General features: G+C 39.6%; 2 protein-coding genes across 6 annotated transcripts; one reads left to right on the forward strand and one right to left on the reverse strand.

Moving 5' to 3' along the window:
• Positions 1–5757: 5757 nt before the first annotated feature.
• Positions 5758–79621, forward strand: MXI1 (MAX interactor 1, dimerization protein). 4 transcript variants are annotated; one of them, XM_081267085.1, is made up of 6 exons: positions 5758–6155; positions 23643–23775; positions 48157–48186; positions 74874–74988; positions 75587–75758; positions 77840–79621. In XM_081267085.1, exons 1-6 carry the CDS (start codon positions 5894–5896, stop codon positions 78001–78003), a joined length of 876 nt encoding a protein of 291 aa, XP_081123211.1. In that variant the 5' UTR covers positions 5758–5893; the 3' UTR covers positions 78004–79621. The 4 variants fall into 4 exon arrangements, with proteins under 4 accessions (XP_081123211.1, XP_081123212.1, XP_081123214.1 ...); XM_081267088.1 differs by lacking the exon at positions 5758–6155 and adding an exon at positions 8124–8349; XM_081267087.1 differs by lacking the exon at positions 5758–6155 and adding an exon at positions 22495–22799.
• A 6186-nt stretch (positions 79622–85807) lies between these two features.
• On the reverse strand, positions 85808–97200 carry SMNDC1 (survival motor neuron domain containing 1). Of its 2 annotated transcripts, none has more exons than XM_081267083.1 (6): positions 97013–97200; positions 95745–95864; positions 90604–90746; positions 89841–90002; positions 87948–88101; positions 85808–87071 (listed from the first exon to the last, which is right to left on the reverse strand). In XM_081267083.1, exons 2-6 carry the CDS (start codon positions 95862–95864, stop codon positions 86934–86936), a joined length of 717 nt encoding a protein of 238 aa, XP_081123209.1. In that variant the 5' UTR covers positions 97013–97200; the 3' UTR covers positions 85808–86933. The 2 variants fall into 2 exon arrangements, with proteins under 2 accessions (XP_081123209.1, XP_081123210.1); XM_081267084.1 differs by lacking the exon at positions 97013–97200 and adding an exon at positions 96781–96920.
• Between the last annotated feature and the right edge of the window lie 46979 nt (positions 97201–144179).

A 144179-nucleotide genomic window follows, 5' to 3' on the forward strand; every position in this document is an offset into this window, starting at 1 on the left:
TTTGTTTTCTCTGAAAATCTGTGGGACTCTCCTAGCCTGATGCTCTCTTGTTCTGACAGGTGCACAACACTTTATAGCATCCAAACTTCTTTTATATGTACCTCTTCAGCAAGGCAAAAACATTACCTTCTCCACTTTGTAGATGGGAACACTGAGTCTCTAAGAGATCAAGTAATTTATATAGGTTCCGACAACTGAAGCTCAGGAGGAAGAACATTTGCCACCTCTCCCTTCTCTCTCCTGATAATGAGGCTTCACCATTAGAACTTGATTCCTTTTGCTTAAGGCACCCACCATCCTTAATTCCAAATGCCTCTGGGAAAAGAATTGTGTTTAAGCTAGCATCAATGTTTACCTCAATGTAAACAAATTTAGAATCCTGCACGCACACCTGGAATCCCAGCAGTTCTGGAGGCTGAAGCAGGAGGATAGCAAGTTCAAAGCCAGCCTCAGCAAAAACGAGGTGCTAAGCAACTCAGTGAGACCCTGTTTTAAAATACAAAATAGGGCTGGGGATGTGGGTCAGTGGTTGAGTGCCTCCGAATTCAATCCCCAGCGAACCGTCCCCGCAAATTTTAGAATTCTTTATTGAATTCATTTTTAAGAATATGGAGATGTTAAAAGAAACCAGGAGTCTGAAGAACTGAGACAACCTAGAATATGGAGACGTGGGGAAAAAAAAAAAAAAGCTCTATAAGATTCCCTATTTGGCCCCAGGCTACTGCCTTCATCACCTGGTGATTTTTGAAAATTCTTCATCAGAGGCATCTTATGACAGAAGAATCCCATCTTGTCACCAGATCTGTTAACAACAGTAAGTCTGGGAAAGCAAGAGCGAGCCTCTGCAGTTTTTGGTAGGGAAACCTCAAATCATCCGTCACAATGGGTTTCTGGCTTCTACAGAGAGACAGCATTTAGGTATTTAAACTTTAATGTGAGTAATGCAGGAATAGTTTTGCAGACTGTCAAATGCCTCTTCTTGCTGCAGTGGAGCAAGAAAGCCATGAAGGGCCAGGCACCAAGTCTTTGGCCAGGCGAAAAGGACATTCATTCCTTTACCCCAGATCCCTGTTTTGTGCCACTCATGTTCTGTGCCAGACACCAGGGGCTGGAGATGCATGGTGGAGGTGGGGGCAGGGGTGTGAGAGAGGAGCAAGGTGTGCCACCTGCCCTTGATGAGTTTGTAGTCTAATGAGCCCTGTAAGTTCTGGACATGGGATAGGAGAAGCCTAGACTCAGCTGAGCCAGGAAGGGACTGCCAGGCTCAGAAGTCCAGGAGAAAGGAGGGCAGAATTCAGGAGAGCAGAGATAAAGCTCCAGTAGCTGGTGACTCTCAGTGAGCTCCAGTTTAGGGTGGAGCCTAGTTATCCTCTGCCCATGTCTATACACACTGGTGAGTGTGGGGGTGGGGGTTGGGACATGGGGAGTGGTTGAAGAAGGCCAGTCAGCACTTTCAAGGCAATAGGAGAAGCAATCTCAGAGTCCTCCTTGTTCTGTCATCCTGCTTGTCTTATAGTGCCTACCCTCTTCCTGGGCCTTTCTTGGAGACTTCCTAACAGATGAAGGCAAAAATAAGGGCTCCCAAGAGAAGGAATTGTGAGCTAGTTCCTCAGTTCATTGCTGGATGATTCCTTTCCAAAGGGAAAAAGTGCGGGGGGGGGGGGGGGGGGGAGAAGGCCAGGAAAATTCTGGGGATTAGGATTCAAATGACAATGAAGATTGTTTACCAAGTCTGAGTACAAAGACCACAGAACAAAGAGTGTGGGGAAGAGACTGGGACATTGTGGCAAGCTCCAAGGAAAAGCTAGAGGTTGGAGTGATGAATTTAGGCAGAAAAAGCTAGTGAGGGGAGAATGGAAGAGGGAGGAAGAGCACAGCTAAAGAGTCCAGGATGGCCCAAGTGGTCCATGATGGAGGGAAGAGCATCCCATCCCAATGCAAGGTGGGGAGGTCTCCAGGCAACTCTCCCACCCCCTTCTCAGTAATTAACCAGCCTCTGTGTACATAAAAGACATAATTACAGGCAAAACAATTCCTTTGATGTAAGAATATAGAATGTCTGGGGGGAAAGAGGGGTAAATAAAAGAGAAAACAATCTTGTTTTAAAATGCAAACAAGGCCAATGGAAAAATGTTACCCAACAAACAAATAGTCCAAACAAACAAGCCAATAAATAGAAGGCTGGGAAAATAAGACCTAGGCTGAACAGGCACCCTAGATAATCTGGGCCAGCCACCTCACTGGGCATTTTTGCTTTTCTGTCAGAATTCACACATCTTCTTATAGGGGTGGCTGCCTTCTCCTCCCCTACCTGTTCTCTGCAGATATTCTCAGCAAGTTTCCAAAGAGGCCAGTTTACTTTTGGAATCAAAGCCCCAGAGAAAGGGGGTTACAAAGGGTTTGAATGGCTCCTCCTGGGAAGCAAAGCTAATCGGGAATGGAGCTGAGCTTGTAACCCAGCATCCTGGATGCCTGTCCCGTGATATAACCCTTGAAACACTACTCTTTCTACTGGGGCCAAAGTTTATTAGAGAAATCTGTTAATTGGGGGATGGAAGGAGGAGGGAGCAATGCAATGCTAATATGATTTAACACTTGATGGGCTCTGAAAAAAAAATAAAGAAGGGGCTTCAGGCTTTAGCTAGGCACATTCATCGTTCCATATACATGTTACCAAAATGAATATATGCAAGCAAACTGTATGCAAGACTCTGGGGGTACAATAGCAAAGACTTTGTGAAACAAAAAGGCATTTCTCTTGCCTCCACTGTGTCTCTTGTGGTGCCATTGTCTGATGCTAAGAACTCACACAATAACAAAAAACAATGCCCCTATGATGGGGGGACAACTTGATTTGGCACCAGCAGTGGTGTTTTCCATGGGAATGGTGGGGGGGGGGGCATGGCTGACTGTGGGAATAGTGCAAATCAGCACTTTTTTGTAGATTTTCTTCAAGCCATTGTTTATTTTGGCTTTGGTCAGATCTGTAGCCCAGCTTGAAGATTCCCACTGGGCTTTCTGAAGCTCACAGACCTATGAGAGATGGAACAGGGATAAATAAATAATTACAAAACAGCCTTCCCCTGCCTCAGCACTCACGTGTGGAGTGTGCCTGGCTCGGTGGGTGTGCCCATACTTGTGGGTTGCAGTACTGTATGCGTGACCCAAACCACCACTAGGGAATTAAAGAGAAATCAAGGTTTTCTCTGGGCTGGCTGGTTCATTGTCTTTCTATCACCTTTCATTTGGGGCAAGGGAGATCAGAGTTGTTTTGCTCAGATGCATCAATTTTGTTTTGTGTTTTGTTTTGTTTGCAAAATGGCATTGGAGGAAGCATGTTTGAAATTGTTTATGTACAAGGTCTTCCTAAAGTCCTTAGACATTTGTGGGCATTTAAACACAGATAGCTCAAGTTGTGGTTCTGATAGAAACAAAACAAAAAATGCCAGTAATTATGCTGATAATGGAATATGAACTTTTATCTCATAGCACTTAGATGCTTCTACTTCACCCTAGCCAAAAAATGCAGGGATCAACTATGCAAAATTTGTCATGAAAAAATGAGCAAAGAGTATGTGTATAATTATTATAATATGGTTCAAAATGTAAATGCATTGGCTTTAAAGTTTCTGATTGTTCCTGTCATATCAGCAGTAGGTTTTTTTTTTTTTTTTTTTTTTTTTTTTGAAGTGCACAAAGGCTTTTTTTGCAGGCTCTTTGAGGGTGTGTGTACACATACTCTGTACGTTTTATATTTTACAAAGAAATGTACTTACTGTCCTTTTTTTTTTCTTTCCAAAAAGTTTCCATTTCCAGTAAGAGGCTTTGTCGCAGATGTGCATGAAGCTGCCCCTGAAAGGGGTTGGGGGAGGGCATGGAACACTTCCAGGTGGCAGCATTCTCTGTGTGCTCCATGTGTGGTTCCCCTGAAAGAAAATTCCAGATGATCTTGTAAGTTGACAGTGTTTGGATGGATTTTTCATAGGGATGGTTTCCACAGAGGGGTAGAAGAATCTTGTTCACTGCATTTGAGTTACATCAGAGTCAGAGACTCAGGCTCTGACTGAAAAAGATGGTATTATGGAACTGAGTATGCTAAATGCAGATATGATTTAATCCACACAAACAAATTCTCAGAGGTTTCAAAGATGTGGAAACTTAGGCCAAGAGGGGTAAAGGAATTTGCTAAAGTTCAGACAGTCTGCATGAAGCAGACCTGGGAGTCTTCTCAACAGCACACCAGAGCAACCCTCTTCTACTCCTGTGTCTCCCACTACATGCTCAGGCCTGAAAAGCATCCATGATTGCTGACAGCAGCAACATTGAAACCGCGTCAACTGGGATAGGTAGGGGTCTTCAGATCCAAAAGATGGAGTTCAACTAGGGGTAAGGGGTGGTTCCTGGGCTGCTACATCTGCCTTTGTGCCCCTCTGACAAATAAAAGGGAGTCAAGTGTGGAGGGCCTGGGGTGTGAGCTTTGCACAGCTGGACAGAGGCTAGGCAGAGGACTTGGAGAGATGCTTACATCTCCTCCTCTTTCCTGCAAAATAACTTTGCATTTTAAGGGTTGAAAAGGAGTGAGTAAATCTGTAACCTGGACTTGGGAGGCCTGGGGATTTCATTTAGCTGTGTGAAGACATGACACAGGTGCCTCTGTGCATGTGTGTATGAGAGCAGAATGGGGAAAGGAGTTTTAGTTTATATAATTCAATTCTTCTCATTTGAATTGGGCCTTTATTGAAAAAGAAGTAAAGAAAAAAAACTGAATGTTGTGGCCAACATGTAATCCCAACTACAAGGGAGACTGAGATAGAAGCAAGTTCGAACCAGCTTCTGCAATTTAGCAAGACCCTATCTCAAAATGAAAAATAAAAATGTAGCTCAGTGGGGGTGGGGTGGGGTTGTAGCTCAGCGGTAGAATGTTCACCTAGCATGTGCAAGGTGCTGGGTTGGATCCTCAGCATCACATAAAAATAAATAAATAAATAAATAAATAAATAAATAAAGGTATTGTGACCAACTACAACTAAGAGATTAAAATAAATAAAGTTAAAAAAAATGTAGTTCAGTAGTAGAGTGTTCCTGGATTCCCAGTACAGCAAAATGAAAAGGAAAAATAAATAAAAATAATTAAAAAATTAAAAAATAAATAAGTTAATTAATTAAAAATAAAATAAATAAATTTAAAAATATATTTAAAAATTCATAGCAGCTACCATTTTGGGGGGAACTTACTGAGTGACAGGCACTGTGCTGGATGCTTTTGGAGATATTATTTTTTTAATATTTATTTTTTAGTTTTAGGGGTGGACACAATATCTTTATTTTACATTTATGCGGTGCTGAGGATCGAACCCAGTGTCTCGTGCATGCTAGGCAAGCACTCTACCACTGAACCACAACCCTGGCCCCGAGATACTATTTTTTTTTTTTCTGGGAAGAAAAAAATGTTTTAGGCAGGTGCGCACTAGAGATATCGGGTACTTTTTCCATTCTCATCAAAATACAGAGCTCTACTTGAGCTAAGATTTGGGGAGAGGCGGGGAAGGGTGCGGATTCAAGCAGGGGGCGGTCCCTGCCTCGCTTGTCTCCACCTTTTATTTTGACCGGTCGGATGGTGACAGTCTAGCACTAGGACCCAGGCACCAGAGCGCCTCCGTCTGTCCTGTAGGTTCATTCAATCTCCCATACACACAGACCCACAGCGCGAGACAGAGACACACTCACACACACTCACACACACAACTGCACGCAGCGAGGCTCTGGAAGTCAGGCCGGCTCCTCGCCCCGGCGCCTCCTCCGCTTCAGCAGGCCGGGTCTCCCTGGGGCCCCAGAGCTCGGCCCGGCCGCGAAGCCCCGTAAGAGGACGAGCTCGGCGGACCCCCGGTCCTCCATGGGCAAACGCGGGCGGCCGCGCAAGGAGGCGCGCTGCGAGGGCGCGGGGCTGGCCCCCGCCGCGCCCCTGGCCGCGGCCGCGCCCCAGCCCCCGGCCCAGCCCGAGGAGCCGGCGGGGGCCAAGCCCAGGTGCCCCTTCTCGGACATTTTCAACACCAGCGAGAACTCGATGGAGAAGCACATCAACACTTTTCTGCAGAACGTGCAGATTCTGCTCGAGGCCGCCAGCTACCTGGAGCAGATCGAGAAAGAAAACAAAAGTAAGTTTGGGGGCCCCGGCTCCTCCTCCGCTCCCTGCTCTTTCTTTCTCGCCCACTTGGGCGACCCCTGTCGCCTGCTCGGCCCGCGCCCCTCCTCCCCAACACACACATCAACCCTCGGCAGTAAAGCCGGTGACACCGGAGAAAGGACACGCACGCACGCACAAAGCTGCTAAAGATGTAACAAAGACTAGTGAGGGGGAGAGGGGGGTCTGTCCGTGCGTTGGTCTGTCCGTCTCCCTCAGGCTGCGAGGACAGCCCCGTAGCGGAGCGGGGGAGTGTTGTTGTTTGCTGACAACTGAGCCGAGAGCTCATCTCTTCGAGGTCGCCTTCCCCCCACCCCCCCCCACCTCCTCGGAGCCTTCTTGGGCAGACAAGTGTTGTTTTTCTGTTGCTCGTTCCTGGGTTGGGTGGGGATTAGAAGCCGAAAGTTGGAAACCGTAGCAAGCTCAGGGGTTCCAGAAAGAAAACGCACAGACACGCTAAAACAATAACAACCACCACCACCACTGCCACCAGGCAGCTACCCACGGCGTGGGCTCGGGCTCTGGCTCTCCCTTCTGTCTACTTCGGGTTTTCCTCCCCACTCGCAGGAGGACTGAGCTCAGGCCGTCAGGTCCACGGACACAGCCCCCCCCCCCCGCCTCCGTTGCCCTGGGGTGCCACTGCCTCCAGCCCCCAAAGAAACAGGCCGGCGGGGCCAGACAGCACCAGCAGCTCGCCGCGGACCCGCTGTCCTGCGCTGGGGAAACTTGGCGAGCGAGACGTGGCTAGGAGGAAACTTTGAAATCTCACAGAAACAATAGTTGGGGAAGAAGGTGTGGGCTGTTGTGTGCGATTTCTTTATTTTTCGGGAGAGAACTACCGAGTGAGCGCGCAGAGCGAGCAAGGCAAACCCCTTCCAGGGTCGATTTCTACTGTCCCCCGACCCCCAGATTCAGGTGGAGAGTGTTGCGGTGTGTTGCGGGGGGGGGGGGGGTGCTGAGAACTCCACCCAGGCCTGGCTTCCTTTTTGTATTTGTTTGTTTCATTTTTGTCACTGCCAGCCGGTCCCCAGCTCTCCCCAGGCAGTAGACTCACAGCCCTTACGGGGGCACGCGTGTGCGGCGTCTCCAACACCGTCCTCAGAATAATAGCTAGGAAAAGGAAGAAGGGGCCAAGACCGACAGAAGGAAACTGGGATGTTTAATCTGTCCGAACAAGTAGGATGATCAATGAGACATGAGAGAGCGAGCAAGAGAGCAAGCAAGAGAGAGAAATCCGATTGCAACGTGTCAGATCTTGCACCCCCCCCCCCACCAGCCCAACACAACAACCCTAAAATACAAAAACATCATCGCTGACCGACACTCCAGGCCTTCAGGGGTATAGTAACGGTGTGATGGCAGTGCATTTGTGCAGACGTTGTAAGACCAAAACAAGGATTTTTGTGTTGGGAGGTCGGTGGTGCGTTCTTTTCTTTCTCTTCTCGCCTGTTTTCTCGGAATGCTTGGGTTGCGAGAGAGGTGCATCACAGGCTGTGTAACCGAGTCGCTGGGAGATTATTAAGGGTGTGTATGTGTGTGTGTGTGTGGGGGGGGGTGCATTCATCTGGAGGATAGTTTCTGAAAAGCGAGAGCTGATGGGGAGCTGGGTGAAGACGTGGTTTTGTTTGGTGTGTTTGCTTTTGTTGCAGGGGGAGGGGCGCGATTTCTTTAGCCGTCCCCTCCCGGGTTCCCGGTCTCTGGAGTCTGTCCCGTGGCGCCGGCCCTGACTGGGAGTGCACCCAAAGAGGGCACCTTGGCAGTGTGTAGCGAACCTGGCTTGCCCCCCCAACATACCCCAGCGAGTCGTAATGAGGAGGCGGCCAGAGCTTCCTCAGCGTCCCGCGCCCCCCCCCCCTTTCGCACCCGCAGACAATCGGAGACCTCCCTCCGCCCCACCCCACCCCCCCGCCGCCCTCGCCGCCGCCACCTCCTTGTTTACCCGGTGCCGGGGCTCCGGCGTGGCCACCAGTCACGTAAGCAGAAAGCCGGGCGCGCCGGGCCGGGCTGCCCCGTGTGGGGAGGGCCCGCGGCGGTCGAGCGGGGCTCTAGAGGCCGGTGAAGCCAAGGGGCTTTCTCCCGGCCCCTCTCCCGAAGCACCAGCGCTGCAAACCTGCCAGCCCCCCAGAGGGGCTCGGGAGCCTTAGCGCCCCAGTCAAAGTCAACTTCGTGTACGTAATCAGCCCCTCGGCCCCGCAGCCCCCCTCCTTCGGCAGGCTCCCCAAGGGAGTATTTTTAGCTCTCTCGGCTCTTTTCGCCACCGCTGTTTGGCTGTAAATGACGTGATGCCAACGGCCCCCAGATTTCCCCGAGAGCGTGGGGCGCTGCACCGTGTTGGGCTCCGCTGCAGGGGCCCGGCTCCAGGCCCTCGCCCGCTCCCCAACAGCTCACGGAGACGGGGGGGTGGTGATGTCCGGCAAACTCCAGCGACCACCCGCAGGACCCTCTATTATCCCCGCGGCAAACTGGAGCTGCCCACGGGGGCCACTTATCCTCCCTCCCCACTCTCCCTCCGCCCCCAGGTCTTGGTCTCCCGGTACGGAAAACGGCGGGCCCTACATCTATTTCGTTTTATTGGGGGCGCTTCTTCGCGCTGGCGGCGCTCGCCGTTGTTTTCTGCTGGCTGCACACAATGCCCGCGCGTCACGGCGGTCCGCGTGTGCACAGCAATAACGCGAGTCGGGGGGCGGGTCGTACGTGCGCCGGGCTCGGGCACTGCGGGTCGCTCCGCGCGCGCGGGGCTTGTTTTGCTCCAGAGCTCTGCTTTCCGAAACGCTTACATCATTCAGTTGTTGGGGGAGGGAGAGGGATCTAGGCGTTCCGATAGGATTCCAGCAATTCCCAGGTCCCTAGTTTTTGGAAGGAAGCAAGGACCCTAGCTCTTTAGTTAGTAAGATGGTGTGGGGGGTGCTCAGGTTTTGTTTGTTGTGCATCTTCTTTATAGGTCACTACTGCAAAGGGCATTGCTGGCCGGCTCAGGTGCACAACCTCTCCGCCTTCATTTCAGCGAGTTCCCCTGTAATCACTTGATCTCAGTTTCTCCGCCTCCTCCTCCTCCCCCTCCCAGCTCGAGACACATGGTTTCCACATGGAGACAAACTTCTTTCCTCCGACTGGACTTGACCTAGCTGCGTCGTCCAGCCAATCCGCAGCCTCCCTCTCGTATGACGTCACGCGTTGCTGAGGCCGGAGACTGGGGGGCGGGGCCAGGATGCAGGCCAGGAAATCTCTGGGAGCTGTAGTGCAGCCAGCTGGTCCAGTCGCTTCTTAAAGGGACGCTTTTCTCCCCAGAGACTAATGTTGGCCCTTCCATTTCGGGTTCTGTGAGACCTTCCGAGATGCACCGAGAGCCCCCCGGTCATGAGTTCACAAGTTCCGTTTTTACTGTTTGCAAAGTAGTCACTTGGCAGGAACTTGCCTTATTTTCCATTGTAGCCAGAACTGCTTTTCATTGCCTCCTTGAGGTTTCCTTACTAGGAGTGTTCACCAAGCTGCGGCCACAGCGCTGAACTATTTCCAGTAGATAGGGTGAGTTTTCTTGGGAAAGGGGTTCAAATTGAGTTACTCAGTGTTGACCATCCTCGGGATTTCCTAGGAAATGCAGGTACATTCTCCTCAAATGCCAAACTGATATGAATATTTAGGAGTCTCCAGTTGAAGGCCTCCAGAAATATTAGTCATGAAGGCTGTGACCCTGTTATCACAAATTCAGAATGTATAAGTAAGTAAACATACCTATGGCATCATCACCTATATGCTTGTGGAATCCAGTGGAAGGGAGGCAATTAAGGACTAATAATTAGAAACAAGATTTAGTTCCTGCTTTGGAAAAGGTTAAAACTAAAAGGGAAGAAGAGGTTTACAAAAGGGATGTTACATGCAAAAAAGCTGTTTCATAGCTATGAGAGCAGATACAGTCTGGAGAAGAGAAACTAGCTTCCCAGTGTCTGGGGACAGTGGCTTTGGAGGCAACACTTAAGATAGGGAAGGATGTTTAGAATGGGAGCAGAAAGCCCAAGGTTGTGTGGCTCTCTGGAGTGGATTACCTGAGTTTGGGGGTGGAGTGTTAGGAAGGGCACAGATAGGCTACACAGCAGCCTCTTCCTCCTAGTGGAGGAAGCTGCTGTTGGGAGTTGCCACTGTGTGGTGTCACTTGGCCCCACCCTGCCTTCCTGACTTAATCTCCTCTGCCCTACCATGAAACCTCTGCTCCTGTCCAGCAGGTCCACCAGCAAGCAGACTTCACAGTCATGCCTCTGTGCTTGACTCAGACTCCTCCTGCTGTTTAGAATACCCTCCTGCTCTCACTCCCCTGGATTTTCTATCTCATACCCTCCCTTTGAAACTTAGGTCAGTTCCCACCTGCTCCATGAGGCCTCCTTGCTATTTCAGCCCACTTGGCTCTATTTCTTGGATCAGAGAGATGGGAGAGTGAAAGCTTTGCAGTCATATGGAGCAGGAACCTAGATTTCTACTCTGCTACTTACTGGCTGTGTGACCTTGGACACAAGTTACTTAGCCTCTCTGAGGTTCCATTTGTAAAACGTACATAATAATAGCACCTCATCACTGCTCAACAACTAAAGGAAGCACTGTTTTTAGACATTTAAAAGAGTACCTGAAATATAATAGGTGCTGAATAAATAGTAACTTCTCTGAGCTTTGGCAGCCATTACCATGTAATTCTCTACTTGCTTCCTGTGCGTTGGCTTTATCCTCACAGGAAGATTATTAGTATCTTTTTTTTTTTTTTTTTTTTAAATATTTTTTTGTTTTTAAAGAGAGTGAGAGAGGAGAGAGAGAGAATTTTTAATATTTATTTTTTAGTTCTCGGCAGACACAACATCTTTGTTGGTATGTGGTGCTGAGGATCGAACCCGGGCCGCACGCATACCAGGCAAGCACGCTACCGCTTGAGCCACATCCCCAGCCCCGATTATTAGTATCTTAAGGGAAAAGATCAACTATCATATTTCAGTATATGTCACCCGTTATATATAGTACGACACCGGGCATACAAGTAGACACTTAATATAAATTTCTTGATTGGTTGGATTTGTCCTTTCCTGGCTATGGCATGGTGATCAGGTTAGAAGGCCAGGGAACATAACAGATTTTCTGAAGACTCGCAGAAGAGTTGGAAATACTGATCTCTGACTGCTATTGGTTGATAAGACCAGGGCCTGTGAGATGATGGGTCAGACTTAGAGAGCTGAAACTGAGTTTTGTCCTTAGCTGTGACCCTGAGAAGTTAACTGGCTTAGAAAGCAGGGTGCTGGTGCAACTTATGCTAACATGGAGGGCTTTGGTGGCAAGTAACACTCAATTGGGTCACACTTCTGCAGGGGGGGCATTTTATGATGAATTAATTCATTCCACAATTATAGATTGAGCATCTACTATGTGTGATTGCTTTTTTTCTGCTAACTCTGTGGGTTGATTTATGGTGGGCATGGAGGAACAGGGTATTTGTTCTTAGGAGACTTGTGTGAAGAGCATGGTTAAATCGGTCCTCTGTTTCCTCTGCCTCTTAAATTGTGTTCCCTGTATTCAACTTTCTTTTCCCCCCCATTTAAGTATGATCTCTGCCCAGTGGTCAATGCCAAAGGTAGACTTTTGAGCATATCACTGTGACTTTCAGAGTCCCAGAGCTTCCAGGGACTGGGAAGGGGATGTAGGGAGTGGGGACAAGGCCTTTGGAAGTTAGGCAAGCTGAATTGGGTCATTCCTGCTTTGGGGGGAAAAGGAGGTTCCCTCAGGTACCAAGGGAAAACAGTAGCTGCTTATGAATCTTCTGTCTCTAACCCACATGCTGTCCCATGGGCACACCTAGAAGTGGGAATTTTTCATTTGGGGGATGTCCTGGCAAAAATCTAGAGGTGAAACTGCAGGAAATGAAGAAGACACTATCATGCAGCAGCAGCAGCTACTTGCATTGTATAATATAAGTACTGGCTGCCATTGATTGAGCACGGACTGTATGTATACTCAATATAAAGCTGAATGCGGGTCACCTTCTCCAGTTTTCACAGCAAGCTTATGATGCATGCAGTTCTATTATCCCCATTTTACAGAGGAGGTAACCAAGGAGGTTGCCAGGGGTGCTGGTAACTTTCCCAAAGGTCACATGGTTAGTAAGTGGCAGAGCTGAACTTGCAACCTAGGCCTCCCATTCCAGAGCCTGCAGTCTTAACTAGACACACGTGTGCTCATTTTACAGCCAAGGAATGAAGTCCAAATGGGTGAAATGACTTGCTCAAGGTCACCCAGCAACGTGAAACAGAGCTGGTATTTGGAACACCCTGTTGATTGTCCAAGGTCTTCCTGCAATACACCTTGCTTAGAAAAGGCTTGGAAGTGAGGTTGGCCACAGAATAGCCAGCCAGAGAGGGTTTTTTTTTTTTTTTTTTTTTTTTTTTTTGGTTTTCTGAGTCCGTCAACCCGTCTGGCCCTAACTCAAGTTTGGGGTTCCTAGGAAACAACACCCCCTCCTGCAGCTTTTCCCAAGTCTATCCTCTGGGCATATTAGAGGACTTGGGGCTGTTGCTATGGTACTGGGGCCAACAGCAGGTTCATCAAAAGCCGGGTCTTTTCCCTTAAAAAAAAAAAAAAAGGCAAAAAACCAAGCCCTGCAGAAATGAATTGGCCACAAAGATTTGCATCAGTCATTGTGGCTTTTTATGTTTTAGATCCCCCTGCCTCCCCACCCCACCCCCTCCTCCTTACCACCACTGCTTTCTATAAATACAGTTGGATAAATATTGATTTAAACTGGGTTTCTGGAGGAGAAGCACATGCTTGCCCTGGCTTGGTCTTCACTTAGATACCACCAGTATGTCAGGCCTGACACACCTAACCCCCGACAGCTCTGGCTTCCAAGTGACCGGCTTTGGGGAGGTGAGTTGTGGTTTTGTGGCTTTTGAGGTTAAAAAAAAAAAAAGAAAGAAAGAAAGAAAGAAGAAAAAGTAAAAAAAGCAATAACCCAGCAAGAAATTGAAATCTTCTTGCAGAGTGAAGTAAGCAATTCTCAGTAGGCAGGAATGGGGGAGGCTTATGACAGTCTGCCTTCTGTACCATCCTCTCCTTTTCCCATTCTTTCTTCCTTTCCATTTTGGGTTTCATGTTTAAAGGAGGCAGGTGGTAAAAAAGAGCATCAGAACCAGAAGGAGCCCCTGAGGTCACAGAGCTTCTATCACCCTCTCTAAACAGGCAAGGAGGCGGAGGCCCAGAGAGGGACAGTAGCTCACTCAAGGTAACACAGCAGAGACAGAACCAGGTCCCTCCTGCCTAATTGAGAATGGGTCACAGACAGAGCCCCAAACAGCTTTTGTTTTACAGGTCAGGTGCTCATAAAGTCAGCAATTCTCCAGCCTGGTTTACTGATCCCAGGGTGTGTCCGGTTATTGCTGAGGTCATTGCAACATTCTTAATGGTCTTTCAAAATGAAGCTAATTTGAATTTGCCATACTTAGAAAAATATTTTCTTTTACATGTGGGGGATGGGGAGGAGCCAGAAGGTGGTGACAGTAATGACCGCGTTACCCCAAATCCTAACTAAGGAGGAGGAATTCAGTCTTCCCAAGGAGGCCTCCTTCTGAAGATGGTGGGTGTTCAGAACTCATACTGAGGCAGGGGTAGGGGGTTGGGGGTGGGGGAGAACCTGACTTCAGTTCTGCAGGAACAGATACCTGCTATCTGAGTTTTGTGCTAAATTTAAGGGAAGCAATTGTCTCAGATATCATTGTCCCTAGGGGGCCTGGCCAGAGGTGTTAAGACTGTCACCGTCTGACTTGATTTCTCTGGCCAAACTAATGGGCACTTGCCATCATTATTCTGGGCTAAAGGCTCCTCCTTTCTGACAGCTTGGCAGAATGCTGTTCATATGAACTCCTTGTGAAACATTTTGAAAGTTCAGGAGACCCTTGCTTTGAGCAATAAATTTCCAGGAAATATATGCAAACAGAATCCCTTTTTTTTTTTTTTTAATATTTATTTTTTAGTTCTCGGCGGACACAACATCTTTGTTGGTATGTGGTGCTGAGGATCGAACCCGGGCCGCACGCATGCCAGGCGAGCGCGCTACCGCTTGAGCCACATCCCCAGCCCCAGAATCCCTTTTTTATAAAATTTAGATTAGAAATATTGTCTTGAAAAGGTTATTGCAACAACTTCTTTGATAGGTTGTAGAATTAGGCTGCATGCCAGTATCTCTCTCTAAATTTGTTCTGTGCATTTTTTTGTTTCTCATTTGGTGATTAAATGGGTATTTAAGAAGCACATACTTGCTAGGTCCTGAGTATTGTCCTGCCCTCATGGAGTGCGGACTCCATCTCAGTGCCGGGTTTTGGAAATTTCGCTGTCTTACCGTGAGCCCCCATAGTATGAAATGGCGTTTGACTTAGGCTTTGTGTGTTTGGTTCTAACCATTAGCACAGATAGGGTAAAAACTTATCCTGGACTTCTAAAAGGAGTAATCCTTTTCCTTGCTGCCCCCTTTTTGGGTTTGTCCTTGTAATTTCTACAGACCTGACTTAAAAAAAAAAAACAAACAAACATAAAAACGCCCGAGCTTAGGAATCCAAGTACCATGTAAGTAGCCTTGTAAATAAACACATTCTGCTCTCAGTTCTTTACAAATGGGGCCTCCTGCCCTTGGAGGAGTGTCCATTCCACTTACTGTGGAACCCACTCTCCCATACAAGATGCCCTTAGTCACATACCTCTAATATCCAGCTCCAGTGTCTGCTAAGGAGATTTAAACACAGCCAAATTAGAAAGATCAACACTGTACTGAAGGAGAAGGAGATTGGGAAATTCAAACTGAAGCCCAAAAGGGGGATCTGGATTGCCCACTATCTGAAATATTTTACTCTGTATCTTTGCTGCCATTATCAAGGACACCGAGTGAAGATGGTTTGGACGAGGCTGTTGTACTGAAGTGGAGGGCAGACCTGTTTCTGGCCATGGGTGGCAATTGGGAGCTGGTATGACCTTTGATTTTATTTCTTCAGGGTCCAGAGCTACCTTCTGGGGTCTCTGTGCCATCTCCCTCTTACTTCCATTCATAGCCCAACCATCCCTGTCCTGTTTCTCAGCTCCAAACTTCTAAGTGCCTTGCATATAACCCTCATTCTTTGTACCAGATGTAAAGTTTAGTTTAATGCAACAGATAATTTTAGAAGAACCATGTATGGCTTCCAGTTCAAGTTGTGTATTCCAGCTCAAATATTAGCCAAATAGAAACCAATAAACAATTCTAGTCTGTCTCCTGGGAGTCTGATAACCTGTCCCCAAGAGGGCTGCTGATAAGTGCAATCTCTGTTTTCCAAAGGAATAGTGATAATGGTCCCCTTTTACTGGGCATTTACTATGTGCCAGCACAATGCTAAGTGCTTTAAATGGAATCCTCATGAACATCCAAGAGGCAGGTGCAATAATCATCCTCATTTTCTAGAGGAGGAAAGCCCCCTCTTTCCCAAGGCCACCTGCTGACCACAGTGGAGCTGACACTCTTTCTTCGTTAGGCTCTGGGAGAAGCCTCAGGGAGCCTGAAGCTAGTAAGAGGCAAGAAATAGAATCTAGAATGTTGGAAGTCCAGGCTGAGGGTCCCTTGGGGATGCTTCCCTGGAGTGACTTCCTTTTCTCCCTGCTTGTCCTAGGCAGAGAAAAGGCAGCCAAAACCTTAGTGGTGTTTCGGGGACTGACACTGAAGCCCTTTCCCTGGAGGATGATGGTCTAGGGTGTTGCTGCTGACGTGTACAGTGCCACCTTGCCCAGCAGCCCCTGGGGAACTCACCCGACCAGTAGGGCTCCTGTGGCTTTGCACGTTGGATTCTCAAGGCTGTGACTCCACACCCTGTCAGGCCACACTAGGCTCCCGGAGGGCGTCCGAGCTTGTAGGGCAACTGGGCTGGAGCCAAGGGCTTCTGAGAGAAGCCAGAGGAGAGAGGCAAGTGTGCACTGCAGAGATGAGCTGGAGGCCTCCGGCTGCCACTGTGACGTTGGGGCCAGCTGGTTCCTATCAAGCGACGTAGGTCCAGCCAGCCTCTTCCTCTCCCGGAATGAGATCTAGGAAGCAAGAGTGCTCTTAAGTATTACCAGGTTCATGTTACTCCCTTGTTTAAAGCACTTCAGAAGTTTCTTTACTGGGTTGGGGCTGTGGCTCAGAGGTAGAGTGCTTGCCTACCATGTGTGAGGCACTGGGTTCGATCCCCAGCACCACATACACATTAAGTCAAGATATTGTGTCCTCCTATAACTAAAAAAAAAATATATATTTTTAAAAAGTTTCTTTTCTGTGCCACTTAGAATAAAATCTAAACTGCCTGCCATGGCTTCACCTGTGCTTTTTAGAGAGAGTGTGATTCCGGGGTCGGCAGGGTTGGCATCCCCCAGAACCTTGCCAGACACGGGGCTCCCAGGCCCCAGCCCAGACCTGCTGAATCAGAATCTGCATTTACCATCATTCTCAGACATTTGTGTGCTCCTTAAAGTCTGAGAAGATGTCCTAGATAATCTTTGTGACTCTCCAGACCCCCTCTCACTAAAGCTACCTCCCTCTTTATCATTGAACCCTTAGCCAGGCTACTTATTACAATTTCAGTTGTTTTACTTATCATGTGTCTGTCAGGCTAAAATATAAGCACCTTGAGGACAGGGACCAGAAGTAGTTTAGTTCATTATTCTATCTTCAGCATAGTGCCCAGCGTATGATAGATACTTCAGAAATATATGTTGAATGAATGATGAATTTTCTGCCTTTAACTTTCTGACCTAGTGTTTCTTAGCAGGAGAGCTCTTGGGGGCACAGTTCTTTGCAGATGAGTGTGGAATATTGCAAAACTTAACATCCTTGGTTCCCATGCACCGAATTCCACTGGAATCCCCTAATCATTGCAATACTAAGACATTTCTAAAGCCCCCTGGAGAAATAGGATTGCCCTTCACTGAGACCATTGGCCTAGCCAATTTTGTCTTACCAGCACCATGCACACAGTTGGTTCTGTTTATCCCAACAGCTAGAAGGCTGACATTTTGTCCTGAACTTTCTGGAGAATCCCAGTGTCCTAGGATCAGAATGCTAGAGCTGGAAGAGAGGGTGAGATCACCCATGTCTTTGGACAGACAAGAGCCTGGTCTTTTTACTATAAATGCTGAACCCGAGGCTGCGCCCTGGCAAGAGCCAGCAGGGGCTAAATGTGTGATTTAGTGCCCAAGACCTACCAGGGCCGAAGAGTAACCTCTACAAGTTTGTGCCACCTGAAGGCGAGTGGTGATGCCAAGGGGTGGGGTAAGGGCTACTCTAAGCCAGCTCCTGGCAGGGAGTTAGGGTGATCCAGGTTGGGGGCAAGAATGTGGGGCATCCTCTTAGAAGCCGCAAAAAGTCTCTGACAGTCTTATTGTTTTTTAAGGTTTTAAACTCAAGTTGCATCTAACTTGAAAGACTAGATCCTTGCCATACTGAAACCTGACAAATGCAACACAAAGGAAAACTAGTTTATTCTTGCTTCTGAATATAGCTGCAAAAATTCTAAATAGTCACTTGTGGAATTGAGCAGTACTTCAGAAGAATAACATACCATGGCTGACTAGGTCATTGCCAGCTATGGCTGAAAGTCCTGAAATCTACCAGTGTAAACAATTACAGGCACAAATGACAGGAGAATAGTGTGTGACTCCAGTGGCAAATGATGAAAAATAATTCGACAAAAGTATTTGGGAGGCATTCCTAATGGAGGCAAATACTTGATACAACAAAAGCTAGTTTGTCTGTGGTGGGTGGTCTTTTAATTAAAGTGCCATAGTGGCCCCAGAGCTTGTGTTCATCACCAGCAGAGAAGGAGTTATTCTGGGAGTAGCCTTTTCTTAGGGAAGAATGAAACCTGAACAGAAAACCAAAGCAGCTTTCAGATTCTTTTGGAATGTAACTTGATCTTGATATTTAAAGTATTGGGGCTTCACAGGTTTAAAAGACGACTTGCTCCATTTTGGTTTTATTCCCCCTTTAAACATGAATCAACCAGAAAAAGAATTATGGAGATGAGAAGAGAGCATAGGGTTTAAGCCTGGGTTCTAATCCTTCTCCATCAATTTCATAGTTAAGCTATGTGGCCTTGGGCAAGTTACCGTGCCTCTCTGAGCTTCAGTGCCCTCAACTGCAAAATAGAGACTGGATTGAGAAATGAGTTCAGTAATATACACTTCTATGGCATAAACCATGAAACCATTTGGGTGAACATTCACTTGGCACAACCCTAGCAAACCCTTCAGAATACCTTCTCAGTTGCACCCTAGTATGCCCCCCAAGTGGGGTGCTCTGGAGCCAGTTACATGTACATATTAACTGAGTCCTGCAATGCAGATTTCTTCTTGGGTCCAAGTTCATGCAAGAAAGAAAGAAGGAAAAGGACATTCAGGAGATTAATGCATCCATTATAATCACCGAAATAGGCTGCTGAAATAAGGGGCTTTTAATAAAATGGAAGAAGCCCTTTCCTATGAGAAGAGCTGGGTCAGGATGGAAGTCAAGTGCAGCTGTTTGAGCGTTTGCCAGTGGTCTGATCTCACCAGAAAAACTGGAGTTAAAAAACAACAAACTTCAAGATTCAGCCATCTCGGATTAACACTGCCCCCCTGCCGCTGCCCCCTCCCCCTGTCCTTTCCCTTTCTTCCCATCTGGGGCACCTGGGTAGCTTGGTGCTTTTCCGTGAGGTTGGGATGTCAGCCGGCAGCCCTGGAGACCAGAGCCCTGGGAGGAGGCAGCCACCTCTCGGGTTTAGCATTACGTCATCCCTTCTAGACCCAAATTTATCTCGGCTGCACACAGACCCGCAGCTCTGAGCTGCCGCTGACTCGAGAGCTTACGCATGAAGTTAGGCAGGGCTGACTCACTGGGCAGAGGAAGGTTTTCTGCAGTTCTTCACTCTGGGCCCTGGGAGAAGAGGAGGGGAGGAGGCTGTGGTCCTTGTTTTGGGGTGGGGGATGGAAAGATATCTAACTGTTACTGTTCTCATTTAGGACCTCAGAGCTGACCCTCCCCTGTGGGCAACCTTGATTATTTGAAAACCTCCACCCTTCAAGATAATTGCAGAAAACAGTGCTTACATGGCTAAAGCACTTTGCAGATCCGGGAAACTGTCTGAAGCACCAAGTGTCAACCTGGTGACTTTGGACTTGTAACTTAACCTCAGGCCCCCCTCCCTCTCCATCTCTCCTCTCTGCAGAAGAGATATAACACATCAGTCTTCAGTGTTATGAATTTGCAATAATCACTTAGAAATTTGCATTTAGTACACTGTGTAGGGAATGGGGGGTGGAGAGGAGAGGGCACCCAAATAATTGAGAGCTTCACCAACTTTCTTCAGAAGGTAGGTTGTCCCCGTCCAGGTTGTGATTATTAAAGGCCCTGGGGACTCCGGGAGACTTTTTCCATTTTCAAAGGAGATTTCCCCAGCGAGAAATACTGGAAGGAGAAGACAGAATCAGAGACTACCGGTAAGATTCCAGATTCTTTATGCCAGTAGATTTTGGCAGCCCTTACCTTTCCCATTTGCCCAACTACATTTGTAGTGTAAGCTGGGTTCATCTGAGCAAAAGAAAAGCCATGGCTGTCACTGAGTTGCCCCAGACTGAAGCCTGGTGCTCAGGATGGTTTGGGGTAGCATCACTCTCCTGATGATAATACCCAGCGCTTTTTGCTGTGGGAGGCCCTGGTGGCCAAGCAAGGCCTTCAGGAGGCATCCGGAACAGGGAGAAGCAGCGGCTCCTCATTCCTCAGTTATTGCTAGAAAATGCTGGAGATGTCTGTGCATAAACCAGCCCTTCACACTGCCCACTGCCCACCATCACCACTACCTCCTCTCCTCTTCACCATGGGCTGGTGACCTTTGCGTGACTCTCATGCTGTGTCCATCTCCTCATCTGCCTCTTGGCCATGGCTTTTGAGAAAAGGCTGTCAAATTCACCCTAAGGTCGCAGGCCCCACACATCTATTTAACTTTCTGTTACTAATGTGCTCTGGCTCTATGATCTATGGAATTAACCCATCTTGAATTCATGTATATTTTCAGGTTGTGTTACTTTTCTTGGTTGCATATCACTCAGGTTTACCTGCCATTGGGTAAAGTAAACTTTTATTTGTCATAAACTGCCTCCTTCAAGTTTTTGGGGTAGCCTTTTTCAATTGAGACTCTAAAGCTTTAGAGAGGTTCTGGAAATGGTGGAAACTAACTTTCAACCAAATAATTTCTTCCTTCAACAGATGTTCTGAGTGGCATTTTAAGCCATTTCTTGCCACCTCTACCTGACACATCCCTTGTTGAGGATGTAGGGTGGTCTTTACGAACACTCAGTGGGAAAGCAGAGATCTGAAGTGACCTAGCCAACAGCTGAAAAAGCACAATCCCTTTTTCAAAGCCCTAAAAAAAAATTCTCCTGTGGCTTATGAACACCTCTCATTTTGGGTCTCCCAGAATTTGATGGAACATCTGCTTCTTAAATGTTGTGCCAAGTATAACATTTAAATGGGCTAGCAGAACTTTGCAGTTTGTGACCTCATTGGAGCTCCTGTTCACTTGGGGGGGGGCGCGGGGGGGGAGAAGAGGGAGAGGGTGTTAAAATGCAGCATGAAAGCACGAAACCCATAACATTTTTGAGAGGATAAGATGTTCATCCCAAGATGATATTTTCTGCAGTAGCTAGTGGAATGACCTCAAGGAAAGGGGAATTCTCCTCTAAGAGCTTCCTATTACTTTGTATGTCCACCAGCAGTTTTAAATAATCAAGAGTGGGAAGAAGTTATGGATATGTTGACACAGTTCCTAGCATGTTCCTAGATCATTTGCAGTTCTAATCCTCTTGTCTTCCTCTCCCTAGATAGTTGTTCTGAATTGGGGGTGATTTTGTGTCTCAGGAGATATGTGGCAAAGTCTGGAGGCATTTTGGGGTGTCATGCCTGAGGGGTGGTGGTGTGGGTGGTGGTGTGCTACTGGCATCTAGTGAGTAGAAGCCAGAGATGTGGCTAAACATCCTACAATGCACAGAACAGAACTCCTTGCTCCTCCAAGAAAGAATTATCTGGCAAATAATGGCAATAATGCCAAGATTGAGAAACTGTGGTGTGGACTTGGAGGATTTGTTAGATGAAGAAATTGGAGAGAGTGGTAGTGAGAGCTTTTAATATGGTCTCCTTTCTTTAGCCACTGCTTTCAGTTACTTTTCAACCTTTTCCTTCCTTCAGCTTGGGAGGAAACAGTCATCATCATAGCTTCCATTTGAGTGCCCAGTATGAGCTGAGTATTGAAATTATCTCACTTAATCTTCACCACAAGCTTGCTAAAAAGCTGCTGAAAGCAGCGTCCATGTCTGTTTTTGTGACTACAATACACATTGTCCGGGTCAGTGTCGGGCATATAGCAGGACCTCAACATAATGGACAAGTGGAGGAATTATATCTTTTATACATTTAAAAAAAAAAAAAAAAAGCAGGGGCTAGGTTTGTAGCTCAGTGGTAGAGCGCTTGCCTAGCGTGTGTGAGGCACTGGGTTCGATTCTCAGCACTGCATATAAATAAGTAAAATAAAGGTCCATTGACAACTAAAAAATTATTGGGGGGAAATAGAGAAGAAAGTGAGGCGTGCAGAATTCATACAGCTAGCTTAAGTAGCAGAATCCAGATCCAACTGAACTTGGTGTAACTCCAGCACCAAATCACGTATCCACTGAATTATATCCTTCTCTTGCGGCACCAGAATGATTTTACTGGTGTTTTAAAAAGCACTAGTGAAGGACTGAGGAAAAGATAATGTTAAAAAATTCTCTCTCCGGTTCTGATGAAATGATCCTTTATTTTTGAACAGCGATCATGACTTCCCAAGTGTTTCTGTGTGTGCTATTCTTGCAACGTATTACTTTGCTCATTTTGTAGATAAAGAAACCGAGGCACAGAAGTTACAGGAGAAAGTAGTAGTAGAGGACTGGAATGCGGCAGTTTTGGATAAGAAATACTCCTTATACTCCCCGCGGGTAGTTGCTGAGAAACGAGCCGCCTTGGGAGTAGATAGCACGCTCAAATCCTTCCCGCTCAGAAGTAAAGCCCTGGTAACCTCTTAGTCTTTCCACCCTCGAGGGAGAAAAGGAAACACAGGACACTACATCTCCCAGCGGCCATCGCGGAATTCCGCAGGGCGCAGGCGCTATGAGGCGGCATGCGAACTACGACTCCCAGTGTGCAGTGGGCTGGGAGGGACTACATTTCCCGGGGGACAGAGGAAGGGGCGGGAGGAGGCGGGCCAGAGCGCTGCTCCCGCCCCTCCCCCGTGCTCGCGCGGAGAGGTAAACAAACCGCGCGCGGGCTGCAGGCTGCGCGGCGGGCGCGGCGGGCTCGGCGGAGGCGGCGGGGGCGGCGGAGAGCGCGCCGAGCCGCGGCCGGGCTGGCCCGCCCGCCCGCCGCACATGTCCCGGGACGGCGCGGGGCTGTAGCCGCCTGCGGCGCCTCCTGTCGGCCAGGGACGGGAGCGCGGAGTAGCCGGGTCGCCACCCGCGGTGCCCATGGAGCGGGTGCGGATGATCAACGTGCAGCGCCTGCTGGAGGCCGCCGAGTTTTTGGAGCGCCGGGAGCGAGGTAACGACTGGGCACCGCTGTCTGAGCCCGTGCGCTTCTACTCCGCGTGGAACGTGAGGTGCCGCTGGTGAGGGGAGGTGCGCGCGTGTGTGTGAGGAGCGGCGCGCGCGTGAGGCAAGGTGCGCGCGTCTCTTAGTGAGGGGGCGCGCGTGAGTGGCGGTGCGCGCGCCTGCGAGGGGTGATTTGTGTGCCTAGAGGTGCGGGCGAGTTATGTGAGAGGACGCACACGTGGGAGGGCAGACAGCTGTTCGAGAGGGGTGGCGCGCGTGGGCGTGCATTTGTGCTCGGAGGGTGGGGCGTGCAGGACCCCCTGCGCGCGAGGGCAGAATCCCGATGGCCAGCGAGCTGGCTAGGCGACCTAAGCGAGCGTGACCGCCTTGGGGCGGGGCGGGGGTTCGGGGGCTCGGCGACCGCACTGGGAAAGGGCGTCGCGCGTCGAGACTGGGCCGTGCGGGGTGGGAGGCGACGCCGAAACCGGGAGCGGGAAGCTTGGCGTCGGGAGGGAGGAGGCCCCAGGGACTCGGTCGTTGAGGTATGTGGAGGAGGACATCCTGGGACATGAAGAGTTAATGGGGAATTCTGAGGGGACGTCGTGGGGTGGCAGGTAACGGGTCTGGGATATACGGGTGTTTATTCAGGGGGCGCTTTCTGAGAGGAGGTGGGAGGCGGCGGGACTGGGTTGGAGGGGCTCGGGAACCCTGTCCTGGCCAGCGCGGTTGTCTTCTGAACAGATAAGGGAACCCTTTGCCTCTTGCCGCTCTCCAAAGCCTGTGGCTGCAGGGACCCTGGATGTGTTCATCTAGGGATGTCTATTTTGAAGTCTCTTTTTCTTGCTCTCTTTAGAGTGTGAACATGGCTACGCCTCATCATTCCCCTCCATGCCGAACCCCCGGCTACAGCATTCAAAGCCCCCACGGAGGTTGAGCCGGGCACAGAAACACAGCAGCGGGAGCAGCACCACCAGCACTGCCAACAGGTAGCAGTCTAGGAGGGAGGGAACACAAATCTAGAGTCCCTGTCCTACTGACCTGTGTTTTTCCTCTAATGCCACTTCCGGAGCAATACAAAATGGGTTTCTTTACCACTACCCTGGGGATTTGGCACTTTTAAAATAATAAGGTCTAGGAATCATAGCCTGGCTTTCTGTTGAAGAGAAGGAATAGAATATAGAAAGACAAAAAGTTCTTGCTGGGACTGTTCAGATGAGAGGTCTCTTGACTGTGCTGACAGCAAGTCCACAGACTTGGCGGCATGTGTCCATGCCTGTAGCCACATGCCAAATGTAATCTTGGTCCAGCTTTCATTTTTCTTTCCAAGTTTAAGATGATCCAAGAAGAGTTTTTAAAAATCAGAAACAGCTCTCGCAAGATATAAAGCAGAATCAAGAGCATTGTTAAAGGATTAAAAATATTTAGTTGGAATAGGAAGTTAGTGGGCATGGTCTGTTTGTTGTTCAAGGCAGAGGGGAAAGACATGCTGTGGAAGTTTTACATTATTAGAAGATTGGATTGGTATTGGAGCTCTACTACTAAGATATAAAAGATGGTTACTTTTTTTTTTTTTAGAGAGAGAGAGAGAATTTTGATATTTATTTTTTTAGTATTTGGCGGACACAACATCTTTGTTTGTATGTGGTGCTGAGGATTGAACCCGGGCCGCACGCATGCCAGGCGAGCGCGCTACCGCTTGAGCCACATCCCCAGCCCAAAAGATGGTTACTCTTAAAGTAGATAGATTTTTCAGGATATGCTTGTCTTAGAGGTACTCAGACTTAGTTGACTTCAGTTTCTGAAAATTTTTGGTACTGTCTGACTGTCTCTTTATATTTTTCTGGGAAGCCAGTGACTCCCAAGGCTTAATCTCCTGGAAGTTTTCAAAAGTCCTTTATTTATTTATTTTTTTTGGTACTGGGGGATTGAACCCAGGGGCACTTCACAACTGAGCTATATCCTAAGCCCTTTTTATTTTTTTTATTTTGAGACAAGGTCTCCCTAAATTTCTGGGTCTGCAACTTAGGGGCTTCTTATACTCCTTTATATACTCCTGCCTCAGCCTCCTCAGTTGCTGGGATTACAGGTGTGTACCACTGTGCTCTGTTTCAAAAGTCATTTCTTAAAACATTTGCCACCTTTTCCATCCATAAAAGGAAGTTAAATGAGACCTCTATTTCTGATTTCTTAAACACAGAGAACATAGAGAATGATTCATTTTGGGGGATGGAGCAGAGTGAATTGTGAGTAATGAAGCTTCCCTGAGGCTTTGGGAAACTCCATCCAGGTGGTTGGGTAGTTATTTGGGGAGGGAGGTTGAAGAGGGAGCAGTAGGAGATCTTGATGCGGAAAAACCTGAGGGTCCTAGATAACAGAACATGAGGTTAGATCTTCCCACTCTACTTTTCAGATACCACTGAGGCAAAACTAGGATTTTTCTCCCTTTGACTAGCCTTTAGAGTTGCATATTTCCTTTTTGACTTCTTAAGACTGTTCTGCATTTTTTAAACTTATTTTTTAATTAAAAAAATATCCCTTAGTTTAATATTTTAATTTGTGAGTCTAGAGAATTTGGTGTCATATAGTGTGTATGAAGTGAAACTATGTAGTATGATATATAGCACTTAAAAATATAAATTTGTTTGCCCTTAAACTATCAGGAATTAAACCCTATTCAGGAATTATGTATGCTTCAATTCATACGTAGATTAGAACAAAAAAAGTTTTTTAAATTTGAAAATTTAGGAAAAGTACCATATGGGAAACCAGACCTGAGTTCTCTCATGCTGTATGTATTAAGTTTTATTCAGAAATCATGTATATATGATCTCATTACATTTCTCCTCTGTCCCTTACAGTTTTTATCTGTAAAATGAGAGTGTTAGATACTCACCAAGGTCCTCTTTTCCCCTGAAGTTCTGTGACTGATTTATTGATAGTTTAGAGATTAGTTAGTTTATTAGTGTATATTCAGTATATCTTCCTGTCAGTGCAGATATGTCATTTTTACTATCAATTCAAGGATTTCAGGAGCATAAATAAGACATTTCTGGATTTTATTAATTATATTATAGGTCACTAATAGGAAAGTGTAATTTAGTTTTCTTGTATGTGCTCAGTTTAGAATTTTGACTAAGGGGTGTTTTCTTTCATGCTAGTATTCCTGTTCAGTACTACAGTATTAAATACTGTCTTTTAGCACGGTGTGTTAGAAAGTTTGTAAAATTACAAGCATGCTATATTAGTGGGGTAGTATCCAAGGGAGAATACATATGCATTGGACCACTTAGGATTAGGACTAAAGGGGGGTAATTTTTTATGGGAATTTCAAGTAGCAAGAAAAAGAAAGATTTTAAAATGTATTTTTTTAAGGTAGGTCCATCATGTGTGTGGTTTAGGCTGAGGCATATGAAAGAGAACTAGTATGTTAAAGTGAAACACTAGACATTGTTTTCCTAAGCTGTTTATTTAAAATATCTTGTCCATGGAAGTAGGGAAACTAACTACAAAATTCCAGTACTGGGGTATGTAGGAAATAGTCCTTTTGTAACTAAGCTTATTATTGGATTTAATAGAAAATTTTTTTATACTGGTTACATAAAACAGATGACTTGTAGAAATGTGTTTATTATCTGAAACAAAGAAAGGAATGATAAGTGTATGTATTATATTTTTTTTCCAGATTAAAAAGCTACTTGTGTAGAAGTGGCTACTCTTACTATACATCTTAAACATAGGTAACTTATGTCATAAAACAATATTTGTGCCAGGCATGATGATTCATACCTGTAACCCAGTGACTGTGGAGGCTGAGGCAGGAGGATCACAAGTTCTAGACCAGCCTCAGCAATTTAGCAAGGCCCTAAGCAACTTAGCAAGAGAGATCCTGTCTCAAAATTGAAGGAAAAAAAAAAAAAAAGGAACTGGGATGTAGCTCAGTGATAAAGAACTCATGGGTTCAATCCCCAGAGCTCAAAACAAATAAAAAACCCCAACATTTGTTTCTTTGACAGTGTAGTATCTTTTAAGATATAGTAAGTGGTGGCTGACTTCTTTTGCCTAATGTTCTCAAGTATACTATGATATTCCTAAGACAAAATGTTATTTTATAGATTTATGCTGAGAATTAGTTGACTCATAATATAAAATTTTAAGCCTCCTTCCCCCTAAATCTTGAAATCTTCTTTTCATGAAGCACAAAGGAGAGAAAATAAATGATATATTGTGATGTTACCAATGTGAACCTTGCATATCCTAGTAATCTTTATCTAACTGACAATTGGGAGGTGAGACCTATAATATATAATTATTTTTAAATACATGTTTGATTTCACTGTAATCCTGGTAATAGCTTTCTGGTACTCTTCCTATAATCAACTTTGTAAGATGTGACTGCCTCTAGAGAATCTCTCTGCAATAACTATCTGGCTCATTGGGGAACATCAAAACTTAGATTTTGTCTCATAGCTGAAATTGAGATCTATCATCTTTAAAACACTAGCCCTGATATATCTAAATATCTCTTGAATCTGGCTTCTGTTCTCTTAACTTCATTGCTATCCTAATTTCAGCTATTATCTCTCTCAACTGCAGTAACCTCCTCCTTGGTATCCTTATAACAATATTCTCATGAATTCTATCAGTTGGCTTTCTTTCAGTGCCTTTAACATCACGTTTCCTTTTACCTCAAGGTCTTTGCATGTACTCTTGTTCCCTGCTGACAATAATTTTTTCTTGATCTTTGCCAAGTTATCTCTATCTAATAATACTCTTCCTTCAGTGCAAGCATGACTTCCTCAGGAAAGCCATTCCTCGCTTCACAAGGTAGATCGAGTCTTTATATACTTCATGGCACTCCTACTTTTTCTTCATAGTGTTCATCACATTTGTAGAAGTATAGTTATCTGAATATTTTGTAAATTTGTGGTCCATTTGTTGGACTAAAAACTCCAAGGGGACAGGGATTGAGTCTCTTCTGTTTAAACATTTATCTTTACTACCTGTCATATAGTGTTTTGTACACAGTAGGTGTTTTCTGAAGAATGAAAGATTTTTCAACCCCAGTTAGGCTGTCTCAAATGAAAACTTGAGTTTTTGTTTGTTTCTTGCTGAGTACCATATTAGATTTGGGGGAGAACTGATGGAAGAAAATGAAACCCCTGCTTTGGCAGGCTTTTTGATTTTATTTTGTGTTCTAAGAGATGTTAATACACTTGGAAATAAAAACAATCTACAGTATTTGAAGAATAAATATCTCCAAATTGCCAGTTCTTTTAACTGTGTATTTTAAAAACTATAGACTACAGAAAGCTGCACTTCCTTTAAAGAACATTAACTGCCATACTATGTTATCAGAATAAAGTGATATCAAAAGAACCAGAAGTCTGTCAATATCGGCATGGGGCCTATGAAAGAGAGCTAATATATTAAAATGAAACACTCAAAGAGTTATTTCTCCTTAGCCTAAATGGAAATTTCTTTAAAATTTCTGTTTCATGGAAGTAGGAAAACTGACTGTAAAATTGCAATACCTGGGACATTTGGAAAATAGTGCATTTGTAAGGGGATACTTGGAATAAATATTGTTATGACCCTGTGACACATCCATAATAATTGCATTGTTTTGAGGAGACCTAGAAAGTTGTAACCAGTTTATGTTTGGATTTCAGTTGATGGGTAATTTTTTTCTCTTTAGAGTCCTGTGGATACTGAAGAATCTCACAATGTCAGCAGTTCCACCTACTAAGACCAAGGCATTAAACAAACACACACCTTTCCTGTTGCTTATAATGCTTTGGTTTAATTTTTCTTAAACTAAAGAATAAAGAAATCTTTTTGTCTTATTTAAAAGGATTGTATTGTTATAGTTTTAGCATTACATTCTTTTTGGCTATCTTCATGGATTTATATTTTATTTTAATTTTGGCAAGGAGAGGTGGTGAATTCTTTTTCTAGAATAGTTATGGAGGATTTTTTCCAGTAGAAGTAATTCATGATCTTTTATCTTCTGTTTTAATCCTTAAATATGTACCTATTTTTTTCATAGAAGAATTGAATAAGGACTAATTTATGTGAAACTTCTATTCTGGTTTTCAAGTTTTCTATATTAAAAACATATTTTCTGGGCTGGGGCTATAGCTCAGTGGTAGAGCACTCATCTAGCATGTGTGAGGCACAGGGTTCCATCCTCAACACCATAAAAATAAACAAATAAAATAAAAATATTAAAAACAAAACAAAACATAGTTTCTGCGTTCTTGTCCAATAGGGAACTCATAAAGTTTTAGGGCAAAAATGGAGAGCAGTAGTAGAAATTAAATTCTTAGTAATGTTAGTATTTTTCACTATTTTCTATGTGACGAGTGACGAACACACCTTTTGAGATGTGTTTTATGTCTTCCTCAAAACTGGGTTCAGTGAAAAATTCTCAAGAATTATTTATATGTCTCACACTAAGCTAACTGAGGCTTTCCATTAAATGCTTCATTGAAGCATAAGTTGGCTGTTGTTGGGTTTCTTATGAATGTATCCTTCTACAGGGTATTGTTTGAAGGAGACTTAATGATCATGCCCTGTAAATCAGTAGGACAGCTGCTTTTCTTTCTATTTGATTGAGAGGGCTTTTTGTCAAGATATAGAATATATGACATAGAAAATCACAAATCATAGGGAATTCAGGATTTCATCTGGTATAGTTCCCTGCTTTATGAAGGTAAGATATTATTGCTCATTTTATGATTAAGGTACATGTAGCCAAGGAATGGTTTAAGCGATTTGCTTAAGCACGGGTGGTAGTTGATTTTTACTAGCAAGCTAGATTTTAAATAATATATATATCATTCTAACCAGGCAAGGCTGTTGACTTGAAAGAAGTTTTTTTTTTTTTTTTTAGTTTAGATGGACACAATAACTTCATTTTATTTATTTAATTTGTTTACGTGGTGCTGAGGATCGAACCCAGTGCCTCACACATGCTAGACAAGTGCTCTACCACTGAGCCACAGCCACAGCCCCAGCCCAGACTTGAAGGAAGTTTTCTCTTCTGCATTTCTTTAGAAATGAAACAGCATTGCCTCCTTTTAGAAATAGCATGATTCTTTGTAATTTTTTTCAGTGAGAGCAATTTTCTAGGTATTAAATTAAAGGGGTTGGTCATAAGATTTGACAAAATATATTTTCATATCCTATTTTTAGTCTGATATAGTACTGATTTAAGCATGTTTTTAAAAATTTGTGTCCCCCCCCGATTTTTTTTTTAAATATTGGTTTCCTACTTTAAAAATACACTTTTTTTTCCCTCTGTGTATGTCTCCATATTTATCAGTTTAAATAGATATATTGTATTTCTCATTTTTTAATATTTATTTTTTAGGTGTAGATGGACACAACACAATACCTTTATTTTTATGTGGTGCTGAGGATCAAACCCGGGTCCCGCCCGTGCTAGGCGAGCGGTTACCACTGAGCCACAATCCCAGCCCCTGTATTTCTCATTTTTGTGAAACATATACCATTTAATGAAGAAAACATGCTATCAAATAAACATGCGAATATAGTATTTCAAAATTTGATGAGCTTTATATAGGAAAAGTAGAAGATACTATGAAGTAGATAGCAGAGGACTCGATCAAATTTGATGGATAAGGGAAGCCTTCTTGGGATTAAACATTTTGTAATCTTGCTTTTACTATCCTGAGCATTTTTTTCTGTTCATATTTACATATTTTTGACATCATCTTAAATTACTGTATGATACTCTATTTCATGTATTATAATTTATTAGGCTAGTGATCCATTGATGATATTTAAGTTATTTTCAGATTTTTTCCTGGAATTTCCAAAAAGGTAATGACATTGATGTTATTTTCAGATGTTCCTTTTTTTGGTCACTCCAAACAAGGCTTCTCTGAACACTGTTGTACATATACATTGGCTTTTGTTCATGTGTATCTGTAGTATAAATATGATTTAGAATTGTTGGGTCAAAGGTAGGTTCCATGTGCAATAATAATAATAATAATATCTTACATTTATTATATCACTAATATTTAAAGACCTTTAATATAATCATCTCATTTGGAAATCTGAAATTCTGAGGTGTAAAAGTACAATTATTTTCCCTCCACTGAGGAAACTGGTCTTTTGTCCAGTTACTTCCACAGGTAGAACTAGAAGATGAGATAAAGCCCTGGAACTTCTCTGAAAACATTTTTTGGTAATAATTTACTTAAAAGTTAAGACTCAGTGACTGTAACCTGAGATTTTATGTGTTTGTGCTCTGCCAAATTTTTTAAATGTGTGGTCTGTGCTTGTTGTTTTTAATGCCTTCCTACCAGTGTTCAATCTTTTTTTTAACTCTTTGAAGTTCACTAGCTATTGAAACTGCTCTCATGAAGGTAATTAGCAGCCAAATTCATTGAACTTTTGTAAAACTGTTGCCTTATATGCTTTCCTACCATAGAGGAACTATTGTGTTTAGAAAGATACCATATACATATATAAAACGGTAAATATACAAGGCAGTAAGATGTTGTAAACAGCCATTTTTATTTGTGTCAGATGCAAAGTACAGAGTGTAAGTTGTTTAAATTTATATAAAAAAGATTCTAATGTATTACAGGAATGCTATGGATTTGTAATCTGTACTTGTCCATTGATTAACTTCAAAACATATTTAGGGAAATGTAGAGTTATGATACTTATTCAAAGTTCCTTCTGTTTTAGGTAAGGAAAACTAATTTCTCATAAGAAATATTTGTATTAGTACATGATTTTGTTAATGTTACTGCATACATTTCAGGGGAGTTCTTTTTATTTAGTTTTATGACATTGGATAAAAGGATTTCTATGTGGTGCTTATTTCCTTGCCTTTGTTTATTATGGGAAGTAATTTTGATTACTTTTTCTTTGTAATGTTGAGGATCGAACCCAGGGCCTCACACATGTTTGACAAGTGCTCTACCTTTGAACTTAACCCCCAGCCCTGGAGGACACTATTTTGGGAGGCTAAGTGACCAGAACTTTGAAATGGGCATTTCTAAAGAACACAATTTTATATAGAAAAACACAATTTTAGTCTTCATTGAGTAATTCATTTTGATAGAGCAACTGATTTTTCTTTATTCTGATTTTGATTATTGAGATGGACAATTTAGGATTCTCTTTTGAGAAATTGTAAAGAGCTTTTTCTTTTATATGTGTATATATATATACACACACACACACAGGTTTGGTTTTTTTTAGTTGTAGTTGGACACAGTACCTTTATTTATTTATTTTTATGTGCTGAGGATTGAACCCAGCACCTCACATGTACTAGGCTAGCGCGCTACCGCTGAGCCACAACCCCAGCCCCAAGAACTTTTCCTTTTATAAATAAAAGAGAGAGTAAGTTTGTCTTGGTATTAAGAAAAAATGTGAGTTTTCAGGTGTTTGATTTTGACACCACCATCATCTCTTGTGGTAGGATATATCTTCTAGATGGATAATAGACCTCAATGATCTTCAGACCCCACAAAAATTGAACATCAGTGCTGAGTGTACTAGAATTGGTTTTCGTATTTTTTTTGGTAACAGTTAATGCACTTGTGTTCACTAATTTAAAGTTTAGAATTCTGGGCATGGCTCTGCTAAACCATTTGGTATACTTGATATCACTTTAACACCTGCATGTTATTATCCAGTAAATTGTCTTTTGTAAGACAGATTATTTCCCTGGAAATAGTATAATAAGTCAAAAGAAGCAATTGATTTAATTTTTCTATAGAATCATTGTTGATTTGGGGTTACAGTTACTAAAAGCTCAAAGTCCAATATTTTTATAGAATTTATCATTATCATACTCTAGTATTTTATTTTAAGGAACAAAATTTTGTATATAAATATAAATGGATATAAGTTAATGGTCATATAGTTATTTAGCCATGTAAAAATATGGTGTCATTTTGTCTGTTATGTAATGTTTTGCTTTATGTATTTGCAAAAGAGAAAGAAATTGAGCTCAGTGAGGTGAGGCACTGTAATTTTAGAGTATCTGTATTAATATAGGTAGTTAGTAAATACTGAATAAATGAATCATTGACTACTTTGAGCAAGATCAGAGATCTGAAGTTATTTTTTGATGAAAAATTGGTATCTGAGAAGACTTTTAGAGAAGCAGGCTCAATTGATTGCTTTGTATGAAACTGAATATCTTTATTCTTATTGTCATTTTATTTGTAGCAGGAATACTCATTGAAGATAAAGTTATATATACATGTATATATATGTACATGTATATATGCATACACATATGCACATATATATACACACACACACATAAGTTGTAGGTGGACACAATACCTTAGTTTTTTATTTTTAGGTGGTGCTGAGGATCGAACCCAGTGCCTCACTCATGGTAGGTGAGTGCTCTATCACTGAGCTACAACCCCAGCTTTAAAGTTAGTTTAAAAAAAAAAATTTGAAACTGAGGTCCATATTATCAGAGCGAGCAGAGTACCATGTTTCTCTTAATTTTTTGATAAATGTCAATTTATTAAGTACGAGTATGTGGCTCATACTGTTGGCCATTTTTATAAGTGAAAGGTAACTTGGGTATTAATGTCATAAAGTATAACAAGTGTAAGGCACAATCCTTGAAGATGAAGATCTCCTACTCTACATGTCCACACAAAGACACATATAAGTGATCAAAGCAGTGTTCATAGACACCCCAAACTGGAAGCCGTTTAAATGTCTACCACCTGATTAATGGATAAACAAAATATGGAGGGGCTGGGACTATAGCTCAGTTGGTAGATGCTTGTTTAGCATTCACAAAGCCCTGGGTTCAATCCCTAGTACCACCAAAAAAAGAAAAAAAAAGAAAAAGAAACAAACAAAATGTGATGTATTCATACAATGGAATACTGTTCAGCAACAAAAAGAAACAAACTACTCTTATATACAGCAAAATGAATGAGCCACAAAACATATGGAAAGACTGAAATCAAATAAATAATATTATATCTTGTCTGATCCCATTATAAGAAATCTATAGAAAAGACAAAATATAGAGACAGAAAGCGGATCAGTGGTAGTCTGAGGGTGGGAGTAGAGATTAACTTCAAGTGGACATTTGGAGTGACAGAAGTGTTCTAAAACTGAATTTTAGTAAAGGTTCCACAATGTTACAAATTTACTAAAGCCATTGAACTCTACACTGAAAGTGGGTGAAATTTGTAGCATGTCAGTTATACATCAGTAAAGCTGTTTTTTTTTTTTTTTAAGATTGTTCTTATTTATTGCAGTAAGGAGAGTCTTGGAACACATGACAGATGATAAGAGGTACTAATGGAATGAATGAATGAATTTTTTTTTTTTTAAGAGAAAGAGAGAGAATTTTAATATTTACTTTTTTAGTTTTCGGCGGACACAGCATCTTTGTTTGTATGTGGTGCTGAGGACTGAACCCTGGCCGCACGCATGCCAGGCGAGCGCGCTACCGCTTGAGCCACATCCCCAGCCCTGAATGAATGAATATTAAGCAGTAATTTCTTTAAAACTTAAACCAGTAAGGGGTGAGGAGTAGAGAGTGTTGCCAGTTGAAAGATGGTATCTCCACTTCCTAACAGCTCCAGGATCAAGGAGATTTTAGCTGTCTTGTGAACCTCTCTTACCTTCCTTGCAGGATCACTTTTTTGTGTGGCGTAATTGGTTGATAAGAGTAGTGGAGTACGTTAACAATAAAATTTAATATCAACTTTAAGAAATAGGCTTTATATTTATGGGTGATGCTGTTAATTATGCTGCTGTTCATTTTGTTCTCAACAAGTATTTACTGAATGTATATTTCATGCTTGATTCTTATTGAATTACCATTTGGAAATCAGATGATTAGAACATCATTGATATTTTCCCTATTTTTAAAGGCTTTGTAGTTTCTCAAAAAAAAAAAAAAAGGAGCAGTCATTTTAATCTTAAAATTTCTGTAGTTTCCAATATTTTTCTTACCTAAAAGTGATTGTTTCACAAGTAATGTATAACAATAGTACCTATGTTTCTTTTTTTTTTTAACATTTTTTAGTTGTAGGTGGACACAATACATTTATTTTATTTTGATTGATGGTGAGGATTGAACCCAGTGCCTCACACATGCTATGCAAGCACTCTTCCTCTCAGCGACAACCCCAGCTCTGTATGTTTCTTTCTTTCTTTCTTTTTTTTTTTTTTTTAGTTGTTGATAGGCGTTCATTTTATTTATGTATTTATATGGGGTGCTGAGAATCAAATCCAGTGCCTCACACATGAGAGGCAAGTGTGCTACCGCTGAGCCCCACCCCCAGTCCCCCCTGTATGTTTCTTCATAAAGAATAGAAGGTAAACTGATTATTTTTAATCTGTTTTTAACATATGCATATAGTCTAAAAAATCAACTAATACAAAATACCTTATAAAGAAAAATAACTGCCCCATATCTTCCATACAATTTCTACTTCCTATATAGGCTACCACTTCTAATAATTTAGTAATTTCTTCTTCATTTGCCCTTATATTTCTAAATAAGAATGTTATCTTGCATGCTATCTATGAAATTCCTGATGTAGATGATGAGGTTGTACTTTATACTCTTGACTAGTAGCAAATTAATCATATGCCAGAAATAAAAAAAATTTAAAAAGTACATGAGAGCAAAAATTACCCAAATAATTGTTTTTATTTTTATTTTTTAAATATTTACTTTTTAGTTGTAGTTGGACACAATACCTATATTTTATTTATTTTTATGTGGTGCTGGGGATCGAACCCAGGGCCTTGCATGTGCTAGGCAAGCACTCTACCGCTGAGCCACAACCCCAGCCCTGAATTGTTTTTAAGTTATGAATGTTTTAGTAATTTATGTTAGTAGTGTGCTACTCATTAAGGAATTGAAAATTTATTCTAATCCCTGAGTACTTAGTGGTACATTGTTATCTCGGTTTCATGGTGAAGTTTATTAGTTGAAAAAAGAAAGCTTTATTGAGATATAATTTCCACAAAACAGAATTCCATTTGTTTTACAATTCAGGGACATAACTTATGTATATAGTCATTCAGTTGTCTACACATTTATGAGGTAGACCATTTTCATCACTCCCAAACATTACCTCATGACCCTTTATGCTCTTCTTTCTCCAGCTTTGTTCTCTGGAAACTTCTGATCTCTTCTCTGTTAGTACAGCTTTACCATTTCTAGAATTTTATGTAACTGTAACCATATTACATTGTATATACTTTTATGTGTCTGACTTCTTTCATTTAGCGTTATGTCTTTTGAGATTCATTTATGTTGTATGTGTATTCATAGTTCAGTCCTTTTTATTGAGAAATATTCCATCATATGGACTTAACCACAATTTGTTTATTTGTTCATCAACTTATGGACATTTAGGTTGCTCTTTGCTTTTACCTATAAGATCTTATGAACCTTTATGAACAGGTCTTTTTTACTTCTCTTAGGTAAATACCCAAGAGGAATTGTTGAATCATAGTAAGCATATATTTAATTTTATAAAGAAACTTCCTATCTTCCAAGTGTCTTCTACCATTTAAGTTCTTAGTAGTAGTGAGACTTCAAGGTAGCTAGCTCCACATCTTGGATAACATGTGGTATTGTCAATCTTTTTTTTTTAAGAGAGAGAGAGAATTTTTTAAATATTTATTTATTTATTTATTTTTTTAGTTTTTGGCGGACACAACATCTTTATTTGTATGTGGTGCTGAGGATCGAACCCGGGCTGCACGCGTGCCAGGCGAGCGCGCTACCGCTTGAGCCACATCCTCAGCCCTATTGTCAGTCTTTATAATTTTAATTTTAGGTTTTAGATCATAGTAATTGTGTTTTCACTTGTATTTTCCTTATGACTAATGATCTTGAACATCTTTTTTTAAAAAATATTTATTTATTTTTAATTGTAGTTGGACACAGTACCTTTATTTATTTGTTTTTATGTGGTGCTGAGGATCGAACCCAAGGCCTCACACTTGCTAGACAAGTGCATTACCACTGAGCCACAACTCCAGCGCTTTTTTTTTTTTTTTAATGTTCTTATTGGACATTAGTATATTTTTTGTTTTTGGTGAAGTGTCTTTTCAAATATTTTGTCTATTTTTCTTTTTTGTTTGAATTGTTACTGAATTGTAAGATTTCTTTGTGAATTCTGGACATAAGAGTTTATTATTATGTGTTTTGCAAATAGTTTCCATACTTGGTGGATTTTTTTTTTTTTTGTCGTAACTGTCTTTTGAAGGATGAAAGTGTTTGTTATGATGAAGTCAGTTTGTCATGTTTCTTTTATGGTTCATGCTTCTGAAATACAATAATACAGGATTACAAAAATTTTCTCTTACATTTTCTTCTAGTAGTTTTATAGTAGGAGGTTTTACACTTAGATCTGAAATTTAGAGGGGTTTGTGAGTGTGCATACGTGTGTGTATGTTTGCTGGGGATGGAACCCAGGACTTCATGAAACACGCAATAGTTAATTTTTATAAAAAGTGTGAGGTAGGGTTGAAGTTCATTTTTGGAAAGTGATCATCTAGTTGTTCTAGTACCATTTGTTAAAAAGGCTAAACTTCTATATTAAATTGCCTTGGTGCCTTTGTGAAAAACCAGTTGATCACATATGTGTCAGTCTATTTCTGGATTCTCTACTTTGTTTCTTTGGTCTAAATATTTATTCTAATCCAATATTATAGTTTTAATTACTATGGTTTTTCTAAATAAGTCATGAGATAAGGTAGTGGATGTTTTTGAGCTTATTTCTATAAATACTCTTAGCTGTTCTAGGTTATTTACATTTTTACATAAATTTAGAATTAGCTTGTCAATTTCTATGACAAAGACTACTCGAATTTTGATTTGGGGGCTGGGGCTGTGGCTCAGTAGTAGCGTGCTTGCCTAGCATGCGTGAGGCACAGGGTTCGATTCTCAGCACCACATACAAATAAATAAAAATAAAAGTCCATCAACAACTAAAAAATATTTTTAAAAATTTTTGATTTGGATTGAATTGAATTTGTAGATTGATTTGGGGAGACTTGGCTTATCTTAGTAATATTGAATCTTTTATTTCATGAACATGGTATGTCTCCATTTATTCGGTTATTTAGGTGTTGTAAAATTATTTCAATATAGTTATTCAAAGTTAAGGTCATGCATATACTTTGTTAAATTTATCCATAAGTATTTTTTATTAACTGTTAATGAATTTTAGTGTATTTAGAGAGTTTTCTAACAATCAGCACAATCAATTTTAGAACATTTTCACTACCTCAAAAGAAATCCTGTGCTCATTGACTGTCACTCTCCAAATTCTTCTCTGTGTCAGCACTGAACAGACACCAATTCTGTTTCTATAGATTTGCCTATTATAGAATTTCACATAAATGGAAACATAATATATGGTCCTTTATGGCAGACTTCTTCCACTGAGCATGTTATCAAGGTTCATCCATGTTGTGACGGGTAGCAGTACTTGATTTAAAAAAAAAAATTCTAATTTATTTATTTTTTACAGTAGAATGCATTTTGACATTGTATACAAATGGAGCATAATTTCTTATTCCTCTGACTGTACATGATGCAAAGTCACCCCAGTAGTGTAACCTTATATGTATATAGGGTAATAATGTCTGTCTCATTGTACCGTCCTTCCCATCCCCACAGCCCCATCCCTCCCCACACTCCCCTCTTCGCAAACCAAAGTTCTTTTATTCTTCCCTACCTGCCCTTCCCCACTATGGACCAGCATCCATTATCAAAGAGAACATTCTGCCTTTGGTTTTTTTGGGATTGACTTATTTCACTTAGCATGATATTTTCTGGTTCCATCCATTTATCAGCAAATGCCATAAATTTTCTCTTTTAAGGTTGAGAAATATTACATTGTGTATATGTACCACCTTTTTTTATCCATTCATCTGTTGAAGGGCATCTAGTTTGGTTCCATGGTTTAGCTATTGTGAATTGAGCTGCTTGTAAATAGATGAGGCTGCGTCACTGTAGTATGCAGATTTTAAGTCCTTTTGGTATAGAACAAGGAGTGGATAGCTAGGTCAAATGGTGGTTCCATTCCAAGTTTTCTGAGGAATCTTCATATTGCTTTCCAGATGGCTGCACCAATTTGCAGTCTCACCAGCAACGTATGAGTATACCTTTTTCCCTACATCCTCGCCAACACTTATTATTGCTTGTGTTCTTGACAATTGCCATTCTAACTGGAGTGAGATGAAATCTTAGTTTTGATTTGCATTTCTGCAATTGCTAGAGATGATAAACATTTTTTCATATGTTTGTTGATCAATTATATTTCTTCTTCTGTGAAGTGTCTATTTAATTCCTTAGCCCATTTATTGATTGGGTGTTTCTTTTTTTCTTTTTTTTTTTTTTTGTACCGGGGATCAAACTGAAGAGCATTGATCACTGCGCAACATTCCCAACCATTTTTTATATTTTATTTAGTTTCAGAGTCTCACTGAATTGCTTAGCACCTTGCCCTTGCTGAGGCTGACTTTGAACTTGTGATCCTCCTGCCTCAGACTCCTGAGCTGCTGAGATTACAGCCATGCGCCACTGTACCTGACTTGAGTTCTTTATGTATCCTAGACATTTTTTCCCATTCTGTAGGCTTTCTCATCAAGTATTGTTTTCCTTTGCTGAGAAGAAGCTTTTTAGTGTCAATCCATCCCTCCTCCTCCTCCTCTTCTTCTTCTTCTTCTTCTTCTTCTTTTTTTAAGTATTTTTTAAATTTTAGATGGACACAGTATCTTTATTTGTTTGTTTATTTTTAGGTGGTGCTGAGGATTGAACCCAGGGCCTCACACCTGCAAGGCAAGCATTCTACCACTGAGCTATAGCCCCAGCCCCCAATTTTTGATTCTTGGTTTTCTTGTGCTTTAGGATTTAGGAGTCTTGTTAAGGAAGTCAGTTTCTAAACCAACATGATGAAAATTTGGCCTTCTTTTTCTTCTTCTATATCCTTAAGTATTTTTTGATGCTGTTGTAAATGGCAATTGAATTTGGCATACTGACCTTGCAAACTTGTATGTTCTAGTAAATTATATATTCCTTGGATTTCCTAAATAATAATGTTCTCTTTGGGAAGGAGGGGTGATCGAGATTGAACCCAGGCCCATACACATTCTAAGCATGTACTTTACCACTAAGGTACACCCCTAGCTTCTTAAATAGATAATAACATTGTTTGTGATACATTTTTATTTTCTCTTTTTCATTGTGTATGATGTTCTTATTTCATGTTCTGGAACCTCTAGTACAGTGCTGAATAGAAGTTGTAAGTGAACAGCCTTGTCTTGTTCCCAATCTTGGAAAAAATGCATTCTTTTACCATTCAGTATAATATCTGTAGGTTTTGTTTTTTTATAGATGCCTTGTAAACTGAGAAAGTTCCTTATTAACTTTTAAAAAAATTTTTATTAGTTATTGATGGACGTTTATTCATTTATTTGTATATATATGGTGCTGAGAATCGAACCCAGTGCCTCACATATGCTAGGCAAACACTCTACCACTGAGCCACAACCCCAGCCCCTCTTATTAACTTTTTAAAAATCATGAATAGATGCTGAATTTTTTTCGAATGCTTTTCTCTTATTATCTCGATATTATGATTTTTCTTCCCCCCTTCCCCTGTTAATGTGGAAATAATTGCATGATTTTTAAGTCTTGAATCAACCTTGTGTTCTTGGAGTAAGCCCTTCTTCATCATATTATATTTCATACCAGAGTAGCATTGATAACTAACCACCCAGAATTAGCACAGATTTCCCTAGTTTAAGGGCACAGTCTACAAAATGTCTGCCCTTATAGAGGGCAGAAGTAGTTTAAGAGTTCCCAAGCCATTCTCACTTCTTTTTTTTTTTAATTTTTAAAATATTTTTTTGTAGTTGCACACAAAAACTTATTTATTTATTTATTTATTTTTATGTGGTGCTGAGGATTGAACCCAGGGCCTTGCACGTGCAAGGTGAGCACTTTACTGCTGAGCCATAACCCCAGCCCCCTATTCTCACTTCTGATGACAGGTTCAGGAATTCCCACACCCCTCTTAGGCTTGATAATTTGCTAAGACTATTCATAGAACTCAGAAAGGCATTATACTTTAATTGCAAGGTTTATTATAAGTGATATAAATTGGGGCCAACCAATTGAAGAGACACAAAGAATTACATATGGGAGAGTTCTGGACCCAAAGCTTCTTTGCCCCCTCCTAATAAAATCAGGGTGAATGTATTGCCTTCTTGGTGTGTGGACACGTCCACTAACTAGGATGTGTACCCAACCCTCACTTTCCAGATTTTTATTGGGGTACTGTTATGTAGGCATCATTGATTGAATCATTGGTTATGTGATTGAACTCAATTCCTAGCACTTCTCCTTACCCTGGATATTGAGGTGATATTAATTATTCAAAGTCTCAGCTCTTTAATCACATTATTGGTCTTTTCACCATAACTAAACATGAACTCAGTTATAGTACAGGAGCCCATCATGAATGATGAAGACACTGCTATTCACAGAATTCTAAGGTTTTAGAAGCTGTATCTCAGGACCTAGGCATAAAACCAGACTGTAAACAATGATACTTCCCGAATGATGTTGTTTGATTTACTAATATTTTGTTAAGAATTTTTGTGAGCTGGGCACGGTGGTGCATGCCTGTAATCTCAGAGGCTCTGGAGGCTGAGGCAGGAGGATTACTAGTCTCAGCAAAAGCAAGGTACTAAGCAACTCAGTGAGATCCTGTCTCTAAATTAATGTATAAAATAGGGCTGGGGATGTGGCTCAGTAGTCGAATGCCCCTGAGTTCAATCTCAGGTGCCAAAAAAAAAAAAAAGGATTTTTTGTGGCTTACTGGTAGACCACATGCCTGGAATGCATGAGACTGGGTTCAATCTCTAGCACTGAAAAAAAAACAACAACAAAAAAATGATTTTTGTGTTTATATTCATGAAGGATATGGTTGTTTGCTTTTTGTTTGTTTTCCATGTAATTTCTTTTCTCTTAGGTACTGGGGATTGAACCTAGGGACTTGGACATGCTAAGCAAGTGCTTTACCTCTGAGCCACATCCCCAGTCCTTTTATTTTTTTTTGAGACAGGGTCTTGCTAAGTTGTCCTAGCTGGACTGGAGCTTGTGTTTCTCCCACCTCAGCCTTCTGAATAGCTGTAATTGCAGGCCTTATATCCCACATTGACTTCTAATTTCTTTGCCAGGTTTTGGTATCAGGCTAATTCTGGGTGGCTAGTATCAAGCTAATACTGGCCTCATAAAAATTAATTGGGAAGTATTCCCTTTTCCCCTTGTTTTTGTTTTTTGGTGTTTTTTAACAAAAGATTTTATGTAGGTTTTTTTTTTTTTTTTAATTCCTAAAATTTTCTAGTGAAGACTATGATCCTGGATTTTTTTTTGTGGGAACGTTTTTATTATTAATTCAATTTCTTTGATTCAGGTTTATTTAGTGTTTCTATTCTAGAGTTAAGAGTTAAGTTTGATAATTTCTTTTACAAAACTTGTTGTCTAGTTATATGGAAAAACCGACTGGCATAAAGTTGTTCATAATATTCGGAGTGTGTGTGTGTGTGTGTATGTGTGCGTACGTGCTTTTACTAGGGATTGAACCTAGGGGTGTTCTGTCACTGAGCTATACCCCAGCCCTTCTTATTTTTCATTTTGAGACAGGGACTCACTAAGTTAGTTGCCTAAGCTAGCCTTAAATTTATGATCCTCCTGCCTCAGCCTCCTGAGTAGCTGGGATTACAGGTATGAGCCACCATGGCTTTCTTTCCTTTCCTTTTTTTTTTTTTTTTTTCCAAATCAAGCCTAGGGCCTTTAGCATGCACTCTTCTACTGAACTATAATCTCAGCCCTCTTATCCTTTTATTTATTTATTTATTTTTTTTTAAAGAGAGAGTGAGAGAGGGGAGAGAGAGAGAGAATTTTTAATATTTATTTTTCAGTTCTCGGCGGACACAACATCTTTGTTGGTATGTGGTGCTGAGGATCGAACCCGGGCCGCATGCATGCCAGGCGAGCGCGCTACCGCTTGAGCCACATCCCCAGCCCTTATCCTTTTATTGTACGTTGGAGTTGTACTGATGCACACTTTTGTTTTCTGGTACTGTTTCCTGTTTTGTTTTGTTTTTAAATATTTTTTTAGTTGTTGGTAGACCTTTATTTAATCTATTTATATGTGATGCTAAGAATCTAACCCAGTGCCTCACTCATGCCACACAAATGTGCTACCGCTGAGCCCCAGCTCCAGCCCCAGCCCATGCTGTTTCTTTTTGAATTGTAATTTTTGTCTCTCTTTTCATTAGTCTTAGAAGTTATTTATCAATTTTTTGATTTAAAGAAAATCATCTTTAATGTTTATTGATATTCACTTTTCTTTCCCACTTTCTGTTTCATTCTTTCCTTTTCTCTGTTTCAGTGTTTCTCAGCTTCCACACTATTGACATTTTGGGCAAGATAATGTTTTGTGCATCATGGGATGTTTAGTAGCATCTCTAGCTTTGACCTTATGATTCTTTGCTTGTTTGTTTCCAGGCTAATTCCAGGTGTAACCCCCTTTGGATATAAACTTTAGAGATACCCCTGCTTTACTCTAGCTGAAATTTTGTTTTTCTTGCCTTGGGGTATGGATGGATAAATTCCCCCCACTCCACCCCTTTAAGGTTATCAGTTAGAAGCTACTTATCTAGCTTCATAGAATGTGTTCTTTTCATTGTGTAGAAGGCAGCATCTGTTAGGTACTTTAGGTTTAGAAAGTAAGTGAAACAAAAATGTTAATGAATTGGGGGTTGGCTCATTAATTCAACAAGTCTAGTAGAGTATTCTGGGAATGGGGGCTTTTATTTTCCTTCCATGGCAGCACTATTCTTGAGCCAAATTGTGCCGTTTTGTGCAGTTTGAATTCTATTTATTGTTTTATTGATTCCCACCAAACTACACCATAAAGAATTAAAAGTTTATGTATTAGAGGCATGTTGTAGTCAATGAAAACTCAGACTTGGTTGAGATAATGGCTCTCATTTAAATAGGAAAGGCATTAGGATGTCTCTCTCAAAAGGATGTTATTTGTAAAAAAAAAAAGATTACCTGTACTTCATGATAAAATTATAGAAATGTCTTTCTTTCTACTCTTGGAAGTTGTTAAGCATTAAGAGTAAGGATGTTGGAGCTGGGGCTATAGCTCAGTGGCAGAGCACTTGCCTAGCATGTGTGAGGCACTGGGTTCGATCCTTAGCACCATATAAAAATGAAACAAAATAAAGGCATGCTATCCATCTACAACTAAAAAAAAAAAAAAAAAAAAAAAAAAAAAAAAGGATGTCTAAAAGGAAGTCATTCAGTTCCTTAGTGTTTTTTCTCAGAGGTGCATTTTATTTGGAGAAAAAAAGTGGGCTGATACAAAATGGATTATTCAGAACATCTGAATCTTACAGGAAATTGATCACTTTTGAGTATTTTAGTGATATTATTGGAAGGACCTGGTTGGACACGTAGGCTCAGAGAAGTAAAGGGATCGTTTCTCAGTGTGCTAGTGTGTTCAGTTACTAATTTATTGCCAGCACTGTTTGGACTGTTATTTTCTTCTTTCTCTTTGTTATATTCTTAAACCTTTTACTGGCCTCATAACTGGTTAAATGATCAGGTGTCTTTTAGTCACCTACCTTTTCTCTTTGTTATTATGATTGTTTGCTTGTTTGTTTTCAGGCTAATTCCAAGTTTATTGAATACCTGTCAAATTGTTGTCTCATAACATACTTCACATGTTTTGAGAAGAATATATTTAGTCTTGTTCAAAATAATATGAGTAGTAACTAGTACTTATTGAATACTTACTCTGTGCTAGATGCTTTATTTATTTATTTTTCTAGGTCTCACAGTAACCCTGCCAAGGGATATGGTAATATTCCAGTTTTACAAATGAAGAAACTGAATCAGGGGCATTAAATAATTTATCCCAAATTTTACATAACTAGTGTGAATGAGAATTCTCAGAACTTTTTTTCTCTACATCATTGGTCTTTATGATCCCTGTACATTGTTTCCTGGTTTTGCTTTGTTTGGACTGTACAACTTTGCTTTTTTGCTTATCTTGTCCCTTCTACTTGGAATGGTATCTCCTTAGCTGGTTCCAGACTTTGCTAATAGCAAACGTACCTATTGTTTAAGCCCCAGCTGAAATGCCATCTTTTTCTAAATTTTCTCTAAAGCCCCATTTGGAAGTAAACTCTGCCTCTTTGGAATTCTTACAATACTTTGTACCTTTCTTCATATTTTTATGTTGCCTTGAGTTTTAATTATTCTTATCCATGTCTTAATTTATGAACTAGAGAGCCCCTAAATCAGTTTTGAACAAGGTACTTATTATTTGTTGACTTGATATTATAGGCAAAAGCTCATCAAAATAATAGTGAATACTGATGCTATTTTTTAAAAAATTAATATGGTAATGATTAGTATATTTATGATAATTTTTGCTTCTTGTTATTTGGAAAACTTTTTTTCCTGATAGAATAACTAAAGATGGCATACATTAGTTGGTTTGGTGGAAAAGTTCACATTTAGCTTGCTTTCTTTCTTTTTTGAAGAAGCCAAATAGTAAAAAATCTGTTTGAGAGAGGTAGAAAGACCTGATGTTTTAATTTTGTTCATATCAGTGGGTCAGATTATGTTCCTTTGGTGCTTGTTTTTGTAATAGGCTCAATATAATATTGTTATTCAGCAACTAGTTATCATTGAGTATATTGTCTTTTGTATTTATGGCTACCAGGGAGATTTCCAGATTGTTTAGAAAAAGTTTATGCTAAACTAGAATCTATTTTTCTCTGACTATGTTTTAATTTATTACTTCCAGTGTTTTATATGTGGATTGTTTTTTGTTTTTGTTTTACTTGTTCTTAGTTTTCTTCTTAGAGAAAGGCCATTAAACCGAAACTTACGAGGCTGGAAATCTTGTTATCAATAAACCCATTCATATTTTGAAGTAATGTTTAGTTTTAAAGCTCTTTAAAATATGCCATTTTTCTCTTCTATCTTTCTGCTTTAACATTTCATTCAAATAGAAAATAAATTAAAAAACATAATACGGTTAAGATGGGGTTTCATTGTAATTGTTGAGTATTGAATTTTATTAAATTCTACAAGTTTTGACTATGTTTTTATAGTTTCTTCCATCTGATTTATTCATATTTGCTATTAATATGGCTGAAGTTTTAAAACATCCTAAGATTCTTTTTTTTCATTTTTTGAAAAAATGATATGTTTATTAAGATAAACTCCTTAAAATGAATCTTTTTCATCCCATTTCACTGTACTTTATGAAACTGCTAAGAAAGCAAAAGGTAGACAGGAGAGAGTAACTCAAGTCTTTCAGCTCTTAAACTAAAACAGTAGGTAAAATTTTCACAAATTATGAGGCTTGCAAAAACATTTATTTTAAGTTTTGGAAATCCTGCTGTTTTTATTAAATATCCATTGGAATAATAAGTCAGATTAAAGTAATGTTATGTAAAATATTCTGAAGTCATTTGACATTTACCAGAATGTATAAAATGATTAAAGTTTTAGGTCTAGTGATAGAAACTTAAATTCTCCTTTATAAAATTCTTGTTAATGCTAAATTATCATAAAAGTAATATAGTGTCATTCAAGGGAACTAGGTTAGTGTAACATAATCCTAATAGTAGCAAACTTTATATAGTTTATTATATATTGCTATTTAGTATAAATTTGTTAGTTCTTGTAACAATCCTATGAGGCAATTCCAGCTGTTCCTCAGTATCTGTGGGGAATTGATTCCAGGAACTCCCAAAGATAAACAAAATCTGTGGGTGCTCAAGTCCTTTATATAAAATGTATATTTGCTTGTAACCTAGTCACATCTTCCTGTATTATTTATATCTAGATTACTTATAATACCTAATATGATTTAAAGCTATGTAAATAGTTGCTATACTATATTTTAGTGAATGATGACAAAAACTTTTGTATGTGTTCAGTGTAAATGCATTTTTTCCTCCAAATATTTTCAATCTGAATCCACAGATGTGCAACCCATAGATATGGAAGGTTAATTATATTGTCTTTTTTCTTATTTCATAGATGAGAAAACAGCACAGAAAAATGAAGGAATTTTACCAAAGCCACACAGTATTTGAACTCAGGCAGTCTGGCCTTTGAGTATGCCCTTAATCTTTATTCAGAATTGCTTTTTATCAGGTGGTTAAGAACTTGGGGATTTGAAGTAAGAGAGATCTGGGCTTAATTTATTGCTGCTAATACTATTGAGATGGGAGTTTGTTTGTTTGTAGTTGTAGAGGGACAGCATGTCTTTATTTTGTTTATTTTATGTGATGCTGAGGATCAACCCCAGTGCCTCACATGTGCCAGGCAAGCGCTCTGCCACTGAGCTACAGCCCCAGCCCCAGCCTCAGGAGTTTGTTTCTTGATGTCTCTGAGTCAGTATTAGTGATTATAAAACAAAGGTTGTTTTAGGAATAAAGTGAGATAACATGTATTAACTGCTATCATGTTGCCTTAACAAGTACTATGCTTGCTCAGTAGATGGTAAGTATCCTAACAAATACTGAAAGGCAAATGAAAAAAGGTCAGCAAAAGAAAATAACCATTGCTAGCATTTTGAGTCACATCTTTCCTGTCTTTAAGCTTGTTTCTTGATTTTATTATGTGTATCTTTTCCTTATGTTTTATATTTTTCTTGTGCATCTTTTCTCATTTGTTTCACATAAAAGTCAGAAAGGCTTAATTTGCTTGTGTCACCTAGCAGTAAGGCAAGCTTGTTTTGTTTCTATGTTAGGGAAAACTTTTTTTTTTTCTTCTTTTAGTAGTAGATAGATGGAGATAGAGGAGGACTATGCACATTTTTTCTTTCTAAATAAAAATGGTATTTTCAGATAAAAATGGTATTCTTATCTAAACTAGAAGTAGTAAACACATTTTTTAAGCTCATTTTAATTCTGAATTAAATATTTTAATAAAAATTTCTGATATAATGTATTCAGCAAAATACAGGATGCTCTAGTTATAGGCAGGAAGGCATGTGCTAGTTTTAATTTTATTAGAATAACAAATTTCAATTTCAGAATATTTAACACTGTTAACTGAAAACACTGTCTGAAAGAAAAGTTCTAATAAATGTAGACTTTGCCTTTTGATGCATGACATTGTAGAAGTGTAACCATATGTTGCATTGTTAAATTATAGGGTCATGGCATAGCAGTAACTAAACTAACTCCCCTTTCTATAGCTTTATTAACAAGTGTGGCTAATGTTCTTTTTTTGTTTTTTTTCCTTTTAGATCCACACATAATGAGCTGGAAAAGAACCGGTGAGTCAGCAATGGGTGTAGTTCTTACTTATATTTAAAAAGAAAACTCATAATTTTACCTGTGAAGATAATGTAACAGTACATATATAACTGTAATTTTATTTTTTAAAATGTAAAGCCTGTCATGATTCTGATATGTATGTTTTTTTTTCAATAAATGACTAAAAAAGTAAGCTTTTGCTACCTAAACTAGAAGAAATAAACACATTTTAAGCTCATTTGAATTTTGAGTTCATGGGGTAGCTTTCTTTTATTTCTGCCTTTCAGAACAGGTTAATCATGATAGGCAGCTGGGGTTTCGGTTTAGTGGTAGAGCACTTGCTTAGCATGTGTGAGGCACAGGGTTCGATTCTCAGCACTACATATAAATAAGTGAAATAAAGGTCCATTGACAACTAAAAAAATATTAAAAAAATCATGATAGGCTCATGGCTTAAATATGGTCTTGCTAAAGGATTAGGTTTCTGGAATAGGTAATAAATATGAAAAATTGGAGTGCATTAATTCTTTATTTGCAGTTTGTTCATTTATTCATGCTTTCAACAAATTTATCAAGCATGAACTATATACATCATTGTAAGCAAGCAGCAAGCTTTACATAGGAAATATAAGAATGTTTAACATAGTTTCTGTCCTCAAGGAACTCAATCTTTGTTAGAGAAGAAGTAATTAAAATACTGTGTAACATAATAAGTATGTGATGGGAGGCAGAGGGTGGTTGAGGGTGCAGAAAGATTATTTTGGAAGATCACTTGATTCCCTTTTGTATAGAGTCTTGAAAGACTGCAGAGGTTGATGGGTGAGCAATGAATACTAAGGAAACTGCAAGAGGTTTAGTATGAATATGAAAGATTATAGTATAGGGTAAACCAGGCCAGATGTTGAAGAGTTTTGTCAGCTATACTGAAAAGTTCTCTCTTGCAATATGTAGCATTTATTCATTTTAAAATGAGTTGTCATACGTATGATGGTATTTGTGTTTTGGAGCTGGCCTGGCAGTGCGCATTTATAATCTGAGCTACTTGAGCGACTGAGGGGGGAGGATCCCAACTTTAAGGCCAGCCTCAAAGGCAAGGATTCTGTTTTGTTCACTTTTGTATTCTCAGTGCCTGAGATTTGGATATACAGTACACAATGGCGTTAATATTGAATGAGGGATAAAATTGGAACTCAAAGTTCAGGGTTCTGGTAAAAGACATTTTGTTAGTGACAATGCAGTTCAGCAGGAGATCTTCCTTTTTTTTTTTTTTTTTAAATCTATTTTCTGAATTACATTTCTAGTATATTAAAGATATGGATGATTAAAACATGGCAGGAAAGACCATGAAAAGATCAAGAAATGATCTCTCTGAGGATTCTAAAACTAAACTCTAACATTGAACTTTAAATAGAAGGGTAGAGCATATTTTGGGCTACAAGGATTAAATACTAATAAATATTTGACTTTTATAATTCTGTCGTCCATCTGGATGTGGCCCTTGATAAACCCCCATTGGAAACCTGGCAAAACTTGTTTTAACATTTGAAAGAGATTTTTTTTTTTTTTTTTTTTTTTTAAGTAACTCTTTGGAATGGAGGTTTTAAAATCTTTTGAGCAAATTTTGTTTCAGGCATTCTGGATATCATTTTTGACTTACTGATAACTTAGAAAACCTCAGAGAAAATGACATGTGTATCACTCATAGTATTTACTTAGATATACCCTATAAGTTGTTTAATCTAGTGTCTGATTGTGACACATGTACAACATGCATCTCTGTATTACCTGGGCTGTATGACATCTCCAGTGAAGGTCTTTTGTTCTGGTTTTATTTACTTAGTGTGAGACTTTCTGATTAGTTTACTAAGCTATAATACTTACGGTATGATTCTCTCATTCTCTTCTGCTAGCCCTAAAAGGGCTAATAGACATACATTCTTTGTTAATCTGGAAGGGCTAGTACACATTTTTTTCATTTCTTTATTTCTCAAATTATTTCTTCCTCTTGCTCTCTTCTTCATCTTCCTTTTTTTTTTTTTTAATTTTTTGTCTTCTTCCCTCCCTTTCTTCTCTAAGCCTTTGCTGAAAGGTGATACAGGATTAACCTTTTGAAGATACGTTTTTCAAAGTTTTTTTATCACTATAAATAAAATCTTAATTTAGTAGCATGTGTCACAGGGTCAGTGCCAAAACAAAACCAGATTTAATAACCCTTCCCACTTTTGAAAATTTACCAGCTTGTGACTTAACAGGACACAGGGAGATTTAAGGCTGGGGAGGTGTTTACCAGGAAAGCAGCACAGAAATATTTTTAAAAATTTAAGCCTATATATATATTTTTAAAACATCAGCTTTTTAAAAACTATTTTTATTAATTGTTGATGAAATTTTTTATTTTATTTATTTGTATGTGGTACTGAGAATCGAACCCAGTGCCTCACACATGCTAGGCAAGCGCTCTGCCACTGAGCCACAACCCCAGCCCCCCTATATTGTTATTAAATTTTTAGGCCCCCACCTAGTTTTATTTAATAGTCCTTTTTATAAGGCATGGTTTTTTATTTGATGTGTTATAGAAAAACGTTAATCCAGCTTTGGCATCCTTTGAGATAAATAGAATTTTGGCTTTACCTGTCCTTTGCCTTTAAGCATGATCTTATGTGAAGAAAGTATCTCACCATCAAAATGGTAAATTTAATTTTGTCTTTATTCCCAAAAGGCATTTTTATAATTCATATTCTTGAAATTCAAATAATTCATATTCTTGAAATTTGGCCACTATAAATATATGTATTATATGTATTCATATACACACATATGCATATAAATCTTCATTTAAGAAAATGCTTTTTTTCCTTTTAAGCTTGGTTCTAAAATCTTAGATATAAATCTCTGAGTCTGTTTTTTTACTTGGGCAAATGCAGTGTTGGGCAAATGTTAGTGATTGGCAGAGTAATTCCAGATGGCTCTCTTAAATAAAGTTGTAAGATTGTTAAAAGCCTGTGTTCTGTCCTTGAAATAATAGCTAACAAATGTTGAGGTTCATACTCCCAGATTACAGAGGGAAGCCTAATGGTGGAGATTTGGGGTCTGGAATACCCAGAGTATTATACCAGATACCTACAGCATATCAAGGACCTTTGGGTAATTTAGATTGAATATGGAAGTTTGCATTCTTTCTTGATTTTGTCCTGGGGGCTGATTTCTGCCTAAAACCATGTGGATTGTGTTGAACTTGGTCTAGATGGTTCAGGAGCATTTGTTACCTGTATGCCATCCCTGGTCCCCTAGACCTACAACAGGTCATAACAGTCCAAGAAGGTGAAAATGGAGAGAAAACAGAATACCTTTAAATATTCTGTATTCCTCAGGAACCTATATGAATTATCTCATGGTAAACTCTTTGAGACTGAAGAACTAAGAATTTATTTTGCTTATGAATTGGGTCCTTTGCCAGAGAAGAAGGATTCAGTACAGATTTTAGGTCGCTTCATTGCTTTTTCGTTTTCTTAATTCAAATTACTGATGATGTTTTTTAACAGAGTCAACAACTTTAAACAGGACTTTAATGGTCAAGAACCTTAGTGCTGGGCTGGGGATGTGGCTCAAGCGGTAGCGTGCTCGCCTGACATGCGTGCGGCCTGGGTTCGATCCTCAGCACCACATACAAACAAAGATGTTGTGTCCACCGAAAACTAAAAATAAATAAATAAATATTAAAAAAAAAAAAAGAACCTTAGTGCTGACTGCAGGAGAGGCCAGTCAACTTTAATAGCTGTCATTCCATCAAAACAAAAGGCTTACCCTTATTAAACTTTGGCAAAACTGGAAGGGCCAAATGAGGACACAGAATTAATAATTCCTTCCTAGGCAGAGAAATGACTATTTGTAATAAAAGAGATCAATGTCTTACAAAATGGTATTAGGTATCCTCCATACATATGGACTTTCACATACCCCTTAAGGAAAGAGGAAAACTAGCACTTACGGAGTTACTATATCCCCACATTTTACAAAGCTATTATGTAATTCTATGAGGTTGGAAGGCAGGAAGCGTTGGTTACAGTATCATTGAAATTGACCATTTTGACTTTGATAGTTACAGTTTGAAACAAGGTGATGTGAATGTAAAGCACTCCTAAATCATGATCTTGTCTGATCATGAATTATGATAACTATGTTTAATATCAGTCTTTCTTTACAGTGATGATTAATAAATAGTCTGCTGGCATGATGATAAATAAAATGAAGTGTAAATAGTGACCCTGTTATATCCTTACAGTTAAGGCTATTATAGTTTGGTATTTACGGGTTTCATCTTTCAGTACTATGATCTACTTAAGTGTCCAGTTAATGTCTAGGTGCACTAATAATGGAAAACTGAAAATCATTAGTGTTCTGTGTGACCATTTATGTTGAAAAAGAAATTGAAAACAATAGAAAATGCCAAAATGGATTGCATGAAGTAAAGTTAAATGTAGAATTGTGAAACTTATGTAAACTGGATCATGATATCTTATGGATCAATTAAAAAACTACTGCTTTGGATAACTAAGAATAATGAATGTTGAGCCATGGGAAGAGAGAGAATTTGAATATAGGAAAAGAATAAGGAAAAGGGTCAGTGTGCATAGAGGAAGTTGGCATTGTAAGTTGTGTTCAGGAAAGACTGAGTCAACCATGTTGAATGGAATAGTAGAGTGGAAGACAAAGATGGAAAGGTGGTTTGGGATTAGATTGTGGAATATTATTGAGTGAGTGTCAGAGAATTTGGATTTTATTTTGTTGGCAGTGGTAAGTGATTTGAGACTTTTGTCGCAGAAAGGCATGATTAAAGCATTAAAAAAAAGGTATTGTCTAGCTATGGAAGAATAGCTTGGATGCTTTTGAATTAATCCATTATTAGAAGTGGGAACAGAGAGAGAAGTAAGAAACACTGTAAAGGAATAATATTATATTTTGTTAACTGTTATTGTTCATTTCTCCCTAACATTTCATTCTTCACATAATAGCAAGTCTGATCTTCTTAGAGGATCTATCAGATAGTCATTTCTCTCTTTACAATTCTTCCCTGGCTTCCTATTGCAACTAGATAAAATCTATGGCCTACAAAGTCCTAGCACTCTCACTTGTTTCCTGTGGTGCACCTGATATTGCTTTTTTAATTTTTCCTCAAACATACCAAGCTTATTTCCATCTTAGGGCTTTTGTACCTGGTGTTTCCTCTGCTTATAAAGCCCTTGCTCTAGTTCATCATTATTTAGTTCTTAAGTCATCTTAGAGAACATTTGCCTGCCAGTTACTCTCTATTACATTGCCTTTTATGTTACCATAACATTTATATATGCCTGGATTACTTATTTATTCATTTGTGTTATTTGACTTCTTTTGCTAAAATATACGTTTCGAGAAGGTAGGAACTTTGTATTATTTACCCTTAGCACATAGTAGTCATTGAGTAAATATTCACTGAGTGAAAGAATGATAGGTGATATTGAATAGATTTTAAAATCTACAAGGGTTAGGGGTATGCTTAATGGTAGAGTGCTTGCCTAGTATTGTGTGAAGTCCTGGGTTCAACCCCAAGTACCACAAAAAGTAGAAAATAAATAAAATCAACAAGTTATTAAACTATGACTAAGTGAAAAGTGGTGTGTGTGTGTGTGTGTGTGTGTGTGTGTGTGTATATACACGTACTCATGAGAGCTCAGCAGACAAAAATAATTTTAGTAGGGAATAGAAATTTAATGAACTCCTAAAATGTAAATAAATTATAGGAGAGAACTCAATAAGTGGGAAGATCTTAAAGGATTTTTGCCATGCAGGATTTCGTCCTGCTTGTAAGAAGAAAATCTGTACATTTTTTTAGAGGCTTATTGACTCTTTAGTTCATTTGGGGCATCATATATTGCACTAAGACAAGGACATGTAATTTTTATAAAGGAGAACAATTTACTGGAGTTTATGTTTCAGTTGTAAGAGACTTATTCCTTTTTCATTTCATGATTTGAAATTGGTAAACATTTTTTCAAGGAAAATATTTTTTAAAAATATTTTTCTAGATGTTGACAAACGTTTATTTTATCCATTTATTTATATGTGGTGCTGAGAATCGAATCCAATGTCTTACACATGCTAGGCAAGTGCTCTACCATTGAGCCACAACCTCAACCCACAAGGAAAACATTTTATATGTATTTGAAGACTAGAATTCCATAAATAATTTTAACTTTCATGTATATTAGAAGTTTTGATGTTTTATGTTTATCACAATTGTTTGGATGTGATAATGAATGCCATATTTTTTCCTAGACTCTACTGTGCTCCCATTAAACATGGATATTTTGATGGAGTTTAGTCTGCCTTATTTTTTAACAAAACATGAATAAATCATTGGGCATTGGTTTCTTAGTATATCATCTGATGTCTGTATCAACTAATAAGATATATAATGGTAAACTACTGAATGCTTTTCCCATAAGATCAGGAATAAGATAAGGATATTTACCCTCACGACTTACACTTAGCATTGTCCTAGAAGTCCTATCCAAGGTAGTTAGCCATCTTGATTGGAAAAGAAGAAAAACCATTTATATATGTAGATATCATAATCTTATGTATGGAAAATTCTTAAGCCAGGTGCGGTGTCACATATGGCCCAGCTACTTAAGAGGCTGAGACAGACAGATGGCAAGTTTAAGGCCAGTTTGGGAAACTTAGTAAGACTCTGTTTCAAAAGAAAAAATAAAAAGGTCTTGGAGTGTAGTACAGTGGTGAACATCCCTGGGGTTCAATCTCCAGTACTGCCAAAAAATAAAAAATAAAAAAAAATAAAGTAAGTTAACATTATCAAATAGTATGAAGAATAGCACCATCATTTATTTGTCAGAGACATATAATTGATGTATTTTATAAATAAGTAAATGCATGTTTTAAACATTTTATATGAGTAAGACTGCTGAAAACTGTGGACAACTAAAAATAGCTGTCCAAGTTCAAAGATAAGCACCTGTTAGAGTTAGAATTGAATGTTATATGAGATACAGATGAAGTAATGGGTGAGTTTTGGAGATAAAATTTAGGGTTAATAGAGGAAGTGTTCCAGGACAAAATTAACATCTAAAATACAGTCTGTGCAAATTAAGTCATTGCAGTTGTGTCCAGATAGATTGACAGTTTCTGTATGGACCTTTGTCAGAAATAGCTCATTAAGACTATGCTTTCTGTTCCCCAACCTAGCTACATATACTGTAAGGTGACAGGCTGACTCAAAGACAACAATTGCTTTCTAGAAAAAAGTGTTCTCAGTATTACATCTGTCCAATTCCCAAAGTTTATATAGTCCTACAACTCATGTATGGAAAGAGATAAGCTTACTGGCTCTTAAAAAAAATCCAGAAGTTTTATAAATTAAAATTTGAATTCTAAAATTATTTCTAGAAGTAAACATGTAATTAAGTCAGACCCTGAATAATTGACATGGCAAATATCATAGCAGGTGACTGTAGAGGTCTACCTCAGTGTAGCTGTACCTTTTTTTAAGAATGCATTTTTCAAACTATTGTAGTTAAAAAAGGGGAAAATTTTATTTCATTTTCCTTGGATATTTTAGGTGATGCAGTATACTAAAATTTACTTTATTTGCATCTTTGAGAAATTTTTTAGATCTATAAAATTGATTATATCATTAGTAATTGTGCTTATAATAATTACTCAGAATTCTACTAGACTTGTAAGTCAGTACACTATTTTACTGAATTCTTTCACTGCATATGGTAAAGGAATTAATGCAGTGTAAATAGTCCTGATAAATATTGAAAGTTTAATAAACCAGAATTCAAATATTTTTTCATAAACTAGTATCTTCATTTAAAGAAATTTCTATTTAGATAAAATTGTAGGCAAGTTATGCCAAGAGGTATATCAGTCAGAAATCTTTTTACTAGCCTTCAGTTTTCTTTAAAAAATGAAGAGATTCAGATATTTTAAAATATATTTTAGCTGTTGTGGGGAGAGGGTAATTATTTTTTGTACTTTTATTTTTTTCTACTTACTCTAGTGCATAATGTCAATTGAAATTCTCATGAGTGTTACTAGCTAGTGAAAAACCACAGGTATAAATAAGGATTCAGTAATGAGAATATAATTTCTGAATATGATTACTTACTAACCAGTTCTTGAAGACAATTTGAAAAATAATTAATTCAGCATTGGAACAAGCATGACATATTCCTTGCTTTTTCTATAATCAGGAAAAGTTGGAACTTACTTCAGTAGCAGATGACTTCCTTGTTTTGTTTTTATTTTGGGAAAAGCCAATGAAGAAGTAGTTTTTAATACTTATAATATATAGCAGCCAAATGGTGAAAAAGGATACCTGGAATCCTACACAGATGGCTTCTTTGAGATATGTAATGAATTGGTGAGAGAATTGTACCAGAATTCAAAAGATTCCATTTTTCCTTTCATTTCTCCCACTAATAGGCTATAGATTTTGTGTAAGTTACTTGGCTTTGGAGCATCTTGTTTTTCTTGGCTGTACAAGGAGGAGACCAGCTGGGTATGATGGTACACATCTAATAGTCTCAGCTACTCATGAGGTTGAGGTGGAGGATCACTTGGTTTAGGAGTTTAAGACCAGTCTAGGCAACATGAGAACCTATCTCAAAAAAACAAACAACATCAAAAAAGGAAACCTAGATGATCTCTGAAATCCTTTTCAACATGAAAATCTTTGTAGTTATGTGCATTTTTTTGAATATTTAGTTTTTAGTTGCACACAATATCTTTATTTTATTTATTTATTTTTATGCGGTGCTGAGGATTGAACCCAGGGCCTTGAATGTACTAGGCGAGCACTCTGCCACTGAGCCACAACCCCAGTCCCAGTTATATGCATTTTTAAGTGCAGTAAATAATAGGTATTAACAGAAACTTGTTTTTTCTGATATCTATTTATTCTGATATTCTGAAGCATTTTCCTTGATATGAATATATCTCTTATGTATATATACATATGCATATGTATTTATATATTAAAATATATAAATATGTCTGTGTGTGTGTGTGTATATATATATACACACACACCCGTGTGTGTTATAAACAAACAAACAAACAAACCCTGTCCCCACACACATAGTGAAAGAGTTGCTGGAAAAATTAGCTTAAAACTCACTGTATTTCATTTAAAATTTGGTACTTGTGGTTCTGTAGGTATGATGATAAGGTTTTATTTTATAATTAAGTACTTTGATAAGTTGTAAATATTTATTATAAAACTTAAATTTTCCTTAGAAGCATATATTTGTGTGTGCATATATACTATAAACACATTTCTGAAAGCTGAATCTATTTTATACGTGGAGATATATGTATATGTGTGTGTGTGTATATATATACACACACACACACTCACACGTATACACAAGTATATATACTCAACATATACAAACATAAATGAGATTTAAATGGTAATGAATATTAAGGATTGTGTCACTTTTACAAAACATTACCACTGACTTCTAAGGGAATTTTTCAAATTAGTCTGTAAACATTATTGGCCATAACTCACTTTTTTATTTCAAAAGCAAGGTGCTAAACAACTCAGTGAGACCCTGTCTCTAAATAAAATACAAAATAGGGCTGGTGGATGTGGCTCAGTGATCTGAGTTCAACCCCCACAACCAAAAAAAAACAAAAAAACAAAAAAACCAAAAAACCCGAAACAACAAAAAACCCAAAATTGTTTATAACAACCCCAAGTCATTAGAGAAATAGCTGTCATTAGAGAAATGGCTAAGTAAATGATGATACATCTGTACTTTGCAACAGGTAAAAACAATGATGTAGACCTATATTTATATATGTGGAGAGATTTCCAAGATACATTATATAAAAAAGCAAATTGCAACTTAATATTTCCAGTATAATCTTATTCACACACACACACACACACACACACACGCACACACACACGTGAAAGATATATGTCATAAAAGATACTTGTCAAAATGATATACTTGTAGCTGAAGGAAGTGAGATTCCAGGGCATGTTATCATGTTGATTTTATTGTTAGAGTCTTTGTAGCTCCTAAGAGCGACTTACTTGTGAATTAAAAAAAAATAAAAAATTTTCTTAAAAGGTAATAAATGTAAATCTATCCATACACTTCCATAGATCATAAAGTTGCACGGGATGTTAGAAAATCATTTAGTCTTATATTGGGGATATAGCCAGTGGTTGAGTGCTTGCCTTGTGTGTGTGAAGCTCTGGGTTCAATCTCCAGCAGCAGCACCACCACCACCAAAAAAAAAAAAAAAAAAAAAATCATCACCTTGTCTAGTCCTCAAAATTTAAAGTCCCTCTGTATATTTGCTCAACAATTCCACCAAGCTGGTTGATGACAGAGTCAGAATGAGAGCCTAGGTTTTCTGATTCACAGATTAGCTTTCACACTACCTTTGAGGCATAGCTAAGATACATACTTTTCACAAAGTCTGATTATCCAAAGTTGTCTCTCTAAATTCATGGGATTCATTATTTTTGTCACTTACATGAATTTAATCCACACCACTTTATATTATAGATTTCCCTCTTTGTAGATCATGTATGTTTTTTCTAAATTGTATGCATTCCATGAGGACATAAACATCTTGGTTTTCTTTGTATTTTTAAACAACAATTTATAATGAATGTTTCTTTAGCAGGCTGTCCACCTTTTGTTATTAAGATTATTTAGTTTAAATGCCAAATCAAATAAATAATTGTGTTTTGTGTGTTTGTGTGAGAAATCTCCCACTTGAAGATTGAAAATATTTTAGGAAGATACACAGAGAGATATCTATCTGCTACCCTCAAAACATCTTCCCTTTCCAAGGATAATAGTTTTGTTCTCTACTCCTGCTTCAAAGAGAACAGTTTGTCCCTATAGTATATTCTAGGTAATATGACCCACTTAGGAGATACTTAGTGATTGTGCTTTATAATGGGACTTCTGATAAGATTGTTGTACCATGGGAAAATGCCTCCTGAGTGTGATGGTTTTATGGATGAGGGTACATGTCTTTCAGTTTTTGAATTGGTACAGCAGATGGAGAACCTCAATTGAGTCTTAAGAGTCTTACTATAATTAGCATAGAAGCTGCTACAAATCTTTTTTGATTATTATGAAAACATTTTCTCAACATGTCTCAAATTTATATAGGTATCTTGTCCTTGAAATGGTGTCAACTTGTTCTGTCTACATAGTGTTTTATCTTAATATTAACATATGAGTTTCAGCTGATTTAGGATATAGACTCTTTTCAGTGATTTTCATCTGTAGTTATATCAATCTGTTTTGCTTCTGGCTTTTTCTTTGTGTGGGTAACTTTTATTCTCATAAGTTTTTTTAAAAAATTCTTTTTTCTAGTTGTAGATGGATACAATATCTTTATTTTTATGTGGTGCTAAGGATTGAACCCAGGGTACCACACATGAGAGGCAAGCACTCTACCACTGAGCTACAACCCAAGCCCTCCTCATAAGTTTAATTTGACTTGTTAAAAGCCTGTAAAATTATTTAAACAAATAGAGTCTTTCATGGAAGTTTCCATGACTAGCTGGAACAGTATTCTTTGGGGTGGAGGTTTGGAGGGGGGGTTTGGAAAGACAACTTTTTTTTGAAAGCTAATGTCTCTCTTCCTTTAGAATTAATTGCTTTAGGAAAACATAATAGGATTCCATGAATTTCCGCAAATACTGCCAACAGTGGAGACTGTTATTGAAACAGCCAGTTGGTGCTTACAGGTGTTATCTTGAGTCATTCTTTTTTTTTTTTTTTTTAAAGAGAGAGTGAGAGAGGAGAGAGAGAGAATTTTTAATATTTATTTTTTAGTTCTCGGCGGACACAACATCTTTGTTGGTATGTGGTGCTGAGGATCGAACCCGGGCCGCACGCATGCCAGGCGAGCGCGCTACCGCTTGAGCCACATCCCCAGCCCTCTTGAGTCATTCTTATGTTACCACAATTAATACATGTGTGCTCATGTATGAGTATATGATATATACATACATGTACACATCTTTATATCTTTACAGAGATTCTTCTCTTTGTAAAAAAGTGATTATGAATTTGGCTCATTTGAAAGCTTTGAAATAATTAAGGTAAAGATAGGAGTATATTAAATAAGAAGTGATCTGAAACTATTTTAGTGAATTTCAAATATGGTATGTTAAAATTTTGTTCTTGCTCTGTTGAGCATGTTATTAGAAATTAAAAATGTTTGTTTAGCACATTCTGATCCGCTATGCTTGGAAGGAAAGATATTTGTGGTTGATTTTTCACTATTTTTTAACTCATACATTTTTAATTTTCATTTGAATTTATGTAGGTTAATTTACTCATGATGAATAGGCATTTGCCTGTTACTTTCTGAATTTCAGTTGGCCTTAGAATTTACCATAGTAAGATAATAAAATTCCTTTTTAAAAAATTGCAGTCAACAATGCTTAGTTTAGTAATATAAAAAATGGTTTTTTAGGCAAGAGCTTGAGGGTTAGCACTGGTTAGTGATTCAATATTAAAATAAATTTTTTTCTAAATGGAATTTTTCTAAAGGAGAAACTTTTTTTGGAAATAGTATAAAGAACTGTATTCTATTTTTGTCTAGGATTTTTAGTTTGAGCCATTATCACAAACATATTTGAGTTTGATACTTTCTCTTTGCAAAGTAAACCTGTCTTTTTTGTCAAGTGAAGGTTAATTAGAAGTTTCTCAACCTTTTTTTAAAATGGAAATTTGAGTACTTTTAGGATAGTATTACAGGTCCAATAGTGGTTAGGAATAAGCAGTAGTTAAGATTATTCATCTTTTAGCAACATTTTTACTATACCCAGTAAAATACAACTTGGCCTTTCTTGCAAACTTTCTTCTTTCCTATCCTTTGCACTTTTAGGTGAGATAATTTAGAGTTTGTTTTGAACTTCCTTTGAACACTCAGTCTAGTATGACTAATAATGGGTGGTTGTCAAATACATATGAGACTATGTCTTAACAGTCCTACATACCATTAACCATTAAGATCATGTTTTCTGATTTGAAATCTTTGGTGAAAATGGGAATTCATTTGAAGTGGCTTAGTTCCTGGCACTGACAAAGGACTCCTAAAGGCACTTACAGATCAACTGACAAGCACCTATTAGGCATTGACTGTGCACTAGGTACTAGAGATAGGATAAAACAAGTAGAAGTGCTGAGCCCTGCCCTTGAGGATTTATAGTCTAGGTAAAATACAAAGTATAATATTATAAAGCCCCTTTGAGAAGTATATGATTAGCCAGGCACAGCAGTGCATGCCTGTAATCCCAGCTACTGGGAAGACTGAGGCAGAAGGATGGCAAGTTTGAGGCCAGCCTTGGCTATTTAAGAAAGACCCTGTCCCAGAATAATAAAAATTTACAAAGCCTTGGAGTATAGCTCACTCACTGGTAGAGTGTCCCTGAGTTTATTGTCTAGTTCTGTAAAACAAAACAAAACAACATCACCACAATATAATTAAGTGCTAAGTGTATATGTCTCAGATGGGAGTTGAGGTAAACATAGCAGGGGTTTACCATGGACTGAAGCTAGCTGGCGTGGTTCTGTCTTAGTAGTTTGCCATAACTGGTCTCATCATGTTTTCAATATGTTGGTTTGTGAAAGGCCGTTTAGGAAGAGAATGCTATATCTGGATCTCTGTCTTAAATCTTTAGGTCTGATTATTCTGGGGTAAAAGTGCTTCTACATGAATAGGATAAATATGGGCCTGGGAATCCCTTTGGAGAAAGTGATATAGCCTTTTTATTCTCTTATAGTTGCTTTTCTATTATATATGTCTAATGACAGCAAAAAATTGTCATTTTTAATGACTGTGTTTTCCTTGTGAAGAGGGGTGTCTACTGTGGTTCTCCCTTTCTTTGTGGGGGCAGTGTTGGTAAAGATCTAAGTGTCTAGTGAAAACAACCAAAAACTTCAACTTGTGTGGATAAATGTTATAGCTGTGGGTATATAAGGATGTACTGCAGTTGATTTTGGGTATATAAGGAAACTGAAATCCCATTTCCTTAGACCTGCAGAATCTCTTAGATTCTGTTATTTTGTTTTGGAGTATTATTTTTATATATATTTATTTTTCAGTTATAGATGGACATAATATCTTTATTTTTATAGTGGTGCTAAGGACCAAACCCAGTGCCTCACACATGCTAGGTGAACATTCTACCTCTGAGCCACAACCCCAGCCTTGTTTTGGAGTATTATTGTTAATTTTATTGTAGGAAGTCCTATATGATGAAGAGCCTAGTAACTTTTGAGATAATGTATAGTTGACCTTTGGACAACACGAGAGTTCCAACTTCCTGTGTAGTGAAAAAAAAAAAAAACCAGTATAGGGGCTGGGGTTGTGGCTCAGTGGTAGAGCACTTGCCTGGCATGTGTGAGGAGGCACTGGGTTTGACGGTTAGTACCACATACAAATAAAATATATTGTGTCCACCTAAAATAAAAAATATTTTTAAAAAAACCAGCATGTAACTTTTGACTCCCTACAGACTTAACAACTTACAGTCTGCTTTGACCAGAAGCCTTACTGATAACATAAACATTCTGTTAATCATATTTTGTACTCAATATATATTATATATGGAGAAAAATACTCAAGAACTGCAAGATAACACTTTTTACTGCCATATAAAATTTACTGAAGAGATGAACTGCTCATGGGGAGATGATTAATGTCACATGGTGTCTGAGGCAGATACTGGCAACACTTGAGCTCACTGAAATAGCAACAGGAGGTGGCTATAAAATTATTACAGTAGTACAGTATGTACTGCAGTTGATTTTGTTCAGTTGCAGTTTAATGCTGCATTTTTCCATTGTTTCCATTTCCCTCATTTGTGAATGCTGCCACCTGTGGTCTGTGCGCATAAATTTTTATAAATTTTAACTTCTTATGATAGATTTATGAATATTTTGTGGGTAAATGATAAACTCTTACCTATATATGCTTTATGCTTTTATGACATACCTAACTTTTAAAAATAACTGTTTACTTTTCAACTGGTACTTTATACAAACATAAAAATTCAGCAAATTGGGGCTGGGGATGTGGCTCAAGCGGTAGCGCGCTCGCCTGGCATGCGTGCGGCCCGGGTTCGATCCTCAGCACCACATACCAACAAAGATGTTGTGTCCACCGAGAACTAAAAAATAAATATTAAAAATTCTCTCTCTCTCTCTCTCTCTCCTCTCTCACTCTCTCTTTAAAAAAAAAATTCAGCAAATTAATTAGGTAACACATTAGTTTTTTTTTTTTTCTAGGCTATATGGTTCATCTGGAAGTTTTTAAAAATTATCAAACATCTCCAAAAAAAATCTGCATCTAAATTTTTAGTTCAAACCCACATTGATCAAGGGTCATGTCAATTACATTTTATTTGAGTGCGCTTCTCAGATTGTTGTTTTAATAGAAAAATCTCAAGATGCCTGTATGGGAAACCCTGTGCATTTAAAATTTTTAACCCCAAACCTGTCTCTTTTACCCTTGCCTAAAAACTGAGGTTGACATGAGATTTTCTGCGATCACAAAATCTACTCAACCAGGCATAGGTGGGGCATATCTAAAATTGCAGCAACTTGGTAGACTGAGTCAGAAGGATGGCAAGTTTGAGGCCAGCCTTGATAACTTAATGAGACCCTTAAAATAAAAATAGAGCTGGAGATGTGGTTCAGTTGTAAAGCATCCCTAGGATCAATCTCCATACCACAATACATACATACATACATGCTTGAATTTCCAGTCATTAAAATAACCTAAAGTTAAATATAAAAAGATATGAGCTTTCTAATCTGAGAATGCAATGACTAAATTGGAATAAGGGAAAAATCTAGAAGTTAAGGAAGAGCACACTTAGATTTCAAAGTCTTAATGACTAAAAATAGGGCATATATCTCCTTTGAAACTTGAAGAAAATTTTCAGATTAGGAAAAAACCAAACAGTAGTACTAAATACAAGGTGTGGTAACTATACAGGAACTTATTTTCCTAAATGTAAGTGAAAAAATCAAACCAAGTTTAGATCAATTTTTTGATAGTGCTGTTAGGCTTTACTAAAAGATGCTGTAGGTATGTTAATATATAGGGCTACTTTTGAGGGAAGTTTTACTGTGGTGTCACTGACAGACACAACTCTGGCATTTGGGTCATTGGTATGACCAATTGTGGCATTTTTTCTTTAGGATTGTGATGTCTTTATTTTATTTTTAGTTTTTATCCACTTTTTATTCCAGCTTGATTCACAATTATTCCTTTACAGAACAGCTTGTGTTTGGCAGAGCTGTTAAAAAAAAAAAAATTCAGTCTCTTCTAAATAAGGTTCTTTTTCAATTAGAAATTCCATCTTTGCAGTTAAAACATTTGTAAACATAACACAATTTAGACAGAGCCGAACGACTTTACAAGACTGCTATTTTTGTAAATGGAGAAGGCTTTCTTAAAGAGCAACTTGGTGATTCTGAGCTCTTAGAGCTCTCTTGAAAGTAGTTAGAACTTACTGCTTTATGTATTGGGTCACATGAAGAGGAAGCTTGGTTTTGCTGACTTGCAGTGTTTGAGAAATGTTGATATTCTTGGAAGAAAATACTGAATAAATGTTAAGTCTTAATTTTCACCATTTCAAAGGACCCTTCATATATCTTTTGTTCTGTGAGATGAGAAATGTTGCTGATCCTGAAAAATGTTTCAGGACTTTTATCCTGCAGTATCTGAAAGGAAATGTAGCTATATTTTGGAAATGTAATCTCTAAACTTTACTGGCTTCTTTAGTTAGAGAAATAGTTCTTATATTCTTACGTTGAAATGTGTTTAGGCAAGAGAGCCACACAAACTGTAGTTTTGTGATGAACAGCCAGAATTTTGACTGGCAGTGGTAACAAAAATGGAGCATGTTCTCTCAGCCTGACTCTTTCTGTTTCCCAATTTCATGGAACTATATAATTTTTCTGGATTGTTCTGAGCTATTGAAAGAATCAGTATACAGTTATTGTTTATAAATTAAAAAGCAAAGAATGAAGTACAGTATTACTTGTGAAGTATTGAGCTGAGGCTCAATACTTATATTTATTATATAAATACTAGAGCTCAGATTCCTCTCTCAATTAATCTTTTTCTGGGCTTTTCCAGAGGAGAGTCAATCTAAGATTTAGACAAATATGAATAGAATTAAGTCACAAAGTGTAGTGTTACCACCCAATCACAACTTGAACCCTGTCTTTTACTTGGTAAAACCTTTTAGGAGATTATTGTAATGTTGTTAATCCATTGAACACCTTTTCCTTCTCAGAAGGGTTTTATAAAGTATTGCTTAAGGCATGTTCACAGTCTACCTGCGGAAGAGTGCTCGTCTGTCAGTGCCCTAATATAAAGCTAAAGAAATTTCTGCCTTATCAAAGGAAAGCATGCTCAGGAGAATTGTGTTACGCTAGGTTGCCTCCAAAAATAATTCAAAAACTTCTTTTTAGTTGGGTCAGAAAAAAAATGTGATATAGTATAATGAAATCAAAAACTCAGAACAATTAAGTAATTTAGAAATAAAAACATACATCAAAATGTCAATTGTCTGTCATTGCCAGAACTATGGCATATTTTAAATTCTGTGAATTTTATTTTTCTAGAGGTTCCAAATGACTGATATGCTTCAGGGTTATTAAACAAAACAAACACATGGGCCAACAATTGCTCTCTTGTATCCTTTTCTTGCCCCAACTTTTATATCCTTCCCTATCAACAAATGAAAAAAATCTTTTTTTTTTAATTTTAGGAAAATTGTGCCAAAAATGGGACCTTAAAAATAATTCTTGTCCGACTTGACTAAATTGGCAGATGTCCAGCAATGTCAAACCATTTGCCATCTGCCAATAGTAAGCTTTGTTATTTACCACTTTTAATCATGTAGTGCTCCATTTTAGGTCACTTGCATTCCATACAAGTTGTGAATATTTACCTTCTAGGGATAAATTACTTCTTAAGTCATAGTGTTAATAAAACATATCTTTCCTCCTAAGTGAAACACAGCCTTAAAATGATTCTACTAATCACATCTAATTAGTAGGGCCATTTTTAAAGGCATTTTTGTTATTTTCATTTTATGCTTTTAAATGAACAGTTACATTACAAAGCATTCTTCAAGTGTGGTGTTCATGCTATATAAGGATCTCTGTTTTATTAGAGATCCCTGACAATATTTCTTCATGTTTCTCTGTCGTCCCAGAGGATAATTTGATATAATAAAACAATTACACTGAGCTCTGGGTAGGAATGGTGCTGTGAGAGAATTAAACTTCTGTACAAAAAAAAAAATAGATGCAATTCTTGTGTGCTTTTTATATATAAAACTAAGGCAGTGTCTTACACCATGGTTATCAACCGTTTTCTCACTTCTGACTTGCCAGCACGTAGGAAGTTTGTTTTGGTTTCAAAATGTACTTTACCCCACGGTGGCTGGCAGGGTACAATACTATTGACATCACTGCGTTTCAAATAGAAAATTAACAAGTAGCTACTGTTGTGATTGCAGATTGCCTTCCCAGTCCCTGTGAGAGAATGCTTTTTCTTTTGGACAGCAATACTTCTCAGCCCTTTGGTACCATTAAATCAGCTAATGGGTGCTGCCAGAATAGAGATGAACACCAACAAAAGGCCAAAGAGTAGAAAACTGTTAATAAGGCAGAAATCTTTAATCTGTTTCCAGAGTGATGTGAAAGATAAATAATTTTAAAAAAAATTCCCTTCCACCCAAGCAAGTTTTGACAGTTGTCCAGGTTCAGAGCCTGATCTCTCCAGAGAGGAGTATCCTTTCCCTCCACCCAAATCCCCTGGAGATTTGCCAAAGGAAAATAAGCTATTTTGTATTTAGAACAAATTGCCACTGTTTTCTCCAGTGATGTAGTCCTATTTCCCATACTTTGAAACTTGGAATACAGAAAGTTCTTGTGTGACCCAAGAAAAAATATGTTGAATGAATGATCAAGTTTGTTTTTGTTTTTTAAGAATCAAATCCTTATAAACAGATAAGAGGAGATGTATATATAGAAACTAAATTTAAAACAGAATGGACATCAGTGGAGCAATTTAAGTCACTTTATGTTCCTTGTAGGAGGTTCTAGTGAAGAATATATGCTTTTGGGACACAGTTTTAATTATTATTTTCAAATGATGCTGTCAGAAATGAAGTCCTCCTCAGAGATGAATATAGGACAATAAAAAATTACTTATATATTCTCTACACTACAGTTGTCAAATGAACAGCAGTCCAGAGATCTTGTAAGCTTGTCCATACAGTAGTTTCTGACTGTGGAGTATTTCTTTTTAGAATTCCCTCTCATACCTTGGTTTTCTTAGCTGGTTCTTCTCTATTTTTTCCTTAGTGATTGCCTTCTGCCATTATACTTAATATGGTCACTACTTCTTGAACAACAGCTGGAACGTGCCAAACTTTTAGGTCAGGTCAAATATTCTACATGTTAGGAGGCCTGTTTTTGTTTTTTAAAGACAGGTCTCTCTGTGTTGCTCAGACTGGCCATGAACTTGCCATCCTTGTGCCTCAGCCTCACAAGTTGCTGGGATTACAGGCATGTGCCACCAGGCCCAATTTTGGAGGCCCATTAAGGCCAAAAAGTTGAAAGAAAATTGTAAGAAAATTCCTTTTGAATTAATTTCAGTTGGCATTATTATTGTAGTTTTTATCATTTTAAATACTTTAATAATAAAGTCATTTTGTTGTAATGGCTACAGTTCAAAATAAGGTGCCAAGAGGACTGGGACTTGGGACTAGGAATGTAGCTCAGTGGTAGAGCACTTGCTTAGCAGGTGCAAGACTCTGGGTTCAGTCCTCACCACCAAACACACACAAAAGAGTTGTCATCTCTAATCAGGATTCAGTTGGAGACTGTCAGTTGCTCTACATGTAGATACCTTTGATATGGCTCACCTTAACATTCATTGGTGACCTCAGCTACTTCAGAAATAACAGATTCATAAGCACATCTCTCCCAAATGCTGACCTGGCATCTGATTATACTGTTTAGAGATAACAGTATTGATTGTTACCTCAACTTTGGTAAGTTGAAGAGTTCTAGAAACATCCATTAGAAATTATGTTAACAGCTCTTCCTCCCATTGTGTGCTAGTCAGTCTCTTTGGTGTTGAGAAAATGGAAATGATTAAAAATAAGCAATGCAATAAAAGTATGTATTGATTAAAATACAGTGTGATTAGTATAAAAATCAAGTATTAATTATCTGAGGAAGGAGTCTGGCAAGGAAGGTCTCATGGAAGAAACATTAATTTGTCTGTGGGCAGACAAATGTGTTAGATGCCATCAGGAAGAGAGTGGAAAGAAGGGCATTCCAGGTAATTCGCAATTAGAAAGCACATTTGATTGTAGAAGAGGTTTGTAAGGGTATGAGTAATGGGAATGAGACTGTAGGAAGCAGAGAGCAAAATTATAATCTTCAAACAGGTAAAGATTACTACTGGCAACTTTAAAAATCTTCATAGCATCTAGCTCAGTGGCATAATAGGTTGGGGTTGTTTATTGGTGATCACTGTTATTGACTGAGTGACACTTCATGTTCTTTATATGTCTGAGTTGTAAAGACTTAATATTTCAACCTACTGGGAAACCATGTAGTTTGAGAAAAAAAACGACTACAATTTCATCATTATGAATTTACTAAGTATTCAAAGGTTTCTTCCTTTTCCTTCTCCCTACTGCCCTCTCCTTTCCTATATTCCCTCATCCCTGCTCCCTTGTCCCTTCTCTCCAAATTTGGGGGACATAATTCTAGCTGTAAGTCATATATGGTGTTCTGAAGTTCAAAGCTTTAATAGTGATCTGTAGTAATTTGATCTAGCAGTATGAACATAGATTTCTGGAGTTCCAGAAATGTGGTATGAAATAATGTGGAATTTATTTGAAGCCTTCTTTTATTTTAAAAGTGTATTTTTCTGGGCACAGTGGCACATGCCCATGATCCCAGGCACTTAGAGGCTAAGGTAGGAGGATTACAAGTTGAGGCTAGCCTGAGCACCTTAGCAAGACCTTGTCTCAAAATAAAAAAGGGCTGGCAATGTAACTCATTGCTTGCCTAGCATATGTGAGGCCCTGAATTCAGTTCCCAGGACTGCAAAAGAAATGAATAAATTAATTAACAAGTGAACATTTTGCATTTTCTGTGTCTGCTTTTATGTAAAATAGTGTTTTTCTTCCTAATCTGGGAAAATGATGACTTCTGGAAAAGATACCTTATTTAACCTTATGACTTCAAATACCCTCTGTCTTAGTGATAGATACTCCTAGGGGTATACATAGCCAGCCTTTGGAACTGTTTAGATTTTTTGAGAGAAAGTCATTTTAAAAAGTTTTCCCAGAGGAATGAAAGGCGAGCAAGTTCCAGTGCAGGACTGTGCATCCAGCGGCATCAGCCAATAACACATATTTCAACTGATTTTAATTCTTATTTTGTATATAGATGAACCCTTTCATGCTGAGGTTAATAATGGTACAATAGAAAAATTTATATTATTGGACCATAATGTAGCATACATTATGTAATTTGCAACTTCATTATGATACTTGATACTCCAATTTGGTTATTATACAAGTTACCAATTAAGAGGAATATTAAGTGAAATCAGCTGCCTTTTGAAAAGTGAGAAGAGGGTCTCAGTTTGAAAAGTGAAGAGGGTCCAAGCTACTCTCCTGTTTTTATTTGTTGTTATTGAGTCCCATGACTACCATAGTCAAGTCTGACGCTAGGGAAAAATGTCACTTGCCAAGTTACTACCTGGGAGTTAATAGTCTGTTTATTTTCTGTGAAGTAGATAATCTGTAAGTTTTAGGTGAAACATATAATTATCAAATACCATTTTATAGGAATAGCTTATCTAGCTTATTTCATAAACAGAAAAAGCTGAACAATAGAATGTGATCATGTATGTTTTAGTAATTAAAATTCATGAACAGTGTAGTGTTTGACCTATCTGGATCCATGTTTCACATAAAAGTCAGGCTGTGTGTGTGTATCTTTGGAGAGTTTTATAATATTCTCAACATAAACTAAATTTTAGAAAAACTTTGGTATTCAGGATAAGCAGCTAGCTGCTGTCATGTGCGTGCAGGGGTATGTTTGTGGGGAGTTGAGAAACCTGGCCACAAGCCACCACAGCTTTGAAGAATGTGGCTCATGGGAGGACTTACAGGCCATTGTGTAACATTCAGCAGAGAGGAAAATACAAGCTCTGTCCCTATCACTTGACTTGTTTTCCATTTTGATTTAGTTACTTGGCAAAGTCTTGGTATCCTGTAGTGGAGGAATGAAAGGCGAGCAAGTTCCAGTGCAGGACTGTGCCTCCAGCAGCATCAGCCAATAAACAGTTTGTGGGGTGGGCAAGGGTTAGATTTCTTATTGTTGGGTTAGGGGGATTAGAGTTTCCAGAGGCAAGTTGACAACATTTAAGAATTGAAAAGCATAGTCATATGATGCTTGCAGTTTGTATGTTGTTTTTTTTTTCCACCCTGAAAGGAAATTCTTTCTTCTCCCACAACAACGTGTGCTTCTTATAGATTGATATACCTGTGCTTTAAAATATTATAGCTGCTACGAGGGGCCATTTTACAGCAAAATCATTTCCCTTCATTATTCTATGATACATCAGTTTGGCAGTATATTTATAGGATTTGAGACCAAAAGCAACATTGGTTCCTTTAGGGAAAAATGATCCCACTCTACTCAAACAAAAAGCAAACAGACTTTAATTGTTCTCTTTCCCATAAGGGCTTGTCCTTTCTAAAGGTATGTGCACTTAACAGGGTTAGTAACTGCAAATTGCCTTTTCCCTGGATAAAACCCACTTTTGAATCTCATTTTAAAACAACCTTCATATTGTCTTTGAAAATAAAAGAACATTAGTATCTCTCCATTCTCTAGCAACACCGCCCCCGCCAAGAGACTTGAGTTTTCTCATAGGTCACCTTCTTGCTACAGTATCTAATCCTAATTTTGCTTTACTATCACTCATACTAATTTAGGAATGATTTTGGCTTTTATAGCTTTTATTGAGCTCTCCATGTGTTTAAAAGAATACCTGTGTGCTAAATAAAAGTTAAGTAAATGCTAACCAGGGGGCTAAATTTTTTTTTAAAAGTAATTTTCCATTAAGTTTGGTTCCATCAATCTTATAATGTCAAGTGCAGGACCATGCCTATTCTCTGTGTCAGCTCTGGAGACTTGAAAAACATTGTATGATACTTGCATGTTATCTTTTCTCAGTAAATAAGGATTTTCAAACCAAACCAAGCTTTTTTCTTCTTTGTTTCTTGTCTGCTTTCTTTTCCCCAAAGTCGTACAGCCCATGATTTGGCAACCCCATACAGGAGGATCCTGAGCTACCAGTCACATGAGAATGAAGACAAGAAAAGAAAAGGCCAGATGGCATCAAAAGATATGCCTTTCTAGGTCATTGGTGGTTAAGCTTGCAATCTGGTTAACAGCAGGGAGACTATAGGGTAAAGTGTAGAGAGCAGCACCATGGTAAGGGAAGAGTAATTTGCCATACATTTCTTCTTCTAGGAATTTGTTGGAGAGAAAAAACTTACACAACAAGGAGAATATGATTTAACTCTTTGCGATTTATATCCATTGCTCTTTGAAGGATGCCTTTGCCTAAGTGGCACATAGACACAAGTGGAAAGTGTATTTTATGAATCGTGTTCTGAAAAGTGTGGCTCCCACCTGATCAGCTACTGACTTTCAGCTGCCATTAACCCTTTGTTATTTTTACTCTCCAAATGCCTGTTTCATTTATAAGTATAAACACTGAAGGAAATTATACTTAGCTCCCACAAATAGACCTCTTCCCTTAGAAGAGCAAACATCACTTACTGCTCATCCTTCAAGCCAGTGTCTGTTTTGGAGAACTGTATTTGCAAAGTATGGAGAATGGCATCCCTGGCCTTTGTGAGATAAGTCTTCTCAGGGTGTTTTCTTAGTGTAAGCTGTATCTTAAAGAGCAGATTTACAATTAAATAACTGAAGAAATGTTCAGGAGTGTCTAATAAAACAGATTTTTTTTTTAAAGGGGACTCTGACTTTTCAGTTCATTTAAGCATTATTTAAGCCTTTACTCCTTTGGTCTTGGCTCCTGATTTATTACTTAATAAATTTCAAAGTAATTTATTGAAGGTCACCAGACAGTTCAACTTAGCTGATCTTCCTTATAGAATGCCAACTAAGTTGTTTTCTCTTGAATGAATGAAACAGGTATTTTAAATCTTAGATTTAAATTTATTTTCCAACTATAAACCTAAGTCCTTTCATTCTCTTTTAATTACATGGAAAATACTTTCTTCTTCATAGAGAAGTTCAACATCCTTCAAATCCAAAGTCAAGTTTCAGCCTCCTTTACAAGTCTGTCCCCTTCATTTGGAATGTCTCCACTTTTTCAGTGTGTTGCCCTTGATATCTACACAACTTACTTCAGAATGATACTAAACAAATAGTATGTTTCATGTTGTAGTCTGCTTATAAACTCTTAAAAGTTCACTTTATACTCTTCTCCCTCAAGCAGATACCTGGAACAATGCCGAGTTCACAAAAGTCATTTAATAAGTACACAAATAATGTTTAAAAGAAAGAAAAAAGACTGTAATGTTACGTGTAGGTTTCAATAAGTCTAACAAAACAGAAAATTGACCCACCCTTTTTATTCTTGATATGAAACTATAGTAAGGAGTCAGAAGTTTCTTAAAGTATGAGAAACAATTATATACCAGATTTCTGAAATTAGAAATTTGAACAAAATTGTCAGAGCTGTTCTTGTGGCAAGGTACTATGTGCAAAAAAATAAGGCTGAATCCAGAGCTGAGCCTTTAATTAGCAGAGAACCACCAGTCTCTCTCTCCATCCTACAGTCTTATATGAGTGCACTTGTTTGGCATATGCCATAATAATCCTAATGAAGAATATAAAGGCAGTTTTTACTTTGTATATGGTTTTTGTTTTTGATCTGCTCATCTAGAGCAGTCTGATCATGTGAAATTCTTCATTTTAAAGAGATTTGGGTAGCATAGCAGAGGAGCATAATGACTTTAAAAATTATTAAATATCTTAAGGGGACTCCATTGATACACCTTTAATTCAGAGAAAATAAAAACATGCCTTTATCCACATCAAGTATGTCAGCACAGCCTTGAGCCAAATATTAAACTTGAGATGATGAGTGCAATAGATTTGGAATGGAAAGTCTTAAAAGATCTTTAACTGTAGCTAGACTAGTGGGCACTATAAGAATCTTGACAGTTCATCAGTCAAACCCCTGACTTCACTACCTTTAATCATCCTTGTCAGTGACATAATTGGCTGCTTATTGCCTTCTTCTACCTTTTAACATTGCTAGCATTTGGGTATTTCACTTTTTATTTCTTGTGTATTAAGAAATAGAATATTTTTTGACAGAGCTAGTAAACCCATTTTGGTCCTCTCTGAGAAGAAAATGATGAGAGTGTGTTTTGTTCCCAGTACAGCTAAATTAGTTGCTAAATATTTCATTTACAGCTCTCTCAACAAGTTAAGGGGAATTATGAATACATTTGCGTATTTTTTCCCATATCTGTTAACTACTGAATTATGTTTTAAGAAGCACAGAACCAAAGATAAGAACAGATACTGGGGGCTGGGAATGTGGCTCAAGCGGTAGCGCGCTCGCCTGGCATGCGTGCGGCCCGGGTTCGATCCTCAGCACCACATACCAACAAAGATGTTGTGTCCGCCGAGAACTAAAAAATAAATATTAAAAAAAAAAAAAAAGAACAGATACTGTTTTAGGATGAAACTAGGTAGTCATTCTCATCATCACAATCATGGCTTCTATTAGAGCACAGGGAGGAAGATAAATCCATGAGGCTTTCCTAGCATTCCCAGGAAAAAACTTTCCCTGACTTTTCCATAAGATAGATGCATTTGAGGATGCAGTGACTTCAGTAAAGAATTATCATCTATTTTCTTGTATAGAAGAGTTAAGGAGTGAAAGAGAGGAAGAGAGAAAAATAAAAGCTAATGAGCTCTTCTTGTACATGGATAGGAAACTGGGAACTATTTAAGTGAGAAATGGTTGAGGATCAGGAAGTTCATTTGGTTAAGCATAATGCATAATGACAACACGTAACACTCTGTAGGGTGGGTATAAATGCAGAGAGGTAGGGTTGTATTTGTATAATTAAAAGATGAGGGGAAATGGAAACTTGTGTGCATTTTATACTTCTTGGGGGTACTCTATCTGAAAACCCCTGTTCTAGTGCATGGTTTTAGGCATTCAAAATCAAGTACTTTTTGTTGTATTATTAGTATTCCACATTAATACAGTTGACAGTTTATAAGGTAGACTAAAAAATAAAACTGTCTCTTGACAGATTACCATTGGGGATAGTATGAAGTGACTGGTGTCTTCAGACTACAATGGAAATGGGAGGGACTGAAATGCAGACACCTCTATACTTGCAGATACTTTGAAGAATCGTTTATAGGCTGAATAATCCCAAATTATTTTCTTAAAATAGGTTTTATGCTGTTTCCAGTAAAATATTTCAGGTTGTGCTCATTTGACTTTTTTTTTTTTTGGGTCTCAGACGAGCTCATCTGCGCCTGTGTTTAGAACGCTTAAAAGTTCTGATTCCACTAGGACCAGACTGCACCAGGCACACAACACTTGGTTTGCTCAATAAAGCCAAAGCACACATCAAGGTGAGAGTTTTTACTTTCAGATTTGCACATGATTCTCTGGGTCCTGGTTTAGTTATTACCAATGATTCCTGTTCATATACTTTAGCTGGCTCACCATGCCCTCCTTAATAACTGACCTTAAAAGAAATCTTTTTAAAAATTGATCACCTAATCTGTCTGAGTGGAGCAACATAACCTGATAAAACTAAATTGTTTTGACAGTGTGGCCATTTGAAGATCTGAGAATGCTAGAAAAATAACAATTACTCTTGTGATATCTACAAGGAAGACCATTGTGCCCTCTGGTGGAGATGACTTCATTTGACTGTGTCCTTCAGTATTTTTCCATCAAATACCACACTGCAGAGGAAGTCTGGCCTTTATAGAGATTACTTTACAGACTTTTAAAATTCTGTCTTGTTTATATGCAGTCATACACAAATAAGACAGGACTCTTTTGATGTTTAAAAATATGAATTTATATGTTTTTATATATGCAGACACTTGTATATTCACTTGTTTTCTCAGCCAAAGAAGAAATCTTTTAAGATATCAGGTAGAAATAAGTTAATGTTTGTATTGTACTATCCACAATGTAAATATCATTTCATCATCCTAGAAACTTGAAGAAGCTGAAAGGAAAAGCCAGCACCAGCTTGAGAACTTGGAACGAGAACAGAGATTTTTAAAGCGGCGACTGGAACAGCTGCAGGGTCCTCAAGAAATGGAACGAATACGAATGGACAGCATTGGATCAACTATTTCTTCAGATCGTTCTGATTCAGAGCGAGGTAGGCAGTGTGCCTTTTCTCTAATGAAATACTAAGCATCTCTGTATCTGGATTTAGGGAGGCACACTGTATTTGCTTTCTTTTTAGCCAACACTGACATTTTATGTATTCACAACATTGTATAGTTCTGCCTGTGTGAACTATGTAATATCTACCTACCTACCTAATTTTCATTCTGAAATACTTTTAAAGTTTTCTGTAGAAAATTATAGGGCCCTCACCCTCCTTAACTCAGTTTTCTCTTATGTTAACATCTTATATAACCATAATAGAGTTATTAAAACCAGGAAATTAAACTGACATAATACTAGTAAGTAATCTGCAGACTTTACTCAAAATTTAGTAGTTTTTCCCACTGGTATCCTTTGTCTGGTCTAGGATCCTATGCAGCGTTCCCTGTTGCATTAGCTATTCCTCAGTCTTTCTTTCATGACCATAATATTTTGGAGTATTTGCCAATCTTTTTATACAGTATTCCTCAATTTGAGTTTGTCTGAAGTTTTAAAATTATTGAATTGGGGCAAGAAATATCACTTAAGTGATGTTGTGCCCTTCATTTCATTGTTTCAGAAAAATACTGAATTATGTTTTATTACTGGTGATATTAATTTCTTAATGTATATTTTAAAGTACCACATCCTTCATTACTCTTTCTGCCTGTCCTCAAACATTTGTCTTTGGCAGAATTATAGAAAAGAAGTCAGCCAAAAAAGAAACAGTCTGAACTTTATAGCTCAGGCCTTATACCATAATAGAAAATCCTGAGGTGAACCTTGATGATTTTGAGCCTTAAATTTGAGAAAACAGAATTAATGAAATCTAAAACATTCTAAAATATTATACAGGTGACACTAAGTTTTTAAGTCTTTTTTTTTTTGTTTTGCCCTTTTTAAGGAAATTTCCAAAATATTCAAAAATAGAGAAAATAGATTAACTCTCATGTACTCATCATTCAGTTATAATAGATGTCAACATTCTGTCATTCTTGTTTCATCTAATTCAAATATGAAACACATATTTAGAGTTTGTCATAGAGGAATGGAAAATCCTATTTTTATTCTAGCCCTTATTGGATAAAACAATTTTTAACTTTTATTTTTAAACTGTGTATTGTTGTTATAATGTATTGGTGATAGTATATGTAGTATTTGACAAGGTCTATATAGACATCATATACGTGCTTAAGGGTTTGTTTGGATTTTTGAAGTTAAATACCACCACCCAAAATGCCTTTCCTGTAATCCTGTAGATCTCACTATAATTCAGAGACTTATTTTAAGCTTTAGGTCTTTATTTCAAGCTATATTTGGGGCTGAGAATGTAACTCGGTGGCAGACCACTTACCATGTACAAGACTATGGGTTTCATCCCTAACAAACCGAAAAGACAAGGGAGGAGGCGAGAACTTCAAACTATATTTGGTGCAAGAAAATTAAAGACAAATCCCTTAAAAATCTACTTTATAACAAATGGCTTATTTTAATTACTAAATAGCAAAATATCTTCACTATGAACCTTTGAAGTCTGTAAAACTATCTGTAAAATGGTATCTCCAAAGGCTTGAATGAGTAGATTTTCTAATTTGCTATTTTCTTTTCCTTCCAGTATTGGAATCAGGCTTTGTGCATGCTAGGCAAGTGCTTTACCACTGAGCTATACCTTCAGCCCCTAGTCTGTTTTTAGGTTTGTGTTCCCCCTCTGCTAGTCAACCCTGATTAGTAAACAACACTGAGAATTAGTTTTTGGTTTAATGTAAGACAGATGTTGTTAAACCACTTGGGTTGGGATCTTTTAATATTAATTAATAATTCCCAGATTGGTGGGAGGTCCAGACGGACTGGCGTCAATAGGGTTTTAGTAAACTTGCTGCCCAAATTAAGACCACCATTGTATACCAGAGATTCCCCTGTACAGAAAGTATTTCTTTGATCTTCAGTTTCTCTGTTCTCCAAAGCTCACTGATAAAAAAACCGGTTGTATAACTTTTGTTTTATGCCACTTTTCCTCATGCCTTTTAATTTTTGAAGGTGCACATAGAGTAGATTATTAATGTTTTTCTTTTTTTTTTTCCCCTTTGGCAGAGGAGATTGAAGTGGATGTTGAAAGCACAGAGTTCTCCCATGGAGAAGTGGACAATATAAGTACCACCAGCATCAGTGACATTGATGACCACAGCAGCCTGCAGAGTATTGGGAGTGATGAGGGTTACTCCAGTGCCAGTGTCAAACTTTCGTTCACTTCCTAGAACCCAGCATGACATAACAGTGCAGGGCAAAATATTCACTGGGCCAATTCAGTACAATCTCTTAAATTGGGTTCATGATGCAGTCTCCTCTATAAAGCTAAACAAAACTATACTTGAACAAAGGGTCAGAAGACCTGTATTTAAGCAAATAACTTAGCAAAAAGTGGGGTAGAGCCTCCCCAGCAGAACAAATATATTCAGAATATTCACATTGGAAAAATCACAATTTCTAATGGCAATGGAAAACTTGTGTGAAATTATCTTGATTTGATCTAATTGATTTCAAAGAGGACACTGGAGATTCCATCCTCTTTTTCTAGTTTGCTCATACTACGTTGAGTAGACACATTTAAAGATGGGATTATGAACCCTTCCTGAGCTCTATGGCCCTAGAAAAAAAAATCAAACCTGTAGTAAAGAAAAGATAATCAGGCATTAATCTTGGATAGCTAAGGAGCTATTAAAACTCAGCCTGGGACAGTTTATCATGAAGCCTGTGGATGATCAATTCTTTAAAACAAAAATGAAACAAACCCAAACTCATTTCATGCTCTACAAAAGGAGAGACTCCCATGAAGCCTTTTGAAAGGGATCATCATGCAGCTCAGCTTTCTGTTGGATTCCATGCTAAACAAGCTAACCTTATCCTGCATTGTTAGCACTAGGGCACCCAACTGCCATCTCGACAGCCCGCGGCCTAAGGGCTGCATGGGGGCAGTCCATGCATGACAGCCTCTATCACACAAGGCCTATGAGTATGGATTGGGGAGCCAAAAGGAAAAAGCTCCATGTGCCTGTGTCTGCATGGGTCAGAAGAGTTGTGCACGCAGATTAGCAGGCCAAGGTCTGAGCCACGGCAGCATTTTTATTTGAGATTTTGATAACTGTTTATATGTGTTGAAAACCAAAATGACATCTTTTTAAAGCTTGTCCATAAGTAAACATAGATGTCTTTTATAGTGGAAAAACACATGGGAAAAATCATCTATTTTGATGCAGCATTTGATAATGATAAAACACCTCACACCTCACTCTTTATAGTGCACAAAATGAATGAGGTCTGGGCTAGGTAGAAAAAAGGTCAATGCTGTTTTTGTTTTCTTTTAGAATCATTACCTTTTACCAGCTTTTAACCATCTGATATCCATAGTAGACACACTATCATAGTTAACATAGTTAAGTTCAGCACTTGTCTCATTTTAATGTAAAGATTTGCTTCCATTTTCTACAAGCAGTCTTCTTCACAGTCCCCCTGTGCAGGTGCTATTGTTGCTCTTATAAATGTTTCCAGAAATGTTATTTTCTTCGAAGTGAAATTTCTAGCCTGCACTTTGATGTCATGTGTTCCCTTTGTCTTTCAAACTGCAAGGTTTTCCTTTGGTCCTCTCTCTTACCCTGGGAAGCCTTCCTGGAAACCTTACCCCCAGCTGTTTGGACTTTGTATACTTTAAATAATTTAACTACCCTTAATTACTTAAAAAAAAAAAAAGCTTTATGATTTTCATAACTTATTGCTGATTTTAATGGGTTGTTAATTTCAGTCCTGTAGTTTTATTTTATGTTTAGATAGGGCTGGGCAAGGAAAAAGAAAATAAAGACAACCATATTTAGCAGTGCAGTTGAGTTGTGTGTTAATGTTAGACTATTCTTTTGTGAGTAACACTTAAACAGCATTCACAACTTTTATATGGAGTGTACCATCTTGGTCATACATAAGATCTCAGCATATATATATAATATATACTCACTTGTTCTTGTGCTCCCCCAAATCTTCCTTGATTGTGCTGTGTTTGAGTGGAAGAAATTCTCTGAAATAGATGTGTTTGAAAACTGCATGCCTTTAAAACCCAGTACTAGGACTTGCTACATTTCAGGTGCTGGGAATTAATGAAAAACATGACAAAACAGATTCATTTCTGTGGCCCAAGTAAACTGTTTCTAGTTTCATTTATAATTATTCCTGGCTAGGTCAAGATATTGCTCTATATATTTGCTTACTTTTGACTTTCCCAAGTGAGAGTTTAAGATTGTACTAAAATTACCATGGAAAGTAAATGGAAGCCAATGACTTTTGTTATTCCCATGGCATTCACTGGCATCTTTGGCATAGGGCTGGAATTTGGGACAACATTCAGGCAGACTTGAGGGGCTGCCATTTTGTTGTATGTGTACAGGATAATGGGCTGTACAAACCTATAGTACATATTTCATTTGCCCCTAAACTCTTCTTTCCCTGGTTGGTTTGCCTTTTGTGGGGGTGGAGGATATGGATAGATTGTATGAGTAAGAAATATTAATTTTTTAAAAGACAAATGAAGACACAAAATTTAACACAAGAAACAAAAACTGAATAAAGAATACCAGAATTATTTTCTAACAAATACCCTTCTCCATGAAGGCAAAAATATGGATGAGTAGTCACAACTGTCTCCCAAATGTTTACATTGGTACTATGTCAGAAGTCCAGAATTAATACCAATTTGAAATTTAATCACTCTTCTGTTCTAAAATTTAAACATCTATTTTTACATAACCTAACTGCAGGTACCCAGTAACTGCTTCAAGTAGGTCACACAAACATTTGTCATCCTCATCTGATTTTGAAACATTTTAGAGAATCCCTTTGACTATAGCATTATGCAAACTGAAAAGTCTCCATGTTCCCATTTGATGCCTTAACCCTCATTAATCTTATTTAGGATCTTTTAGTAAAATGCTTGTTGAGTGATCCTTATATTACCAAAGGATTCTAATGAAGTCATTGACTCAGACTAGCACAGATATGAAAATACAGAAAAAATGCTTTTTCTAGTTCCCATGACAATGTCTATATGGCAATACCTGTTTTTAGAATCATGAAGGGGTTTTAAAAGGCAATGAGAATTGTTAAGGCCAAGCTCCTTACTCTAAGGCCATACTGCCTCCTGGTTCCTGTCTCCTAAAGAAACTGTTTAGCCTTTTAGGAATTTTGAGAAGCTTTTTTCCTTCGCTTGACTAAACAGCTGCTTTTCCCCTGTTTTTTATTATCCTTCCACCTAAATATTCTTAAATCAAAGTCAGATTCCAACACACCTACCAAATGTAGCATAGTGGGGGAAAAGCAAGGGTTTTAATTACATTTAATCCCATTATAACATTTAGTAGACACTGAGCAAGTTATTCAGTCTCTTCATGGAGCCTGTTGCCTCCCTGAAAAGTTGCTATAAATACTATCTTCATCTTGAAACATAAGGATTCCGCTGATACATGCAACTTATCACCCTACTCCTAAAATCCATGTGAATAAGTACCTCCATCCATAGGAGGTATATATACTTCTCTACTTTTTCTGATGAATGCAATCTTCTAATTTCCTTAATACTGAATTTTAGCTCAGGTGTGGTGGCACATGGCTATAATCCCAGTGACTCAGAAGTCTGAGGCAGTAAGATTGCCAAATTCAAGGCCAGCCTTAGCAATGGAGACCCTGTCTGAGAGGCTGTAGCTTAATAGTAAGACACCCCCGGGGTCAATCCCAAGTACCCAAAAAATTGTGGTGCTGGGGATTGAACCTAAGGCCTCATGCATACTAGGAATATACTCTTATCACCGAGCTACACTTCCATCCCTGAAAATAACTTGCTCAGTGTCTACTATTAACACAATTCCATGGTAGTAGTACTTTTCTTTTGAGATAGTGTTTCACCATGTTGCCCAAGCTGGTCTGGATCTTGTGAGCTCAAGTGATCCTCCTGTCTCAGACTCCCAAATAGCTAGAACTATAGGCATTTATTCCTGGCTTGACTTTTGATCATCTTATAAAATTTCTTAAATAAAGGCTTTATAAGATTAATGTGTCATCAACTTTTAGTGATTATCTGGTCTTTATGGACTAACATCATACTGCATACTATAAACCTCTGAAAATGAGTGTCCTAGTTAATATTTAGTGCTGACCTTGCCAAGTAAAAATCAGTAGCTATCTTCTTGGCCCATGGTCCAGATAGTAGGAAACTGCTTTTCTCGTGGACTATGTCTGATTCTTTGATACAGTGTAGTTTGAACAAGATGTACTGGATGAGGATTCTACTCTTGGTTGTTTTATATTTCTTCCAAGTCATGATTGTGAAAAATGACTCAAATGAAATGCACTTAAAATACTCCCAATTAATCTACTGTAATTTTGGAAATGTTTCTAGTCCCTCAATTCTTTTGCTCCCTGCCATGGGGAATGCTTAAAAAGTTTTTCTTGGTAGGGCAATAATTGGGATATTTATTTTAGATGTTCACACCAGGGCAAAGAATAGCATTGCAAAAATATAACAAAAGCCATAAAGTACTTCTAAAATGTGTATTAAAAGAATATAAATTTAAGAGGTCAGTTGTTTCTAAATTAGTAACGCATCACACTTTCTGAAAGCTAGGTCAACTAACCTGACAGCACTTTTGGAGGGGGAAAAAAAAAAAAAAACACTCCAGGCAAAAGAACCAAAGGGATACTTACTCTTCCTTCCTGCTACTTCTGAGCAATGAACAACTGGACAATTACCATCTATTAAAGACTAGCCTAGCTTGTAGATCTCAGGCTTCAACTCTAGTTTCTCAGGATATGGAATCAAGTTTTCTCCAAGCCTGAATTCTTTCTTGGGTCACAAATTCACTGCATCTTGCTAAAGTAAGTACAGGGCTTGAAAGGGAAAAAACAAAAGCACATCAGTTTCACCAAGAAAGGGAAATCAAAGAGCAAATTAATAACCATGATTTGGGGTCCCAACTTGGAAAAAGTAGCTCTTCAAACTTTTCCTCCTCCTAAGAATGGCTCCTTTAGCTTTGCTTTAAAAAAAAAAAAAGACTAACTGGGGAAACAAATGACAATTTTAAAAATCTCTGTGACTTGAGTGGTTTCATAAAATCAACTAATGAAGTATAAAAGAAGTAAATGTCTAGTTTTTACTGCCTGGGAACTGAATGATAAATTGAGTATCCAAAATTTGAGATTTTTTTAGCTAGTTAAGCTGTCAATCACTACAAACCCACTATTAATTCTCAGATCTGTTTTATCCCACTAAAGGCCACAAAAGAACCACCTTTACACATAAGTTGAAAAGTCAGGGGAAAAAAACTGAAAAACTACACAGATGTAATTCCATCTTATGTCATCTTTTCTACTCACTCTAACCCAATCCAAAACATTCTTAAGCTGTCCCATCTCTTTTAATACTGGTTTCTGAACCTCTTAAGAACTTATTTATACAGATAGATATGCTTAAAAAAAAATCATACAGGATGACAGGGATTCAATTATTGGGGTTTTTTTGGTTGGTGTTTAAAACTACAGAATTACCTGTTATTTGGCCTGCTATGCTCTTCCTCTCCACTGCAGTAAAAATTCTGTTTAACTTGGAACTCAAAAATCCTAGATATAAAGAACGTTTATATTTACTGTCGAATTAATAAACTGCTATTTATACTGACTTTCATAGTATAATACAAATACTTAATACAATTCAGCAGATATTTATTGAATCTTTTAAAGATTTTAACAAATATAAAACCTTGCTGGCTTAAATAGATATTCTTCTTTTGTATTTTAGTTATTATCCAATTTAGCTAAAAGCTTTAAATATATTTTTGGCTAAATTTACAAATGTTATTTTTCATCATATAAAAGTTCTAATTTTAACTATAAAATTATAATCTACAGACACACAATCACAAAAAAATCAAATTTTCCTTTGTCCCCTGATGTTTTCCCTTGCTATTTATAAATGAGGTATACTCAGCACTAAAACTACATCATATAAAAACAGACATACCACCTTTCACTATGACAAAAACAAGTTTAAAAAAAAATGGAAGTTTTAGAATAATCAATGTATTTTGCGTTGGATGCCTAGTTTTCAAAACTAGACTAAAAAAACTGCCACTAAATGGAATTTTTCTTCAAGAATCAAACTTCTCTTACATTTAACCTAAAAACATGGTTCTCAGCAAAGGAAACACATCAGAATCCTCTATGGTGTTTGTCAAACCATGTACCTTGGCCTGGAAATGTTTGGGATAGGAACCAGACCCCAAGATTTCCTCTTTAAGAATTAAGGGTGACTTTTATTATAAATTTCTCCCTTTCCCACTAAGAAACATGCTTTCATATGAAGAATTTTAAACCTCTACTAGGATTTATTTAATGTTTCTTGGCAATTTGGTAACATTTCAGTAATAAGTTAAAATTGTGGGTATTATTATCCATTGCAATGTGAACAACTCTTGTTCAAATTAAGGGAAAAAAGATCAGATATTCACCATTGCCACTTTACAGTAAATGGCAGATTCTTCTATAGTGCTTACCATATGCCAGACACTGTAGCTCTTTACATATATTAACTCAATTCTTAAAACCCAGGGAAACTGGTATTATTAAGTCCATTCTATGGAGAAAAACGAGGCAGAGGAGTTATACACAGTAGCTAATAAATAGGGAGTCAGGAATCCTTGCTCTTCCAATATGCCCTATTGACCTTTCTACATGTTAATAGCATTAGTTATACAATTATTAAAATTTGGGTTATTAACTTTTGGAGTGTTCGGATCATTCATTTCTTGAAATGGTAACTGAAGTGAAATGTCAAACTCTGAGAAGATATATGCAGGCATTCCTACTCAGGAGTCATAAATCGGTATTTTTACATTTCAGAGCTTCAAGTCTCCTTTCTTGACAGGAGAAATTCTACATTTAAATTTATAACAAAGCTCTATAAGGATAAGATTCCTATTCAATTTTAGAATACACAGAGTTTATGTTTTCATTTGTAAAAATACTATTGCTATCATGCTTCTCATTAAGTATTTTCTCAACTTCAGCATCGAACTGTGGCAGGTATTATCTCCCCATAAGTTCTTTCAGTTTAGTCCAGAGACACCAACATCTTCCTTCCTGACACTAGGATTTTCAAAAGGGCCATATCCAGGTCTTTGACACAAGAGGTCCTGATCTTATTCTGTATGGCTCCTATTTTCTAAACAAATACTTGTTATGATATGGTTACTTTTATTCCTTTTCTCTATCCTATTGCAAAGCCTTCCAGGAAAATTCATATGCAGAAAGGAAGGTCTTTAGGGTTAAAGGAGGAATAAGTCTCAGTTCCAACAGTATTGTCTGTACAAACACCAAGTGAACTACTATCCCAACAGACATAACAAGATAATCTCAATAAAAAACATAACTGGGGTCACATAATTACAGCAAATTTCTTGCCAGTGCATTTTCATTCAAATAATTATCTTGTTATCTTTTAAGGCTACTACTGGTTATTTAGTTATGCTCTTCAGATGTTTTTACAATGGGAAAATCATGCAGCTACTGAATCTCAATCTTAAGATTGAATAATCTCTAATAAAAATTTAAAAGATGTTTGTTACAATGGTAAAAGATGAATAATAATATACTTCAAAATTTTTTATTTCTAAGTTTTCAGGTTTAAGTAGCCTTTTCTCTATGCCTGTTTTGGGGTCTGAAGGAAGGAAAAGAATGCTACTTCTTACCGCCATCCTAAAAGTCTCAATTTACTAATGAAATTAAAATTTGTGAAATAAAAACTTCAATTTTTCCCCTTGTGCAAAAATTTGTGAATACCCCATTCATAGCACAAGCCAATAAAATAAAACTAGGCAATCCTTAGTATCCAACTCTTAATGTCTAATGGAAGGAATACTTAAGGATTTACTGAAACCTTTATCCCATAATCAAAATTCTTTTTAGTGGCAATTCTGTGTGCAAGTTTGAGGCTTAATCACCATGTCAAAGCTAAAGACTTCATCATCTTGTTAACACACCCTGGAGATTTTAAAAACACTTTATTTAATAAAAGTTAAACATACAAAACTGAAATTAACACACATTCTAAAAATCATCTCCCATTAATAGGAAGACCCTTTTCTATGCATGTATTTGGCTTTAACTCAACTCAGGATAACTGATGTCACACCAACAAATGCTGGCAACTTGATCTAGTTAATAAAAATTAAAAACTCAGCTACATGAACATAATATACAGGGAAATTATGGTCAGATTAATGCACAAGAAATACAAGAAATTTTAATGATGAAACATTCAGTACTCTTGTTCATTAATTTAGCCTTGGTTTTTTACAAAAATAGTATCTACACTGTATACAGGGCTATACATCAGCTTTTTGTTTTCCCATATAAACATTACACATCCAAAAATGGTACCACTAACCATATATGAAAAACTGACAAAGGAAAAAGCAAACATACAAAACCACAAAACACCAAACAAAAAACACCTTAGAAAGGTAGTTCATCCTAACATGGTTTCTTACATAAAACTAACTCAGTGAATAAAAGTAAAATCTAGATCAATTTTGAAGAGATGGCGTACAGGCTTAGAAAACAAGTTATTGAAGGAAAAAAACCTCAAACAAACTTTACCATTTACAAATTAACCCATATTTTGGCTTGTCTGGTTAAGAGCTCAGTTTTAAAGTTGAAGACAAAGGGGGAAAAACCCAAAAAGATCTCCTTAGCAAGTTGGTGTTTTGTCTTGATGTTCCAAATGAATTTCTAGAATGTGTCAAGTTCAAAGTGTTTGAAAATTAAAATTATGACTTACAAAAAGTTTACACCATCAAGTGGGGGGCCTGATATTAGGAAGATCAACAATTCATTTTAAGTGCTGATTTAAGCAGCATCTATCTAGAAAAGTTGCCTTATCAACAAACTCTGAGGGAACTGTGGTAGTATAAATGAAAAGTTAAATGAATAGCAGTTATCAAATGCAATTTCTTCAAGTTTCATTCTATTGAAGTCAAACAATGACAACAATAGTATCTTCCTTACTCATCTAACAAATAATTTACCTTTAGAAAAATATAAGAATAAAAAGGTAAATGTAAAGCCCTGCAGAGATGAAATCCAACAGTTTTTCTGATTACTGAGGCATCAAATGCCTGACATTGTATTTAGAGGTATCTTGATACTGTGTCATAGGTTTATCAGCAATTCCACAAGTTCCTACTCCAACTTTGCCAGTAACACTCTCAGGTGAAGCAAAAATACTCCTCTTTACCTAAGGGAAAGAACAGAAACCATTTCTGATTAGTTTTGGGAAAAAAGTAAATTTTAAACTTTAATATTAAAACAATCTAGCTTTAATATTTTAAAAAAGAAAAGCTCATTGCTTTTGTTTGCTAGTGTCAAAATTCACTAAACAGAAGCCATTTATTCTAACTTATAATATGTGGAAATTATCTCTACACACTACAAACACTCATAACACTTGGGCATTTACCTGTCTCCAGATTATAGTTTGCAATCTCAAATCCAACCCTAATTTACAATATGAGTCTTCAGTTCTAGCATAACTACAACTCTGACTATATTGAAGTTTACAGCAGTGTCTATTGGATATCTAAATTATGAAATCCCTTGCCCTTTGTTAAGTCATAAAATGAACATCTTTATGAAAAGGAAGTACTATTTTCCAGAAATCATGTCTACCAATGGAGGTGACTAAACAAAAAAACAAAGATGTGTACAATAGCCAGGTTGTCCTGACTGTGAACTTCCATGGATGTTATGATTATCTTTTACCTAACACTCAGAAAGTTAACCAACAGAACTTAAAAGCTTTTTAAAATAAGATCTAACAGCAATGCACATAAAGACATGTTTATAAAGCAGAGTTCAGCACACTGTCCCTAAGTGGTATGTAAAGCAGCAAATAATTTTTCAAATTTGTCATTCCTAACATAAACTCTCATGAATAATGTTTTTATTGTAGAGACAGTGGCTAATAAGATATTTTTCAAAAAGCAAAATTGAGGAATGGCAATGATTTTGATCATAAGTTTCAAAAATCTATGTACCTCCTTTTTCATTTTAAACATTTTAGTGACAATTGCATTTTTCAGATTTGCAAAGTGTGATGAATAGATTTACCAACCTGGCCTTTTTTGTTTTTAGAATAGGCTCTGTTGTTGAATTGTTGCCATTTCACCTTCTGGTCCTCTCTTTCCTGTTCAAGTTCTTTTATTCTCTGTGCTTTTTTCAAAGCTTTCTTCTTTTTGTATTCACGCTGCTGGGCAATCATTTCCTTTCTGTGTAGTAAAAACAGCTAAATGTCAACTATTAAGATTTAAAAGATGACCTTCTTGTGAACCTTAGATGCACACACACACACACACAAAAATCCAATAAACTTACACATACTTCTCTCCATGAATAAAAGCACTGAATCATTAAAATCAATGCCAATCACCTGGCAATAGTATACAAAATTTTTTTTTAAAGTATCCTTAAAAGCTTTCATACGTAATCTCTCACAAATATAAATCAAATATTTCAGCTAAGCCTTTTAAAAAAGTATTTTTTACTGGTGCAATTTCATTATATATAATAGTGGTATTCATTATGCTGTATTCATACATGCACTTAACTATATACTTGACATTTTTTGGGGGTACTGGGGATTAATCCAGGGGATGTTTAACAACTGAGCCCCATTCCAAGCCCCTTTTTATTTTTTGAAGCAGGGTCTTGCTAAGTTGATAAGGCTGGCCTCAAACTTGCCTCCTACCTTAGCTTCCAACTTACCAGGATTATAGGCGTGTACCACAAGCCTGGCACTTTTTATTTCACTTTTATATAGCTTCTATCAGTTGTGTTTTAGAAACATGTTAAATTTCAAATAATTAGCTGCCTAAAAATCAATTCCCAAATAGATATAGAAGTATAATGCAGAGCATTTGAAAAAGTGTATGAATGGACTGAATACATATAAAACTATTTCACCTAGAAGAATGCAGCAGCACAAGGGAAATCATAGTTTTTTTTTTTAATTGTAGGTGGACACCTTTATTTTTTAAAATTTATTTCTATGTGGTGCTGAGGATTGAACCCAGTGCCTCATGTGTGCTAGGCAAGTGCTCTACCACCGAGATACAACCCCACCCTCACAGCTAACAATTGTTAAAAAAAAAAAACAAAAAGCAAAAACACCGAGTGGGGGGGGTGTTCAAAAATCCTACACAGGATTCTAAATAGGATTAGAGCTTAAAACTATCAATAATATGCACTCAGTTAAAACCAACCAAATGAAGGATGAAGAAAAAAATCTTTTAAGAGAGGCAATAAAATCTAGATCCCCATACTATATAATTGCCACCATGAAGCCAAGTATGGCTTTGTATACAGAAGCCAAAAAACTAAAACCAGAGATTATACAGAGTTTTACAATCTGATTTTTCTTACTGGGGATGTTTATGTGTTATTTTAACAAGTGACAGAATTTTTCCAAATATACTTATGTTGTAACTTAAAAATTTGAAAACCCCACCTTCTAGTCCCAAGTTTTTACCACAGGCATCTTTCTGTTACCTCTACTTCAGGGCAGTTTCCTTAAGAAAACTGCCCTGATAACTGTAGTGCCAGTACTTTATCTTTGTTCCCTTCGTAAGTGTGTTCTATCCCTTCCTAATATCTTCACTTTATTATTAAAGTGCTTCTTTGATTAAGTGTTCTCTTTGGATATAAACTCAGTATACTCAGAGGAAGCCTAAGTTGGTCTTCATTGTGATACAGCCTCAGCTCCTGGCTTGTAAAAAATATAGTCCTCAGTATAGTACGGTATCCTCCTAATATGGAATGCCCAAGAGGGAACCAATATGTCTTCACTTAGGCATACACATAACAGACCATGTTGAGTCTGTGTCACTCATCTTTAGAACAATAACAGTATTCTAACTTCCTCACCCCAATTTAGGCTACATATAGCTTCCATTTGCAGATTACCTCAAGTACCCAAATGGGGAACATCTAAAATGCCAAAGTTACTTACTTTGACATGGGTTTATTCCCACTGTCCTCCTTTGCCTTCCTTCCTTCTTCTACAGGCTTCAGGTTCAACAGTGGAGTCACTTCAGCATTGCCATAACCAGCAAAGGTAATTGCAGCGGTGCCATTTTCTTCATCTATCTCCTCGATCTCCGCTTCGTAACACCTGTAAAGATATCATGGCTGTAAGCAGGTGAGTAAAGATTTAGTACTCAGCCTACAAGACTTATACTGCAGAGATTCAATTATTATATGTGATTAAAATGAAACTTTTGAAGTTAAATGGCCCTTTTGACAAAAATTCAAGAGTGGTTGGAGTTATGCATCTGGTATTAAAAAAGAAGTCCTAATCAAAATATTGCCAAGAAAGTCTCTTAAACATGTATCTATTCAATATGCTTTAGTTCAACTCTCTGAGAAAAAAATAAATTCTTATAGGAGTGATTTCAGTGTATGCACTTCACAGAAATCTGAGGCAATCTACCATTTGCTCAGTTTTCAACTTAAGGAGGAAATAATTTAGATTATTTTGGAAAATAACTATTCATTTTTCTCTCCTCTGGGATGTAAACCATTCTTCTCCCTCAAATTTAATCTAAAGCTAAACCTAAACTTCATTAATGGCAACCACCCAAAAATTGGCTCTGAAAATCACATTGCCTATATGGAAAGATTAAAATAGGGTAGTTCAAACTGAATAAAAAATCTTACCATTGTATTTTATTATTGCATGTTAAGTTAGAGGGGTTTTTTTTTTCTACACTTACTGTCCATCTTCACTCCAGATTGCCATACACTTGTCTCCAACTTTCCATGAATGAGTGGGCTGAGCAGAAGCAAAACTATCTGAACTTGCAAGAGTTTCTGATGGTTGAGTTGACAGGAGATCTTTGGTTAGTTCTATAACTTCCTAAAAAAGGATGACAAAATCATAACATTAATTTTATAATTCATATTATCAATTACTTTCTTAGTTTTTGATAATAAATGCTATGTGGTTTGAGAGCTGATATAGTTTATAACACTAAGAAATATTGAGATTTACTCCATGTTGAAACTGAGATAATATTTTACATAAGTAGTGAAGCTGTGATTTAAGCCTAACATATCTTCATCTTAATCATAAATACTAATAAAAATAAAATAGACTTGAGCTTATGCCATGCATTATTTCAAAGTGCTTATTAGTAAATAAATCTCTCTAAAGATGAGTAATACAGTATGAGGGATTGAATTAGATTTGAGGTCCCTTTTACTTTTATCATGTATACTTCATGCAACTGTTCTGTCTTCTAGGTATTACTTAGCAGTTTTATTACCTGTCTAGTCAATACCCCCCCATTCCCAAAACACTTGAAGCAGCCTTATTTGTGAACAAAAATATTCCTACTTCCACATATTTCTACTAAAACACTGTAGGCATATGTAAAAGAAACAAGTAGTCTTCCTATTCATTTATTATAAATCTCACGTCAACTGAGTAATAAGCACACATCAAGTTAATTTAAATATACCTTGATATTTATTAATCACACCAGCACAGCTTAATTTAAAAGGAAAAAAAAAAAAAAAACTAACACAGGCAGGCAATGCCTCTGTGTGGCTAATAATTTTCTAATTCAGGCTCACATTTATTGGTTTCCTTCAAAGGTATGTTAAGGATGGTTCCAAAACATGAGATATAGTACAAATTTATAGATTCTGCTGTCTACTGAATTTTTACTCTAACGAAAATCCAAGGTCTGTACCATTTTATCTGATTTGTTTTAACATACTGCATACCTATTCCTCCACATTGTTTTATTTAAAACATTCTGTGTGTTTGGGGGAGAAAAACTGGCAAGATTATCTCTACTTAGTTTCTTCTGGCACACTCTTTGAGTTTTTGTAATAGTAATTCTGGTTCAGTAGCCAAGACAGTTAAATATTAGCTCTTTCCTAAAGTTTTTAAAACTTACTGGCTACTTTTGAAAACCTAATATTTGGGTCTAAAAAAAAAAAAAAAAAAAGAAAGAAAGAAATAGTAAGCCTTTGGAGAAAGGCTGATTTTGTGGATTAAAGAACTAGAAGAGTCAGACTTAAGTTATAGATTTAGTACAGTAGCACCTCTAAGTTTTATTAACTGCCAATAGTTATTTGAACACTTTTTTTTTCCTTTTGCATAGTCCCTAAAGATAGGACATGACGTTTTTTGGTGGTACTGGAGGTCTTGTGCATACTAGGTAAGTACTCTACCATTGAGTTATAGCACCAGTCCTCAAATACCTTTCTCCCCACCTACTTGTAGATGGACACATTATCTTTATTTTATTTATTTTTATGTGATGCTGAGGATCAAACCCAGCGCTTCACACATGCCAGGCAAGTGCTCTGCCACTGAGCCATACCCCAGCCTCTTGAATACTTTTTAATTAGACAGTCCTTTGCAAATAAAGCAAAGAAGTTCCACATAAAGTAGTACACAGAAGAGAGTAAATTACCCAGTCTTGTTTTTAGTTAACCCCTTTTAAAGCCAAGATATAATCCAATAAACCTGACTCAAGAGCCTATAATACTTCTATCATTAAATACTTCCACATCCTCCTATGGATGGTTTAACCATTGAAGCTCAAACACAAATTTTTCATTTGTGCATCTCATAGTTAGAACTCTATTATCTTTTCAGACAGAACATTTTCCCACTATACTCATAAGAAAAGATATTTTTAAAGAAAATGGTCCTAAAAAGCTGTGCATGTTCAGAGCTTTGCTCTGAAATGACCCCTTTTCAACAAAAACAAAATCCAGAGCATTTACCCCTAATGTCCTGTAACTGACTTTGCCATGGTTTTATATATACTTCCCAACAAACTATGAAGAGCTTTCTAATTTTTTGTTTTCTTCACATGTGCATATGGACGAAAGTATCAGAAAACTATTTTACGTATGAGGGGGTTCTTGAAGGTACATACCATTAATTACTTTTCCTCCCCCAAGTTTTGAAACTGCTCCTTCAATGACAGATGGGCAGCAGTTACAGTAATCGGCAATTCCAGGAAGCATCAGGTGTTGTGATCTACATATCAGCAGGTCAAAGGGGGTGCACTCAAGCACTCTGCTTACTGAAGGAAGGCGTTTCGGGGATGCAGAGAGCCACTGTAATATATGAGACAAGTGACTTGACCCCTGCCTCCTTTAGAACCAGTTTATTCAGCAAAACAGCCTAATAAATTGACTATTTTTGTGATTATCATACACTGCCTGGGGAGCTAATCAGCTGGCTAGCCCGAATTTTAATATACCTATTTTATCTTTTAAGTGAAAAGAAAGGCTGATAGAACTTCAGTAGATTAATTTGCTGCCTGCTGAATAACTACACTATGAAAGACAATAAAAGAGATAAATATGGAAACCTTATTGGAAAAATATGTCACTGAAAAAAGTTCAGAAAGAATGTTTTATCATAAATCAAAGGGCAAATAAATTAAGAATCAGGATATGATTCCATAAGAACACAAGAAATTAAAAACATATGATGATCCAAAAACATGAAAATGATAAAGCCAGAGACTTAATAATCAATCTGAACAAGCTTTTCATTAAAGGTGATAAGCAGTATTGAATACTAATGGCAGAAAGCAGAAAAGGGGGAAAAAAACATTGCAGAACAGAAGCTATAACTATAGTCTCAAAGAAGACAACAACTACTAGGTGGAAACATATATCCACACACCATTCAGAATTTTATCTAAATATTAAAAGATGCTTTCCATCTTTGAGTAGTTTCAGTTCAAAACAGGCCTCTATCTAATAATCAAAATCAAATTTTTTACTCATCATGAGAATAAAAAAAGTAACTCATCAAGACTGGTTAGTTAAAACATTCTGATTTATCACTATCTGAAGGATTAGCACTTAAACTTCTAAATCTGTGCCATTCCATATGTAGTCATTTAATTGAGTAAAATTAAAAATTCAGCCCCTCAATTACCCTAGCTATATTTCAAATATTTAATAGCCATACGTGTCCAATGGCTATGGTACTGAATATCAAACACAGAATATTTCCACGATCACAGAAAGGTCTACTGGACAGTGCTGTTCTAAATAGTTACACAATATTTTTATTGTCTTTTTGTTTTTGAGAAAGGGCCTTTCAATGTTTCCCAGAATGCCCTCGAACTACTGGGCTCAAGTGATTCTCCTGCTTCAGCTTTCTGAGTAGATCAAACTACAGGCCTATAGCACCACCAGGTCAGCATAAAAAAGAGGATATTTTATAGAAAAACAATTCCCAAGTCATTAACCGAACCCTAGATAAGTCTTTTATGTACTCACTACAATGTCTACTATAGTGGTTTCTCCCTACAGTATCTACTGCTATAAACTGTGTCATACTAAGATACTTGTGCCCAGAGCCTAAAAGATAATTTACTCTAGAAATATTAAAAAGACCTGATAATAATCCTGTTTTAAACTCCACTCCCAATTCCCCTTCCACCAGTTCCACATCTTTCCTCCCATTGCCCAGGAAGCAGGGTACAATACAACATTGCACACAATGTTTTCTTTCCTTCAAAGAAAAAAGGACTGCTTTTAAGTTGGTAAAGTAGACTGAGCATCTCTTTGAGGCAAGAAAAAAAAAAAAAAAAAAAAAAAAACCAACAATACTTGAAGTCGAAAAGAGGTCAGTTTGCTTTTGTTATATCTGCAATGCATACTCACAGAACACGTGAGTAATTCACTGAATGGACAGGAGCAAACCACCAGGTTATTTTTACATAAGGGCCTTGAAGTAGGCCCTACAATCCACACGCCTGGCTTCTATGAAGGATTCTGTTTGAACTGAAATTATTCCAGATATTTTCTATATTTTTTTAAAACAACATACACTTGCAAGTTTATCCTAAATCTAGAACTGAATTTGAAAATATTAATTCATTTTATGCCTGGATAACCTCTTTCAGAATCTAAAACCTAGACCCCAATTCAGAAAAGTTTCACTCATTTTCAGTTATAAAATCCCTAAAATTTAAGATTTAGTGGGTAACAGGATGATAAAGGGACAGATTAATTAAACAGGATATAGAACCAGTACAGAGATCATCTAATCAAAACCCCCTGAAAACTTTAAAAAATCAGGTTCAGAATTTTAAGGAAGTTCTTAAGATGAAAAGTTATAATACTAGTATTTACAAATTACATATGGTACTTTTCTTAACCTGGTGTCCTGAGAAACAACAAGTATTTACTATCATGCTTTTATGTTTGTCTTGAAACTCACTGCAGGTTTAAAAATGTTATACTTACTGAACTATCCCATAATAAATTAAGAACTCAACTTGACAAAGGTCAAAACTACACTATAAAACCTAGTCTTAAGTTCAAACACCTAACTAACATTAATACCAAAAACATGTATCTCTTTGGGATATCTTAATGATGTGTTTTTAATATAAGGTGTAACCCACTAGCAATGAAATAAAAAGTTATTAAATGTTTCACTCTCAATATTATATCACTAAAAAAAATTTTAATCTGATTATATTTTCTATTTTTTTTAATCTTAAGTTACCTTTTGAACTCAATTTCTTTGCCAAAACTTGAAAAATAAAAGCAAATTCCTTTGTAAAGTTTCTTCTGTTGAAAGTCTGACACTTTCAAAATCAACTAATTTTTAAGAAATCCTATGAGCACACAAGATTTACATAATTAAAAACAATGTTTATTCTTTTTGATGCATATAAATTGAGGAAGTAACCATATTTCTCTACAAGCCTCAGTGCCTACACATATGTGTACACACATAGGAGGGGAACCTGCTCCAAGGGTGTTTTGAGTACCTATGGATTCTAAAAAAATAGATCAATTGAAAGCCACAGAAATTTTTTTCAAGCAATGTTAACTACAATTGTTCACTCATACTTACTTGTAAATCTTTCTTCAATTTTAGCAAATCTTCATTTTCTCCATTTCCAGATAATGCAGCTTCTACTTGCTGGAGTTGAGCTTTGTAGCTTGCCAGCTGTTTTGCTAGATCCTCTGACATCTGGGGAAAATAAAGAGGTTAAGACCATGAAAACTAAGTCAAATATCAAAGCACAAAAAATATTTCCTTAAACTGCCTGAATCAACCAGTTTTAATACAAAGTACTCCTGCAGCTTATATTTATCACCATTATTTTTACTCTTACTTTAGACTTGAGCTAAATCACAAACTTCAAGGTAACATATTCTGAAGATTACAGAACATATCAGTTCAATTCCATTTAAAAAGGTTGAAAAAGCATGGGATAAAAAGAAAAACTTCTTTATTTTTCTTAACTCTTATTATAGGAAAGCACTGTGACCAGCTCAATAATTAAGGTTATTATCATATCCTTAAGCATGAAAGAATACATCCACGGCGAAATAAAACTGATTCCCAGTTATCTACACAAATAACTCTCTTTACTTGAACAAATCAATTAAGCATGTATGTAGAAGTTCTTCTCCAGAATAAAAATCTTTCACTCAGTCAACTTAAACATGCAGTTGTCGATTCATTTTCTTAAGTAGCAACACAAATATTCCGCTGGGCTGAGGATGTAGCTCAGCGCTAGAGTATGCACAAGGCCCTAGGTTCGATCCCCAGCGCCTCAAAACAAAAACAAAAATACTCTCGCATGTAGGCATTCCCAGAAACGTTGCCATTTGCCAAACGTAGCTCGCACATTCTCCAGCAAACAAGATATGAATGAACCCTTCCTTGATGATTGGTAAGCAATCTTATGGGGCTTTCTTAATTTCCCGTCCAGCGAAAGCCTGGAATCTGAAAAGACCCTAAAGGGTTAAAGCAAGCCAGGCAGCTCTTGTGCCAGTCACCCAACACCTTTAAGCCCGCCACAACTTTGTCGATTGTTTCAGGCCTGGAAACCTAAACATCGGCTGTCCGAGGCTTTGCAGAACCGCGCGGGCGTCCCTACCCCACCCGACGGCCGCCCCAGTCTGGCCGTGTTCGCCCTTTCGCACAGAGGCCCCAACGCAGGCCGGGGCCGCTCACGATCAACTCTGGGTGGGAGAGGAGCTGGGGCTCCTACCCGACAGCCCACGCCCAGACCTCTCCTGTGAGGCTGGCTCCTCGGTCTCGGGCCTCTGCTCCAACTCTGGGGGACCAAGGCCCGGCGAGGCCTGACGCTCCCTCACAGGATTTGTTACCTTGTGTGGGGTTGGGGATGGGGCGGCGGGAAGGGGTCGGGGAAATAAGCCCAGTAGCGGCGGTGGCGGCAGAGGCAGTAGCAGTAGGAAAAAATCTTCGCGACGACAACAGGGCAACCCGGTCTCTAAAGGAAGAACTCCGTCGGTGGCGAGGGGGAGGGGAAGGAAAACCGGGCGCTGGAAGGAGGAAAAGACAAGGCAAACGAAGTCTCGCGAGATATGAAAAAACATCGCGAGATGTCACTCGACTCACAGGATTCCTGGCGCCCTCTAGACGGTCAAGCTTGCTCTCGCTAGGGAGGTGTAGTAGGCGGGGCTTAATAGGAAGGAAATGGCGTAACCGGGCTGCGCCGGGCGCAGTATATAGGGTCTTCAAACCTAAGTTCCGGCTTTGAGTGTGTAGTTATTAGATATTCATCGTGAAGCGTGTCCTGTTAGGCTCTTTCTGACTGCCTTCTTAAGCTAGCTATGGTGGAATTTAATGCAGCTTTTATACTAGTGGTTAGTTTTCAGAGTGTAGTCCCTGAGTCCGCAGTATCAGCCTCACTTGGGACTTTAGTGGAAATGCAAATTTTTAAGTCCCGCCCGAGACCTCTGGAATTCGGAAACTCTGCCAGTAGACTCAGCAGTCTGTTTGAATTAGCTGTCCAGGTGATAATGATGTCCACTGAAGTTTGAGAATCTATACATTGTATAATAATAAATGCCTTAATAGGAAGAGAAAGCTAATTGTCGCAAAAACTGTTGAGAAGAGGTTGATTTATTTAAAATCCGTTTAACCTATTTGGTGTTAATTATCTTGCCTAATAGAGAACAATCTCCGGGTTATAGTCTTGAGTGATAAGTAAACTGGTATTAGACTTACATTTATGTCCAAAAAGAAATGCTCATTAAATGTGCATGTTTGCAGTAATACAATATATGTGAGTTCTGACGCACAAACCTATCTAAGGTTTGGAATGGAGGCCAAATGTTTTCATTATCTTTTTTACTGTTTCCTCTTTTTCCTCCTCTATCTTCCCCTCCTCTTCCCCCTCCTCTTTTTCCACCATATTTATATAATTTTATTTCATTTCTTTAAAAAAAGATAATAACTTGAAACTAAAGCTATCCAAATATCTACCTTCCCTGGGGGATTAACTAAGAAGACCCTTCTCTCAGTTCCTCCTCTTGAATTTGTGCAACATCTTGCTTTAGTTCCTTGCTTTCTTTTGAAGGAGCTCCATTTTTTTCTACACACACACACATTCCGTACAGTAAGTTAGATAACCATGGAGATGAAAATCAGGACAGGTATGTGAGTGTGATTGGGATGGAAGTCAACTTGCAAGTGTGAAAATACTGCAGAGGGCAGCAGTATGTAGTTCTAATTAAGAAGACAAACCAAAAAAGATGAACATTTCCTTAAATAGAGATTGATTTGAAATAAAATGTAATTTTTGACAATGGTTCTTATCCTAATTTTGCATTTTAAGAACTGATGCTAAAACGTGTGAAAAATCTCTCAAATGAGAAGTCTCCCTGAACCTTCTAAATCAGAAAATAGGGAAATATTTATTATAAATTCCAACAGATTTCTATACCATCTTGGCAGTTTTGTTTTCAGTATTGTTTTTAATTCTTAAACTAGGTAATATTGATTTATAAAGAAAAGCTACATTGAATTTTAATTACCACTAAGATATGATAGCAGTTGTATGTACCAGATACCATTCTGAACACTTTACATGTATTCAACTTTTTCAGTTCTGTGTGGTGTTATTATAAGCTTTGATGAAAAGTGATACTTCAGATAGGCTTTCTGACTTACCACCTTTGAAATGTCAAAATCTACCATGTCTGATTTTTCTTAAAACACTCACTTAAATGTAATAATGTTTATTATTCAAAAAGAGCAGTATCCTAGCATGCATGAGGCCCTGGATTCAATCCTAGAACAGCAAAAACAAAGAGCAGTATGTAAACCTCCAGTTCTTTATTTCATTGAAACCCAGTGAGTAAATAAAATGTAAAGTCTCCAAATTGCCATCAGATTATATAACTATTTTCTTTCACATCTAAAGAAAACTGAAGGACTACTAAATAAAATAGAAGTATAGCTGCTGCCTTAGGAAAAACTCCACCCACCATAGGTCAAAGAGAAAACAATAAACAAAATGTGTTGGTCAAATGAGATACTGCATTATTTCACTTTTATTGTATCCTACCTGATTAAAAGTAGCCTCAGATTTTCCTGCATTTTTCCTATTTCCACAAATGCCTAAGATGTATTAGAAATGTGCACAGTATTAACACTTGCTTATATATTGTTTGCTTTCTTTAGTCATAAAAGGTTTCAAATGTTTGCATGGAAATATGCTACTGGGTGAACTATTTTCTTTTTGTGTTTGAGTGTTTTAGGGTACATGGCATTTAATACATATATTCTGGGATGATACTTAGATGGCATCATACTTTAAAGGCTTAGATAGATATTGGTAAGTGCAGATGATTAGATATTCATAGGTCGTAGCAATCCACTTAAATTTGCTTTGCCTTGCTGGTCTTAGGATGTACATTTCCAGCCATTTTGTTTTTTTCTCTATCACTAAATAACAGAAAACAATCACAAAGGAATAGAAAACATGCCACTAAAAATAGAAAAGGATTTCATCAGTTTGAAAAAGATGATAATCTAAAGCTTTACAAGGATCAGAAATCACTGTTATTCAAAGTTCTTTAGACCTATTCAGAAGTGTTGTTTAGTGTTGTTTAACAGCACATGTTCAGTATCCCTTTTTTGAAATACTTGAGGCCAGAAGCATTTTAGATTTGGAATATTTCCTTGTATATAATGAGGTATTTTAGGGACGGAATGCAAGTTTAAACATAAAACTTATTTCTATTTAATACACACCTTTACACATAACATGAATATAATTTTATACAGTATTTTTTGTGCACCTGCATTTTGACTATGACCTATCACACTAGGTCAGTTGTGGAATTTTCTACTTTCGATGTCTTTTGGGCGCTCAAAAGGTTTCAGATTTGGGAGCATTTTGGATTTGGGATTTTCAAACTAAGGGTACTCAACTTACAAGTATACCTTTCTTGTGGTATATATTCTGGGCATAAAAAGAACCCAAACAAGCAAAAACCCTCAAATATCACAGATTTAATACTAGTCGTACCAATGGTAGTACAATTTTGATACTCATTTCTGCTATGGATAAAAACAAATAATAAATTTACTCTCTAATTGTTTGGCCAAAAAACTGCATAAAATTTTACAAAATGTGTGTATGAATATATATACTTATATAGAGAGACAGAAAAACATGGCAAAACGTTAGCAGTCACTGAGTCTAGGTGGAGAGTATGTTAAGTGTGCACTGTACAAGTCTTTCAGCTTTTCTGTATGTTTGATATTTTTCAAAATAAAAAGATGAGGAAAAGTATTCATAGCCTGGTTAGAACACCTTTTAGAATGGTTTGGGGAAGGGGTGTGTTTGGGAATGGTGGGGAAGTGCAGGAGGAAACTCTTGGAATTAGAATAGCTTAGAAAGATCAGAAGTAATATGGGAGATTACAAATACATATGTGGTTATCAGAAACAAAAGTAGAAAGGTGAATGGGTCAAGGCTTAATGGGAAAGATGGGGGCAGTGGAGGCCAAAGAAGCTGTTACCAGCAGGTCTTCGAAGGCTAGGAAAGAAAGTGTAATTAAAATGTGAAATAATTATTTTGAATTCTCTACATACAAGAGGGTCCAATAGGCCTTGCCCTCTGATGTATGGGGATAGGAGCAGTTTATATTTTTTGGCCTTGTTTGGTTTTCTTAGAGGACAGCTCTAGCAGCAGTCCTTCAGGGTTGACTTTTAAACTTGGAGTTAATTGGACTCATCTGTATCATGGGCTCTGAAAACACCTTTGTGTGTGTGTGATTAATTTTCTTTATTAGGGTGAATAACATGCACAGATGGGCTTCAAAACTGAGTAAGCTAACTTATTGCCTCCTCTTACTCCATGTACTATGGCATAATGTTAAGCAATAAATGATGATTGCAAATGAAATCCATATGTCATTTGCATGTATAATTTAACCCTAGGAAACATTAGAAAGGTTTGGGTACTTTTAAGCTTAGGTATGTGTGTCTTGGAAGTCCTCTTAAACTTCCACTGAAGACATAGAATCTTTTAATCCTGAATAATGCCATGCTTAAATTCATCACTGGATTTCCACAGTACTTATACTAAAGATGTAGGAAAGTCTTGGACCCAATTATTGAATATATTAAATCATTATTTTTTAAAATTTTTAATTTGTTCTATATAGTCATACAGGACAGCAGAATGCATTTTGACATATTATATATAAATGGAGAATAAGTTCTCATTCTGATTGCACACGATGTAGAATTAAACCAGTTGTGTAATCATATATGCACATAGGGTCATAATGTCTGATTCATTCTACTATCCTTCCTACCCCCATATACCCTTCACTCACCTTTATCTAATCCAAAGTACCTCTATTCTTACTTAGCCCCCCTCCTTATTGTGAATTAGCATCCATATATTAGAGAAAACATTTGACCTTCGGTTCTTTGGGATTGGCTTATTTGGCTTAGCATGATATTTTCCAGCTCCATCCATTTACTGGCAAATGCCCTCATTTCATTCTTCTTTAAAGCTGAGTAACATTCCATTGTGTATGTATACCATATTTTCTTTATCCATTCATCTGTTGAAGGGCACCTAGGTTGGGACCATAGTTTAGTTATTGTGAATTGAGCTACTATAAACATTGTTGTGGCTGTGTCACTGTAGTATGCTGATTTTAAGTCCTTTGGGTATAAACTGAGCAGTGGGATAGCTGGGTCAAATGTTGGTTCCATTCCAAGTTTTCTGAGGAATCTTCATACTGCTTTCAAGATGGTTGCACCAGTTTGCAGTCCCATCAGCAATGTATGAGTGTACTTTCCCCCACATCCTCACCAATGTTTATTGTTGCTTGTATTCTTGACTATTGTTATTCTGACTGGAGTGAAAAGAAATCTCAGTGTAGTCTTAATTTGCGTTTCTCTAATTGCTAGAGATGTTGAACATTTTTTTCATATATTTGTTGATCAATTGTATTTCTTCTTCTGTGAAGTGTCTGTTTAGTTCCTTAACCCATTCATTGATTGTTTTTTTATTTTATTTTGGTGTTAAGTTTTTTGACTTCTTTAAATATCCTGGAGTTTAATGCTCTGTGGTAAAGATTTTCTCCCATTTTATAGTCTCTCTCTTCACATCGTTGATTGTTTCCTTTGCTGAGAAGTTCTTTAGTTTCAATACATCCCATTTATTGATTCTTGATTTTACTTCTTGCACTTTAGGAGTCTTGTTAAGGAAGTCAGTTCCTAAGCCAACATGGTGAAGATTTGGACCTACTTTTTCTTCCATTAGGCATAGAGTCTCTATCTAATGCCTGTCTTTGATCCACTTTGAGTTGAGTTTCGTGCAGGGTGAGAGATAAGGGCTTAATTTCATTTGACTACTTAGAACCCATGAAACAGCGTCACCTTCTCATCTTGCTCTCCTCAGATTAAAACTAATGGAAAATTGCCTTGGTGCTTCCTGAAGATGATACCATGTTTGTTTCAAATTGATTTCAGATATATATTTTATGCTTCAGGAGAGCTTAATTATGCATAAGCATCTCAGGTATGAAGATTAAGTACTTCCTCTATTGAAGAATACTCTTCAATTTTTTTTTGGCACAGTTGGTGATTATTTACTCTAGTATATCAAACGCCATTAGAGTGAATTTTATTTTTAAAAAGGAAGGGGAGAAGGCATAAATGGTACTTTCTGAATATAGCCTCTTTGCAGGTAATCAATGTATGATCAACTATTTATATGGATTTCCAGTTTTCCCCACACCATTTGTTTTTTCTCCAATATATGTTTTTGATGCCTTTGTCTACTATGAGATAACTGTATTTATGTGGGTTTTTCTATGTGTCTTCTGTTCTGTACCATTGGTCTACATGCCTGTTTTGGTGCAGTACCATGCTGTTTTTGTTACTATAGGTCTGTAGTATTATTTAAGGTTTGGTATTGTGATGTCTCCTGCTTCACCCTTCTTGCTAAGGATTGCTTTGGTGAAAGCACCTTTTTAATCTAGGAATTTCATACCCCCATATTCATAACACCTACAGCTTTTTATTTTAGGAAAAGGAGAAATAGGGTGAAATATTTCATATCACTTTTTCTGCACAGTGGTAACAGAATGATCTTTTTTAAAAGGTTATTCAAACCAAACAACAATGGAGGCCAGGAATATGTCTTCTGACAGGTAGAGTGGAAAAAGGAGACAGTGAACTTGACTTTTTAGGGAAAACAAAATGAGCCCTAGAGTTTTTCCCTCTCAAGATGAGTGACCCTTGGTTTAATATGGCCACATATAGCCATTTTATTGATACATTGTAAGCAGCTAAACAACCCAACCTCAAAGTTACTAGAGATCCTAATACTCAAGAAGTCCATTAGGTGGCAGTCAGGATCCAGGCATTTTTGGAAGCACCACCCCCACTGCCTGTGGAGCCTTAGTGAATATTACCGAGTAGTTTATGGGGAGAAGGATTAAAACAAACTTTGAAACTATGGCTTACTAACCCAAACAACTAAGTATCCGGATGATGAAGAGTTGCAGATCATCTGTACTCAACTCTCAGTTTGGTTCTAAATACATGTTTTTATGTGTCCTTGATGGGATTCCTTAATAAATTTTTGTATTCGTTTATATCTAAAGCCCTTTAGACCACTTGAGTGCTGAATCTTTGTGTTGTTAGTTTTAGAACATAAATAGGAAGTGTGGGTCATTTTGTTCAGGACCCAGTGCGTTTCATAGGTACTTTTTATAGTGACACCCTCATCCCTTGTAATTACTGTTAATGAAAGGCTTTTTGTGGTCCTGATAGGATTGTAGGTTGGACTTTCTGGGCAATGACTCCTGAGATTTTTGTGCAAGAGAGAGTGCCCTTGGGAATATCACCTATAAAAGGTGGTGGGGAGAAGGTGAACTGCTATGCCTTAGCCAGTCCCTTCTATGTAGGAGGCTGGGCTTTTTATGTGCCCAACCTTAATTGTTCAATCAGTTGATCAGCCGCCCCTGTGAAGAGGGCTAAGAGCAATTCAGCAGAGTACACTTGTACTGTTAGGAGATAGTACCTCAGGGCCAAAGAGGAGACTGGGCAAAACCCACTACAATCGGGAAGGAGGCACTTTTCTCATATCACTCCTTTTTTGGGATCTGTGACACTGCCTCTTGTGCAGAGGCTACTTAGAACCCATGAAACAGCGTCACCTTCTCATCTTGCTCTCCTCAGATTAAAACTAATGGAAAATTGCCTTGGTGCTTCCTGAAGATGATACCATGTTTGTTTCAAATTGATTTCAGATATATATTTTATGCTTCAGGAGAGCTTAATTATGCATAAGCATCTCAGGTATGAAGATTAAGTACTTCCTCTATTGAAGAATACTCTTCAATTTTTTTTTGGCACAGTTAGTGATTATTTACTCTAGTATATCAAACGCCATTAGAGTGAATTTTATTTTTAAAAAGGAAGGGGAGAAGGCATAAATGGTACTTTCTGAATATAGCCTCTTTGCAGGTAATCAATGTATGATCAGCTATTTATAAAAGATTTTTAATTTAAGATTTTCCTGACCTTGGCTTCTTTTATTTATTTTATTTATTTATTTATTTTTTTTTTAAAGAGAGAGTGAGAGAGGAGAGGAGAGAGAGAGAGAGAGAGAGAGAATTTTTATTATTTATTTTTTAGTTCTCGGCGGACACAACATCTTTGTTGGTATGTGGTGCTGAGGATCGAACCCGGGCCGCACGCATGCCAGGCGAGCGCGCTACCGCTTGAGCCACATCCCCAGCCCCCTTGGCTTCTTTTATATTCTGTTAATAGAATACAAGGGATGAGGGTGTCACTATAAAAAGTACCTATTAAACGTACTGGGTCCTGAACAAAATTCTTTCTAATTTTTTTCCAGTTTCAACTGAAGGAATCACTTTATCCACCTACGTTTATTTGACTAATCCTAATGACCCCCTTAAGGTTTTCTGGATATGTCCCCAACCCTTCCACCCCTATGCTTCAGACCAGACTTTCAACACTTTTCACTTAGCCTAATGCAAAAATTTAAGAATGGGATTCCTTCCCTGAGATGCCTTCCTCCACTCTTGGCTGTCCAACTGACCTAGAAGCACCAATCTAAGCCCTACACTTACATATTAAAATCCTAATTTGTTATCCCACCACATAAAGCCATCATGGTATAGTCACAGCCTTAACAGATTTGTACACTCCATGTACAAACCTGCCTTACTGCTTTTGCCCTGGGTGTGTGTTCTACTTTACTTGCTTTCCTCTCTCCCCTGCAAGAGTGTCTTTAAACACATCTTTCAGATGGGCATTAGTGATGGCACACCAGCTTTCACAGGTAGAACTTCCCTCTTCTGCACCCTTAGCAATCTTGAATCTACCTAGAGCACCCTGGATTATTGGTATTTAGAACCAGTTCTCTAGATATCATATCCTAAGGGGCAGTAATTACATCTCATTTCTTGTATCTTCAACCTCTGGCAAGGTGTGCCTGCACTAGTGGATTCTCTGTAGCATGACTATCCAATTGGACTGAGTTTTAGTCTCTTTAGGAACATGGAGGAAGCAAATTTTTGGTCAGTGAACATTACGGTTGACTTTGGTGGCTATTCTAAAGATTTCTTGTAATTGGTATTATGTTTCCTAACACTGGTGCCCATAACATCAATTTCTTTTTTTTTTTTTTAAAGAGAGAGAGAGAGAGAGAGAGAGAGAGAATTTTATTTATTTTTTAGTTTTTTCGGTGGACACAACATCTTTGTTTGTATGTGGTGCTGAGGATCGAACCCGGGCCACACGCATGCCAGGCGAGCGCGCTACCACTTGAGCCACATCTCCAGCCCCAACATCAATTTCTTACTAAGCTTATTACAATATGAAAATATAAGGAGTTAATGTTTTAAGTGTTTTCATAATGAACAGATCTTTTGATTGATCCTAATTACAGTTTATCTCTCACATGCAGTTGGAAGAGATTTTTACATTCATGTGTGCTGGTGAGGATTTAGATAAGAAAAATGAGGACTGTAACAACAACTTGGATATGAACAATTCCATCAATGTATCTCTGCTTTATTTCCTCATATCACTGACTAACATCCAAACTTGATTTCTCCACAGGCAAAATGAAGTAGAGTTGGGTAACCTCACACTCAGTAAAAGGACAAAAAAGAGACTGCAATATATAGATACATGTGCCTACATTAATTTACTCTCTTGCTATGACTTTTAAAGTGACCTGGGTTAAGACATTTTACTTCTTCGTGTTCTATCTGGGAGAAAAAGATGAGAATAATGTATTTCTCTGTATCCTCATAAGACAAATTGATATAAAGATGGTTCCAACAGTTTGTAAGCCCAAATTAAATGACAGAGGGCTTTTCTGTCAGTGAACATTATAGTTGAATTTGGTTATTATTGAGGTTATATTTTGATTTCTTTTTCTTTCTTTTTTTAACTTTTTACATCATTCTCAAATCTCTATTTTATGATCAAAGGAGGATATTTCTGTATTCATAGCTAGCAGGTGAAATAGTACACTGGACAGGAATCTGTAGGTCTAGTGTGGAAACTGTCTCTCACTCACTTTGAGACCTTCAGCAGAGAGACTGGAACTTTAGTGGGTCCCCATCTTCTTATTTCCTTGTAGTACTAAGACTCTGATTCTTAAGTTTATGGAATGTCAAGAAAGTCAACATAGTGAGTCTTCCCTGATGGAACCAGTCCATAGATAATTACTTAATCACCCATCTCTTTTCCCTCTGAGTTTCTGCTGCAGTATGTACCATATCTACACAAATTAAACCTTACCAGTCTGCTGGTAAGTTCTAGTAAGGCAGGATGCCATGTATGAAATTCTATCTTGTTCCCCTCCCCCACCTGCCCCAGCAACTCCCAGGTCTAGACATTTGGTGTGGATTCAATTAATGTAAGTTGACTGAAGGAGGACACTCAAGAACTCTATAGCTATCTCTTAAAAGTTGTTCTGCCTTCACAGAGAAAAGGAAGGTCATTTGGCAAGAATTCTTCAGACACCTCCCCCCTCCAGCACACACACCTAAAAATTATTCATGTTGATTCATCATGAAAAGGATTGAAAAAATATGACTGCTGTAGTTTGAATGTCCCCATCAAAACTCATGTTGAAATTTAATCCCCATTGTGATGTGTTAGAATTTCGAACTGGTGACCTTTAAGAAGTGATTAGGTCATGAGTGAGGGCTCTGCCCTCAGGAACAAATGGGGTAATGGGTCATCTCAAGAATGGGTTTGTACCCCTCTCACAATGTGTCCTGTGCTGTGCTGAGACTCTGCAGAGTTCCCACCAGCCAAAAGGACCTTGTTAGATGCAGTCCCTTGACCTTGGCCTCCCAGCCTCTAGAACCATGAGCTTAAATAACCTTTATTCCTTATGAATTACCCAGTCTATGTCTTTGGGCTAGGTAGCAACAGGAAACGGGCTGAGGTAATGACCATATTGAAATTGAAATCTTAGGTAAAGATGCCCTTCCAGCAGATGCAGCATCAGAGAGGTTCAGCTTAGGTACTATGTTAGTAAAATACCTCTCCCTCTGGGTAGACACAGCCTCACATCAAGGCTTATGACTTGGAAAGGAATGCCTTTCTCAGCTAGGAGTTGCAGATAGGACATAACTAATACAACCACACGTAGCATCCCTGAATGTCCAGCAAACAAACAGGTAGTAAATTCTTCCCCTCCTTCCTTGTATCTCAGAGTCAAAAAGAGAGGTCTTCCTTCTGCAGGAGGCAAACCCCTCCAGGTAGTCTGAGCTCATCTCTTTTCCACTGTCCCCTCAGTATTCTGTCATCTTTGCAACTTCAACTTTACCTGCTTTCTAGCCTTTTCCCCAGCCTTTGCCCTGTGTCTCTATTTGCTGCCACTTCATATTTCACTGTGATCTGGTTTCCTCTTCCATTGCATCACTGAAATGACTGTATTCACAAAGTCACCAAGGTCCTCCTAATTCTGAAAGGTAGACAGCCACTCTGCAGTTCTCACCTCACTTGATCTCTGTAATATTTTACATCTGCCCTATAGAAACTCCTATTGTGTCTTCTGTAACATTATTCTCTCTGTATTTTCTCCCTTTGGCTGTTGTGGCCTCTATTTTATAGGCTCTTGTTCTATCGTATAGCCTGTGAACATTAGTGTGCATCCCTCACTCATGTTTTCTTCTCACATTCATTTAATAAGTATTTATTTACTGAATACCAACTCCATATGAAGTTGTTGCCTTGTGCAAGGGTCACAGCATTGAAAAGGCCTTGTGCTCAGAGAGCTTATGCCTTAGTGAGGGGAGACAGCAGCAATTTAAAAAATAGATCTGTAGTAGTTACATAAGCACTTTGGAGAAAAACCAAAGAGTAAGGAGATGGGTGGCACAAAAGGAGGGGGTAGTTGTATTTGTTTTATAACAAATGGTCAAGAAAGCCCTGTTGAAAAATTGACTTTGAGACCTGAAGGGAGTAAGAATTGGTGGAAGGCATTCCATACAGAAGGAATGGCGAATGCAAAGACTCTGAGGTGTGGGGGTGCCAGTTTTGGATATATTAAGTTTGAAAGACCTATTAAATATTCAAGTGGAAATGTCAGGACAGCTGGAAAAAAATCTATACTTCTGGACTTGGGGAGGAGCAGGTTTGCTGGAGGTGGTAGTGGGAGACAAAGAAGAACAGAAGTTGAGTTTAATTTGGACTAAATTAAGTTATGTTGTCTATTGAAGGTCAACAAGGAGATGTAAAGTGGACAAGAATTTAATCAACAACTATTTATTGAGCACCTGGAAGTTCATGTCTACTAATAATATAGTAATTCACATTGGATTAATCGTTCTGCAAACAGCAATGATAAACTCTGGAGGGAAAAAATTGACCTAAAGTCCTCAAACAGTGAACTCAAAAGTAGAAAGAAGAGAATGGTACTGGATGAGTTTCCTGTTTTGATTGTTTTTTAAATGATTTTTTTTTTTTTGTCTGAAGGCAGGCTCTAGTTTGAATTTGGATAGAAACTCACAATTTTGACGAACTGATTTGAGGAATTAGAATATAGAGCTTTAGGTTTTCACAGATACCAGAGCAACTAGAAAATGGTATGGTAATGGGAATCCTAGAAAGAAAGGAACCATAGAAAGAGAAGCTCCAAACTCTATATATCAACTTTTCCCAAATCTCTGGCTGGTCTCTAACTTAAACACACTTAGGGCAGACTTCAAACACCCTAGCTAATGATAAAATAACTGAACAGAATCATTAGCCCTTGCCCACCACAGAGAGGAAAGAGTTTGGAGTTTTAGTCTAGGCAAATTAACAGTTTAGTAAAACAAACAATTCAAAGCTTTTTACAGGAGCATAATGGAAATTATAGTCTGTTCAGATCATAATCCAAACTTCTTGAATAATTAAAAAATGTGACCCATATTCAAAAGAAAAGACAATCAGTGGAGATTGAGCTTAAGATGATATGAAATTAGGATATAATTATTTAAAAATATTATGAATGCCCAAGAACATAAGCAAAACTATGCGTTCATCATGAATGAACAGAGAGCAAACCTCAGCAAAGGAACAGAAACTCAATAAAGAACTAAAAGGAAATTTTAGAAATATAAAACAGTGAAACTTTTTTCACATTCTGCTCAGCTATAGGTAATAGACTACTCTTATTTGCTTTCTATGCTACTTTTGGTGGAATAGCACTCATGCCTGTCGTTCATATTTCTAGGGTCCTTGCTTCTTTTTTTTTTTTTCAAATATTTTTTTAAAGAAAGAGTGAGAGAGAGAGAGAGAAAGAGAGAGAGAGAGAGAGAGAGAGAGAATTTTAATATTTATTTTTTAGTATTTGGCGGACACAACATCTTTGTCTGTATGTGGTGCTGAGGATCGAACCCAGGCCGCACGCATGCCAGGCGAGAGCGCTACTGCTTGAGCCACATCCCCAGCCCTAGGGTCCTTGCTTCTAACCTTTAAGCAACTCATTTGCCAAAACAAGACCCAAATTTCTCCCAAATATTATCTTTTGTTTACAATCATTTCCAGATCATCAGCATTATTGGTTTCAGGCTCTCCCAAAGAGAAGTCTGCCGAATTAACACTAGGAAAATGATTCTCTCTAAACTTAGGGACTGCTTAGACAAGGAAAGATGGGACTCACAGAAAGGTCTGACCCTCCTGGCTAAACAGGTCACCTTACATTTTGTAGGGAGGCCTCTGCTGCTGTGTCACCCCCACATCGGCTGCCCTCTCATGACTCTTTTTGTTTCTTTTTATTGTTATTATTATTTATATATGAAAGTGGAATGCATTACAATTCTTATTATACATTTAGGGCACAAATTTTCATATCTCTGGTTGTATACAAAATATATTTGCACCAATTTGTGTCTTCATACATGTACTTTGGATAATGATGACCATCACATTCCACCATCATTTCTACTCCCTCTTCTCTGCCAAAGCTGGTTGAGCATAGAGCTGGGAACTGAGTGAGCCAGCTCTCAACTCTTCCCTCACTGGCTTCGGCCAGTCCTGTCCTCTGTGGCCTGGTGCTTTTTTCTTTCTGTTTCTTTCTTTTCTGTAATCCTCTGAGATGCTAACCATTCTTTTATAAATGTTACATCATGATCCCTACTTGGAAGGCATGCACATTTTTTATTTTTTATTTAAGAAGTTAATTGCCACGTGTGCTTTCTGTAGCTACCTCTTGATTAGCCAAGAGTTTTCATCCTGAACCCACGTAACGTATAATATGGAGGGCTCTTGAAACCTGAGAGAAGCATTGTTCCTCTTGAGAGTCCAGCCCGAGCCACACACTGAACATCTGTTGCCAACTGTCTATCCAAGTTTCTGTTTTTTAGCAAGGGAGCCCCCTTCAGAGTTTACTAAAAAGCAATTTATAAGCAGCAGAAGTAGCACCAACAAAGGCAGGCCAAAGGAGGAAGGTAAGTTGTCAAGAATAGTGAGTAATGGCAGAGTTAAAAAAAAAAAATCAATATCTGTCCACATATTTCTAGCATGGGGTGCATCCATCAAAGTGAATGGGTGACATTTGTCCCAGCCTGGCTGAGGGAGCTGATGCTGGATGACTCACCTTCTGTGCTATCAGCAAACCACCCAGCCTCTGCCTGATAGTTTAACACACTCACTAAAGGAAGCTCTATTCTGAATCTGTCACTAATTGAATTTTTAAATGGAATCCAATTGCCAACCAATTTACAAACTTCCTCCATACTCTCAGGTTGTTTCCAACCTTCCTCCTAATCACTTTTGCAGCATAGCTGGATTTGATTTGGTTTATCTTTGTTTGCTTTGAAGGAGAGAATCGAAATGCTTCCTTCTCTAAGATGATTTTGTACCCCTTGCACAGCTTGGGTAGAACACAGAGGTGATCTCATAGGGTTTTTCCATCCAGTGTATCTGATTTTAAAAACATAAATATGTAAAAGCCCCAGTACTGCCTCTTAAAATCCCCTTTGTGCTCTAAGAGGAAGCTTGATGCTAATTCCAGCAAAGTATCAGGAATATCAGATAGCACTGATTCACCAAATTCTGGAAAAAAAAAACCCTCAGTTTCTCTAGTTGTTGATTCAAGATGAGAAAATTTCCCTTTCCCATGAACTAATATGGCAATAAACCATAGATCAGCCTGCCCTCTGACAAAAATGACACATGAATGTGACAACTGTTCCATTCTCCCCACTTCTAGCTCATACTGTGCCCTTCTGGCTGTGTTGCTCCCCTTGGATCTTGACTCAAGTCTCAATCATCTTTGGAGGTCTCTCTGTCTTCCAGAAACCTTTTCCAACATTTTCTTTGTCTCCCAGGAATCTTCTGGCTAACATTCTGGCTACAGGGAGCTTTTTCTTGAAACTGCTCTGGCATGTATGTGAAAGTCTCTTAACTGACATTTTCTATGGACTTTCCAGGGCAGAGACTGTGTGCTGGATTCTTATGTGGATACCTGTAAGATGGTGCTACTTAGCATACAGCTTAGGTATGCAATGCAGGCTGGGTGTCTGCAGCTTTTAAAAACTATGAATGACCAGGTCCCATCTCAATCTTTCTGGATCAGAATCATTCCATAGATGGTCCTGATAGACCATTGTTTTACCATCACTGAAGGATCAAATGAGCTATATGTTAATATAGACAGACACTATTTTAAACTTTAGACTTTTTTTGGTAAATGCTAATTATAATTTGTAGTAAATTATAATTTACTAACTTCTAATTTTCATATATATATAGCAAGTAGACAGGTGTATATGTATGTAGTTATGTATGTATGGTATATGTGTGGTGTATATATGTATATGTACATGTGCAGCATACCTTTGTATGCAGATGTGTGTTCATGTGTATACTCATCAGCTCTGAAGTCCACTTTGTCCACACAGCCCCCTTGTTTCAGCAGAAACTGACCCCACCCTTACTGTAGGTGAGGGTCTGATGGGTCTAAGGTTAAATCTATGATTCAGGAGCGGGGTATATAATCCAGTTCTGGCCACTGAAATGCAAGAGGATTGCTGGAGGCTTCTGGGAGGATTCTTCCTCATTCTTCTGGGAGTTTCACACCCTCTCTTACTCTTATCCTCATTTCCTGATGTTCATCCTATGATCTTTTCCAAAGAGAAAAAAATCTTAGATGGTTGCTGAATAAAGCCTGGGTCCTGGATGGTGGATTGAGCAAACATGAGCTGATCTAAATTTGGACTTCCACTTACCTGCACTAATAAATGCCAAAGTGTTTAGGGAAGGTCAGTTACTTATGACCAAAATATCCTGGCTACATTTGTTCTTTCTGTCTCAAGCATCACCTGACACAGTGTCCTTTTTCATAAATACATCAATAAGCATTTGTGGAATGAATGAATTCATTGTCATTGAATTCATTGTCAGTGCATATAAAGGCTAAGTGTGGCGATAAACAGTAACTAAACAAAGTCCCTGTCCTTGAGGATTTTATATTCTGGTAGGAATAAAACTGCACTTGTAGGTCAGATTAGTAGCTTCTATAAAAAAATAAGCTTCATGCTTCTGCTTCTGTAAGTAGGTTCAACTTGTATAAGTGGGTAGAATGGGAACCCTGCACCAAAGGATCACTGCTTAGGAATTCACCTGACCACCAGAGTGACTTTATGTAGTTAAAGAAAAAGGAAATGACAACTGGGATCATGAATAATACTTTTTCTTCATGTTTATGACTAAAAGGAAAAACTACAGTACTCTGGTTCCCAGATCTCAGCCCCAGAGCATAAGACAGTTAATTACAGGGACTGAATGGGAAGGAACAATCTGGAAGAGTTAAGAGAACCTGAGTTTAATACATGAGTGAAATTAGGAGAAGGGGAAACTGATGAGTTAATGTCAATATTTGGGTCTATACAAGGTAATCATGAGAGGTAAGACAAGTTCATCTCCAGGTCTGCTGTCTGCAGGGAAGCAGGCTACTTGAAGACTGTCCCTGCCAGCTTAAATTGGAAAGTGGCCTTTTTTAGAGCAATTTTAGTGTAGGACAGACTCTCTTTTAAGACTTCCCTAGATGAATTATTTACACAAGTAATGGAATGATCCCACGACTTCTCTAGGGAAGTGACTAGGATTAAGAAAGGGTCACTTGGCATGTGAAATGACTGTGTGAAGGTAGGCTTTGGGCTGACCATAGAGCAAATTCCAGGGGATGAGATAGGAGGGGATAGTCCAGCAAATGAGGCAAGGGGCAAAATCAGGAAGATCAATGATGATGCAAGAAAAGCAAAGACTGTAGAACTGGAGAGGCACCACCATCTCTGTCTCGTTGAAAAACATTTTCATCACCTTCAAAGGAAGCCCCATACCCAGTAAGAAGTACATTTAATTCACTCCATGAAAGATAAAGTTCATTTCTGAGGTTCAAATAGCTTAGCTTCACATAAAACAGCTCTTTATTCAAAGTATATTGGCAAGCCAGGCTAATCTGTGGTGTTAGAAGTAACTTTTGAGGAGAGGGTTTGCAATGAAGGAAGGAAAACAGAAGGTGCTAGAAATGGTCTATTACTCGACTTGAGTGATGGTACAATAATGTGTTCATGTGAAAGTAATTACTTAAGCCATATACTTATGACATGTACATTTTTTCTGTATGATTCAATTTTTTAAAAAATTCTGATAACTAAGGAACCAGGAGGCCTAGACTTCAGTTCCAGTACTGAAGTTGATTAGCTGTATGATCCTAGGCAAGTCAGCTAACCTCTATGGACCTTGAGTTTCCTTATCTGTAAATGGAAAGTTGAGCCAGATACTCTCCAAGGTCCCTTCCACCCTACATGTTTCCTCAACTGGTACTGTTGAAACTAGCCCCAACCTTGGCAGAGGAAGAGTTGGACCTTGACCTTGGCAGAGGAGGAGTTGGACCTGTTTCTTCTTTCAGAAACTAACACTTGCAGCTGACATGTCTGTGGTCCCGCTTGTCACTGACAAGGCAGCTGTGAAGCTAATGATAGTGCAAATAAAAAGCTGCTGGTAATTAGGCGGCGGGATGTTCAAGCATTATTGTTATTTTAAAAAATCAATTAGCTGAATCAGAAAATGCCATTGAGACACACATTTATTTTTCTCTCTAGCATGGTTCCACCTGGGTTGGAGGATAATGCAGTCAATTCCAGAAAGGGAAGATGTTTCTGATCTATTAGAACTTAATATATTTTTTAAAAATTAAATAGGAGAAAAGGAGGCTTTTAATTTTAATTTTTTTTAAAGTTTCTGTAGGGGAGGGAAAATCTGCTGTGATTTGTACTCACTGCTGCCTGGTTAACAAGCATCCAACTCTAGCAGCAACTACCTCCCCATTTCCTCCTCTTAGACTATAATAAAAAGAATGCCTATAGGAAGTCTGGGGTTATTGATCTGGGGCCCAGTTTCTGTGATGAGAACCTGGATGCATCCATCTATAGAGCAAAAGAAATGGGGCAACAGAAACATTTCTCTGTCCTTCTCTTGTTCATTGTTCAAATAACTGCACATATATAACCAAACAGGTGTGCTCAAGCACTGTATCTGGAACTGTTGCCTGAAGCTGGCCTTGGCCTGTGTCCTGCATGAATCCAGAAAACCTGAGCATGTTACTGAACCTTCCTGGGGTTTGCTGTTCTGAGAAAGGACACAGTACTTCCAGAGGTGTGTATGTGTAAGTGCGTGCCCAAGCTTGCAATTTATTAGATAACAGAACTCTTAAAAAATGCTTTGCCCATTGCTCAGCATTTAACAGGAACTCAGGAAATACTGGCTGGTTTTACTCTTGGAAGAGGTAGTTCTTATACCTGTGGGGAAGGGGCTGGCAAGATTGGGCTGCAGAAAGTAGGTCCTACTGTTTACATTTTTTGTGGCCTTGTAGCTCTGGCATGGGGCCTCTTGACCACTCTGGATCCCTTGAGACTCCAGCAGGGATCTCGGGATCTAGGTGGCCTCTTCATGGATCAGCTTTCAGATCCTGCTTGGGCTTTTACAACCACAAATAGCCTCTGCCACTGCCAGCAGCAGCAGCAGCAGCGAGGGAGTCAGATATTCTGCATCTTCCCCTGCTAATGGGTGGTGACCACACCCCCTGACACCACAGCTGGTGACACAGGCCTTTAGCATAATGGAAGGCATTTGGGAATCTATTTTCCTCTCACTGCGCAGAGCATTACTCACCTCACTCCTGTGTCACAAGGAAAGCGAGGGGGAAACACAATAAACTGCTAAGATGAGTCAAATTTCAATAGAGTGGCTCTGCTCAGAGGCAGTGCTGCTGTTTCTTATGCATTCCTGAGATTCAAACTGCAAAGATTCAAACTGCTCCTTTCTTCTTTCTTCCTGGGAAGGGCAGCAAATAGAACTGTGCTTCCATTGTGTTCTTTCTTGGTTAGAGAATGAGGAAAAATGATGCTCTCAGAGCTGGTTGCCTTAAGACCCCTATGAATCTGCGGGATGGACACAGTGTGACTCTGCCGCAGCCTCACCGTCTCTCATCTCTCGCAGAGTTGGCCCACATCTGAGCTCCTCTGCCCTTCCTTTCCAGGAGTGGCCTCAGTGACTCTGGGTCTTTAGGTGGCTCTAGATCAAAGATGAGTGTGGAGAATAGCTCCTTTCCCCAGTACTCTGCTGTGGTCCTCTTAGCTGGGAGACCCTGCCACTGCTTTCATTTGGTGGAGAAGATGGACCCTTCCACACATGCCCTGGCCTCCCTACTAAGCTCTCCTCTCAGAGTGGCAGGAGGTCTTTCCCCAGGGACTGTCAAGAGAGATAGACATTAAAGGGAAGGAAGAGATACAATTGAGTTTATGGTCATTTGGGGTTAAGCTGAAGAGTTTTCTTATGTTGTATTTGCATATGTTTTCTGTCTATGATTCAAAGCAACAGAAAGGTCAGAAGGAAGGCAAAGGACAGGTTTAGTTCAGCATATAAGGCAGGAACAGAGAACATACAACATTTCTGAATTAATCAGACTTCAGTATTGCATGAGGCATATTTTGAGTATTTATGCAGGCCATAGGAAATAGTACCATAAAAAACATTAATTTTAACTGAATTGATGTATTTGAAGCTGGTGGTCCCCAGACTTGACCAAGCCTTAGTCACTGAGGCTCTCTGATGATACTGTGCAAGTTTCCAGCAAACTGCTGGGTCTTAGGTGGAAATCTTTATTTCGGAAGTTCTCCCAGGTGGTTCTGATAACTGATCAGGTTTGGAACTACTCAGGCCATATTTTGAAAGGCATCATTCACATATCATCTTGTGTTAGTCAGCTTTTTGTCACTGTGACCAAAAAACCTGACAAGAACAACTTAGAGAAGTAAAAGTTTATTTTGGCTCACAGTTTCAGAGATTCAGTCCATGGTCAGCCAACTCCATTGCTCTGGGCTCAAGATGAGGCCAAACATCATGACAGAAGGCAGAAGGCATCAGAGGAGGAGAAGTACCGCTCCACTTCCAATGGCTAGGAAGCAGAGAGAGAGGGAGGGAAGAGCCAGAGGGGCAAGATGCAATCCCTTAGGGCTTGTCTCAGCAACTCACCTGCTCCAGCCATGCCCCCTTGGCCCAGAGCAGCAGTCCTTTCAAATTAGGATGGACTGATTAGGTTATAGCTTTCATAACCTAATTATTTCACCTCTGAACATTCCTGCATTGCCCCAGGAGCTTTGGGAGGATGCCCATATCTAAACCATAACATATCTACCAACAAGGCAGCTCAGCTTTGTTTTTAAACCTTTAATTGTAAAACATTCATACACAAAAATACACAGAGCAGACACGTGGATTAGTGATTTAGCTCAAGTGCAAACAACCAAAATTCATCCTCCCAGTATGAGAGGTAGCACATTGCCAAAAGACTTTTTTTTTTTTTTTTTTTTTTTAGCACCTAAACAAAATCTTCAAAATGTTCCCATTTATGAACCACTGGAGTTATTTCACCTTCTGTAGCACCTTGGGTTTTAGTTTTATCTTTGATAGCCTTTGATTAAGGAGCTGACTTTTCTTTTGCTTTTTAAATATATTTTTATTTTTAATTGACAGATAGTAATTATAGCTATCTATGGGGTATAGCATGACATTTCAGTATATGTATACAATGTGTAATAGTCAGATCAGGGTAATTGGTATATCTTACCACCTCATATGTTTATCAATTACTTCTGTTGAGAACATTCAAAATCCTCTCTACTGGCTCTTTAGAATTGACTTTCCATCCTTCATAATCTTGACTCAGATCTCATAATTAACCAGGAGTCAGAAACTTTCTTCAAACCTCAACTCCTCTTTTTGTCTGCAATGTGATCTTGGACAAGTTAACATCACTGATCCTTAGGTTTCTTATATTTAAGGTAAGGAGCATAACACTATGTACCTCACAGAATTTTGTGAGCATTACATTTATTGAACAAACTAAATAGTGCCTGGAAATCCCACAACACTCTCCAGTCAGATCCCATTTCTTCTTTGCTCCTCTCCAAATGATTCTTCCTAGCAATTATCCCCCTTCCCCCTATATCTAAGCCCTGTGGCAGAGGTCAATGTCACTTCCATCCGTATGCAGACTTGCTGTCCTCTCTTGCTTTAAGAGGAAATATGCAAACAAACACCAAACCTTCCTTGACCCCACACCTCTGTCTTGCCATCACCCTATTTTTCTGTTTCCCTTTGTGGTAAAATTTTTGTAGTTACCATCTCAGCTTATTCACTCTTTGTTCTCTCCTCTAGCCTCTGTGGCTGGAGGTCCTGTCTCCACAAAGCCACTGAGACCACCCCTGTCAGGATGACCAATTAGGTCTGTGCTGCCCAAGTCCAGCGACAACAGCTCCATTCTGAATCCAGTTGTCCTTCCAGTGGAGTTTGACAGATTGACTGTGCTGAGAGTTGGCAGGAGCATTCCAGACAGAGGGAACTGCAAGAGCAAAGTCCCCGTGTTAGGGACAAGCTTAATGGGATCAAGGAACAGAAAAAAAGCCTGATGTGGCTTGAGCACAGGGCTGAGAAGGCAGAGGTCAACCGGAGTGAAGTTTCCCCACTGTGCATGACACACAGGTGCCCAGTTTTGGCTCCTACCATTGTGATTATGAAGAGCTTGGCATGTGAAGTATGAGGTGGGGAGGAGGGAACTGGGTAAGGAAATGACAAGAAAACCCCAGACCTGGAGCAGCTTTTTCTCTGGTTGAGGGTCTAGATTACACAGGTGACTTGACAAGAGAGCTTGCCAGCCATTTCTGGATGGTCAGTGTGTTGTCATGGCCTGCCCCTGCCCCACACATTTTCTTGGTGAAAATTGTGTTCTATCAGGTGCTTATCTCTGGATAATTAGTTTTATTCTTTAACTCCAAAGGGAGAAAAGTGGGTTAGGAGTCACAGGGAAGACATAATGAAGAAGAAGCCAACCGTGAGGTTAGCCCTGGTGTCCTCTGGTTTTCCAAATTTGTCAAAATAATTCCCACTGAATAAATAATAGCATGTCTTTGCTTTTCCATTTGTACAAACCACACAAAAGAAGTCAGATTCTGGAAGCAGCCCTTTGGGTTCCTGATGCAACATGTGTGACCTAAAGTGGATGAGTTTTAACTCTGGTTAACATACCCATTCCTAACAGGGACACACATGTGCACACATACACACACACACATGCACACTTGACAGACCCACATACACACTGAACACACCACACACATACACAAACACATATAATTGATATATATTCGATAATATACACATTCAACATTCAGATATTTAATCTGTACAGTTATTCAACACACAAACATGCTGTATACATACACCCAACAGATACATAACTCAGTATACATGCACACACACTCAACACACACTCATTGCACACATACTCAACAGCTACACATGCAATAATCTCATTAAACACACACACTCCGTGCCCACACATTCAACACTCATGCACACGTCCATGCACAACCTGAACATCTGTGCTGCTGGAGGACTCTGAGTTATATCCCATTTCTTTGCCTACTGGCCAGAAAACTGAAAGCTGGACAGTGTGGAGAACTAAAATGACTTAGGAAAGATCCACCACTTTCCTGCTCCTTAGTTATCAATTATTTAAAAATATTTGTTTTGTAGTTGTAGATGGAGAGCATGCCTTTATTTTATTTGTTTATTTTTATGTGATGCTGAGGATTGAACCCAGTGCCTCATATGTGCAAGGCAAATGCTTTACCACTGAGCTACAGCCCCAGCCCAGTGATCAATTTTTTTTGGGGGGGATACCAGGGATTGAACTCAGGGCCACTCGACCACTGAGCCACATTCCAAGTTCTATTTTGTATTTTATTTAGAAACAAGGTCTCACTGAGTTGCTTAGCGCCTCGCCATGACTGAGGCTGGCTTTGAACTAGCGATTCTCCTGCCTCAGTCTCCCAAGCCACTGGGATTATAGGCTTGCACCACCGTGCCTGGCTCCAGTTATCAATATTTATGTCACTTATCTGCCAAATCAGAGTCTGGTAGAAAGAAGATCAAGAAAAATGAGCAGGTAATTCATACAAATGAAGACCCAACTGCCATAGGGTGCTGGTTTCCCTACTGGTTTCTCTGTCTCTGTCTCCATCTCCCTCTTCTGTCTGTCTCTATCCCTGTCTATCTCTATTTTTAATTACAGAAAAGCTGGCCCAGAAAGGTGACCCACTTAGAAACAACCTCAACAAAAGTTACTGTGTACTTGGCTGCTAAAGGGAACCTGTTTGAAACGGACCATCCTGAGTTAAGTCTCTAAACTTGAAAGCTTAGGGAATATGCCAGATAGAATCTGGAGAGATTAATTGACGTTGAGTGATATACAACCAAAACTTTAATGAAGAATCCCATGAACAAGTGGAATGGATGATTCTGCCATTTCTAAAATTAATTTGCTTTCATTTCCAAACTCTGACGCTAGCAGTGTTCTTCCTCAAAATGATGAAGCCTTAGAACATTCTGGGTAATGCATGTAAATGAAGATCGCTGTGTTCCTGGCTTCCGATTCTGGTAGACCATTTCATATGGTAAGAAATGTGCCGAGGTAGAATATATTCCATTCTTAATCTGGTTGTGTTCAGACTCTGCTCTGTGAGGACATTTTGTCATTGTCCTCATGTTCTAGTGTTCCTCTTTTTCATGTCTGCCAGCTCGATTTTGTTTTCTTTCATGTTCCATTTCTAGCAATCCAGGGCTGTTATTTTTATCCTCTCCATTCTAAATTCGAAAGCATCTGTCGCGTGTCTAAATATGTATGGATCAATGCAGGTGCTTCACTTGAAGAAAACCTGAGTATTAAGAGCTAAAGTCCCAGAAGAGGGATCTGCATGGTTTCCATGACAATTGCTTTAGTACAGTTTTCCTTTTTATTTTTAACTTATTTTAATAATCTTATTTTGTTTTAGAACGTATCAGAACGCCACTAATGGAAATGAAAACAACAAACAAAAACTGGTTCATCACCTGTAGATAGGTTGAGAAACAATGAAATAGACAACACTAAAATTTTAAAATTCATTTCATGAAAAGACATAGAAAGAATTAAAAAATAAGCCATAAAATGAAAGACATACCATCAAGAGAGTTATAATTATTGATTCAAACAAAAATGGGTAAAAACCATGAACAGGCACTTTGCATGAGGAAGTCCCAATGCCTTGTGAACACGAGAAGCGTTCAAGCTCATTGCCACCAGGAAAATGGATACTATAACCACAACAGGGCTGGGTTGTAGCTCAGAAGTAGGGGACTTTCCTGGCACGCCTGAGGCCCTGGGTTTGATCCCCAGTACTGCAAACAACAACAATAACAAAGGTCACAGAGCCACCAGGTCAACAAAAACAAAAATGTCTCACAGTCTCAAATATTCCTGAGGACACTGAGCAGCAGGAGCTCTGGCTAAGGCTGAGGGCATCAAACCTGCTGAAGTCCTTGAGAACGCTCAGCTGACCCCAAGCTGCAGCTCAGCCCCATCCCAGTCCTAGGAACCAACGGCAAAGGGTGAGAACCCAAAGATGAGTATGGGAACGTTTGTAGCAGCATGACTTGTGATGGTCACAAAGTGGAAACAAGCCAAATGTCCACCAATAGCAGACTGGATAAATAAACGGTGTCATATTTGCACTCTAGAAGAGTAAGCAGCAGTAGGGACCATCTAGTCATACCTTGGGGCATTGTTGGTCAGAGTTTTTGCAGCTCCTGCTTCTGTTCTCTGCTGTGGCCCTTGTGTTCCTGGTGCCACCTCCTCAAGGGTCTGGGGATGTTGAGGGGCTCAGGATATTCTTAGGTTCTTGCATCCTTTATTCCTTTCTTCTCTCCCTGTGAGCTCAGTACTTTTAAAACAGCTTTTGACACGAGAGATTTTTCAAGCAACATACTCTCGTTCAAAATAAGGTCCTCCAGGAGCTCAAGACAATGAGGCAGTCTTGGCCCTGGCCTTTGCAGATGTAGCTCCAGCAGATGGAAGGATGGAAGGCACATGATGAAAATGTTAAAATGTGCAATGAATGCACAGACAGGGTGCCCAGCACCTGACTTTTCCTCTAGAAAATAATCAGCGCCTCTTTTCTTTCCTCGCTGCAGGTCCCTGAAGCCCCACTCCTGAAGCACGTCTTCTAGTTCCCCCTCTACTCCCCATAGAGATTTCATTTACTTGTTACCTGATTGCTCCAAAAGACTTTGTGTTTGTGGGTTTTTTCCCCTTTAGGAACCCTCAAAATTGACTCCTAATCTGCAACCCCCTCTGAAAAAATCAGCATCCAGTTAGAACAAGCCTCAGCTCCAGCTTCCGAAGGAGGCCAGTCACTGACTCCTTAGAAGCTCTGTGAGGCTTTCACATCAAAATGAGGGATTTTGTAGTTGTTAGTTGTTGCATTTCTCTTTCAAAAGTTAATCTACTTATAAAATAGGTAAAGCGTACACATTATGCAAAAATGAAAGGTGAAAAGGTGTACCATCTAGAAAAGAAAAAAATTATAGTCCCTCTTGTTCTCATCCCCATCTCCAGCCTCCTGAGCACCTTCTAGAAGTAACACGGTGGTTTCTGCCAGAAATGGTATCTGCATGTACAAGATTAAGCATATACTGGCTTTTACTGTTTCAAAACTTGAAGCAATAGCACACTATCTCCAGTGTTGGCCTTTTCACTAAACTTTCTTTACAATTGTTTGTGCAAGATATTCGGCTCTGCTTGTTAAGGACTTTATACTTTTCTAGCATTTGGCGGTCCAAGGGATGATTGCTTAGGATTTTTCCTAGTGGGATTATAGTGAAATAAGGATCTCTGTTGCAATTGTCCTTCTCCAGACTGAATTTCCTAGGTCAGTCTTTTAAATATTAAACTATTTCTCTGAAGGAAAAAAAAAAAAAAAAGGTGTGCAATGAAGCAGTCTTCTGAGTTGCCTGCTGGGGAATTGGGCTGTTCTGTGTAGTCCTGTGTCTCATCAGGAAAGCCGCCGGTACATGAGAATGAAGTAGGAAAACTCCCCTCTGAGAATGGTCTGGATGAAATGTGATGGCATATTGGTCATGGTGCTTTAAGAAGTTGAAAGTGTCATTCACAGCTTAAGTTCTGACTACAAAATAATGGGACAGATTCTACTGGAATCATACATGGGAACCAGCCACATTGCTTTATGTTTAGATGGATGGTACCCAGAAGATGGAGAAGACCTGATTCAGATTCCCTTAGGGAAAAACTAGAAAATAACCGTCCATATAGCTTCAAAGTCCTTGGGGTAGGGCCAGCTTTAGATATGGCTAGATTCAAAAGTCACCTGGACTCAATTTCTCTATCTTGGTCCACCTTTATGTGTAGTGCGTCCATCTCACAGGTAGACAGGACAGCCATAGCAGCCCAAGCTCTGCATCCTCTCAGGCTGTGTTCCAGCAGGAAAGGGATGGGATCCTCTTCCCCCCTCGCTGAAATCAAGCCTCTGTGGCTCTGGACAGGTTTAGGTCGGATGGCCCTTCCCGAGAGAGAACATGGTTGCCTAGTTGTCCTAGCCTGGATGAAATTCCTTTTCCAGGACTCAAGGCGGAATCAATGCCATTGGCATCCTGTGGACTGAGAAGGACAAAGTGGACCTCTGACGATAAACCCAGAGCTCTTCTGGCACTCTAGGCATGGACACTGGGCAATGAGGAAGCCACAGATGCTCTCTACATTTTGGGGACTTGCTGTTCACGAGGCCTGTCCTTTGAAAATTCTGGCTCAGAATTCCTTGAGCTCTTTTCAAGGAATATCTTCGCATTCTGCTTTAGAGGGTGGTGGAAACAAGCCATTAGCTGTGTGTGTGTCTACCTCCTGAAATGGACTTTAAAAATATGCCTTCCTTTATGAGACAGAAGAAAATTCATCTCCTTCCACATAAAGAGGTTTGCCCTACAAAGATCTGGCAAAAAATGAGTGTACTTCTTACTCAGTGTTGCCAAGAAAGCAGAAACGTGGAGGCTGGGCATCTTCCCTCCACGTGACTGTGAAGATGGTGGGGGTTAGAAACTCCCAACACTGTGCACATAAGGAAATTTAAATCAGCACAGAGGGGAGAAAACAAGGATTGCTTTTGATTAAATATGATATTGCTTTTAAGATGAACTCACTCATGTTTTTATGTTGCACAAGGAAAGTGGAAGCAGCCCTTAAATAAGCTCCCCCAATTTCAAGCTTTGAAGGAACCAATAGTGGGAAGCAAATAACCCAAAATTGTGCTTGGAAATGAATACCAAAATAACTTAGGAGTGTGTCAACTCTCTAATCTTATTTTCTCGGCTTATGAATCAGTTTCACCTCCTTTCTGCATCCCCCTTCAGTTTATTTCCCCAGCTCCACCGATCCCATAAATCTGTATGGAACTTGCTGGTCTCATTGGGCTCAGTGATGGCTGCGGTCAGTGGATGGTCCCTCCTGAGCTAAGGGAGGTTCACCATTCATAAGGCAGCAGTTAGCATCCTGGACTTGACTCTGCTTTGGGTAAAAGTGGGATGACTCTGGGGACAGATGAGCCCTGAAAAGCAAGCTGAAGAAGTCACAAAGCGGGGCGGGTGGAGAGTGGTTGATCTGACAGCCACAGGGAGGAAAAAGGACCAGAAGGGCCCTTTGGCTCTTTTTCTGGCTCTCTGGTCAAGCAGCTCCCGGGTCCCTCCCCACAGGCTTTGTTTCCAGACAACCCGTTCCCCTAAAATCAGGAGCCCCAAGCTCTATGAATCAGCAGATTTTGCTTTGGTGAATTATAGGTCTTGACATTAAATTCAGATGTTTTGGGTGCAGTTTAAGTATCCTTTAGCATTTCCCAGTCCCCACCCTCCCTGTTCCCTTTCTACTGGACTGCAACACTGTAACTCATCTGCCTGGCCCATGAGTTTGGGACCTCAACCCTCCGCTGGTGGAGGACATATTAACCCCCTCATTTTGATTACTTCAGTTCTCCCACCCTACCTGCCCGCCCACAAGCCATCCTGCTCAGGTGCCACACACATTCTGGAGGGCCCTCTGCTTCCCACTAATTAATTCACACACAGTCTCCAGAGCACTACTTAAGTGTCACTTCCTCAAGGAAGCCCTCCCTGACTGCCCCAGAGGGCTGGATCCATCCCATGCTCAGAATAGACTGCACTGCTTCTTCCTGGCTCTTACCATGACTGTTTTGTATTGATCGCCTGTGCAATCAGTCATCTCTGTGCTGTTCTGAGGTCTGCCTTCCACCCCCTCAGCCCTGCCCCAGCATCTCCCATGTGAGCCCGGGAGGTTAATACTCTGTTGGTCATGTTTGTAGTTGTATCTCATGTCCAGTGACCTCTTATTACACATTGATGATAAATGAGTGAATGAATTAATTAATGGATGATGAAAGGATAGTTGTGATGTCATCAGACAGAGATGACAGCAGGGAGCATTTCGGGACAAAGACAGCAAGAGCAAAGGGTCCCCTGGGGAAGTAGACGCATGGAGGACATGGAGGGCTAGTACATTCCTCAAGTCCAGGCTCTTTGAATGTGCTGGACAGCCCCAAGGCACCTCATGACCTGGAGGCTTCCGTTGTCATTCTTTCCCTCCCTGCCGGGTCCCAAGTGCCCACCACGTACAGGCAGAAGAGGGTTTCTTAGCCTCCCTTTGACTCAAGTCCCCTTTTGGCCCCTCTGCTAAGCTCTCCTCCCTTCCCCACTCTGTTGAAACCCCTTCCTCCATCCCTTCCAAAAAAAAAAAAAAAAAAAAAAAGGCCACTGGGAAAGCCTCCCAGTTTCTCTTGCTGCCATCTTGGCCCTGGTCCTTGGCAGCATCCATATTTAGTTGGGTGGGGAGAGCAGCCTTCCCAGGATGCAATTCTGTAGACTTTTGTGCTTTTACTTGAATTGTTTTGGTTTGAAGTTTATGTGGATCTGGGTTTTCCGTACCTATTCAGGAACTATGCTGTTTAAGTAAAGGAGGAGTATGCCAAGAAGAAAACACCTCTCTTGGTGAAAATCACCTTCAAGAAGGACAGACTGGCTTCCAGAGGCCTGGCAAAGCAGTGGGTGGGGGCTCCAGCCTGGGTGCAGGAGCTCTGGGTTCTGAGCCTACTCTAACCCCATCCCCTGATGGTGGCCTTGAACACCACTGCCCCTCTCTGTGCTGGGAAGGGGTTCACAGGTGATTCTGAGTGCTCTATAACTGTCTCCCCAGGGTTCCCAGAGCTTGGTGTCCATGGGAGTTGCTTTCTTCCACTGCAGAGAAGCCCTGGAAAGCCTCAGAGTATGTTGGTGGCCTCAGTGGGTTTGCCCTTGTCCCTAGACAAGACAATCATCATTTCTATATGGGCAGCAATGCTCCAATTTACAGGAATGGAAGGAAATCAGAGAAGTGGCTCTACGTTCAGGGAAGATGCGAAATGAGCCCCTGCTCGCTTCCAGGGCCTGTGACTCAGGACTGGGTGGAGGGTTGGGTTGGATGAGGGGTCTCTGCACACATGGAGTTTCCCTATAGTTCCTTAGCACCCCACCTCACCCCCACCCCAGCTCCTGTCACATCTGACTGGATCGTGAACATGCTGAGTGGTCAGGTGGAAATGTGCAGAAGGCACTTTCTCTGCACCCTGATTCCTCTAGAGCAGCACATTAATCACCAAAGGGGACAGAGAGCTGGTCAATCATTAGATAGTCACCATCCTCTGGGGAACACACTTCAGTGAAACAGAAGAAATTCTTGGAAGAATCACTGGCCCAGGGACACTTATGGACCAAAAAGTTAATAATAAACTCCAGGTTGAACACCAGGTTGATGAACCCTAGGACTAGGGCATCTAGGGTCTGATCACCCCCAGGGCCCCAGAAAACAATGGCAACCACTCAGAGACACGCAGAGCTTGCTGAGGGCTCAATGCTGGTCATGAGAAATGGTAGGTGGAGAAGGACATAGGACAGGGGCTCAGGACTCCATGTGCCAAGCAGCATTACCAGGCCACCGAGTCATGCTGCTGAGCCCTTCCTTGTGAAACAGGGCGAGGTTATGGCACCAAGCATTGCAGCACCCAAGACTGGGTGGCCTTCAGACTTCAGCTTGGCCCATCCAGAGCCCTCCCCTCTTCCCAAACACCTTTCATTGGCTTTTCCCTTCTCAGAAAATTTTATAAGCTGCTGATTTTCTAAAGCAAAACACATTAGACCTTGCCAGGCTGTCCTGGTCTTCCATAATATACCCTGCCAGCCCTTTTCCTTCCTGCCCTCCATTAACCACCTGAGGCAGTGCATTGTAAGCCTCTGTACCCACTGCTTCCAATCCTTGCTCCTTTTTCAAGTCTACTTCTGGGTTCTCTTCCTTCTTAAAGCCTCTTCTCATCGGTCTCCACTTCCTCCAAATTCTGCATGGAATGAAATGCTGCAACTTAGTCCTGATCCATAGATTACATGGGGGTAAGGGTCATTCCTGTTTCATGCCCCAATGTATAAGATCCATCATCTAGGATAGTAGCCAGCACACAGCAGGTGCTCAATAAACATTTGATTTAATGAACTCTTTTTTTTGGACTTATTTCATGCATATGATTTGTTTGCTCCAAATAAATTATAATCTTTTCAAAGCCCAACACTAATCTCATAATTTGTCCTTATGCATTGGTTAAGGTGTTCATCTGAGCCCAGGAATAGTGGTTACTGTGAGGGATTATATCTCTGCTGTTCCTTTTTCTGAAACTCAATTTGACAATACAAACCAAGAATCTTAAAACTATCCATTCACCTTGATCTAGGAATGCATTTCTAGGAATCCATCCAAGAAAATTAACTGAGATGTCATTGGTATTAGTAAATTAAGAGTGGTTGCAATTAGCATCTGCATGTGCCAAACACTTTATCACTGGCTACTTTACACATAATCTTTCATCTGATCCTGAGTCACCCATGAGATAAGCATTATGATCTCTACTATACAAACAAGAAAACTGAGGCTCAGAAAGAACTATGAAATTTGACTATGGGCACATCCCTGGTAAATGGCAGAGCTAAAATTTCTTCTGGGAATATAAGACTACAAAGCCCATGCAAGAAATTGCTATTAAAATAGTGGAAAACCAAGAACAGTTTGACTGTCTATTAAGAAGAAAATACACAGAGTTCATTATGATACGTCCATGGTTAGCCATTAAAAATAATGCTTTTGGAAGACTGCTCAGTATGGGAAATACTTCAGAGAGAAAGTGAAAATAATGACACTGTAAGAAATTCTGTCCCCCATACGAGACAGAAAAGGAAAAGACACAGAGAAGAGTATAGATAGTGATATGAAGATGGAGACAAAGATTGGATTGATGTGCTTACAAATCAAGCAATACCAGCAACCACCAGAAGCCAGAAGAGGCAAGACAGAGATTCCCTGCCTAGATCCTTTGGAGGAAGTACAGCCATGCCAATACCTTGATTTTAGATCTGGCTTCTAGAACTCTGTGAAAATGAATTTCTCTAGCTTTAAGCTGTGGTTGTTACATCAGTCTCAGGAAATAAATCCAGATTTCTAGCCATATATGCCTGTTGTGGCAATCTAGAGCCGCTGCCATCTGACCCTAAGCTACATTGCAAGCAGACAAGCATTCTGCAGACCTGCCCCAGCAGATGTCCTTGCTCCTCCTGTCCTGGGCCTGGGTCCCTCGAGATTTCCATTCAGTACACGTATACACGTGTGCTAACAATGTGTGATACAAAGTTCCATTCTTAGTATCCCACTGGTATTTGGAGCTGTTGATGTTGATCCAGGGCCAAATCCTATTCTCAGCAGTAGGTACAACACCAAGAAGATCACTTCTGGCATGTAAGTTTCTCCATTTTGCAAGCCACATCCATGTGCATTAGTCTACTGCTCTTCAAACCACCCTATAAGTAGGCAGAAAAATTTATACCAGTTTTGCAAATGGGTAAACTGAGTCTCCAGAAATCTTAAGTGCTTTGCACTAAGTCGTACAGCAAGTCCAGAGCTTTCCAGGACACTAAGCACCTTCCAAGCCCAGTGCTTTGAAAGTCTGGGGAGAGGAAAGTGACATCTCACAAGAAATCTGGGTGGACTTCTTGGAAGAGGTAACATTCAAGCAGAGTTTTTGTAAAACAAATCAATGTAGAGTAGGGATTATCAAATGATGGACTGCTGGCTATACCTGGTCCACCTTCTGCTTTTGTCAATAAAGCTTTATTAGAACACAGCCTCCCTCATTCATTCACATATTGTCTATGACCACTTTTATACCACAACAGCAGAGCTGGGTAGCCGTGATAGATACAGTGACCTGCCAGGTCTGAACTATTGAATACTGAGTTTGACCCTTTATAGGAAGAAGCTCGCAGACCTCTGCAACAGATGTTTCCATGCTTGGAGGAGGAGTTTGTGGAGGTTGTGACTTACAAGATAAGGAAATTCACAGCCCCTGGTTAAAAGCACTATTCAATTGCCTAGAGTGACTATCTTTTCTAATCTTAATAATAGCAAATCCGTACCTGGTGCTGATTGTGTGTCAGACAGTATTTCAACTGTTGTACACATAACAATTCTTTATTATTACTGCCATCCCCACTTTATAGGTGAAGAAATAGGGACACAGAGATCAAGTGGCATGGCCAAGCTTGCCCAGCTGGCATGTAGCAGTCAGGGTTTCTGCCAGGCAGGGCACACGAGAGGCTGTGTGGGGATGCCCCTACATGCCGCATCTCACACCCTTGGGAGTCCTGGGCATTGAGTCCCCCTTTCCTCAAGGAGGCATGGCACCTGACGGTCACGAGGGCCAAGGGGCTGTAATAAGAGCCAGCTGTTTCTTTCCACTTAGGCGTTTTCTTACCAATTTCCTGACAGCCTCATAAACCCTGATGTGTGGTGCCTGCCACTCACCTGGGAGCACAAAATATTTGCAAGGTGGTGACTCTCTTTTGATGCACTGGCCTGAGGAGGAGAGAAGCTATGACCAAGCAAAGGCTTTTCCGGAACAGAGACAAAGTGCTAAAGCCAGGATGCAGTGATCTAAGGCAGAGTCACCAGTTGAGTCAGGCAGGGAGGGAGGCTGTGCGGCCTGTCGTGACGCTCGGAGACTAGTCAGCTAGGTCTTGAGGACATCTCACACCTACGGAGGTTGTCGGGCTCTGCTAAAAGCTACTGGAGATCAGTTGGCGAGGATGAGACATGGTGACACCCTCCTCATCAGCACCAATCAGCTGCCTTCAGCTGACTAAATATCCTATCACAGCTTACTTCTTATCTCCCTGCAAAGGTGATTGGTGCAAGAAAATGAAGTACCTGGTGTTTGTCAAAAGGAAAAAAAAGAAAAAAAGAAAAAGAAACCATTCTGATCATTTCATTGAGGTGGGCGGAAGGAAGGAGGATGTTCTGCCGGAGTGTGTTTTAAGAGGAAGCAAAGAGCAGATAGGAGCACGCGCCCACCTGCCAAGGTGAATGCACCTGTCCCTGGGCTGCTGTGGTCAGATTCCATCCTCTGCTGCTGGGGTAGGGGGTGTGGGTAAAAAAGCCTGCGGCGGGGGTCTGGTCTTCATTGGTATCCTGCTCTCCACTCACCCCCTGCTTCCCAGGCAGCCAGCCTGGGCAGAGAAAAACAGTGCTTCTTTGTCACATAAATCCTTTGCCTCCCCACCCGACCAGCCCCAAACTGAGAAGAACAAGAGAAAGGAGAAAGAATAATCGATCAGGGCTCCCTGGCTCTCAGGAGATAGTCACACACAGCATCAGTCAGGGAGTCGTGGGAGTGAGGTTGAAAGAAAAAAAATAAATAAAATGCTCTACCCCAAACTAAATGGAATGAAAGAAAAAAATACTTGGGTATGAATAACAGGCTGCTGTCTCAAGACAACTCCATTATCTGGAGGTGAGCCCAGGGGGCAGGAGAGGGAGGAGCTGTTTCTGAGTTTCTTAAGTCATTCCTGGTGTGTGCAGCCCTCAGGGGATGCCCATCTCGGCCATCACCTTTGGACCTTGGCTGACAGCCCCTAGCACAATTGCTGGTGAGCTGGCTGGCTGGGGGGCTGGGGGTCCTTCTAGCTCAGAGAGCTGGACTCCTGAGAACAGGGCAGAATTCCCAGAACTACAGAGAACCTGGCGTGGAGGTCTGTGTGTGCTCCCCTGGAGCTTCTGCTCTGAGGGGCTGGGCCCAGTTCGTCTTTCCCTTGTGTCCTAGAAGCAGCATGCAGATCTGGCAGGGATTTCAGGAGTGAGCTGGCCAGTGGTCATTTGCTCCATGTGCCTCAATTCAAAGGACCAGATGCCACCATTCATTTGAATCAGCAAGTGATCATGGACAGCCTCTGTGTGCCAGGGCAGAGGCACCAAAAACCCAGACACTGCTCACACGGAGTTTCACAACCAGGAGGAGTGAAAGAAAATAAAAGAGAATACGGAGACAAAAAAGAAATGGAGACAGAACAGAGCTGCCATGCTTTATGAAGCTGCGGAAGGGCATATTTTCAAGAAGAAAATGGCAGATGGCTACAACAAGGGTCTGAGTTTTATAAGGTTTAGCAGGGCTGAGTCATAGAAGGAATTTTGTTGGTTGCTTTTGGTGGGTTCATTTAGGGAGGGCAGGCAAACATTTGTAGATAAGGGGAATTGTGAAAGGCCAGAGTTCTTTGTTCCCTTTTCCTCCCCTGGGTTGTGATTTTCCATATCCTTAATTCCAGACTCTAAAAGGAGATAATGAATCGTGGTGTTGATATCATATCTATCTACTTCCTGGTGAGAAGGAGAGGAGTAGGGGATCCCCTAATCAGAAATCTGGAAGAGAATATGGAGGTGAGGGATGCCTTGGGTTCCCATAAGATCCCAGCAGTTGTGGCTTGAGAGGAGTGTAGAGGGAGGGAGCTTCAAAGTCATCACGGGGACACCCCCTTTGTGTGGCTCAGGAGGGTCAAGTTGTGAGTGTGGGAGGAGAATATTTTTGTCATGTTCTTGGGTGGTGGTTCTGGAGATGGCAGAGACATGTTCTGTTAGAAACCTCTGGAAAAAAATTAATGAAACATGAAAGAAGGGTGATAAATAAGATAACCAGGGAGCGGGGGTCATAATGGGCCAAATACAGGTCAGGAGTCCTTCCCAACATCCAGGGGTGGAGGAGGGGGTTGCTAGATGAGCAACTTGTTACCTTAGCTTTCTTATCTTATCCCTTGCGATTTCTGATTTATTAACAGAAAACAGCATTCTTCTTTCAGACATATGCATACCCCCCCCCTTTTCTATGAGAATTAAATCTAGACCTCTCCAGTTTTGAAGGCAACTGCAGTCAGAGCGTGCAATTGATCTTGGATGTCATTAAGTCGGGAAGCTATATTGTCAAGTGATTCCCTAAGCGCTCTGGACGGCCACTCAGACTTGTCTAGGGATACCCCAAGAGCAGCAGTTCTTGTGGCCACCTCTATGAAAACTCCAAGACCCGGGAGGATGGGAATCAGGCCTGGGATCCGCCTGCTGCGATGGAGAAACGGGTGGCAGGGATAGGGATGACAGAGGCATCCTGGGTGGAGGATAAAGGGGAACTGCAAATGCTAGGGTACAGATTCCCGTCCAGTTTGAGGGAAGGCATAAGTAGGCCCAGTCCCCACATATGAAGAATATTCCCTGCTTACATTCCAGGCATCCCCAGGATGTAAAGCAGAGAAGCAGTTCTGTTCTATCTGCATTCAGCTCCCAGTCAGGGTGGTGCTTAGCTGTGCTGCTGTAAGTGGTTGTAATTTCATTTGCAGTGGTGGGAATGGGGCCTTCAGAGGTGAGTCTTCCCATATTTCCGTAGAGGAAAAGGCAGTGAGGGGACGAGGTGGGAAGCCCTCTGCAATGGTTGTTTTGAAAAGGTTCGGGATAGGATAAACCATAAAGTGGGGTCCCCTGGTATGTGGGGGCTCGCCCTTGACAAAAGCCTGATGTTGTGGATGTGATCAGCCCTGATATAACCTGAAATGAGGTGCATTGAAGCTGGTCAGTGGGAGTTCCTTGAGGCCATTTGGTCTGAGATCCTCCTGCAGTGGTAGAAGAAGAGTTCTTAAAGGTACAGGGAGTGGGAATAGTTAGGGTGAGGAAGCAGTTTGAGTAAGTACCCAAGGGGTTTCCTCCCTGAAAAGAAGGCCAAGAAATGCAGTGGGGGGCTTGGATTTGAGGAAGACCTTGAGCAATATGGCTGAGAATGGGGAGCTTGGTACAGAGAGTGGATGAGCATGAGTTAAATTGTTAGGTGAGGGTCTGGAGAGTTTGTTGGCCATTTCAGGGGCATTAGATTATTTTTTTTAATTTTTATTTTTTTGAGGAGAATATAGAAACCTTGGATAGATGGTGATAGGGCCTCATGGAACTGGTAGCCCAAATGTTGGGGGGGGGGCCACAGGTGTGAAGAGCCATTTGGTGGAGATAGCTTGAGTGCACACCCAATAGGCTGCCCACGCTGGGTTAGCCTCAAAGAGGAGGGTGGCTGAGGAGTTGGTAAGAGGGAGTTCATAGCAGTGGCCACAGAGCTAGGAGGCGGGGGTTCGTAAGGGATGAGGCTAGTCCAAGTAGAGCATAAGAATGAGACAGAAGTGAAATAAGGTAATTTGAAGGTGGGGAGGAGGAGAGAGGGTTCCTTGGAGCCACAGATCGGTATTCCAGGAGAGGAAAGATGGAATGAAGTGGGATGTCCTTTGAAGAGCCAGTAGAGGGAAGGAAGTTAGATCCATATGGATGGTGGTCAACAAGAAGTAGAATTCTTCGAGTGAGAGCATTTAATTGTTGGCTCCTTCCTGCTCAGGCATGGGGGAAAGATTTTCAGATTCCTTGAAGACTGATTGAAGTGGGGCCTGTGGGAATAGATTGGCATATGTAGGGGCAAGTTTCAGACTGATCTGATGAATGTAGGAGTGGTGGCCTTCCAGTTTGGCTGCAGGGGGAATGGTGAGGATTACCTTGAAGAGACCCTTCCATTTTTCTTGGGGTGGGGGCAGAAGGCTGGGGAGGAGAGAGATATACTAAGTCCCTATGGAGATAGGAGGGGGTGCCTTGGAGATTGGAGCTGGGGAAGTTGGGAGTGAGCCTATTTCCAAAGGGTTGTTCTAAGATGGGCTAGGAGGGGGTTCGGGTTCATCTGCTATTTCAGGGGCAGTAAATGAAGAAGAGTGCTGGGAGTCAGGGCTTGATGTAAGGGGCTTGTGGAGCAGGGAGTTGGTGAGAATTAATTATACAGCAGAGCAAGGTTGACATAATGAGGCCTTGAGAGAAGGTAAAAGAAAGCCCAGAGGTAAGGAACCTGAGATCATTTGCCATTTTGTTGGAGAAAATAGTCTAAGTCTTGGAGGATTTTTTGGGGGGGTCAAGGGTCCCAAATTTTGAATTCAGGCCACTGACTTGGGTTGTCTAATTTATACTCTGCTCAGATCTGAGTCCTCAGCCTAACAAAGCATTTACTTTTGAGATCAGATTGGAAGTGGAGGATTTTTAATTTTTTTATGAGACATCCTAAGGGGGAGTCCCCTGGTATAGACTGGTTAGCCCCCATATTGGAGAGGTTTGACGGGGGTGGCAGTCGAAATCAAAGTGTCATTTGATTTCTACTGTCACTGGACAGAACATTCCACCAGGGAATGGCAATCCCAATAGTGGAGGGCCCCAAGGGTCTAGATGAGCTGAAAGGCGGAAGGTCTCAGACAGGGCACCTCTGTGAGGGATGGGAAGGGATCTTACCTCTATGACGGATTGAGAAGGCCAGTATTTCATGTGGGAACAAAATGGCAGAAAATGGTTCCCCATATGGAGGTCTGAATGTTCAAGAAAAGGAAGGAATAGGAGAAGATAGGGTTAAAAAGAGGATGCCTTCAACACAAATAAAGGACCCAATACAGGTTCTTGATCCATCCATGTGGCAGTAAGGCAGCAAAAATCTAGCCCAGGAATGGGGTCGATTTAGGGTCACATACTGGCCACCGTTTAGCTATAGTAGACTTGGAGGGTATGAACGTTGCCAAAAGCTCAGTCCTTGTCCCGGATGCCAATTCAATAACGAGGACACGGTTTTGAGAAAAAAGAAAAAGATGGTTTATTGCTTTGCTAGCAAAGGAGAAACACAGGGGACTCCTGTCCCAGACGCTGGGATTCTGCCCATTGGCAGGGACAAAGGGCTTTTAAAGAGGGGACTCAAACCTCCATTCCACATGTTCTCTGTTGGAGTTGTAACTCACTTGCCAGTTTGGGAGATAGTTATATCTGTGATCTTCTGGTACCATCCCCAAAGTCTGGATTACTTTGTCCCTAGGGTGAGTGTGTGCTCAAGGACAAATAACTCTGCCTAGGACGAGGAAGAAAGGTAATTCAGTTTCCCCTGAAATTAGGAAGGGGAAAAGGTTATGGAGGAGCAGGGAAAGAGGAAGAGAAACATGTCCATTTTAAAAATAAGTTGCAGTAGCAGAGCAGCAAGGGCTATATTTAAAGCCTAAAGTGGACACTGTTACATTCCCATTGTCAATTTGTGCATTCCATTTCTATGGAAAAATGGGCGACAATATCTCCAAGCTGCTTGCTGCTGAAAGAGGGTGAAGTTGGGAGAAGTGACCCAAAGTCCTTGTTTTCTCAGGGGGTGGGGGGTATGGACAGTTCAGGGTATTCAGCATCAGAGCAGCCCAGAGGTCCACACTGGCTGATGGCAGGTGACTAAACAAGGCACACATAGGGCAGAGATCATGCTAAGACAACAATAAGCAAGACAGTGAAGCATTATTTTTTTTTGTTAACAATTAGCATAAAAGCAAATTAGTATTTAAGCCAGTCCTTAAAAACCATAAAGACAGTAACTCATAATCATATCAGTGAAAAATAGATCCAGTTTATCAATGTAGGAAGTTAGGAAGATTTCTAAGTCTATGAGATCCAGGCTCAAATTAATTCAGGACAAAGTTGAGTCTCCAAGTCCTTTGTGATCATTATTATTAGATACTCCCTCACAAGAACACTTCCTTTATAGCCTCCAGGTTTACTTAACTTTTTGGTAGGGCTGACCCAAGTGTACATCTTAAGTTTCATTTTAGAAAACCATTGTGTGTGTGTGTGTGTGTGTGTGTGTGTGTGTGTGTTTAATATCCATGTAGGATGGTGCTCAGGCTGTAATCTCCTACCAAGTGTTTAAGACCAAGTAGATCAAAACTGATCTTGTTCCTATCTAGTCTTGAGAGTCAGCTGAGATTCCTTAGAGATCACTCTTGGGGATGGGTTCAGAGCATCTTGGCTCCTTTAGCTTTCCTCTACCAGTGGTGCCACCTGCCAGGATGGGTCAGGTAGGACTCTCTCTCTCTCTCTCTCTCTCTCTCTCTCTCTCTGTCTCTCTGTTGTATCCTTTAAATAAAACTTTTTGCTCTTGTCTTGGTGTTTCTTGGTTGTTCAGTCGTCAACACCAGGGTACCAGGGACCCGGATCCTGATTCTCAACACTGGTATCTCTCTGGTCTCACGGGAGGTTGTAATTTTCCATATCCTTTAGGGGCACAGACACCGGAAACAAATACATGCAAAACTGAAAAGGACTGTACTACGCAAGGGAAGAGCCAGGTGCTGGGTGGGAGGTACAGGAGATCTAAGGGGGTTGGGGGCTCAGAGGAAGTGTGAGACAGCTGGGCAGTGATGAGGGTGGGGTGGCGGAGGCTGGGGAGGCAGAAGGCAGCCACCTCCACAGCATGCAGCTTGGGGCGCTGAGTGGGCAGGAGCTCAACTGGGCCCAATCACATCGGTCTCTTCCCGGGATTTCCCCAGGGCTCCGTCTCCAGGTGTTGAGTAGAGCAGCCCCAAGTTCTTCCTCAGGAGATTTGCATGTGTTTGTTGACTATTTCTCTCTCCTTCCTTTATATTTCCCAGTACATTTATTTATACCCAGACCTGCAGCAGTCTTTTCCTGTCTGCATTTATGTTTAAATGCCATCATTTCTGCCTCCCCTGAGCTACACACATTAAGCAAAAACATGTCTGGGAAACAGAAAACACAAGAAAGACCCTGTGAGGAAGGTCTACCTTGGAATCTGCTTCCTTGGAGACGCCACCTCTGGCGCTGAAGGCAGGGGTCACGGTGAAGGAGGGGAGTCGTGCTGGATCTGGTCCTGACCTTGCCCCAGCATACTGGCTGACCTTGAGCAAGTCACACGCCCCTCTGGCATGCTCTGTGCACACGCGTTGTTGCCTCATCTGTGGAAGGAGAGGAACGTGCTGGGCCAGGGGTTCTCTACCTGGGTTCTACAGATGGGCTTTAGGGTGTCTAAGAACCCTTAAGATTGTATGTGAAATCTAGCGGCCTTGAGCATCTGTGTATTTTTCCAGGAAGGATTCCAGGGCCGCCATTCAATCTTAAAGGGAACCAGAGTCCATCAAAGATGCACCTGGTGTCACCTGCCCTGGGTGTCAGAGCTTTCTGGATGGACTCTGGAGACTCTTTGGAGGTGAAGAGAGCAGGGCGGTGCCAGGAGTGTTCTGGCAGGGAGGGGAGGCCAGGTGAAAAACAGAAAGTGTTGCTGGGCCCCATTTCTGGTACACAGCCTAGGAGATACAGCCTAGGAGACCTCTAAAGAGAGATCTGAATCTGAGGGGTGTTGGCAGGTTGTGATTCCCCTTCTCTCCTTCAATAAATATTCACATCTGCACTTAATGTTGCTTTCATAATTTTAAATTCTTTTTGTGAAGGAGTGTCCCAGATTGCAAGTGTTTGGACTTGACACAACCTAGATCTATTCCTGGGTTCCAGACAAAACCAAAGCTAAGGTGACCCAGTGGACATAAGCACTGGCCAGCCCGCTGGGACATCCTGCTTTCTGCCTCTTTTCCTTTTCTTCTTTAACGTGGATTTCAGGGAGTTGGGAGGAAATGACCTGAGTGAGCCGACCAGCTCTGTGGGACAATGGCACGATATTTTTTGACGTGGGAGTGGCGTCTGCTCTGACTCAATCGGGCCCAGCCCAGGGACAACACCTCCTTGAGCAGCCGCTGCATTTGGTTTCAGGCAGGCCAGCTGCGTTCTGCATGACCGAATCGGACACCTCTCACTTCCTCTGTGAACGGAACTTGGTATTCAGATGACGCGCGAGGCAGGTCACTTGTGCAAAATAGAAAACTCCACCTTCAGACTCCAACCCCAACCCCCTGAGGCCTAAAAAAGAAAAAAGAAAAAACTAAACAGAAAAAAAGCAACACCTGAAAGGAACTGAATTTCACACAAGAAAAGACTTTTTTAAGAGTCACCAGTGCAGGTCTAAGGACTGGCAAGTGGCTGTGGTGGGTGCCTGAGGCCTACAGGAATGTAGATCAACACCTTCCTGGCTGTGTGACCTAGACCGGTTGAATTAACATCGCTGAGCCTCTGATTCTTCATCCTTGAGGGGACAGTGATGCATGTGCTTCTGGGAGGCATAAGAAGGGTAGCATGCAGCAGGACTGTCCTCCTCTTCCCAGGGTGGCAAGATGATCCAGCCCCTGGCCCTGCTGCAGGGTCAAGCCATGAAAGCACCTTCCAGGAAATGTGTCCTGCTGGCACCTTCTCCCACCCTGCGTGAGAGATCAGACAGATATTCCAAACCCTAGCTCAAACTGTGTGTGTGTTGGGGGTGGGGGATGGCCAAACTGTCCAAATCAGAGGGAAACCCAGTCTCCATGGGAGTCCTTGGGTCCCAGCTTCCCAACTTCTCAAGGTGCACAGGGGACAGATGTTTTGGTCTCTGGACCTGCTCATTTCCTTCCTGCTCAAAGGCTCAATAGCTGGACTATGACACACGGATGAACAAATCCTCCAGGAATGATGCTCCTTTGAAGTTCTTGGCTGAGTTGAAATAAGCAAAATCGGAAATATCCGTAAGTCACGGGAGAGGAGTGGTTTGCATCATCTGCCTCAATGGTGAGGTTTCTGCTGGGCCACAAGCACCCGGCCAGGCTCTGAGCTCTCCTCCCACAGGTTCAGTTTGTCTGGAGACAGCTGAAGATAAACAGGCAGTGTGGTGAAGAGTGAGAAGTCAGAGATCGCAGACTGCGCTTCCGGACTGTGTGAACTTGAACATGGGCATGTTGCTGACGCTCTCTGAACCTCAGTTTCCTGTTTAGCGGAGACTTTAATACCCACCTCAGAGATGTTTTGAGGGTGAAGTGAACACTACCTAGCACAGTGCCTGTCCCATAGCACGTGCTCCGTGGACAGCATGGCCTCACCTTTTCTTTCTAAGCCCCATCTGTGCCTGGCTGCACTGTGCATCCCACCAGCCAGAACTGAGCAGTGCGCAGAGGCCTCGCCCTCCCTCTCTGCCACCCCAGGCAGCCTAGGAGGTCTGTGCATCCCGTTCCTGTTTCTGCCACCCTCAGCCTTGCTCGTCTCTGGTCCAGACTCTGATAGCCACCTCCTGTCCAGATCGGTCTTCCTACCTCCACCCTTGCCTTCTCCCATCACCTCCCCTGCTACTGCCAGGTTCCTCAGCCCCTGCAGACCTCTGAGACCCTCCAGGATGGGCTCCTGCGTCCCTCTCCAGTTCTTCCTTCCCCAGTGCATTGGGGGCTTTGGTGAATCAAAGCCGTTCCCTGTAGCCCTCATGTGCTAGCCTCAGTCCCTCTTTTTGACCTTTGTCTCTCTACCCACTGCCGCAGCTCAGATTCCAAGGCTTGGTGTAAGCATCCTGTCCTTCACTGACTCTCGCCAGCTGCCTGCTGCGATGTTAAGCTCAGAAAACGACAAGAAGGGGCTGGGGTTGTGGCTCAGCAGTAGAGCACCTGCCTGGCACCTGTGAGGCCGGGGTTCCATCCTCAGCACCACATAAAAATAAAGAAAAGAAAGAAAACGGCGAGAAATCACTCAATACAGAAGTAGTTTTCATGTAAAGGGTAGGATGGCTCTTTGACCTTAACGATCAGGTTCCACACTGGACAGCTCTAGAAAGAGAGTATGCTCCCAGAATCTCTTTATTTTTATAGGGGGAGCCCACAAAGGAGATTCAATGGAATGTTCTTCACCAAATAAGGCAGGAGACAATGTTTCCAAGGTGGAGTCTTGCTTGGTGATGTCTTGTGGTCAGCAGATTGATTGACATCTTGGCAAGTCACACCCGTCTCAGGTGCTGTGGGGGAGGAAGAGCGAGAGGAAAGTCACACTTACATCGCAAAGCCCGATGCCAGACCTGTCCCCCATATAGCTCCAATGCGCATAGCTCACACACACAGCCCACGGATGGCGCGCGACAACTGACCACCCTAACAACCCCTTCAGCACTGACCACACCGGTTTTGTCCCCCCCTTTCTGTGGCACCTGGGCACATTGTCCTGATAGCACAGGAACAGATAGGCTACAAGCCAGCTCTGTCCTAAACACATTTGCTCGTGTTAACTCTTTTAATTCTTACAATCTTACCCTAGAAGGCAGAGCACTTTCTCCTCCTCTGTAGGGGATACATTCCAAGACCCCAGTGGATGCCTGAAACCAAAAATAGTTTATTATATAGAACTGGATATTATATAGAACATTCCCATCATCATCCCTCCCTATACATACTTAATCTTTTTAAAAAATGATCTTTTTAGTTATACATGACAGTATAATGTATTTTGACATACTATACATACATGGAGTATAACTTTCCATTTCTGTGGTTATACACGATATGCATTTACACTAGTTGTGTATTCATATATGAACATAGGAAAGTTATGTCTGATTCACTCTACTGTCTTTCCCATTCCCACCCTCCTCCCTTCCCTCCCCACACCTCTCTCTCCAATCCAGTGAACCTCCACTCCCCCCACCCCCACCCCAGGCCTATTGTGAGTCAGCATCCGCATATCAGATAGAACATTTGGCCTTTGGTTTTGGGGGACTGGCTTATTTTATTCAGCATGATAATCTCTATTTCCATCCATTTACCAGCAAAAACCATCATTTTATTCTTCCTTATGGCTGAGTAATATTCCATTATATGTATGTAGCACATTTTCTTTATCCATTCATCTGTTGAAGGTCACCTGGGTTGGTTCTATTGCTTAACTATTGTGAATTGAGCTATTGAATTGATGTGGCTGCACCACTACAGTATGCTGATTTTAAGTCCTTTGTGTATATGCCGAGTTGTGGGATAACTGGGTCAAATGTTTGTTCCATTCCAGGTTTTCTGAGGTATCTCCATACTGCTTTACAGAGGGTTTGCACCAATTTACAGTCCCATCGGCAATGTATGACTGTACCTTTCCCCCCACATCCTCGCCAATGTTTATTATTGCTTGTATTCTTGATAATTGTTATTCTGACTAAAGTGAGATAAAATCTCAGTGTAGTTTTAATTTGCATTTCTCTCTCCAATTGCTAGAGATGTTGAACATTTTTTTTCATATATTTGTTAATCATTTGTATTTCTTCTGTGAAGTGTCTGCTCAATTCCTTTGCCTATTTATTGATTGGGTTATTTGTGGGGTTTTTTAAAAAAATTTTGTTTTGTTTTATTTTTTTGGTGGCAAGGTTTTTTAATTCTTTATATATTCCGGAGATTAATACTCTGTCTGAGATGCAGGTGGCAAATATTTTCTCCCATTTTTATAGGCTCTCTTTTCACATTCTTGATTGTTTCCTTTGCTGTGAAGGAGCTTTTTACTTTGATCCATTTATTGATTCTTGATTTTACTACTTGTGCTTTCAGACTCTTGTTGAGTTTGGTTCCTAAGCCACCAGGATGGAGATTTGGGCCTACTTCTTCCTCTTGTAGGTGCAGGGTCTCTGGTGTAACGTCTACGTCCTTGACCCACTTTGAGTTGAGTTTTGTGCAGGGAGAGAGTTAGGGGTCTAATTTCATTTTGCTATGTATGGATTTCCAGTTTTCCCTGCACGATTTGTTGAAGAGACTACCTTTCCTCCAACGACATACGTAATCTTGATAAAAGTTAATTTGCAGATTATAAACAGTAAGAAACTAACAACAATAACCGATGATAAAAACATGCAATTATGACAACATATTATAATAAAAGTTATTTAAAACTTACAAATTGTTTATTTCTGGAATTTTCCATTTAGTATTTTTGAATCATAGCTAACCTGAGTTAACAAAGAGTAGAAAGCAAAACCACAATAAAGAGGGCGGGGTGGAAAACTGTACTATTATCCACATTTTTACGGATGAGGAAACTGAGGCACAGAGGTTGAGTGGCTCCCCTGCGGTCAGACAGCTGCTAATTAATCAGGTGGCAGGACTCAGACCCTTGGGGTGGAACCGTGCTCTTAGGAGGCTGTTCTGCTGGTTCCTGGACTTTGCTTTGTCCCCTTCTCCTTGCACTGTCAACTCCCCTGGGACTCGTCTCAGATTGGGACCTGCAGGACTAGCAGGAGGTCAGCTCCCCAACAGGGGCCTCAGAAAGTCCTGGACTGAAAGAGCCAGCCCCAGCCACCAACAGGGAGGCTGGCGAGTCCTAGTTCTAGCAGGAGAGAACACGAGTCCAAACGGTCAGCAGTCAGCAGACTTCCTCAAAAGAGGAGGAGGGGTCGAAGCTTTTGGAGTCTTCCTAGGACATTCTGGTGGAAGGAATAAGAATTCTGTCTCCAGGGATTTCGTGCAAGACCTGATGTGGGGCAGGGGGGTCTCCCATCCTCGGCCCGTCCTCACCAGGGGCACCGTTGGTGCTTCTTGCACTCTAGGGGGCTTCAGGTTAGGTTTGCTCAAGGGCTTCTGGGCGGACCTCCAGGAGTCCCTTCCCAGCCTGTCTGCACAGCTGTTCCCTCTGGTTTTGAAGTTTCTGCCGAGGTGGACTGTTGTCGGGATTCAGCCTCCCTGGACACCTGAGCTGCTCTTCCTCAGGCACAGGCTGGCCCAGCTGCCTCCTCCTTGGCTGATGTGGCTCACCAGGCATGAGGCCAGGGCCAAACCAGTTACACTCTCCTGATGAGTTGTCTGTCTCTCCAAGACGGACAACCAGGTTAAGAACTCGATCTGTAGCTAGGACTGAAGTAACAACAATAACAATGACAGCAAGGGCCACTAGCACTTGCCTTGATAAAGCACATCCTGAAGGCCAGGCGCTGAGCCAACATAAGCCAGGCAGGATCCAAATGAATCATCCAGGCGACCAATAAGACACTAACATCCCTGTTTTACAAATCGGAAAACAGAGGCTCTAAGATTGGAGCGACTTGTTCAAGGCCACAAAGTAGTGAAGCCCAAGGGCCAGGCAGCCCAGAGCCTTTAACCACTGTTCTCTGCCCCCTCATGGAAACTAAAAAAGCTGATCCTGAGCCCACACTGTGGTTTAGAACAGCAGGTTTAATCCACAAGTGACGGAGCCTGCTTAGGCAAGGCCGCCAGCAACCAGAGGAGGGATTCCCCTCCACCAGCACTCCAGGTGGAAAAACAAACAAGAGGGAATGGCCACTCCTTGCCTGAGTCTCCCGACGTCCCCATTCCAACCCACTTTCCTCTCCCACACGTTTTCCAACCACCCACCCATCATCTTTCAACGTCCACCAGAAAGGAGACTTCTGACCATCTAGGAAATATCAGTTTCTCTCTGTCATCTGTTAAACCTTTATCCGAGAATTCTGAGATTGGGTGTCGTTCTTCCCATTTTACAGATAGAAAAGCTGAGACTGTGAGAAAGCAAACGGCCTGCTCAAGATTACTTTGTTAGCAGAACTGGGCTTGAGACGGAGCCTGTACTTGGTCTGCCACACCATAAAAGAGGGGAGAACCCCTCAGAAATGACCTTGGAACCTTGGGGAGCAGGGCAATGCCTGGTTGGGAAGGAGGGGATGGTCTGGGGAGGAGAGTCGTGTCCTGACGGAGCTCAACCAGACCCGCCCTGCTTTGGCAGGCTGATGCTCAGTCCCCTGCCAGGAAGGAGGAAGGTGCTGTCACTGCAGCAGACAGATGTCTGTGGGGTGAGCCACCAGTCACCGCCCCTGTGTGATACTTAGTACATGAGAATGGTCTTCCAGATGCCAGCAGCCCACAGGCCTGAGAATGCTTGGCCTCCTGGGACCTTAGATCGCACACCCAATCATCATGAAGCTCCCTGGCAGCTCCTCCAGCCTGCCAGGGGTTCCCACGGCCAGGCCGCCAGGCTGG

Source organism: Spermophilus citellus (assembly GCF_964194105.1).
Source record: "Spermophilus citellus genome assembly, chromosome: 15".
NCBI classification, from domain to species: domain Eukaryota; kingdom Metazoa; phylum Chordata; class Mammalia; order Rodentia; family Sciuridae; genus Spermophilus; species Spermophilus citellus.

Coding starts and splice junctions, on each gene's coding strand:
- MXI1 (XM_081267085.1), top strand. CDS start 5,894: ATGGGCAAACGCGGGCGGCCGCGCAAGGAGGCGCGCTGCGAGGGCGCG. Junction 74,989..75,586: donor AAGCCAAAGCACACATCAAG/GTGAGAGTTTTT, acceptor TCATCATCCTAG/AAACTTGAAGAAGCTGAAAG. Junction 75,759..77,839: donor TCGTTCTGATTCAGAGCGAG/GTAGGCAGTGTG, acceptor CCCCTTTGGCAG/AGGAGATTGAAGTGGATGTT.
- SMNDC1 (XM_081267083.1), bottom strand. CDS start 95,864: ATGTCAGAGGATCTAGCAAAACAGCTGGCAAGCTACAAAGCTCAACTC. Junction 90,747..95,744: donor AATTGAAGAAAGATTTACAA/GTAAGTATGAGT, acceptor ATCCTTTTTTAG/GAAGTTATAGAACTAACCAA. Junction 90,003..90,603: donor ATCTGGAGTGAAGATGGACA/GTAAGTGTAGAA, acceptor ATATCTTTACAG/GTGTTACGAAGCGGAGATCG.